The 121,896-nt window shown below is 48.3% G+C and overlaps 4 protein-coding genes and 3 long non-coding RNA genes across 11 annotated transcripts; 5 read left to right on the forward strand and 2 right to left on the reverse strand.

Moving 5' to 3' along the window:
• Positions 1-17,966: 17,966 nt before the first annotated feature.
• On the forward strand, positions 17,967-45,993 carry LOC148645749 (otoancorin-like). Its single transcript, XM_088611457.1, has 25 exons — positions 17,967-18,121; positions 21,392-21,503; positions 24,324-24,361; positions 25,506-25,666; positions 26,083-26,312; positions 27,601-27,707; positions 28,737-28,870; positions 29,740-29,842; positions 30,946-31,152; positions 31,687-31,857; positions 32,417-32,566; positions 33,477-33,532; positions 33,662-33,767; positions 34,495-34,607; positions 35,128-35,269; positions 35,975-36,171; positions 36,791-36,884; positions 38,649-38,820; positions 39,191-39,372; positions 40,405-40,548; positions 40,635-40,789; positions 41,449-41,585; positions 42,084-42,181; positions 42,821-42,956; positions 43,846-45,993. The coding sequence occupies exons 2-25, from the start codon at positions 21,443-21,445 to the stop codon at positions 43,926-43,928; spliced, it is 3,177 nt and encodes a 1,058-aa protein (XP_088467583.1). The 5' UTR covers positions 17,967-18,121; positions 21,392-21,442; the 3' UTR covers positions 43,929-45,993.
• An 818-nt stretch (positions 45,994-46,811) lies between these two features.
• svip (small VCP interacting protein) lies at positions 46,812-54,889 on the forward strand. 2 transcript variants are annotated; one of them, XM_088611463.1, is made up of 4 exons: positions 46,812-47,351; positions 49,999-50,049; positions 53,113-53,232; positions 53,479-54,889. In XM_088611463.1, exons 1-4 carry the CDS (start codon positions 47,289-47,291, stop codon positions 53,491-53,493), a joined length of 249 nt encoding a protein of 82 aa, XP_088467589.1. In that variant the 5' UTR covers positions 46,812-47,288; the 3' UTR covers positions 53,494-54,889. The 2 variants fall into 2 exon arrangements, with proteins under 2 accessions (XP_088467589.1, XP_088467588.1); XM_088611462.1 differs by lacking the exon at positions 46,812-47,351 and adding an exon at positions 49,410-49,589.
• A 1,893-nt stretch (positions 54,890-56,782) lies between these two features.
• Positions 56,783-59,674, forward strand: LOC148645751 (uncharacterized). The gene is made up of 2 exons (XR_015928164.1): positions 56,783-57,658; positions 57,734-59,674. It is a non-coding gene; the product is annotated as an uncharacterized LOC148645751 (long non-coding RNA).
• On the reverse strand, positions 59,487-103,643 carry gas2a (growth arrest-specific 2a). 2 transcript variants are annotated; one of them, XM_088611459.1, is made up of 8 exons: positions 103,405-103,643; positions 96,776-96,938; positions 90,890-91,014; positions 84,273-84,414; positions 76,540-76,603; positions 75,854-76,001; positions 75,630-75,737; positions 59,487-61,392 (listed from the first exon to the last, which is right to left on the reverse strand). In XM_088611459.1, the coding sequence occupies exons 2-8, from the start codon at positions 96,918-96,920 to the stop codon at positions 61,186-61,188; spliced, it is 939 nt and encodes a 312-aa protein (XP_088467585.1). In that variant the 5' UTR covers positions 96,921-96,938; positions 103,405-103,643; the 3' UTR covers positions 59,487-61,185. The 2 variants fall into 2 exon arrangements, with proteins under 2 accessions (XP_088467585.1, XP_088467587.1); XM_088611461.1 differs by lacking the exon at positions 103,405-103,643 and adding an exon at positions 97,923-98,062.
• A 1,150-nt stretch (positions 103,644-104,793) lies between these two features.
• LOC148645753 (uncharacterized) lies at positions 104,794-117,891 on the forward strand. Of its 3 annotated transcripts, XR_015928161.1 has the most exons (6): positions 104,794-107,069; positions 108,666-108,738; positions 109,335-109,421; positions 110,097-110,147; positions 117,444-117,681; positions 117,755-117,891. It is a non-coding gene; the product is annotated as an uncharacterized LOC148645753 (long non-coding RNA). The 3 variants fall into 3 exon arrangements; XR_015928159.1 differs by having other exon boundaries at positions 117,444-117,891; XR_015928160.1 differs by lacking the exons at positions 108,666-108,738; positions 109,335-109,421; positions 110,097-110,147 and having other exon boundaries at positions 117,444-117,891.
• On the forward strand, positions 107,066-108,664 carry fancf (FA complementation group F). The gene has a single exon (XM_088611458.1). The coding sequence runs from the start codon at positions 107,332-107,334 to the stop codon at positions 108,403-108,405; it is 1,074 nt and encodes a 357-aa protein (XP_088467584.1). The 5' UTR covers positions 107,066-107,331; the 3' UTR covers positions 108,406-108,664.
• Positions 117,375-118,495, reverse strand: LOC148645755 (uncharacterized). The gene is made up of 2 exons (XR_015928162.1): positions 118,338-118,495; positions 117,375-117,628 (listed from the first exon to the last, which is right to left on the reverse strand). It is a non-coding gene; the product is annotated as an uncharacterized LOC148645755 (long non-coding RNA).
• Positions 118,496-121,896: the final 3,401 nt, after the last annotated feature.

The raw sequence follows: 121,896 nt of genomic DNA on the forward strand, positions 1-121,896 counted from the left end.
AGGGCCTACTTGCAATCAGGCAAGCAGAGCTCTTGCATCACTGCACCAGAGTGTAAATTAAAGTCAGCCTTTGTCCTTTGCATAACTTGCACACATTGATTTAGCTCAGCCCACTAACTTTTCAACTTAGTTGGAGTTTAAAACCATCCGCATAAATTACAAAGACCCTCATTAGTAATGTTGTGGTTAAAATTTACAACCCCATACCATCCCCTAGTGCTTATTAATCCTGGCTAGTTTTACAAAATTGATCTAGGCGCTTTAGAAGAAGCTTAGCAAGTGATTTTCCCAGAAGACTTTTGCCTTATTTATTAGCAGATGATTCGAGTTCTGGAAGAAAGATTTCCAATAGATAACGTATTTAGTGCTCGCCTTAACTGAAAGCAATATATCCTGGGATTGTGTTGCAGGTGCCAGAATTGCTGATTATTTAAAGAACCACAGCTGAATTAATCCCAGGAGGCTTTAAGCGAACAGTGAATGCAGACCCACATGACACACGGCTTAAAAGTTTGGACTACAAGAAGTTTAGATATGACGAAGTTTTTTTTTCAGGCTGATAAAGCTACTTTGCAGTTTGCAGCAAACTGACATCTTCAATCCACACTCTTTAATTGACTTATTAAGACATTAATCTGTAGCAATTGCCTGAGTGAAAAATACCATTATAACTGAGGAAAGCTTTAACCTAATTCCACTATAGTTTCAAGAGATTTATGCTGTGCCTCACACACACTGCCTAAATGGAGCAGTGCTCTACAGCCGCACATGGATCTGTGCATTATCAGAAATAACAAGCAAGCCTCTTTCTAAGGCTTTTCTGGAGATATCCAGAGTAAAGGAGCTTAATAGTGCAGTCTATCACTGAGTGCCAAGCAAGAAAACAAAACTGGTTTTGCATTGCAGCTGGGGAAGAATCTGTCCTGAGACGCCAGCCCACTAGCGTTCAAGTTTAAGGACCGATTGTAACGGAACAGTTCTTTCCAGACCCTATGCGGATGACACAATCCGGGATGGAGTGAGGAAACACTAGGAAAAAGTCATGCAGGAATACGGGGATGAAAACAGGGGGGAGTGTCCAAAGTGCGCAGGTGTCCAGGGGGTGAGTTCGGGGCAAACAATCCAGTAGAAATCCAAAGGGGGAATCAAACACGAGCAAAGTCCAAAGCCGGGGGGTCCATCCAAGAACAGACCAGATAAAAACTGGAACCGGGTCGGAACTGGCGGAAGGGGAACGGGACCAGGCGCTTCCAGGTCCCGGACTCGCACGATACGGAGATCAGATGCAGACATCAGGGGAGAGGCAGGCAGGCGAGTAGGAGAAGCGTATCGCCTCTCTCGAGTGGCCATGAGGCAGTCTCGACCACATTCTGCCATGAAACCTGTGTAGAGGATATTCCAGTTGTCGGGGGGGGGGGTTGTATTTGCATTTGTCGTAGCCCCTAAAAATTAATTTACCGACATCCATTCCCCAACTTGTTTTTTTTGTTTTGTTTGGATGCCTGTTTTGGCTTTCAAACAAACCCAAAAAAAAGAAGAGAGCAAAGATCAGATCACTCCGGCCAAGACTGATCTGTTCCTGTGGATGAAGACAGTGACTCAGCAGTTAATGCCTTCAACTCCCTTTTTAAACAGGGCTCTGATTCAAATCCCTTTAAGTATAATCTGGGCCTGATCAATGGACTTAATGAAGAGCTGATTGGTTAAGGGCAGTGACCTGCTATCTACTGTAATATCTGTTAAACAGGCAATTAGAGACACAATTTCCAGTGTCTATTAACAGCCAAAGACTTGACCCAGTAACACTGACATCCCTCTCATGCCTCTCTCTGGAAGATTGAGGCTAGACCTTGCGCCCAGTGAAAAGGCATGGCTGAAAGAGCAGACCTGTCTTTACCAAAAACAGTTTGAGTCGTCTGGATGCCATTTGAAAATACAAGGATTGTGTCATAAGCCAGCAGGTGAGAGGGCCGTCTCTCATTTTGTAAATCACAATTCGGGAGATGGCCTGTCTCGGAAAGACGCTCAGCCCCTTCATTTCTCCCAGGAAATCCTTGCGGATCTTTGTTTGTTTGTTCTCCTGTGTGCTTTCATATCAGAGCCTTATTCATCAAAATACCGAAGAGCTCTTGGCTTTGCTGTTAACCTGCAGGCTGCTCCTTCAACGGCTGCTATTGGTCAGAAGTTGGGGAATATAGCAGCACTGGCTTGAAAGGAAGAAAAGATTCTTCTCTCTCACCAGAACAGGGAAGGTTGTTCAGATGTTTCTTTTTCACCTGCACCCCAATGGAGCTCAGTCTGATTTGCCTTTTAATTTGAAATGGGAAGACAAGCTTTTGAGGATCAATATCCTGTGAGAGGTCAGGGAGGATAGGCGCCTCTTCTGCAATTTTCTGTTGCTGGACTTGACTGTGTCTGTTTACTGTTACTTCACAATAGTCGATAGGCAACTTTACTATAACTGTTCACTATTACACCACAATCAATGGCAATCAAGCTCAGACAGTCAGCTCTGAAGCTCTGTGCTGTTGACTCTCAGTTTCCACTCTAACTCCTTCAGTTGATTTCGTCAGCCCCAGAAGAATGGAGAGGAAGCAGACAGGGCTTTGGGTATGCGACAGAAGAGTGGGGACTCAGCAAGCTCCTCTTCCTTGTATCTATTAGTCACTAGGGCATTTGTGAATCATGCTGCTGCAAGACAGACATTGAGTTGTGCAGAAATGGTATGGAATTTTAATGTAAGGACATGCAATTTGAAATGAAATAAATCTGTCCTTGTGTTCTCTCCCCTTGTTATTAATGTACCTATATTTTAAACCAACCCTGAATGCTTAGCAGACAGACAGATGAGCACCAAGCATTTCCTTTACTTTGCTGTGTTTCGAACACGCTCTACCATAGCATGGGGCAAAATTCTGTTGCAGGTGTCTTTTTACTCCAATGTCATCACCTCCTTCATCTTCATCAGTGTCTTCTCTTACAGCTGCTACCAGGAAATCATGGATGTAAAACTGTGGCTGCGGTCCGCCCAGAAGAAAAAAGAACAGTAGCTTCCGACAGACATCAATCCATCAGGCATGAAATTGAATGCATGCAGTTCCCTGAATTCCAGTGTCAGGTGGGAGCATGTGCATTGCTTGGGACAGAGTTCAGGCAGAGCAGGCCCTGTTCTGCAAATGGGAAACACCCTTGTCTGCTTTCTCTGTCCTCTCTGCTCAGGAAACACATCAGGTACACAACCCACCCCCCCTTAACGACAAGGTTGCGCCGCCACAGGAAGAGTGCAACATCAATTAGGAACCCCAGCTGCCAAAGAAGAGGCACTAATGCCTGGGTGAAGCATGGGGGTGCACTGTCAGCCCACAGAATGGGTGACCCAGTAAATGGCTCTTCCACAACATCACACCAAGGGGAAACAAGCTAATGATGATGATGATGAGCTGTCATTGGCATTTATAATCCATTAAGGTGATTATCAGATCATTGTGGTCTAAACAATGTGATTGAGAAAATGGTACAATTAGTCAATGGCTTTGTGCAATGCTCCACAGACCATCTGTCAATAAGGCTAATGACATTGTTTTCTGCTCTTTCACTGTTCACGAGCCTGTGTTTTCTTTGCTTTTTTTTATCCCAAAAAGCCTATTTGAATGGTGTTAAGCCGTCTGTTATGCGCTGCTAGCATAATCATCTAAACTCTGCGGAAAATAGGACATTTCCTGCTGACACTGTAATGGGCTTTTACAAATTTGTAACAGTTAAAGCACTTCTGTCAGAGGCTTTTAAAGAGCATAAAAAATGAAAAAAAACACCCTTCTTAACCAAACATCTAATTAAATAATTATGGAGGATACGGCATGATCCTAAACAAGGCTTCATCTTCAAATTCATTGTTCAATTTTTCGATGCCCAGTTTCCATAGTCGCTGCTTTGACTTACATTTGTACTTATTCCACAGTCTTGAATTTCAGGGGTGAGTTTTTCCTGGAAATCCTGTTTTCTGGTGAACCACTAACCTTATTGTCCTTCTGAAAACATACATGGTCAGCTCCATTAATGGGTCTGTAGGGAAGGAGCTCCAAAGGCTACAGACAAAAAGCTACAAACTACCAGAGAACATTAAACAGAGCTCCGGCTGATCACAGAAATCTGACTTTTTCACCCTCTGTTTCTTGAGTATAAATCATTTAGGCTGTTTATTGTGTAGTATTCCTGAGGACTGGCTCAAAATTCTTCGCGGGGGAGGTAATAAAATGGGCTTGTTTCACAAGGAGTTTGTTCAAAAACTGGGAACGGAAAATACAAGACAAGAGAGCCAATTTCCCATTTTATTTCTTTCCCTAATTTAATTGCTCAGTCCCAGCTGGACTACTAGAGTCAAAACATATACTGTTCGACTATCCCCCCTCAATTCTTTCCCAGAAGCTTGATTTTCTTTCGCTTCCCAGGTTGGCTTTTAAATCCACCTGTGCCAAGCCACTTTCTATATTACGTGAGTCCAGAATTGCACTCTGTTAATTATGGAATGTGCAAGAAAGCTCTGCAAGTGCTATTCAGGGGGATTATTCCGGCACTCCTCCCTGAGTGGCTAAACTAGGAAGCATTGGGAGTGTGATTTAAGATGCTCTTCTCGGCAGCTGGCACGAGAGACTGTCTCCCGTTTCCTGTAACAGCAGCAAATTAAAGTGGCACAAGAGTTTCACTCCTCTTCTCTGAAGCTCTCTAGGGAAATCACTCCAAGCCATGAGAACATCAGAGTCAGAGTCAACGGAGCACAACTAAATTCACCACAGGGAGTGAAATGTCAGCTGGGCAATATTTATGGGTGGTCACAGGTGGGATGGGATACACCTGAGCATATCTAGCAACTGTTTCTCTAACTGTAGCCAGAATCTCTTCCCTCACCATAAAACTAACCTTCAGATTGCTCAGGCAAGTACTCAGAGGAACACCAGAGCCATAGTTCAATAGTGACAGACTTGCGGGTTTTTCAGCAATGTGCTCATCAGGAGCTTCCCCAGCCTGCTATCAGAACCCAGCCACCACTATCCCTGTGAAAGCCCTTTATATCCCAAAGCATTCCACAAATTAACCCCATGTGAGAATGTGGAACCAGACTTCACCACCAATTATCTGCGCAACATATCACCGAGTGTGTCTATTTACACATGAAAGAGGTTTTTGGCGGCCTCTAGTGGCACAGCGCCCGCCATTACAAACCCCTTCCCAGGCAAGTCTGCTGCACACTGTTCCAAATAAGGCCTATTGAGTTACAGTATGGGACTGGGAACCAAGACCACTCATAAGGCCAGACCCAACACTGTCAAACCACTTGACAACATTGTTTTGTGCTGATTATGTTATTTACAGCTTGTGGGAAACAGGACAATGAAGGCTCCAACTTCAGTGCCAATTTTGGAGAAACCCGTCCTTGGATTTGAAAAAGTTTCTACCAAGTTGAAAAAATAGAGTGGAAAGATGCTCTGCGCTCATCCATATATATATAAAAGCATCCTCTGGTTCAGACACTCATTATATTTACAGTGAGCCCTGAAAGTCAGATGAAAGCGACAGTGTCCTCTATGCTGGCAGTCTATGTACGCGGATGTTAATTGCCTCAGTCCTTTTTTTTTTACATTTTAATGTATTTCAACGTCATTGACATTCCCCGGAGAGCGGCGGGGTCTGTTTGTCCGCGGAAAAAAAGGACTTTCAATGCCAGTGCGGACCTCTCAGCAGCCGGCGGTCGCTGATGGGAGGCGGCGTGATGCGTTATAATGAGAAGGAGAGCGTCTTGGCAGCCTAATCCAGTTTGGAATGACATTTCTAAAACTGACGCCGGGCTCGGCTGTCACGGAAAAAATGGAGGCTGGACGGCGTGAACTTGAAAAACCCTTGCCTGGGCGGTCTCAGCCGCCGGAGTCGCGTGCAGGCACCGATAAGGAAAAACGACGAGGAGTGACAAAACAACAAAGGTGTAGCTGTTCAGGAAGTCGGGCGGAGCGGTGGCTCTGTGGCTCAGGATCTGCGCCTGTGGCTGGAAGGTTGTTGGTTCATATCCTGCGGCCGGCAGAGGAATCCTACTCCGTTGGGCCCCTGAGCAAGGCCCTTAACACCCCAGCTGCTCCAGGGGTGCTGTATAAACGGCTGACCCTGCACTCTGACCCCCAGCTTCTCTCCCTGTCTATGTGTCTTATAGAGAGCAAGCTGGGGTCTGCGAAAAGACAAATTCTTAACGCAAGAAATTGTATACGGCCAATAAAGTGATCTGATCTTAGTTTCTGCGAACGTTTCTGAATGACTGCAGCGTCTTTTGGGGGTCTGGAGTCCGGCAACCACTGCCCGAAGTGAAATGGGCCCCAGAAACCTCGCAATGGGTTTGGTCGGAGAGTCCAGCACAGAGGAGAGGTGACGCTGCTGGACGATGAAGTCGCGTGGGTCGGGATGAGAGGTGTCTTCGTGCCTCCAGCCAGGGAGTGCCAAGCAGGGCACCAGAGCTGCCCAGTGAGTGGCCTTGTCCATTCGCTCCACTGGACCGCAGCCCCACCTGCATCTTCACCGTTCAAGGGAAGCTGCAGCTGATCAATTCAATAATTAAGGAGCATCATGTAGAAAGAATTCTGAAATCGAATGGACTGGAAGATCGACCTTCACTCTCATGGACGCGTAAAATCTCTGCTGCTCCCCACCTCCTGGGGTCATTTCTCCAACTGATCTTAAAATAACTCTTTTCGGTAGCTATTGCTCGTAGTCAGTGCTATTTACTGGGATTACACACTACACATAGTACCATACACACATCTGGTGAACATGAGGCATTTTAGGGAATTTGTTCATTCTGAAGACCCAGTTCTTCTGTCTGAAGTCTGCAATGTTTCGTCAGCAGGGGTTTAGAAAACGCCAGATTCCCCACAGCAGGGCCCAAAGTGCTTGTGGGAGTCAGTGCCTGGAGGTGCGACGTGCCTCCTGTTTGCCAGCTGTGCACCCCTGCCTGGGGTATCTGACAGCTAACGATATGCCCCAGCATAGTCCGAACCAGCAAGTCTGAAATGCAGGAATCAACCAGCACTTTTCAGGATCGGCCACAAGGGGGAGCCCTAGGTGTAACTTTGAAATCTGAAGCACTGCTTTCCCTGGGTTCATGGAAGCCGAAGAAACTCAAGACTCTTAGGGTTAACACACAGTGTGGCTTATTCCTCTGACAGGGAGGGATCTAAATTAAAGGAATTACATGAGTGGAGAAATTATTACCATAGCAGAGGCAATTTAACTTCAGTCTTTGCTGCACTTAGTCTCTCCAAATTACTTTAATGAACTGAGTGCACTCTACTGTATTCAGTTCCCAGCTGTTTAAGCCCCCTACTTTGTCTCTCTCCCCTGATAAACAGCTAATCCTCTCCAGCCTCAGGAAAGAAATTGAATGACCTTTAACCCTCTGGAGTCAAGAGGTCACAAAGGGCACAGCTCATGCTCATGCTGGATCAACTCTCGATCTGGCATTTTCCTGAGCCACCGTACGGAGCGTCCTTCCCACAAAGACAGTGGCACGCATTATCACCGCTCTTGTACAGATCTAAAAAGAATTAGGACCGAATTAATTAAGTCATTAATGAAAGCGCCGAGTAAGAAATGTGGCAACGTGCCTCAGCCTGACCGTGGAGAAAAAAGGCTTTAAATTCAGAAGCAGAAACACATCGAAAGGCCTCAATCAAACTGTAATTACAGACATACTGGAAATGTTTGCACACGCCAGTCACTGCCCAATGCTAGTGGTTACAGCTCGGAAAGAGGAAAAGCTCATGGCAGGTAATGATACACTGAGCAAGGGGCAAGCTGGCCCAGAAAGCAGTGCTGAAAGGTGCTGGCAGGCCCTGATTCTGATATTATCGCAGCTCTGAGCTCTGCCTGCAGCCTGGCACACCAGTGAGCCCTTTACTTCGCTGCCAGGTCAAACCCAAAGAGGAGAACCAGGAGTTTTTTCGGTGGAGCCCGGGGTCACTTTCTGGTGGAAATGGCTCAGTGGCAGACACCGGCATCATTCCCCATCCCCAAACGTCGCCTCTTCATCGGGTTTTGCGCAGATAAACACATCTGTAGGTGAGGAGAGGAGGTGGCAGCAGAGCGAGAGAGAGGGAAGTACAGTGGCTCTTTTGCTGGGTCTTGTGCAGCAGTATGAGTGTGGGGTACAATTGTTTCTGAACCCAAGACGCTTTGAATTTCACAGACCTAATCCCCCACGTCAGCCAACCTGGCTGTCACGCCTTCTGCAGCCACCTGCTCTGTCCTGTCCCTGGTTTCCTGTGCCTTGCTGTCCGTCCGCTGTCTCTCTCTCCGGGGCTGTATAATTCCAGGTCACTTATCCTGCTTGGCTCAGCACTGACGTTCGGATGTCCTGAGACCTGCCCAGCACCAGATCGCCCCACGCCCGCTACCTGAGGGCACAGGTTTCTATACGACACTCCAGAACTCCTTGCACTGCTAATCCCCCATTCCGCCACTATACATTGGGTCTTTTATCCGCTCTCCTGTCAATCCATGGATCGTACCTTTTTCAGACATCTATGACAGAATGCTGAGCCACCTACTGACCCCCGTCTCGCCACTACGCATCGGGTTTATTTCGCTCTCCTGCCATTCCATGGATCGTCCCTTCCAACATCTGTGACACCGACAGCAACTTGACACAGATTCTCAAACATGGGGAAATCGATTGAGCAGATCTGTGTGTGTGTGTGTGTGTGTGTGTGTGTGTGTGTGTGTGTGTGTGTGTGTGTGTGATTTGTAAAGCAAAGGCACCAGAAGGAAATAAGTAATAATTAGTAGCAGGTGTTACAAAGGCAGTCATCAGCCCTTTAACAGATCCACACAGGGGCTCCCTTGAGCCTTCTCACAATCTTCGTATTAATGAACACCATTAGCATACAGCAATGATCTATGGCTTTCAGGCTACCATCTTCACTTCTCCCTGTTTGATTTATCAGTGCATTTTTATGAGCGTGATGCTCCCTACCTTATTTGCTCACTGTGTCGAGGAGACAATAGGTTTTAGCGAGCTCCCGCAGTCTCAGAATTTCACACTGAGGGACAGAAGAAAGATGAGGAATAAGAAGAGACCACTCAGCCCGTCTAACATGTATGTTGGCAGTAGACAGGAACTGCTGCATGGGGTTTCATTAGCATTTGAAAACCTCTCTTTTTATTCCCAGTTTCGAATCTGTGCTAGTTAACACATGCAGCCACGCCGAGTCTTCACACTGAGTCCTCTTGCTCTCCAGGATTCTCCAACAGACACGTAGGAGGTGCTGCTAGCGACTTCATTAGATCGTAGGCGAAAATCTGTCCCCAAACCCATGACATACAAAAATATAAAAACCATGCATTGCGCACACATTTTATAACTGAGCTTGAGTTCCTCATTGGGCCTTGTGTATCAGGAAGGCACACACTTTAAATATAGAATAATGCCCCACATTAGTCTGTGTTTTTCCATAAGTAGAGGGGAAAATTAAGATACACTGAACAGAATGCAAACAATTTAAATGATGCAAAGCTGCTGTTCCTGAAAGGCTTCATTGCTGGTAATTATTTTTCTACAAGGAATTCTAGCAGTTTGAAATAGCCTGCGTTTTTAAACAGTTTTTATTTCCTGGCTTTGCCCTTTCCTGACTGAAAGATATCGATTGAAATTACTAAAGCAGGGATTCAAAGTCCTGAATCATGTATAGACTTTATCAATCTATCAATCTATGGCATGATAATGTTCCCTCATTTACAATATGCCCACTATAACTCATACAGCGCACTATCGTGTTACACCTTGTCAAAAGGAACCTCAAGCCATTTTATATTTAATCTTCTTTTTATATTTTATATACCCTTTTCTGCTTAAACTTGTGCTTGGAATTTTATTATCTTCGATAAGGTCGATTTTCAGGGGAAGACGATATGTCCAGTTATTCTCTGTTGAAATTTTAGAAGTGTTTGCAAATTTTCCGTGAACTGTTCATGAACACTTCGCTAATTTATAAATTGGCATAAATTAAAAGCCGGGTTTTTAAATCACCGAAGAACTGTCTAGGTATTAACATTAACTCACCAGGATATTTCTCAAATTTCTCATTAACTCATCAGGATATTTCTCAAATATTTCTTCAATCAATCCATAATGCCTCAATAACATGCAAGTTTGACCTATCTTAACAGTTTATGATGGTTCATGAACTGTTCTCACATGGGCATGATGTCATGAGACACCTCCTTCATGCAGCTTCAAGTAATTAATACAACTTTTATGGTTATGTAATTAAATATTTTTAATTGCTAAATGTTCCTTCAACATCATTTAGCATAATTTAATCATAAAAAATTCTCCTGAAATGACCCATGAAAATAGAATAGTTCACAATTTTCAGAAGTTTGCAGAAAATGTTTTAATTGAAAGAAGTGGCTTCATCACATCCCAGATATTAGATTCCGGTCCTTTCGGAGTTTCCACTACAATTCTTGAGCCGAGGCTGAACTGTCACACACACACCCTCTTCCCTCTTGTGAACACTTCAATCTGTTACTTCACAATCCTCTACTTAAGTTTCACAAGACCACAAACACACCACCTCCCTGTTCGGCTTTGATTCCCGGGACATAGCAGTTCACTCTATTGGAAACTTAGTGGGAATGTAAAAAATTGTGTTTCGTTCACAGTGCACTGTGTACCTGCGTGAACAAGCTAGGAGAGAGGCCACCCACTGTTCCTGGACTTGGGGAACCTCTCTCCAATAGGATTAATAGGTTACTTGTAATCATCAGCTGATGCAGATGTGTTTTTCACAGTGCAGATTCTTCACTGATGCGGGGATTGGAAATCACTGGCTCTGGAAGGTGTAATGCTTTATTTCCAAGGGTCTCTACTGTATTCATTGATCAGCTGAAGCACCTCTCATCTTGAGAAGCTGCTATTTTCAGGGCCGACCTGCAACCCCCGTCAAACCCTGTCAACCCCCGTCAAACCCCACCAACCCCCATCAAACCCCGTCAACCAACGTCAAACCCCGACAACCAACGTCAAACCCTGTCAAACTGTGGCACTGCAAAATAAGGACAGGCCAGCCCTGAGGCAGAGATGGGAGGGATGTGTTCTGCAGAGCCTGGAGAAAGGTGCGAGAGACTTATCAACGCGCCAGCCCACAGCAGATCTTCACTGCTGCTGCTGCTCTTTATCTTCTCATGCTCTCTCCTCTGAGGTCTGCGCATGACCCTGATGGGCAAGGGCAAGGGAAACAGCCAGCACTCCTGCTCCTGAGCTCATATCCTTGGTGACACAGCATCACCTTGTGGCCCACTGTAGAAGACAGGCAAAAGCAAGGGTGTCTTTGTCAGCATGGAGCAGGCCTCCCGTTTCCTCCCAGCGCAATCTGTTGGGCAGACAGGTCAGCTGGGCCCCCAGGAGACTATTCCAAATGGAAATGGCTCTGTTGCACCTGGAACAGTTGCAGGTTCGCACTCATTGCTGATGAAACATGACAAACCTAATTTTATCACACATTGTAGAGGATGAAACAAAAAAAGAACACGTGCACACTAGTTCACCGACCCAAATTGGGGTCTATATTCCCAGAACTGGGGTTCTGAATCTTGTCCCAGAGTGCTCCGATCCAGTCAGTCTTGTAGGTCATTTGTTTTTCAAGACATTTGCTATTAACAAACATTAGTAAGCTATTCGATCCTATCCTAATCCTAAAATACCCTTGCTATTAGTAAGCTAGGAAGTAATCTGTTCAACTAAGAAATTCCTGGTCTTTGAGGGCCAAAGATCACTTAAATGAACAAATCACCTCTTTGATCAGGATAGACTCGCTCCATATCTTTAGAATATGGTATTTTAATTGTAACCAACACTAACTGCTGGACTGGGCCTCTGCAGGACCAGGACTAAAGATCCCTGACTATATATTCATATTCCAAGCATGGATCCAAATATTTAGTGAGCACACCTTAGATGGGAGGTCCTTTGGGTAATGAGGAAATGCTCCCACTTCTCTGGTTTATCAGAAATATCAGATATACATACACTGAATATACAGTATATCTGTTCACAGTATTTCCTGGATATTTGCATACCTTGCTCAGTAAATGCCTCTCTCTGTTCTAAAACACATTTATTTCCTTTACCAGATCCAAGAGAGATATTTCATTAGCATGTTGCATTACACCTGTTTGCATCTAGACCCCAAACAGGTGTCCTGTGTGGTATACAGTATATGTCATGGATGCTCATTTTACTCCGGTAGACTGGCAGCTGTACAGAAGGAAGCAGCTGTCAGCTCTGAGTCCCAGTTCTGCTCTTTTGTTTCCAGGATAGACTCCAGTCGGCAGTGATTCTCACAGGGATAAGCAATTCTCATATGATGGATGGATGGGTGCTCATTTTATTCTGCCGGGGCTGTACAGCCTCCTGCATTCGAGATCTTTTCCCAATTTAACTCTTTAGCAAGACACTGGCGTGACTTACTGGGCTGTGATTGTGGCTGGGGCTCCGTTTCAGTCTGGCAAGAGTCCCAGAGATGAAGCGTTATTATTCCACACAGTTGTTCAGAGCCACAGGCGAAGGTTTTCTGCCAAGAGTTGCTGCCTGTAACGCTCTAGATTGAACCTGTAACCCTGCCTGCAAACAAGCAAACAGCCCGGAGGCCTTTAGCAACACAGTTTTGTAATCAAATTAATGTTGTGTCCTGCTTAGGCAACACATGGTCCCACACAATCATGCATTTAAGGGATAATCAGAGTGTTGTGGGTAGGAGAAGGAGGTGGTGGAACACTGAGTAGTCACTGAGCTTTTATCTACTTTGAAGACAGGGCATGGTTCACCGGTATTCAGACGCTGAAGCCAAGATGTTAAGGCACACTGTGCAAGAATTGTGGATGGGCCCTATGCGGAGGTATGGGGGGAGATCAGGAGAGGAAGAAGGGAAAGATGTCAGCAAGCTGTAATCCAAGCCGTTGGACGAGATCGTGGTCGAGGACGAGTTCTGGGTTCGAGGCCAAGGTTTCAGTCAAGGTAGGAGAAGAGTAATACAGGTGAGGAAAGGCGTTCCAAGGGAGTTAACAATACCGAGCAATGATCTAGGAGTTGAGAGGACTTAAATATCTCAGGAGGTAGAGGGTGCGGTAATGAGTGAACTGTCCTGATTGGTTAATTGATTAGAGCGCTTGTGGGTATTGATGTTACGATTTGTAGGTTAGGACCCTATGCAGACGGTATAATCCAGAAGTAAGTGGAAACGGACACAGGGAGGAGACGACGAGGATCAGGGCAGGTTGACAAACGGGGGGGCGTGACGACAGTGAACTGGTGCTCGGGGGGGGGGGGGCGTGGCCATGGCGAACTAGTCCAAACGAGTCCAAGGGAAAAACCAGGGCGATGTCCAAAAGTCCAGAGCCGGGTGATCCAAACGAGATGAAAACAGAACACAGTTAAAAGCCGGAATGGGATCCGGTGCAGGGATGGGGAATAAAAGCAGGATGACGAGGTCAGGCGCTCTGAGCCCCGGACTCAGCAGGTCAGGATGCCGATATGAGGCCTGTGCCCTCTAGCCGCGGGCGTAGGGTGACTTGGTTGTAGGCGGGCATCCGTCTTCCAATGCAGAGCCGGGAGCAGCGAGAGCGCCCGGCTTAAATAAGGAGGGGCAGGACTGAGGGCAGGTGCACGTGATCAACTAAAATGCGAAAGAGCCGGAGCGCCCTTAAGAGGAGGGATTACGATCCTGACAGCTGCCTCCGGCTGGAGCTTGATTAGGGTGTGATCGTTTGTGTGAAGGAATCCGGCTCGCAGCGGGTGTGACAGAAGGCGGCCCTGTCCCTCAGTTCTCCTCTTCTCCTTTCATCAGCGGTAGGACCGAGAGAGGCCGGCCACAGCCCTTCACGTGGGAGACTCGTTTCGGGAGGGGTCTGGAGAAAGAAAAGCCCTGGCCTTGTGAAGATTTATAGCAGGAGCTGAAGTAGAGCACAGGCAAATCGGTGGGAAGAAAAGAGAAGTGCTCGGGAGCAAACAGGCAACAGCCAGACGAAGGAAGTACCACGCCCTCTTCATCTAGAGGACGCTCCTTCTCCGCCCTGTTCCTAGCTTCCCTTGTTCTTCCGGTGTGTCCTGATGTCTGGGGCTATATATTTCCGGTCCTCCCTATCCTCCTCACTCGGCATTGGGATCAGACGTCGCGAGACTAGCCTCACCAGGTCGCCCCACGTCCCCTGCCTGGGGGGGTCACAGGTTAAGCCTTTATGGGGAAGCAGCTGCTCATGAAGTTTTACTGAAGCAGCATGGAAAGCGTCCTCACCAGCAGTGCCACTGTGCGGCACAGAAGCACTACCGTGCACGACAGAGACGCACGACAAGGGGGTGCGGCAACGACACAGAGGATCATTGATCAGGATGTGATTTACCATCATTGGGTGAGATAAAGCCCAATCCGTCGTTCAGGATCCCAGCCATTCCAGCCACTAACTGTTGTCCCCCCTGCGTTCTGGCAAGCGGTACTGCACCATTTAAGCACAGACCACTAGACCTACAAACAGCTTCTACCCTATTGCAATCTGCATCATAAACAGCTACCTACCTAATGCCTCAGAACTCAATGCACTTCTGCACTATGCACTTTTAACTAGGACTACCCAGTTTTTTTTAACTACCACATATTTATTGTTCTCTGCAAGGTATCTGTTGTTCTGGTTGTTATGATTTATGATGTACCGTGTTGTAATGTGCTGTCGACATTGTGTGGTGCTGTCTACCGTACTGTGTCTTCTCCTGTGCTGTGCATGTCTTGAGAGATCAGAATTCCAGTGGACATGAACATATGGCTATAAGCTCCTCTCTATACTCTCTACTCTACATTACCAGTAGAATCCTTTGAGTAGCTGGAGCCCTGCTGAATTAGGGACAGGGCAGGATCCTTGTGTGACAGGGCACTAGTCTTGCGCTGGGCACCAGTTAACCCAGCCAGAGCACCCAGGGAGAACCCACAAGCTCCACACAGAACACATTCCAGTCTGGGACTCACACTGTGGACCCAAGAACTGCGAGGCAGCAGAGATTATCACCTCTGCCACCCAGCCTCCAATGAGGAGCACGCGAGGCAGTATGTGCAATAGGTTTACACTGAATTGTCAAAATGTCGACATGAAACTGGAGAACCCCAGAGCCCCTGGATCAGTGGACTTGGGAATGAGACAGAAGTCATTTGGGAACCACTCCTGTGAGGCTGATGCCCATGAGATATGAGGACTGCTCAGTCAGCAGCAGCAGCGGGAGACTTCTAGATAAAGTCGGGCTGATATTTATCGGCTTCTATCTTATTTTTCATTCCAGTGCTCACTTCTCAAGTCCCTGTGGACTGCTCTGAGGCCGTTCCTGGGGTGTCCGGTCGTGTCAGTCAGCTTCAGGTCAGAAGCCGTGCGCCCCACTATGGGCACCCTTGCTCGGGACGCAGCCTGAGAGACAGAGAGAGGCCCACTCAGGACACCAGGCGAGCTGTGCTTGCAGCAGGTGTGGGTAATCAAAGACAGCTGCTGATTCTAACTTGAGCTGTTATGCGCTAATTGCAAATTGGAGTTAGGTCTCCTAGGATACATACTTCACAGCTCACAAGGGTATTTATGTGTCTGCAGATTTTTTTCTTCTTTTCACAGCTCATTTTGGCAGTCCTCACCCTCATCTGGACAAGACTTTTTCATTGTTTTCATTTTTACCCAGCAGACATTTAATAATAATAATTCCTCACACTTATATACTGCTTTTCTGGACACTCCACTCGGAGCTCTTTACAGGTCATGGGGATCCCCTGCACCACCACCAGTGTGCAGCCCCACCTGGATGATGCTCCAGTCCTCTCACACACACCAGCTCTCAGTGGGGAGGAGAGCAGAGTGATGAAGCCAGTTCAGAGATGGGGGTTATTAGGAGGCCATGATTGATAAAGGCCAGGACACTGGGGTAACACCCCTACTCTTTTCGAGAAACACCCTGACATTTTTTAAGACTACCAAGACTCAGGACCCTGGTTTTATGTATCATTAGAAGGACAAAGCCTTTTTTTTACAGTATAGTGTCCCCGTCGCTATACTGGGGTATTAGGACCCACAGAGAGCACACAGATTTCTGTTGCTCTTTGATCATTAATGACCATATAGCTCTTTACACATAACAGAACCCATTTCATCAGCACTGCACTGATGATGCACTACAGGCATTCTCCCCTACTGCCCCAGGACACATCTGATCAGGCAGAGAAGTGCAACATTAGGTCACCAGTTGAATACAGTGTGCAAGCCCAAATTAAAATACACACCTGCTCTTCCCAGCACTGGGTTGTTTAATAATCCAGCAGTCAGGACCTTGGTTTAATTTCTGACTTAGACAGCGCCTCCTACAGCACACTGTCAGCTGTTGCCATACTGGTGTGTGTTGGTTTGGACATTCTGCACCAGGAAATAGCACCAGCTATCCACCAACTCCACTCACAGCAGCAAGCTGGCTCTCTCTGCTGAACTGAGAGATTAGGCTCAAGGTGATCATGCTACAGTCAGCTTCTGAAGATGCACGCTCAGATCCTAAAGATTATGTGTTTAAGATGATGTGGCGTACGCAGTCAGATCCTGTAGGAGGGTCTATTGAGAGTCCTGGGGGAGGGATCAGTTACATCTCCTTCCTCTAAACTAAATAGCAGCCTCAGTGATTGACAGGCATCACTCTGACTGATCTGAAGTCATGACATCACTGTAATGTGGGGGGGTGGAGGGGTGGAGGGGTTCACCTTCTGAAGTGTTTTTGAGCCCCTGACCCTCACAGCCCAGCCGAACTGTGGATCTTCCACACCTGTGGCCCTGTTCCACCAGGAGTCTGTACACTTAACACTCTTCTGGGTCTATCCAGAGGCTGCCTTCAGTTCTGCACTGAGAGCGTATCTTCCAGGACAGCTCCATCCTGGTCTAACAGGACAGAAGTGAGTCCTGGTTAGGTTCCAAAGAATTCCACCAGATCTGCTTGTCCTGTGGGCGCTGAGGTCATGTGGAAGGCGTGCCTGTGGACCTTTAGAAAATAATCCTTGGGTGTGAGTTTCAGGCTGCCTGTCTGAGTGTCCGGGTTAGGACCCTGTGTGTTAGCACCCTTGGACGAAATGCCCACAATCCCGTGTGATCTCTGTGTGACGTCCAGTTTAACCAGGTTGCCCTTTTCCGGAGAGCATGAAATGGCATCCTGACTCTTCTGTGTTGTGGCTTCCAGTCTGCAAGGCCGTGTGAGAGACGAGAAACGAACAGAGTGTGAAGCACAGAGGAGAAGTAGGAAAAGGTCACTTTCCAAAAGAGAAGTAAAAAAAAAGAAGAACGTTTTTGATTCTATTGTTGTCATTTCTTGAAAGGTCCCCAATTAATTTCCTCATAATTTGTGGGGTGGTCCTTCTATTTTTTTCCACAAACAACGTAAGACAGGATTTATTTGAGATTTTTTGCTTTATTGCAGCTCACCAAGGTTAAAAAAAACAGATCGCCGTATATTTCCGTGGTCAATTTTCAAGCTCATGTTAACCTCGGCCTCAGATTATTGCCACATATACCACATAATGACTTTGTTTGCATGGATTATGTCAATATGTTTCTACTGTCATATGATACGGGGAAACATTATGATTATGTGCTCCGAAACAGAAGATCAGAGAAAAAGAGATAGGCTTCAGTCCAAGTCTTTTTGTTGGAATATGTGATCAAGTTAAGAATGGGATCTGTTTAAACAATCTGTCCCAGGCAAAAGAGCCCTAATGGCTTAAGCAGAGTGGACAGACGGGTTTCTGAACAGCCCTTCCCAGCCGGTTCCCTGAAAGAGGTTTCGCCCACCAGTGCGTTTTCAGGTTGGGACGGGCCGAAAACAAACTTTCAGGGCTGGACATGAAACGCAGGAAGGAAGGTGGAGGGTGACTCTGAGAGACAGCCTGTGGGACACAGGGCACACGAGCTGCCAGTGAAAATCAGGGGGAGGGCGCAGCACACACCCACATCCCGATATATAGGCAGGTTGAGAAACATCTGCCCCAGCCCGACACAACCACCTCTGCAGGGCTGAACACACACGCAGGTAAGACCTCCTTTCAGTCAGCTACTCTCACAGCAGCACAGAGCTTTGCATGCATGAGCCAGTCTCTGCACAGGCAGAGACCACCCCCAGGGGCGCGGAGCTCGAACCCAGGGCCCGCAGACACAGCAGGAGGGGGTGCTCAGACTCGGCTCTGGCAAAGGGGCAAGTTTGGGGCAGCTTTCAGAGTGCAAAGTGTCAAACCTGTTACTGAAGCGAACAACTGCTTGCTAGCATCTGTTCTTTCTAGATTTCTGAAGAATTGTGAAGTGTGCAATGTACAGTTATACTATTCTGTATCTGTAAATCGTACAATATACAACTATATATAAATATAATTACTTATACCTGAGTTATAGGGCAGAAAGTGTACAGTCACCTACTGTGATCTTGGCAGAGGTGGAGGACTTGCTCCGTTACTTTTTATGGATTATTAGACGCCTTATACAGTTTCTGGAACAGTATTTAAAAAAATGACATTTCTTTCATTGAATTTATCCAGCCCACTACAAAAAATGAAACTATTGTTTTGATTCAAGCGAGAACAAAAAATAACTGATAAACATAGATAACTCATTATTGCGCAAAAATGTGGAGCCGAAAAAGGTGAGGCTTTGAGAGTGGATACGATTGAAGTCTTAAATGCCTTTGCAAGTAGGTTGACAAATCCCATGAAAAAAAAATGTGTTCTGATTTAGATTTTATGGGTGCTGGGATAGAATTTTAAATAATTATATTTTAAAATAACGCAAGTCTAGTTTGATCCGTAGTTGATCTTTTTCTCCCCTGCAGAATAATTATTCCTTTTGTACTGTTCCCCTCACAGCGTGATACCTGTCGTAGCCGAACTTTGAAATATTTTAAAGCCATTTCAGGCCTAAAATTGCAGTGTCCTAAAATATGAATAAACAAGAAATGTTTATTTCCGATGGACTCTCAAAGACGCCATAGGCAGAAATGAGATGAAATGCTGAAGACAAAGGGAGACCTGTACATGCCAATTGAACCTGCGGTGTTTTATTATTCTTGAAATCCTTGCAGGCTGAAACCCAGTGTGAGCAGCTCTGCCTTCTTATCTCTGACATTGTGCAACCATGCCCTTAGCGAGTTGTACCGTTGGTCTTGTACAAACTTGTTGTGTGTAAGGCACCTTGTCTGAGCATTTGGGAAATGCCTTCAAGTCCATACAGGACCACTATAATACTTCCACCTGTTGAGTCATCTCTGCCAAAAGGGTGTATACAGTATATCTAATTCATGGCTAAATGTCACTGTACCTGTGTCCAGACCTTCATAAAGTTACCATTGTAAGAAAGGGAAGACTCCTGCCCTTAAGGTGCACAGTTCAATAAGTCTCACAACCCTGGAGATGTGTACAGTTTGCAGTCAGCCTGAGACGTATTTAGGGACCGTCCCAGACACTTTCATAAATCTAAATGGCTTTTGCAACTGTGCTAAAACACAACTGTTAATGGAAAGACAGACAGGACTAGGAGAACAGCTTTGTGAAAATGCCTGTGTTAGAAACTGACACGAAATAGCGACTCCCCCTCCTCACACGGCCGTCTGCTTTAAAACCTTCTGGACAGAGTGCTTCTCCAACAGAAAACTTGAGCGGCAGTCCTCGTCTTTTGACTCTGCGGAAACAGACAGCTTTGACATTAGTCCAGCACGGGCTCAGAGGGAGCGTCACGGATAGTTTGCCCACAGAGTAACACCATCGTCCGTTTCTGTCACGAAAACACAGGCGGTTTATGAAGGTACTGTAGCTGGGGGGCTCAGTGGCTGATTGCAAGCAGTGCTTGTGGACGATGAGGGGCTCCGCGCCTTAAAACAGAAGATGCTCTGGCTCTTACAGAGGTAGGAGCACACTGCCCGAGCACCTCCTCTGTGCGAACACAGGGAACACGTTCCTGTTATTCCATCTGTCCCAACTATTTCTGCATACCACACTTTGAAAACCTTTGGGGAAGAAGAGAAGACTTCCGGACATAAGCAAAACTTGGAAAATTCTGCCAGGATGGAGATTTAAGGAGTAAAAAGGAGGACATGTCTAGGGAAACCTGGACGTATGGTCCCCCCACTGCTGGGAGTAACTCAGATGAAACACCGGTCTGCACAAACTGTCCCACAAGTTGCCTAATAGAATGCGTGGGGTGGATAATTGAGCCCAATTGCTGTTTTTTTGTTTCCTCCCACACTAGAAAACAGTTTGAGGTGATTCACACGGTTATAAAAAGCTATTTCACAATGGTCTCAACAGTCACGGGAATGGGGTGGGTGCTCTTGAGGCAGGTATGGCGCAGTGTGTCTCTGTTGTTTTTTTGAATCGTTGTCTTTTTTTTTGGTTAACAAATATTGACACTACTTTTAAACTCCTGACCTCTCCCCATTAGCTTTGCCATAGACTTTTGAGGGAAGCAGCCTTTGTTGTCGTTACCTGAGCTCCGTTTCCATGGTGCCTCACGCATAAAGTGCATGTTTTGTTGTGATTCATCCCATCCCATCGTCCACGCTGATGGGACAGAGCTGGTGTCCCTTCGCTGTCACGATTGAAATAAATGCTCAATGGACAAACCCCCCCCCAAATAAAAGCGACTTCTCGCTAGGGTTTTGTTAGACTTCCTTTCCTCTTTCATATTTACGGTACATGGACGTCTTCTTGAGCACTGTCATCAACGTTTTTTCGCAATCAGTTCAAAACCTCTCGACATGCTGGAAAACTCCTCACATATTTCTCTGTCTGGCAGGTTTTCTCAAAGATTCCCCTCCAGAGACCGTGACAATTTGGAATTTTGTTTTTTCAAAACCTAAAATGATGAAAAACTCGGAAATACCATCACAGGACACGTTTTTTAACAAAACTGTAAAGGGACACATAAAGCTGTAGTTACTGCAGGTAGAATTCCTTAATAAAATATAAACCTACACTAGAGCTGAACACAGAGTGTTTGTTCAGTTTGTCTGCATTAAAATAGTGTGGATAACCCTAGACTCAGCATGCAAATGCTGACGTCTCACCCACATCTCACATCTCCTCTTTTTTTTTTGCAAAACGTTGATTTTTTCATTGCTTACCTAATTTCCTTCACTAGTTTTGTCCATGGAAATCATTGCAACTAGTGGAGATGCAAAGTCTCTTCTCCTTTCTAGAATATTTTCTGTGAAAGTGGAGGTGAGAGATTATTATGTAAAGTTAACCAAACTCTGTGCAGGCCTACTATGCAAACAAAGCGCTGGGTATCTCAGACTGCACGCTATTTCTTTTTGTAGGCTTCAGGCAAACCCAGGCAGGATCAGGAAAGTGATTGACGTTTTCCAGAGATGGGCAAATCACCGGCACTCCTCTCCCTGATCTGTTTCTTCCTGTTAGGATCGTCACTTGGTAAGCTCACCAGTGTCTTTGTTTTTTTCTTTCCTCCTTCTGTCAGTTTGACACACCGCGACAAGGAAAGAATTGTGCCCCCTTTCCACCAGGCTTTGAATCAGGCAATGCTGCACGTAGAATGTAAAACCGCAGTTCTGCACTCAGTGATGTCCACAACACAACTGAAGACACTTCACGGCCACATGAATGAAGTTTATACCATAAGTTCAGGAGGGGTAACAACAGACGAGTTCAATCAACCTCTGCTGTCCGCAATTCTTAATCAATCCTGATGTCATTTCCTTACCTAAAACATTATAAATACAACAGCACAGCATGGAGACAGGAGAGACACAACCTGTACTGTACTGCCACCTGACACCCACACAACAGCACAACAGCACAACACAACACAACACAGCACAGCATGGAGACAGGAGAGATACAACCGACACCCGCACAACAACACAACAGCACAACATAACACAGCACAGCGTGGAGACAGGAGAGACACGACCTGTACTGTACTGCCACCTGACACCCACACAACAGGACAACAGCACAACAACACAACACAGCACAGCATGGAGACAGGAGACCTGTCCCTGAACAGTTTAGCCATCAGCTAAGTGGGTTCAGCCCACTGTAACTAAAACACTTAATCAATTTTTCAATACGCTGAATTCTCGGGTGTTGTTATTCCTAATGAATCACAAGTGCATTAATCCCACATGTAACGACGTGACATTGTTTCTTATGCAACGGAAAGATTTTTAATGTGGAGCACAACTCCAGGTGTTCATACTGTACACTTATTGGTATCTCTATACGATCTGAATTTCCATTTTCCCGTCATGCATTTGATAGCTGTCACGGTTGGAGGCCCCTAAATGCGAGAACTGCTTTTGAACTTTGTAGCTGACTACACCACTTAGAAACAGGTTCGACGGGTTCTTTTTATCTCCCAGAACCAGCAGCTCGCCTGTAACGGTGCGTAGTTCAGGACCCTATGCAGACGGTATAGTCCGGAGGTGAGTGGAAAAGGGCTATTAATGTAAGGATGGCGAACAGGGGGCGGTGCCGACAGTGAACCCAGGTGCAAGAGGGGAAGCGCAGGCAAACGAGTCCAGAAACAGTCCGATGTAGGAAATCCGGGGCGCAGTCCGAAATCCAAACCCAGGAAATCCATTCAAGACAGAACGATCAAAAACAGGAACAGGGACATGGGACACCAGGTTTAAATAAAGAACGGAACAGTGGGGCAGGTGAACCGTGATAATGAAACTAACGCAAAAGGGTCGGAGCCCCCTCTAGAGGACGGATGGCGATTGTGACATCGCCCACAGAGCAGACAAGACTGTCACCCTCCATAATTGCCCTTTTTAGAACAGTCCATCCATCTACCCATCACACTGAACCCTTGACATAACTTATGCACGAGCACCATGGTCCCCAGTTACCCAAGAACCCAAGTCCCAGAGGAGCAGTGCAGCACTGCCCTTCTCCAGAAATTGCTCTGGTCGGTGCCCTGGAGTGTCTCTTTCTGCCCCACAGTGAGGAACCTCTGTCTCCTCCACCGGTGGTCCTGGCATCCTCTTCAGCCCCGGCCGGCCTGAGGAATTCATTTGAATTCAATTTATTTTTATATAGTGCCTTTCACAACAAGGTTGCCCCAAGGCACTTAACAATGCAAGTGACCAGACATGTTGTCAATCCAGAACAGAAAAGACCAGAAAACAACGGAGGAGAGGAACCAAAAACTCCTTAGTTAGGAGAAGAAGAAACCTCTAGGGGTCCAAGGAACAAGGTCCTGTGTGCTCTCCGCCTACCCTGACTTTTCTAAGAGTCCTCAGCTCGGTCCAGTTGTGCTCCTCAGATTTCTTCTCCATCTGTGTGTGAGCCTTCATGACTGGGGTGTTGGTCTTGGGCGTGCGCAGAGCTCACTGATCGGGGGGCGGGGGGGAGTTATCATACTGACTGTATGCCAGGCATTGCGGAGTGACATGGCTCCCTTGTTCTCTCCCTGCCCCAGGACACTGGCTCCGCACCACCACTCACCTCAGCGAGCCATGCCCCCTTACTGTATGGTAACTGAGCTACCCTGTGTCCTTCGGCCCTTGTAAAACCTCATCACCTGCCCCACCGTCTGCATTAGGAAGACCTTAGATATGGGGCGATGCTCAAGCCACAAAGACAAACTCCTTCCCTTGACACTGACCACCACTTGCAACTTAAAGTCAGAATAGTCCTCTTGCACCACACTCAGATTCTCTCGCCCTGACTCAACAGCTGGCTTAGCGAGACCAGCTCTGAGCTACTGCTCTCACATTGTTATTGTATTTCGCAACGTTTAAACACATTGGTGTGGGGCCTGCAGTGTTTTAGGCAAGACGTTCGGTTGAGCTTTCCATGCCTCGTCATCAGATTTCCCATGATTCTCTGCATTTCTACCTTTCTACAAAATGCGTTTCTACATTGCTGTACGCTGTTTGGCTACTGTGCCAACAGCGAAGCTGTACATGCAAAATTCAAACTAAGCTAAAAACAGACCAAACAAACCACATTCAAATGCTTCCATGGAAAGTATATTTAAGGAGATCGAGGGGGATCTGAATGCGGCCCTATCTGGTTTTGAAATCTTAAAACGGAAGACAAAACAAGCAGGGATTTTTGGTGTAGCTTTGGACTGCATTTGCATTCTTCGGGAAGCAAGAGGAGATGAGTGAAGAGAGCCATGCAGCGTGCCGGGTGCTCACATCTGAAAATCGGAATTTTTTGGGCAAGCTGTGATGTTTGGCAGGGTGTGAAGTGTTTTTTGTTTTTCCCCTCTGTTCCCAGGTCAGTCATCCAGCGGGCAAGGAAAAGGAGAAGGAAAGGTAAAGCCCTCTCACTTTTTATGAGTGCAAATAAAGTATCTCAGGAAATGCTGATCCTTTCACTGCACTGGAGCAACAAGTGAGCCTGTGTCAGATAAAAATATACCATTTGCTTCTGAAAGCCCAGTTACTAATATGAATAAATATCAGGTGCCTCTATTATTTTCCTTCCTCCTTCTGTCAGTCTGCTGTAAATCCAGTTGTGGTGCAATTCCAGACTTATCTCCAGATTTACTTTTCCCACTGAGGCTTCCTGATAAAACAGCAATCCTGCTTGTCCCCCTGGGAGCACGCCAGCTCCTAACAACGTGCTCAAGGTTAGTACGGACAGGTGCACGTATGGGAAACACTTACGAAGATGAGAGCTCTCAGGTTTTTCAACTCGAGACGGGTTGATCCCCGTGGCTCAGGCCTTGCGGGGTCATGTGACTGGGGGTCTCCTGAGCAGCGATGCGCAGTTGGCTGAAGGCTGCAGGGGTGATGTTGAACCTACTCGGGCAGGGTCCTGGAGATTTGCGATAGTGCAATAGTGACTCCTTTGAGGTCCCAGGTGCCCGTAGACTGGCAGGGAAACTGAGCATTGCACAGCCGATGCCTCTCCCGAACCTGCAGGTTCCTGTTCTCTCACTGAAGGGCACAGGGGATATAATCGGAAACTGAACTGCTTAAAGCAATAGGCAGTTCCAACTTTTTTTTTTTTTAAATGTTAGAGGCAAAGTTCGGTGTTTCGAGTCATGAGATCAAAACAGGTTATGCACTGCTGAAGACCATAGGTGGCCTGACAAGTCCCGTCTAAATGCAGTTCAGCCCTCCTGCCCCAGTTGAATCTTCGTCATACATAACCTCCCCATAATGCACAGCATGAACATGTGAGGCTCCAGGAATCTTCTGCCTGTGGTGACTGTCAGATGTTGGCCTGCTCCAGTTGCGCTGTCAGTCTGGACATATACCGTACAGCAGTCTATAGCTGGGGATTGCAGTTGCCTCTATGGATCGCAGACCGAAACGTGCTCTGGTGTGGGGGTGTATGTCCCCTCATGACCCCTGCCCATGCTGGCTCACCTTCCACTCTGCGATGTCAAAAACAATTTCTACAAGCGGTTGACCCATTCTGGTCCTGACCCACGTCTCCTTTTCCCGCTAGGGCAAGTGCACAGGCTGGGAGACCAAGCTTGCTGGAATGCTGACGGCGCCCACAGACTTCCCACAATTCCTCAAGGATAATGCTCAGAACCTTCCCAAGCTGTCGAGCTCCTGCGTGACGTCGTTCAACGCGTCGGCTAACCTCACCGCTGTGACTGAACTGTAAGAAGAGATGAGACTATTCCCATTCCTAACAGACTGACCAAGACAGCCAAGATGTTTCTCTTTCTTTCAGTTTAGCTTCTTGACAAGGCAGTGAGAACTTCAAACAGTCAATGACCGTTTATTTTATGCAGTGTTAACCTACTGGGCTTTGCATAGACAGAGATTCGTGGGGCCATACACCATGCAATAGTAAAAAATAATAATCAAATGACAAATAATTGTAAAATAACCATTAAGAATTGCAATTTGTACTAAGATTACCAACCCATAAATCTATTATGAATATAAGCTTCATTCATGTTAAGAAGTGATAATTCTACAACACTAATCTATGGCATTATCCTTAGTCTCTGGTTTGGAAGGAAGTTGAACCAGTTAATGGATTGCAGCTGAACTGTGTTTCTTCCATCTAGAATGAAAGTCTTGAACGTGCTCTATGACCAGCTGAATGAGGGCACAAGAAAGGCTGTTTATATGTGGGTGGAGACCGTCTTCATGAGCTACCAGGCCAAGAAGCTGGTGAAGCCAGAGGCCACTGTGAACCCTAACCAGCTGAAGCCCGGGGTAACTGCAAAACCTGATAATTCAAATAATCCCTCTAAGGCCAACGAGAAAGACCAGCAGTCTAGCGCCAGTGGCCAGGGTAAGCTAACTCTGCGTCTTGTGCAGTCACACCCCGAATTCAAACTGCTCTCCCGGACACTGCCGTCAACCACAGAGATCACCATGCTAGAATGTCAGCCCCTTGGTACACTCTTTTGGAAGATGTCTTCCAAAAGACTTGTTTTACATTAGTGTGCTTGGCTGGGATCATCTGGTCACAAACAGGCTATTTTGGCTTCTTTGCATATTCAACGACATTTAAACAAAAGGAAGGGGGCAGTGCAGTATAGTGGAGTATAGTCTCTGACTGTTGAGTTGCAGGTTCGAGTCCCTACTGCAGACACTGCTCCTGTGCCTTGAGTGAGGTTCTTTTGATCCAGCTGCTCCCAGCTGTATGTACCAGTGGGGACCATCAGTGCTGGGGGCTCACTCCGTTGATGAACCCCACGTCTCAGCCAGGAGTGAAGGCATGTCTTCCCCGATCACTTCACACCTAGAACCCAGGCTGAGCTCTGAGCTACCGCGTGTGGCTTGAATGGAATTACCCACCTGCCCTAAACAAAAGAACCTCCATAGCCCTCCACGTCTTCCACAGGCTATTCTGAGCGGCACTCAACACTGAAAACACTAAAAGTCACCATTAAAATGACACACACCTCTGCAGGTTTCAGTCCAACTGATTAGCATGAGCGTGGAGTTCAGAATGTGTTCATAACACCTTTTAGGGAAGCAGATGGGCGACAGCTGTGGCACACGATGTGCACGACATGAGCGGGTGACTGATTCTGATGTTACTTGTCACGGATGTCGGAAGGGACAATCCGTGGAATGGCAGGAAAGCGAAGAGACCCTATGCGTAGCGGCGAGACGGGGGTTAGCCCCGGGCTCAGCTGTTCAGGAAATGCCATATAGAAACCTATGCCCTCAAGTACCGGACGTGGGGCGACCTGGTGCTAGGCGGGTTTCAGGACATCCGAACGTCAATGCTGAGCGAAGGGGAATGAAAGACCCAGAAATATATAGCCCCAGAGAGAGAGAAACACCGGAAGGACAGCAAAGCACTGGAAACAAGAGATAGGACAGAGAAGGAGCGCCCTCTGGCTGCAGAGGGCGTGACATTACTGGGGTTGTCAGCACTTCTGCTTTTGAATGTTTGAACTGCTTAGCATAGTAAAAGTGTAAGAAGGTGAGACCATGGTTAAAGTAAGTGCCAGACATGGTAAAACCATGAAAGAAACAAGCAGAAAGAGGCCGGCAGCAGTGTGGAAATACAGGGGGCCCCAGAGTCGTGTTTTGCAATGTTTCTCAAACAGGTTATAATTCTGCAGGTAGAACCAGCTGGATCACAGCAGAGGTTCTTGAGATACTGGGACGTTTTACTCTACAGGCTCCCATGTCCACCCTGAAGGACATCACAGGGAACAGCACTAGCCCAGTAAGTGACCGGCTGTTCAGTCACCACACCTCCCACAGCCCAGTAAGAAGGCATTAAGCTCAGGAAATAGACAAGGGGGGTGTCTAAATGAGAGGCCTGAGGTTACACTGTCAATAAACTACAGCCATGGAACTTGGAACAGCTTGAAGTTATTTCCCCGAACAATTTCACAGGACTTATGTATGCAAGTCTTTTGCTCACTATACTTTCATATCAACCCTTTCATTGCAACTCATAATGTGCCTCTGCTGTTAAATATTTGTCTGGATTGACTATTAAAGGGTTAGAAAATAGCTGCACGCAGTTCCTTCATTGACAGATAAATAGAACACCCTTGCTTATTAAGGTGAAAGTTAAGAGCAGCCATCCAAATGAATTATGGGTAATGTGATGCCATGTGGGGAGACATATAGCAGAGGCACAGGCTTTAGGTGGGTTCTTTACCAAAGACACACCCCAACAGAGGTTAAACTGAACTTTATAGGAAACCAAATACGTTACCGTCTTTATTTCCAGCTTAGCAACAACATATTCTGACCCAGGTTGCTAATATGAGAACTTGTAGAGTTATTATATTAGCTTGTGCCTTAGCACAGCGGCTTGTTTTCAATCCTGGTGCGGTAACACAGCAACTGGTCTTCAGCCTGGAGGCTTGTGTTATAGCCAAGAGGTTGGAATCTTCAGTCGATGACAGTGAATTGCACTAGCGTAGCAGCTAGTGTTATAATACAACAGCTGGCACAGTGGTCCTGTAGTTCCAAAATCTTCCAAGTCTTGTTCCAATTTCTACTGCCATGCACTCATCCTCACCTCCTGGTTCGGTGCTCAATTTATGAGGGCTATAATAGGGTGCACAGGGTGCATATCAACTAAAGTTAAAATTTACCTTCTGAACAAATGAGAAACCCCGGATCCTCAGGCTTAAATGTGTATCAATACATACAATTATATCCCATTGGTTTCAGCTACTCAGGTGAATCAAGACTTTCAGACTGCTGATTTTTTATACCTGGAACTTTGTTCTTTCAGATCTGTCAGCTGTATAATAACGGTTCAAAGATCTGGGATACTCTGTATGATCTGAATGATGCACAGGCGAATCTCTTCATAAGCGGGCTGGATAAATGCAAGATTGACATTGCCAATGAAACTGTATTTTCAAGGTCAGTTGCTTGTTATTATTTGGTACTGTGCTGTAGACATAACTTTGTAACAATTTTGCAAATAGTAGTGGTTTTACAGATAATAAAACCAATATCAATCATAAGTGTGCAGTGCTGCATTTCATTTTCATAAAAAGAAATACTTCGGAGTATTAGTATTATTAAATACCAAATATAGATAGATAGATAATACTTTATTAATCCCGTAGGGAAATTGATGTGTTACAGCACTCCAGCCCAAGACAAGCAAAACAGACATCAGAATAGTTATAAAACAAAAGACAACAAAATAAATAAAAATAATTAAATACATAGGTGTGTGCAAAATGTGCTGATCATAGTCACTGTAAAAACAATAAAACATGTGCAAAATGTGCATAGGTTTATACAGACTGATTGTCCCAAAAGTACAATGAAGTAAACATGCTGTCCATAGAGGAGCAAATGAAGGGCTAACAGTCCTAGCCTAGGGCAGCGTCATACACCCTGACAGCCGCCGGGAGGAAAGACCTGCGGAAACGTTCCCTTGAACACCGTAGCTGGAGCAGTCTGTTGCTAAATGTGCTCCGCTGCCCAGTAACAGTCCCATGAAGCGGCTGAGAGGTGTTGTTCATGATGGCTGTGAGCTTGGTCAGCATTCTCCTGACCAAGCATATGTGCATAACACATATGCACCAATGTGTTAATTGCATGTAAATTTAAAGCAGACCTACATTATGGAGCAAATGGGAAACTCAGGTGTTCTTTTTATCTGGAAATGATACATGGGAATTCATTCCTGTTTTTTGGATGCTACACTGGAAACAGAACAAACAGGATGACACAACAGCATGTCGACTGTGGTGACTTCCCTCTTTATTTCTCTGCAGGCTGGGCCAGCTCACCTGCTTCTTCGGTCAGATCGCCAACAGAATTAAAGCCGTCAATGCCTTGATCGCCAAGCTGCAGAACTGCACAGGCAACGTGAAGGATGTAAGTGTGGTGCTTCCTGTGGGTCTGAGCATGAGGGCGCAGCTGACGTGACGCTTGTGTGTGCTCAAAACAGAGTGGCAGCAGATTCAACACAAACCCTCTGTAACGTAAACGTTCTTTCAGGACCCTATGCAGACGACACAATCCAGGGTAGAGTGAGGAAAACACGGGGGGAAAAGCATGCGGGGGTCAGGAATGAAAACAGGGGGCGTGTCCCTGGTGCGCTGGTGTTTGGGGGAGGTGTGGCCGAGGCAAACTGTCCAGAAGTGAGTCCAAGGGGGAATCCGAGACGAGGCAAAAGTCCAAAGCCAGGTGGTCCATCCAAGACAAGCGGGATTAAAAACAGGAACCGGGTCGGGACTGGCACAGGAACAGGAACTAAAAACTTGACGGGACCAGGCGCTTCCAGGTCCCAGACTCGCCTGGTACAGGAACCAGAGCAGAGCCCGGAATGGAGTGAGCGCCTGGCTTTTAAGGTGGACTGAAAAGGGGGCTGGAACAGGGAGCAGGTGCGGGAGATGAGTAAAAAACAAGGAAGGGCTGGAGCGTCCTTAAGAGGAAGGGTTTACGAACGTGACACGCTCTTCTTCTTCTTCAAAACTCAAAGGGATTCTGCATCTTCATGGAACAGTTTTAGTATGTTTGGCACCACGAGCTAACATCACCAAAGGTTTACTTTCCAGAGTAATTGAAACCTGCTGCTGCTGAGCTGAACACTTTTAATTGCAGTGACCCATGTTTTATGTCCCTTGAGATAAAAAAGCAGTGCAAGCCATTCTCTGTCCTCTCAAATTAGACTTGCTTTGCCTTGTGCCACATGTGTCCTTCATCACCACTATATTCCAATGTACTCCTGCGTCACCAGTAAAAATTAAATATGGCAGTCTTGTGAGTCACATGTGAGACAAAGGCAGAGGGTGCTTGTCAGTGGCACCGTGCCTGGCTACTTCTTTCTGGTGTCGAGTAATCCAGCATTAAAATCTTCTTAGCTAGTGTGAAATTGAAGTTTTCTGGTAAAGAGCTATATTTTCTCTTGCTCTTGCTTTCCTGTCAACCTGTTCTAAACAGGGTGAATCAGGTGTTAACACTCCTGTTCCTCCCAGGTCTACCAGAAACTCCTGAAGTCAGTGGATGCCAAGAACATCTCAGCGGATGACCTGAAGAAGCTGGGACCTGCGGCCGCCGGTCTGGGTGTGAGCCAGCTGGGGATGATGTCCAAGGAGAAGGTGAAGGAGTCTCTGTCCGTGCTCAGGGACATCAAGGACTGGTCCAGCTCCCAGAAGAACGCCATACTGGATAAACTCGGAGAGGTGAACACAGAGAATGCACACAGTTTCGAAATCACGGCACGCATTCTGGAAAAGACAGTTTGAATGTGGAAAACCGAATCCATGCAAACTAGGATAAAAATGCGTGTTCTGATGAGAGCCCTAGATTACTAATGCAAGAATGCAGATGGATCATTTTGACATTTTTGCTTCCTAAACAATAAGCAAAGATTTTTAAAGGATGCAGACAACTGACACAACCTCGCTGCCTGATCTGATCAGATCCCAGAAAGCTGGTCCTGGTCAAAACTGGGATAGGAGACTTCTAAGGAAAACCAGGTTGCTACTTATGTGGTGTTGGTGGACCAATAGGTGCCGCTCTTCCTTCTGGTCTAAAGTAATTCCACTCCCATATGTAGAGCACTTTGAGATCCTTTGGAATGGAAAGTGCTATATAAATGCAAGGAATAATTATTTAAATATAAAATATTGTCTTGACATCTCTGGTGATCATATGTGGAAAATGCAGCAGTTTGCATTGAAACAATGAATATCAAATCTATCTGTGGCTTACAGGTAACTGGCAGCAATCTGACAGATCTGGGGTATTTGGCCAGTGCTCTCAAAACCACAACCATAAAGAAGATGAAGGGCAAGGACCTCCTGGAGGCCTTCAACAAATCCATGGAGGTCTCTGACTCCACCAACGCCATGAAGCCAGTCCAGAAGAAAGCGATTATACAAGAGGTACTGCAAACCAGACAAACCTATTCATGCTAGTGTCACCCATGTCGGTAGAGTGTCAGGTGATTCAATGATTTTTAATTTTTAACTGCCTTTTAAGCAATCCCAGAGTATCTACTGTATGTCGTATGTTATCCAGCTAGACCGAGTATTGTTTTACTGGGATAGTGTTATAGACCCAGCAAGCAGGGTAATATTAAATGTTTAGATCAAAAAATATGTCACACTTGTCACAGCCCTTTTCTTAAACATGAGAACATCAGATTGACCCTTCAAGCCAGTTTGGTCATATGTAGTTACTTATTTCAAAGCTCAAGTCATTTCTTGAAAGAAGCCACACTGGCAGTTTTGTTACCATACCTCCTGCGTAGGCAACAAAATTGGCAAAATTCTACGGGTCAAAATCTTTCAAACTGTTCTTTTTAGCAGCTGGAAATCAGCAAACATCTTGGTCAGCTAAGAGTCTTTTCTAGCTGGTTTCCGTAGCCGACTGTGAGTCTGACTTCCAAGCACAGAGCCAGAGATCCTTCGCCCCCGAAAAACATCTCTTTTTTGTCCCCAGGTGCTGAAGGAGAAGCTTATCAGCGAGGTTCTGAAAAACATCCCCCCTGGCCTGCTGTCTGCAATATCAGCCACCACCCTGAAGAACGCATCAGACACTAGCCTGTCACTTGACTTCCTCAATAAGTCCCTGCCTTGGAATAAAGGCCAGGTAAGAGGACCCGGCAACGCATCAGGTGGGGGATTGTAAGCACAGGAACAAGTAAAGGTTAACTCCACTGAAAAAAAATACAGTGTGTCAGCTGTTGAGGGTTCTTCAGAATGAAAAGTAATGTGTTAAACACACAGTACGAGCAGAATGCTCGTACTGACTTCAATCTCTGGTGTAGATGAATCGGATGTTAGTTGCAAATCCCCAAACCTGGCCACCGCCTGAAACGTGTTGTCTTACATAATAATTGTTTAAGTAGTTTATAACATGTTAATAGATTGTTAATAGACAGTTAATAGACAGTTTGTTAATAGACCGCTTGCGATGAGACCTAAAGTACAACACTTGACCCCTGCAGTCCTGTTGCAGTACCTGTTGATAAACATTTCTTACCCAGGGTCCCTGCTAAACAATAAGCCTTCATCAGTTAATGAGGGCAGCAAGCACGAGAAGGAATTTAATTGGAATAAAAAAGAACCTTGTTTTTTTTTTCAGTATAGCCCAGGCAATAAATAAAGCAGGTCACTGGGACCTTTTGATTTTGAATGAAATGTGATACTATAATATTGTATTCTGTGTTGTTAACCTGCATTCTCTGCCCTTTCTGTCTCCTTTTGTTTGCAAAAGAGTTTTTAAACTCTAGTGAGGAGGCCATCAATTGGAAAAATAGCATCAACGCAGGACATAGGAAGAGAAATACTTGCCACAGAAACAGTCAACTCACATTTCACATAAAATATCATAGGTCATTCATTCTGCTGCATTACAGTACATTTCATACAGATGAGGGCTTACAGAAAGGGTTCCTGTTACTGCCAGTCCAAACCCACGCTAGTGACTTCTTGAACAAGGTCTCCAGAAAGGGCTTCCTTCTCACTGCAGCCTGTTGACTGTTCCCTTCGCATTTCAGGCCTTAGTCATCATCAAGAAGATTATAAAGAGCCTGAAGAACAAGGAGGACCTCAGGTGAGCAGGGGTCGGTTTTGATGCCTCCTTGCAATTTTGTTCAGCTGCCTCTTCGCAGCTGTGACCAGAGCGCGATCGAGGACTTGACGTCACAGCTCCTGTTGCTGTGTTTCTGCTCTCGCCCTGCAGCATGCTGACCACTGCTGTGACTGGCTTAACCTGCGGCGACATCCGCAACATGTCCCTGGACAGCCTCCGGACCCTCGCTGGGAACGAGAACCTCACCCGCGACCAGGTACACATATTTTAGGATATTGGATATTGATTGAACTTGAACTCGAACTTTATTGCCACAATGGAACAATGCCATTGGTACAATGGAATTCTTACTTACAGAAAGTCTCTCGATTGTTAAAACAAGTGCGAAAGCACAAAGTGCAGACAGTGCATCAAGACAATATACAAACGAACAGTAGACAATGTAAAAGTAAACGAAGTAAACAGTTTGAATGTAAAAAAAGCCGATGTGTAAACAGTGACTGGAGATGTGCAATAAATAAATAAGAAATCCTAATGAGGTAGATGGTATAGGTGTGGTCCGAGGGGCATGGCCAAATGTGTTCACCCATCTCACTGCTTGTGGATAGAAGCTATTGAGGAATCAGCTATTGACTAAAAGAGGATGGTGCAGCACAGTGGCTAAGCCAACTGCCAGGTTGTAGGTTCAAGTCCCTGCTGCAGACTTTAGTGTTGTAACCTGAGAGAGATTCTCTACCCAAGCTGCTCCAGTCCTCCCGGCTCTATGAGTGTGCCGGCAGTTTTTTTTGGGGGGGGGGTCATTCGAGTAATGGACTGGTGTCCCATCCAGGAAGAGGGGTCACATGCTCTGTTCCTCAAACACCACAGAAACCAGGATGACCGACGGGCCACTGTGGTTCCAGCATGGACCGAAACCGTTTGTACTGAATAAAATGTCCCGATCGTGCATCGCTAACTCAGTGATGCTGCTCTCACCCCTGCAGGTTAACTGCGGAAGCAAAGTCTATTTCCAAACCCTGATGAAGGCCCAGAACTTTTCCACTTTAAATAACACTGACATCAGCCAGATACCTCCCAGCTTTCTACTCTACTCTCCGTAAGTGACCTTGCTGTCCAGTTCCTAGTGGAATACAATGTCCCAGTAGAGCTGATACCTAGGCCCTTCCTCTTTGTATGTAAGTGAAGGCCATTTAACAGATTCATGAACTCACAGCAAAAGCCCTGCTTCTTCATGTGTCGCAATAATACATTTCTGGTAGACTTCGGACTGGGTCCAGCTTCTTGCATGCATACAGAGAGCAGTGCACAAATGCATTTGGCCCTGCACCAAAGCAGAGTTCTGAAGAATTTGGAAAAATGCAACCGATTCGTCTCACAGACAGTTCAGAGAAACGGATCTTACAAAGCAAAAGGCAGTGAGGTGAAACTCGAGTGAGGGCTGCGTCTCCTCCAGAGTGTAGAGCACTCAGGAATCCTCCAAGATGTACAGCCTGTATTCCTGCAAGGGAATATTATTAGCAAACGGAGCTTGTATGCTTTTGACAAGCCATGCAGACGACAAGGATTTATTTGCCCAACTGTTTTCTCTCCCCTGACCCTCGGATCTGATGTCGCAGGAACTTCACAGACCTGATGAAGTGGAACGGCTCTTTCAGCTGCTCCTCTGTGGTGGCCGTGCTAGTCAAGGCCAACCCCCAGCTTCTCCCCATGAGCTCGGGGAGGAGAAGTGAAGCCCTGAAATACATCAAGACCTGCTGGGTGAGTTAGTCCTCACGCTTTGGGTCACCTTGTGTTTCTGATGAGGTGCATGAACACGGCCAGCATTTGGCTTGCAAATCATTCTCGGTGCTTCATAGTAAAAGCACTCTTTGCAGATGCATTAAGTCCAAGTTTAGTTTATGACGCCACTGTTGTGGGAATTCTTCATCAGAGGAGCGGGACACAGTCTTGTGCAGAGTCAGTTTTATTGAGCTCAATAAGTCCAACAACGCGCGCCGGGTCTGCCCCACAGAACCGACAAACTGCAAGGGATTCCCAGCTCTCATATACAGTCAGGAGAAAGTTTGTTCCACAATCTGAGTGCTTGTCCTGTTCTTTGATACGTAATTACTTCTTGTCCTGCTCTGTCTTGCTCTCGGTTCTGACCTTTGATAGGCAGCAGACATTGTCCCGTTTTGTCCTGTTTGTGGGTGTTGTTCCTGTCTTTTACTATGTAGCATTAAGCCACTGGTGCTGCCAGAGCAAGTCAGCTTTATGGCACCTTAGTGTAACTTTTGTTTGAGGCTAAATTAACAGACCCCATCAACACCTCTCACAATGTGCTTAAGTGGTGATACTTTGAAGCTGGATAAGTGAGATACATACATGCCCCACTTCACCACCCTTTATTGTTTTATCAATGCTGATCAATGGATTGTGTTGAAGAACTGGGGCAAGCTGTTAACTTTCTTTGCACATTTCCAGGGTATATCTGACACCAGAACTCTTACATCTGACCAAGTGGCAAACCTGGGTCTTGCCGTTTGTTTCTTCAACGCTGAGGACATCCAAAACCTCAACGACACAGTCTTTGTGATGGCTGTAAAAGCACTGGAGAAGTGTGGCAAATTCAAGCGAGAGGTCAAGGACAGCCTGGCGGCAAAGATAACGACTGTCTATGGGTAGGAACCTGCAGAACATGCACTGCCATGTGAAACCGTTTGTTTGTGAACGGGTATCTCCGTGCATTGTGTCCACACTGATATCTCAGCGAAGCATGGAGACAAGAATCCTGCTTGTTATAAACGATTTACACAGGTTAGGCCAAACACTATAGGAGTCAGAGTAACTGCATTCATTCGTTTCGCTGATGAAGTCTGCAAGCATCTCTTTTCACTCAGTAGTTGTGATCTACAAAAACGGATTAGTAGATAGCAGATAGTTGCCGCATATAAAGGTAAAATATTAGTTATTACCAGCACCAACCTTCACCATTCCCAGGGTGATTCGCCCAGCCCTGTGGGAACAAATGCAACTCCAGGCATCAGCCTGAAACAAATTTAAATTCATTGATCTGACCAATGGATTAATTGGCCCCAATAACAGCTTGCCCTAGATCAGACCTTAATTCATTATTCATTCAAAGATATCCTGTCAAATCTGAAGATTTGGAGTGCCTTTAGCACAGAGATGATGGTTGGTAGATTTAATTCTGTTTCATGAGGATTCAATGTTAATCGTTCTCAGCGGAACTTCGACATCAGCCTCATTTGAAATAAATTTCTCCCCCCCCCGTGGCAGAGACGCCTCAAACTGGACCTCCGATAATATCACTGAGCTCCGGTCCCTGCTGTCAGTGTTGGATAGGAGACAAATGAAAATGATCAAGACCTCGGTAAGGAGCTTTTGTATAACATGCAACCACACTGGAACGTCAAATGGAAACAAACCCTATTCACCATCTCCCATTAACATACCGTAGCTACACACATATTTTCCATATTCCCTCTTCAGAAAGGAAGGCCTGTGGCGAACGTATACAAGCAAATATATTTTACAAAGGCGGAGGTTCATTTTTATTTCCTTGCAAATCTGAAGAAAGTTTCTAGAGAATTCTGTGCCCAGTGCAATTTGGGCACTGAAGTACTAAATACATGAAGAAAAAAAATTAAAGCAGAGGTACATTTCCAAATAAAATTACTAGTGGTATAATGTTCACTATTTCCTTGAGGAAGCTCATATTTGAATGGTTGGCATGGTAACTGCTGATTTTCCTAGATTTACTTGAAAAGGCAGTTTTATTTCCAAAAGAAGGGTTAAAATAAGGAATACTGTATGTGCGCTCTGATCATGTAAAAGGTTCTTACACCACCAGGGCAGGATAAAAGCTATGAGTCCTAAAATCTGCATCATATTTTAAGTTAATAACGATAAAGTTTCAAAGTTCTATATCTAGCCACTAAGACTAAGCAGATTTGAAAAACAGCAGTGAAAAGCATGTTGTAATGCTTTTCCAAATCCCATCCCAGTCTACTCCGAAGGGAAGTTCATTACCTCATCCCTAACAAGGCTCTGATCAGAAGAGGGAAGAGAACACAGGCAGTACCCAGCCTACAGCTGCCTGCATGCACTACCATATACACAATGCGCCCAAAAAGGACATGTGCATCACAATATACTGTATACTGATGGAAAAAACAAACGCAACACCTCCTCCTCCACACTCTGGCCCTCCCGTCTGCGTGGGACAGGCTGAAGAGTAACTCATCCATGAAGAGGACCTGATGCCACTGCTGACCATCGCAGCCTCTGGCCCAAGCCAGTGGGGTGTGACGTCTAGGAGGTGTGAGCAGAGGGCCTCTGACAGGTCACCTTGCTCTAAGGCCAGCAGCATGGAGCCTCACTGTCCTGTCACTGATGTGGACATTGTGTCTGCCTGCAGTTTCAGCAGCAGTACGGGTGGCAGATCTGAAACCATCTCTCAGATGGACCAGTCTGATGTGTAGGTCCTGCTCTGGTGTGGTCACTCGAGGGCGACCGGGTCTTGGATGGTCATCTGCCCTACTGGTCTTCTGAAACCTCTGCAGTTGGGACACAGTGGAGCGGCTCACTCCATAGTGTCTGGCAACGCTGGCACATGACATGCCTGCCTGCAGCATGCCGATGGCCCTCTCCCTTGCTTCTGGTGCCATTCGAGGCATTATGGAATGCACAGAAAACTGACTAAGTGTGGCCTTTTTCTTGCAGTGACCTAAGCTTTGAATTAAGGCCTTTTCAAAGGTGACCTGGTCAGGCATTGTTCCACCTGGACCTTGTTGGGTAAAAGTGCACCTAACGAGCTTTCGTGTGATTGGCAAGTTGCAATGCCTCACTGCACAAGCTGTATTGCTGGTCCGAGGGCTTAAAACAAACTGACAACTTTTTGTGAGCATACGTAAGCTATAACTAGAGTATTCTCAACCAGAAAATGTTGCGTTTCTTTTTTCCATCAGTCTATTTTCACTTAATAAACCTAAGTTTGGAAAATTAGCTGGTGTTGGGAAAAATTGAGCAAATTAGGCACTGTAGCACTCTCAGTGTTGCAGCTAAAGTGAGCCCTGTAGCTGAAAGTGCTTCAGTACTCTGGTTTTAAAAAGCTGGCCCATGCTTTTTGCTTTAGTCTGAGATGGTGGACATCCTGAAAGGAATTCTCTCCAGCGTCACCAAACCAGTGGATTTCGTGCCCCCCGATCTTGACTTCACCCCCGATATGTCTGGCGTGACGGAGGCCTTCACCAACATGGTCCTGAATCCCTCGAACCAGACCAGTGCCCGCAGGAGAAGGAGAGAAGGTATGGGGTGATTAGACAATCAAAACAACCAGCACCCTTTCGTAAAACAGCAGTGCTCCTCACAGAAATATCCCCACATTGAGAAAAATATCTTTGATCTTATTGCCGAGTTCTCTAGGGAATGATCAGTTCAATCCTGACTGACACCTGGGATATGTAAGGGCCCTCCATCTGTGGAGCCTCGGCAGGGTTGCTGGTTATAAGTTACCAGCTGGTCAGCTGAGTGATCTCGAAACAAACTTAAAAGCCCAGTTGTGGTCCAGACTGGGAAATGATTTAATACAGATTACAGATGAGAGAAAGGTGCTGGTTTTATCCCTGATCCCCTCTCAGACAGAGTGTCCTTCCTGAGTGTTTATGTGTGTTCCAGCATGCACCACAGTTCCAACTGAAGACCAGATCCGCAAGCTGGGCGAAGGCAGTGTCGTCTTCAGTGCCAGTGACCTGAAGTGCATGACCACAGACACCTTCAAGAACACACTGGACATCCTGGGGTCACTGAAAGCCCTGAGCAAGGAGCAGCTGGACGCCCTAAAAGCCAAGGCTATAGAGGTCAGTTTGACAGACACTTGTGTGTCATCATAATCATAAAGCTTGACCACAATCCTACAGATTATAAAACATAAACAGGTGTAGGGATCTGGGAATGTCACAGTTATTTTCTTCAAACACTACTTCTGCCATGAATCGAACCAACGTATAAAATGCAAGGAATTATGATCATTATTATAGACCACAGAGAGTCAGGACCTCAGTTTTACATCTCATCCGAAGGACAGCGCCTGTTTACAGTATAGTGTCCTCGTCACTATACTGGGGCATCAGGACCCACAGACCGCAGGGTGAGCGCCCCCTGCTGGCCCCACTAACACCTCTTCCAGCAGCAACCTCAGCTTTTCCAGGAGTCTCCCATCCAGGTACTGACCAGGCTCACACCTGCTGAGCTTCAGTGGGCTACCAGCTGGGAGTTGCAGAGTGATATGGCTGCTGATAAAGATGTAAGATGTGTCCTAATGGCACAGGCTGCCACATCACTTTTCTTTTTTTCAGGACACAAGCTGTTACAGATATACAGTAGGTAAATAGCTCTTCCTGGGGCATAAATAAAGATTAAAAGTAAACAGGGGGTCTCCCTGCTTTCCGCTGTGCCCATTAATTCTTACTGACAGACAAAGGTGTCACTACACTACGCAGGCAAAGAATCCCATGACACACTGAAACGCTGTGAAAATAACAGCTGACGGAAATGCGCCTTGTCCCGTATCAGAGCATCTGGAAAGGATCAGAATCTACTAATCGCATATCCTGGACATTTTCCCTCGGCTTCCCCGGGACAACAAACGCAGAATACATCCAACACCCCATGGGCTTCACGGGATGTAATCAATCGGTGCAACACGAATAACAATACAATACAGCACAAAAAACGTTCAAGGGCGACACACATATGCTGTCAATACTGTGCTCTGAAGGGGCCCCAAACATTCGAGCTGAAAATAGAAATGGCACTCAGAATGGGTGACTCCTTAAAAGTGTTCATTGGTGCCTTTGGGTGATCAGTAATTCACACTTTATGTCCTAAAGGCATTTGGAAATGAAACCGTCAAGTACATCCCCAGCCTGAAGAGGATCGTGCTGGCTTTCAGCCTGGAAGATGTGGGCAAATACTTCGTTTCTCCGAACATCGACATGCTGGCGGCAGCGGGGGAGTACAGGGACTGGCTGAACGTGCGTAGTCGTCTCGGAGCGCTCTGCCTCTGCTGTAAAGGCCCGCTCGCGCGTAACTGATCGGCCCGTCTGTGGTGCCCTCGCAGGGGACGCTTCTGCTCCAGGCCCAGGCCATCGTGACCAACTTCCTGAAGAACTCCCCGGCGGCCTCGCTGGACAGTAGCAGCCTCGTGGGCCTGGGCTACTTCCTCTGCCTCTTCCCGCCCGAGCAGGTGAAAATGCTCAACGCCTCCGAGTTCAGGTGAGGCGCTGCCCAGCTTTCCGCGCCCTGCTGCCGCGTACGGATTGCCCTGGCTTCCTGTTCGGTACAGGAAGTACCCAATGCAAACAGCCAACTCGCACAACACTTCCACAACTTATTAGAATAACACAGGCCCTATAATTAATGCTATAATTAACACTCTGGCACTCAGGTAGTGGAAGAAGGCCACTGCCAGGACTATCACTGTGGCACGAACCGCCCTCCTCCTGCCTAGCCTTCCCTTTCTCGTCCCGTCTCTCTCTGATGGGGGGGGGGGTGTAGATAGATAGATAAGACTTTATTGACCCCGTAGGGAAATTGATGAGCCGTCATAACTCCGAGAGAAAAAGAAACACACAGAAACAAAAACAAAAGTAAATGATATTCCAAACTAAAACTAATGTAACTACCGGTAGCAGCAACAAAAAGCACACACAGATCACAAAGTACCTGGAGCTGCTGCAACAGGCTGCCGCCCTCACGGCGCCATATTGGAAATTGCTCAACGTAGTGGTAGTGGGTAGTGGTGACGCCCTCACTGTTTCGCCCTGTCCCACGCTGGGAGCCTCGCAAGGCCAGAGGCCGGTTCTCTGGCGCTGTGGCCCTAACCGTGTCGCCCCGTCTTCTTCCCTTCCTCCCCCTTGGCCCGATCTGCGCAGGAATGCGGCGAGGAGCATCGGGAAGCTGGGCTGCTCCAGCGGTTCCCTGGCGGCGCTGAAGGAGAAGGCCAAGGAAGCCTTCGGACCTGTGTCCAGCTGGTCCGAGGAGCTGCTGCAGGAGCTGGGCACCATTTTGGGTAAGAGCTTGGCCTCACGCTTACAGATATAGACCCTCCACTCAGAGCTCTTTACAGGTCATGGGGATCCCCTCCACCCCCACCAGTGTGCAGCCCCACCTGGATGATGCTCCAGTCCTCTCACACACACCAGCTCTCAGTGGGGAGGAGAGCAGAGTGATGAAGCCAGTTCAGAGACGGGGGTTATTAGGAGGCCATGACTGGTAAAGGCCAGGGGGCTCCCATTCACAGTATCAGAGCACAGCGAGTGGTACCCCTGTCACAGCATCAGAGCACAGGGAGGGGTACCCCTGTCAGAGGCTCAGAGCACAGGGAGGGGTACCCCTGTCAACCCTGTTGTCACAGCAACAGAGCACAGGGGAGGGGTGCCGCAACTCTGCAGGGAGGGCAGTAGACAGGGCGAAGAGGGTGGCGTCCAGCTGGAGTTCGTTAGTCTAATGAGGTAGCCATGGCTCACCTGTATAATGCACTGCCTCTGCGGCGTCCCATGTCTTCCAGCGGGCCTGAACACCAGTGAGATCTCCACACTGCCCGAGAGCGTGATGTCATACCTGACCCCACAGGCTGTCTCCCTCCTTTCCAAGAACGTCTTCAGTGTGAGTGACATCCTGCCCACCTCTCCGCTGCCCAGGATGAGTTGAAAGCATTTTGAAAAAGTATTTTTTCCAGGGGGAGGGTTGAACGTGCCTCCCGTTGTCGGTCGGTATCCGTGTTTTGTTGTTTTTTTCTCACGGCTGCTCAGACCCTCCTTCACAGGGTGGTGTGGTGGCACTGTGACTCAGGATCTGCACCTGTGGCCGGAAGGTTGCTGGTTCAAATCCTGTGGCCGGCAGAGGAATCCTACTCCACTGGGCCCCTGAGCAAGGCCCTTCACCCCAACTGCTCCAGGGGCGCTGTACAATGGCTGACCCTGCGCTCTGACCCCCAGCTTCTCTCCCTGTCTGTGTGTCTCATGGAGAGCAAGCTGGGGTCTGTGAAAAGACAAATTCCTCATGCAAGAAATTGTATAGGGACAATAAAGTGATCTTAATCTTAACTGTAACCTCTGCTGGGGTCTCCTGATCCCAGGTAACCTTTAAAAAAAAGGGGCGAAAAGGTTTACAATCGGGATGGGAACCCAGCCCCCCGGATTGTAGAACTCAGACAGCAGGCGGGGAGGAGATTCGGCAGAAGAGGGAGAAAGGCTGGACGTTTTCTGTCCGCCCCCGGCTGAGCCTGGTCTCTCTCTCTCTCAGGGCCTGACGGTGGGACAGCTGAGGAGCCTTGGCACAGAGAACTACGCGGCAGTGTCCCTGGAGCAGAGGCAGAGCCTGAGCCTGGAACAGCTAAGGGCTCTGGATGAGAACTCGGGCACCAGGGACAGCTCCTCCAGTAAGTCCTCTTCAGAGCGCGGACATGCGGGGATCTTTCTCCTAGAGACAGGGGTATTTAACGGTGCAGTTTCCAGTGGCTGCCTTCAGGCGTCTGAAGTCATCTCAGCTGGCAACAACGACTGCCCCCTAGTTTCTCTGGATACCTCAGCCTGGACAGCAGCATGTAAATAAATGATCCAAGTTTCGTTGTGTTTGCGTTGAACAGATGTTTTAAATCATTCACAAATTGCGTTTGGGAATGAAAAACTCCATCTTCCTTGTTTAGGAAGAAATACAGCAGAGTGCCTAGTTCTTCGGAGAGTCCGGCCTCGAACTCCCATGTGAAACTGCAAGAGCCAATTCTTGTTCATTCGGATCACTCATGACACGCTCTTAAAACACAACACAGGGTCCTGCAAGGTTGTAACCTTGTAAGACTGGATGTACACGGACTGCATACATTTTTACGCAAAACATGCATGCTCATATCCACAAAACATGTGCCTAAAAGCATGAATACCCAACATAATACGGATAAAAATCAGGAAATGCAAGACAAAGGAATGAGGCACCTTGATCTAGGTACAATACTTCCTAGTTCAAAACTGTAGTCTTAATTCGTTAATCAATTTGAGATCTCTAAAAGCAATGCTGCTCTGCAGGGCTCTGCTTCTGGCTATTTCCAAAGCTTTATGTTTTGCCTTTTCTACCTGTGAAACCTGTTTATTTCCAGCCAATCGCGACTCGCGTTCAGTGAATGAATCATGTTAATTGTATCCTTACTTGCTGTGGCAACACTGATTGTAACCCATCAGCCATGCCAATAAAGCATCTTGAATTGAAATTGAGAGAGAGAGGCCAAAAGCCAGAAGATAACGTCTGCGTTTTTTCTTTTTTTTTTATTTCAGGTGCTGCAGGTGCTACAGCCCGAAATATCCCCATGTTCGCAGCTATCCTCCTGTCTCTGGTGGCCCTGTCCGTTTTACACTAGACAGGCGGTCAGGCCATCGAAGCGAAGTGAAGATTTCAGAGGCACGCCATTCCGCTAAACCAGGGGTGGGGAACCTTTTTTCTGCCAAGGGCCATTTGGATATTTATAACATCATTCGCGGCCCATGCAAAATTATCAATTTAAAAATTAGCCTGCTATATTTGGTCAAACATTGAATTAACTCACCCCTAATGTGATAGTGAAAGCGGCCTGTTGTGATTCCAAACTCCGCTGAAGAGCATTGATTTTATCCAGACGCATTTGGCCTCCCAATTCATTGAGTTTAGCATGTTTTGAGCTGTAATGACGCTCCAGAATTGGCTTTTTTCATTACTGCCAGCGCATCGCCACAAACTAGGCACACAGGTTTGCCTTTGACTTCAACCAAAAAATAATCATTCGTCCATTTCTCTTGGAAAGATCGACACTCTGCATCAACTTTTTTTTTCTTTGTAGTCGCCATTTGTAGGATGTCACACCACTTAAGTTTTAAGAACTATCCAGTGTGTGTGTCGCCAGCGACGCGATTATTTTGCTTTGATCGCTGTTCTAATCCTGCCATCCTGGATCTGGAACATAGCCCACGTCCGTAGCATCGACTCCTGAGGTCTTTTCTGCGTACTGTGATTTCCTTCATCTTCACCTGAGATTCAGTTTTTGCGAGGATTGTTGATCGCGGACGTGTGGATAAAGGTCGGATTGGAGCTATCGTCTGTGTCGACAACGAAGTCGACAACATCGTCGTCGACCCTCGGAGGCAAGGTCACCAACGTCGCGAGGAATCACCTCATCGCATCTCGTCTCATCATCACCTCGGCACAGGCCGACGGGCCGCAGGCAGCCAGCGAGAAGCATACGCGTCTGTCCCGTCATGTACTCCTATGTGTCCTGTCTATCCCGTAATTGACGTTCCTTGCTTGTCCCCCCAAATTTACTTTATTATTATGATTCCTTTAATATCAATCTATGTTGCCATGAACAAAGCTCCCAGATTTATTGAATTTCGAGTCCCGCCTGGGGTTGCCTTGGCAGGGCCAGACCAAATGATTTCGCGGGCCGGACGTTCCCCACCCCTGCGCTAAACCCTCAGCCACGTGTGATTAAAAACCACGTGGTCAGACGGACATGCGCTGCTAAAGGCGCTCTGTCTGCTCTCCTCGATAACTTCTATCGGTGAGGGTTGTGGAATCATGGAACTGTTGACTAAAGTTAATTTTTGACACTACCGTGAAAAATAAAATAGAAAAATGCATTTCGGGACAAATAATACAATAGGAGAGGTCTCATTTGAGAATGTTTTCTTTTTAACATACTTTTTTCTCCTAAAATTGTCTTCATGTAGATGTATAGAAATAATCAGGGGGTTTGGATTGACTGTAGACTTTTAATACTGACTTGTGCGTTAACGTGACGTGTCTTTTTTTTTTGTTTGTTTGCGCGGGAGGAGTCTCCTGTAATTAATTCAGAGGACGTTCAGTCAACTTTCATTTCCCGCAGTTATCATGTTCACTGTGGGACACGCGGGTACTTCTGTAGAAACTAACTTTCCTTTTAGCAGAAACTAAGGCCGAAGCTCAGTTGTTTGACACACTTGTAAAAAAAAAACCCTACATTAGATATCTCGGTTTCTACATTTGTTTGGCGAATATCGTTTTCAAAGAGCTGTCGAAAGTTTTTAGACTGTGCATGCACGCATATGTAGAATACATAATAAATAGCATGGTCATTTATGGGGGCTTGGCAAATGAATAATTTATATGTATACGTTTCACTACTTGTGTTGCACGGCGCGTGTGTGGAAATGAGCTGATGGTTAACTGCAGACATGATTTCTAGCAGATGACACACACACACGCTGTACACCTGCTTGCGTCATCACGCTGCGCCCGGGGCGCGGAGTCGCCGTGATGGAGTAAGCGCGAGAAGGAAAGGGTCTTCTGTCCAGTGCTGGTCACAGCGTGGGAATAACCGTCTGTGAATCAACTATTTTTATAACATAACATGTTGTTTGAAGAAGTTAAAATGATTTTGCAATTCTTTTGAAAATAAAACGTGTTCTGGCTAATGGATGTGTTTTTTTTTTTCCTCCGACACAAGTTTCATCTGAATTATTTTGTATCCTAGCTGTCTCCGTCCTCGTCCCCCGTGTGAAGTCGTTATGGCTGGTATTTATCAGCCCCGGAGGGATATCTCCTCTGTCAGCTCCTGTTGCGCTGCGTGATGCATTAACACCTTTTACAAGAGTACGAGTCCTTTTACCTACTCATTAATCTAGAGACTCCCCCCGAAGAAGGCTCGCTTGATCCTTCAAGAAATCAGCGCGCCCTCTGCGATAACTCCCTTAGGTGTCCTTAAGATGTTGTTTTAAGGCAAAACACCTCTAAAGCAGAAACGCACCTAATGATGTTATTAATAGCCTGGCACGCACAGCAAGCATGAGGGAATACAAGCTCATGCGTGCTCCGCTCGCCTGAGCGGCGCGTGTACGCCATCTTGCGGCCGTCTCTGGTTATTACAGAAGCTTGATAAAGTGCCCACGTTGCCGCTTTGAAAGGTTTTAAAAAAACCTGAAAGGTAAAGTATCTGGCGACCTTTGATCTCTTATTCTTTAGACGTGCTTTAGGTATCGTAACAAGTGGTGATGTCGAATGTAATACAGAGTATTCTTGCTGCTCATATTAAGCGCAGTTAAAATAAACACAGTGCTTTATGTTAAATGCAACCCATTAACCCAAACACCCCTGGCTTTGGGTATATCAATTATTTGTTTGAGTCCTTGCAATTTCAAGTACAAATACATTGAAATTATCCCTCCGCACCAGGCGATGGCGCCGTTTGATTCCAGCCCATGCTGGATTTAGGGAGCAGAGGAGGGGGTTTCAGGACTCAACCAGCTGATTGTAATCCCTCTGGCACAGTGACGTCAGCCCCCTCCCCTCTCCGTTTCGAGGGGTTGGTTCGGGATCAACATAGTACTTTCTGGACAGCCTGTAACGCCTGGCCGTCTTGCGATTGGGAAGTGCCCGTTTTGACCCCATGCCGCGGCGGTTGAAGAAGAGGTTAGGCTGATGCATTAAGGAGAAAAAAAAAATCTGCTGTCTTGAGATCTAGGCTGCGGAGCTGCCCTTATCCCTGCTAGCTGGCGCGGCTGTAGATCCGAGCGACGCACAGATCCCGCACTGTAGACGCACGGCCATGTCGGCTGGAGCCTGTGCACCTGCTGGCCGTCGCGACAGCTGCGCTCACCCGCTGCCGTAGGAGTAGCACATAAACACCCAGCTGTTTCCCGGTCGGCTCATCTTTCTCCTCCTCCTTCTTCATCCTCTCCTCCTCCTCCTCCTTCGACGCTGTTCGCCAAGCATGGGGATGTGCTTGCCCTGCCTGGGTGGGGCGGCCGACGACGTGGTGGTCACGCCGGATCCCGTAAGTGAAGCCGCCTTCGTACTGCTGGTCGCCGATTCAGCTGCGCGATTTACTTTTGGGTGGTTCCCGGTCTGGGCCGATGGCTGTGGAGGGCTGCCGTGTCTGTGGCCCCATCCGAAGTCCACACGGTGTCTGATAAATGTTCTTGCATTGATTGATTGAAGTCGACGTGCTTCACATACCGTTTAAAAGCGATTGGAGGGTAGTCAATATGTACCAGCTGCATTCTGCATTCCTGTTCCGGCAAACTCCGTGGCCGAAACTTATTCTTTCTTGGGGGGGGATGCTCTATTATCTGCGTTTCTGCACACAAAAAAAGTCCGAGGGTCACAGACAGCCGGATCCACGCACGAAGCCGGCTGAAACACCCGTGTTTAGTGCGGGGACAGCGCCGTCGGATATAAAGAGACAGGGGTCCTCACGGTCACCTGAATAATAATCTAGTGACCCAGGATGTGTGTCCCTCGTACATCTTAAACTCCCCGTTTGTTTAAAAGCTCTATGCATAACGCCAGCGCTACCTTCTGGGATGTAAGGATAGTGTCTGTGGCGTCTCTGGCGTTTGGGAGCGGTACCAACGGACAGCGAGGACAGGACATAATTCCTTGCAATATACTGTTGACTTGCGTTTAACGAGGTAGTTCCTGACATAGCGCGGATACCCCAACTCGCATATAATCAGAACACCCCTTTAAGCTCTCCCGTTTCCCTCCCCTTGAACAGCTCAGATCAATCGTGCGTGTATTAGTATGTGTGTAGTTTTAAAGTGTTATGATAACAGTTAAAACCCGGTGTGCTGTCGGCTCTGGAGCTCGGCTGCGCGCCGCGCCAGGTTTGCATTTGTGAAAGTTTCTGCTTTTCGTTTTATTTTTTTTCGGTCACCGACCGCCTATACACGAATTCGCGTGAACATATGTCTCGTAAAACGCGAGTCTGCGGTCTAGCTCTTTGCGTGCTGAAGGACCCCTGGCCTGACTTTGAGGGTAGCCACGCTGGCTGCTGACGGTGGGATCATTCCAGACGAGGCCATGGGATTTGTTTAATGCACCGAGGTCCTGACTAGTTGACATCCTCCACAAAGGATGGCACCTGTTACGTCACCTGACCTGTCACCACAGTGACAAATTCTGTTCCGGGGAAAGAGCACCACCTACTGGTCCACAGTGACCACTTGCAGCAGGAAATGGGTTTCTGAGGAGACCTGTCCCAGTACAAGTACCAGCCAGCTACACCTTGCTATGTCTTCCGAAACGAGATCAGGCTGGATGGGTAGTGCTAATGTGCTGGTCAGTGTTCTGGTCTTTTAAGTAGAAGGTCCTGGGTTCGAATTCCCAGTGAGAGATTTCTTTTGTACCTTAGAGCAAGGTGCTTCAGTGGCATTGTTCTAGTGAAATACCGCAAGTCACTCTGTATGAAAGAGCCCGCCAAATAAACCAGTGTTCAGGCGGTTCGGTCCCTTTTTGTTTTGTACAATTTCAGTTTTGTGGACAAGAGTTTCCCTCGTTTTAGACACTTTAAATAGGAGCCACAGGTTTCCAAAACTCATTGTCATGTCAGCACCAGGTGTGTTTGTGTCTTAGAAAATCAACATGTTGTGTTTACTTCTATGAGGAATTCTAGTCAGGTGACTTCTCCTTCATATCCAGTTGTCTTTATTGCCTGGAAATGACCCCTGAAACCTGTCTGGTCGGACAGATGGTGCAGTTGATTGCTGTTCTGTGGCCTGAAATGTGAGGCATTGAAAGTGCACCTGCACGGATATTTTTATATGTTGGTGTTGGAAAGAATCGGCATGGACAAGTGAATTTCAAACCACAATGAAAGTAAAATCTACACGGTACCTTGCAGTTCACGCCGCGAAATGGACTACATTTTCAGGTCTGCGCAGCGCCGTGTTCTGTGATTCAGAACGAAGCAACAAAACTCCCAGTGAGGTGACATTGTAAACAAGCCCTGTTACTCTGTAAACAAGCAGGCTTGTGAGCACATGTCTTCTAATCCAATAGAAATATCGCTCTTGACTTGGAGTCGGTTTTGCTGACAAATACTACTTGTTAACTCTGCCTGCAGATCATGGTGGAACATCTCTGCAGTGAGATGTCTGCTGCACAACCTGCACTTATCCACTCGTACGTCACAGTACATCAGTCAGGACAGGGACTAGTGAGCAGGAAGGGCCGCCTCGCGTCACGATTCTCATGGCGAGACCAGGGCCTTGTGACAACATGGCGACTTGCGGTACTTTCCCAAAGTTCATCATCTTGCGCTGAATTCTGAATTTGTCAAATTTTGCGATGCCTTCAGTTAATTCATTTTTTTTTGCCAAGATTAATAACAAGTATGAGAAATTGGGGTCTGCAGTGCCCCTATAATCCATATCCCCCCGATGCAGAGGACCAGTGAAGATGGCCAAGAGAGGTTTGCCAGGCACTCGGGTGTTCCCTAAGCCTGGACGTTTAAATTGGGAACGTGTTTCATTTTTAGCCTTTGATGGCCAGAAAGAAATCTTTTTTGAGTTTCAAATTGGTTTTAATGAACAGGATTGTTTCTCCGAACGTGCTCAGTGCTCTGAAGTGCACCCAGAGACAGAGGCACAGCCCTGTTGTTATGTGTCGCTCACGTCTGCGTTCCTGTTTTGCCTCCCCAGGACACACGACGAAGACAGCTCGCGGAGGCAGCAGAAAAGAGGCAGAAAGAGGTAAGTGGAGTCAGGAGGCTGCCCTGGCAGAGCTGAGGCAGCTGGTCTGCTGCAGCCCTTTCATCCCCCAGCAGACAGGTCTGATAGAATTCCCCCCCTTAGGGCAACTCCACACTCGGTCAGCCGGACTCTTCCAGGTTCATTCCCATATCCCGTTTCCACCCGCTGCCCAATATGCTCCGGCCAGCGTCCTGAGTGTACAAGCGGGACGTCTCTGCAGAGTGACTTCGCCGACGCTGGCCGTGGCTCGATTGCAGCTGGACCTGCCGAAGTGTGAGCTGACCTCCAACCGCTGAGAAAATAAAAGCGTCGCTTTTCAGAGAACAGGCCCGCCGGTCAGCAGGCCCTTGGATCCGTGTCCCAGCACGGTGCTGCCCGTCTCGTTGGCCGTTTCTCTTCTGTGGCTGTTTTCGGGCATTTTGTCCGCCTGCTTCCGGTTTTTATTTCGTCCCTGTAAAAGACGTTGTTTCTTTTTAAATTTAGTAGCCCTGTATTTGTAACGTATGGATCTCTGTGTGATCTGCGTCCGTCACAGACTGAAGCATTTAAACAGGCTCCGGTAAAATGAAGACGGAGGGGAATTCTTTCCGGGGCCGGTCAGAAATGGGAAGTTCTGTTCGGATTACCGAGTGTTGGAGAGCAGGCCAGGACAAAACCCTCCAGCCGCGCCTCCGGGCTGCGCCTCTCCTTGTCATCCGGTTATTCCCGAACATGCCGAATGAACCTGCTCTCCGGCAGTGAGAGAAACCGGAGATCGGATCTACAAGGAGAGGATCGGCATCGTGCTGAGAGCGATTAACGTGGAGATGAGAAAAAGGTGGAGAAGAGAAAGAGTGAGGTTCGTTGGAGATGACTTTGGGGCTGGATGAAAGGTTTGTTCTGGTCTGTGTTGTTGTTTTTTTTAAAACCTGAAGGCTGTAGTGCCTGAGCTTGTGTCTTTATAAGGGCACGTGGAGTCACAGCTCATTTTCTGTGCTTCTGGAGCTATAGATTAAAATGTCGTTGCTCCTGGCACGCGTAAAAAAAAAAAAAAGACCACGTTATTTTCTTTTTCCTCTTTGCTTTGAAAAGCTTTTTTTTCCTTCCTTTTTCTTTTTCCTCCCTCCCCCCTCTGAGGAGACCACATAGAGGAAAACCGAGCCAGACACATATGCCTGCTGAACCCAAGACAGAGGTAGCTGATTTGAGAAGGACAGGGAACCTCCTGGCCAGCGCTCTCACAGGCTACTCAGCCTGCAGCCCTTCCAGTCCTGTCCCGTGGAGAATTTCCTTTCATTCCGGTTCCTGAGTGACCGATGGGGAGGATCGCTATAGCACGCTGAAGCCTGGCACTGGAGCGTTTGGCGTTCGGCTTGGAGGAGCTTGGTGATGAGCAGAGCTGTTCGGCGCCACTGCACTGTTTCTCAGCTCCGGTCCTGCAGGATCAGTGAACCCACTTTTCCTCTTTGTCCAACCCACACATCCTCCTGTTAAACCACCATCAGCATGTTTTAAAATGATACACCTTTGCCTGGTGTAATACAAGGGGGACTGCAGTCCCAGTTTCTTAGGCTGGTTATTCAGTCTTGGCAACAAAATAAATGAATTGGCCCTATGTAAAAATATGACAAATTAAACTTAAAATCGTGAACTTTGTGAAAGTACCGTAAGTCGCCACTGTTGTCCAAACTCATGTCTGAGTTCCCCCGAATTGTGATGTGAAGTGGCCCTTCCTGCTCACTAGTCACTGAAATGACTGGTGTACGAGTGAATAAGTACAGGTTGTGAAGCAGACCTTTCACTGCAGAAAGTTAACAAGTACTTAAGAGTTAACAGGTAGTATTTGTCGGCATGACTGTCACAAAGTTGAGAGCAGTATTTCTATTTTACAGTGTTTAATAGGGCTGCATCACATCACCGGAAGTTTTTTTTTGGCCTTGTTCTGTATCGCAGAACATGGAGCTGCACACATCTGGAAATGTAATCTATTTGGTGATGTAAGTCGGCGGTTTTACAAGTCACTGTGCACATTTTCCTTCCATTGTGGTTTGAGATGCGCTCGTCAATGCCGATTCTTTCAAACCCCAAAATATAAAAATAACATTGCAGTTCCCCCATTAAACTCCCACTTCTTCAGTTATAATAATAATAATAATTGCTTACACTTATATAGCGCTTTTCTGGACACCCCACTCAAAGCGCTTTACAGGTCATGGGGATCCCCTCCACCACCACCAGTGTGCAGCCCCACCTGGATGATACGACGGCAGCCATAGTGCGCCAGAACACTCACCACACATCAGCTATTAGTGGGGAGGAGAGCAGAGAGTAATTAAGCCAATTCATAGATGGGGATTATTAGGAGGCCATGACTGGTAAAGGCCAGGGGGAAATTTGGCCAGGATACCAGGGTACACCCCTACTCTTTTCGAGAAGCGCCCTGGGATTTTTAATGACCACAGAGAGTCAGGACCTCGGTTTTACGTCTCATCCGAAGGACAGCGCCTGTTTACAGTATAGTGTCCCCGTCACTATACTGGGGCATTAGGACCCACATGAACTGCAGGGTGAGCGCCCCCTGCTGGCCCCACTAACACCTCTTCCAGCAGCAACCTTAGCTTTCCCAGGAGTCTCCCATCCAGGTACTGACCAGGCTCACACTGCTGAGCTCCAGTGGGCTGCCAGCGGGGAGCCACAGAGCAATGTGGCTGCTGGTTGTGCTCTACCAGTAGTGCTGCACCCAAGATTCTTCCACCTTTTACAATAAATCGTAGCTCCTGGCTTTTGAAGAAGGAAGCCGCCAAGTTCAGTAGCGTGGAGGAGCGGTCGGGTTCTGGCCAGTGGAATGAAGGGCTTCAGTACGTGGCCTGCAGTCGAAATGGATACTTTTCCTGTCACCGTGAAAGAGGATTTGTTTTCAATTACCTGGTGTGAAAGGGGGGCAAGATAAAAATGGGGAGATAGGGGCTGGAGTTCAGAGGCTGTGCCCCATATTCAGCAGGGGTCTAGTGGTGCTCTTTCAGTGGTCTCGTCTCCCTCCCTCCCTCTCTGTGAGGTGACCCCTGTGGCGTTCTTGGCTTGCAGGTGTCTAACAGAGGCATCAAGAACCCGGAGGCGCTGGAGAGGAAGAGGAAGAAGCAGGAGGAGATCGAGAAGCAGGCCGAGACGGCGGCGGCGGCGCCGGCCGGCGGAGGGGGCCTGAGGGTGAGAGACGAGGGCTTGAATAATTGATTCTCCCTGGCAACTTCTCTCCGCTGTGATTGGCCAGAACATGAAACGTTGGCCATCCTGCAGGGAATTCTGGGTGATTCCCTTCAGCGGACTTCAGAGAGGGGGGCTCGTGAGCACCCTGGTGACATGTAGATTTAGAAAGGGGGCACCCTGGGCAAGACACGGCAAGCGTGCATGTTGGGACGCGGCCCTGATCTTCCCTCTCCTCTCTCTTGACAGTGGCAGGTGGGGTAGAGCGCCGGTGGGGGGGGGGGGGATGGGTCTTTCTCTCTGGGCCCTGCCAGCGGGAACAGCCCCGCTGCTCGTCTGGAGAAGCCCCTCCTCTTCGCCCGCCCTGTGGACCGCTTGTCCGCTCCCCCACCGTGATGCGCCAGCGTGCTTCAGCGGACACGCAGAGCCAAAGCCATCTTGTGTAGGAACAGCTCTCTCCCCGCCAAGACTTCTGAATGTGCTCCCCCTGCCAAGGAAGTGGTAGAAACGCACATCGGGACTCGCCAGCTGTGCCCTAGCCTTCAGCATCGGCGCAGCAAATGAATACGAGCTTTTAGATTTGAAGCCAAACAGGATTTTGTTTCATTTCTCTCTTCTGCGTGAATGTATTGCGTCTGTATTTATTACCTGGGCCTCATCTCCGCGGAACCGCACCCCTGCAGTGTAAGAACTGTACAGCAGAGACATGGTACCCGAGACTCCGCAAATAAAATTCCTGTTGGGGAGAATGTGGATGTGGTGGTGCTGGATGCAACAGTGCCCCAAAACCCAGTTATACCTGTGGTTTTCGGAAAATCATTTATTTCTTCAACTGGTTAAACCTGTCGGGTGCAGAGAATTATTTCTTTTTTTTTTTTGGAAATACCATTCAGCTGTTTTTGAATCCAGTGCCATAGACGTAGAGGTGCTTATTGCCATATGTACGCGTACATGAGCGTTCTTATTCGTGCTGATCTTTCGGGAAATGCACAGTACAACAGACAACACCACACGATGTAGACCGTGCATTACAAAAAAAAAATTGATTTGAAACATGATTTGATATCCCTGTTACTGCCCTGTAGTCTGAGGCTGGCAGAGCAGGGTTTGCTCAGTTTTTGGGACAGCACACCTCCAGGGACAAGCAGGGCTAAGTGCTTTAAGTGGTGCTTGAACCTGAATTTCCAAACCAGTCCCCCCAGTCTGGAGGCTGGTATGAAAGTCGTATAGCAGCTCGCAGTAAAGGGAAGCCTGCTGTGGTATACCACGGTAAAAATTGAATAGAGCAAGATACAGTGCGATACTGTTCTGCCATAAAGTGGCAGAAGTGTAGTCAAGCCCGGAGATCTTTTGACAAATTCATGCAGGATAACTATATTGCCAGGTATTTTGAGTTTTTCCAGTTCTTAGATTCCAGTGTAAATTTTCAAAAGTTATTTTTTGGTTTGTTGTTAACTTGTATTGAGGTTAAGAGTCCTTTATTAATCAGACTGTAATAATATATACAGTATAGTTGATTATTGCATTGATTTATCTTGAATTCTTTGTGCCATTTTGTTTTGCTGAAGCAAAAAATCTCCTTCTCCAGGAAACGGCTCTCTCAGATCAGTCTGTTTCTCTCCTTGCATTGATTAAAACGATCTTTTTAGAGAGGACCTCATTCCTGCGATTTTGACTTGCGTATGAAACTGTAGGATTTCTTTAAAATGCTCCACGCTCACAGTTTTAGCTCAGTGTTGTAGCACAGCCAACAAGTGTCAAGTTCGATCATATTTAAAATGTAACTAGCATTAAGTATGTGCCCAAAGGGATATTGATTTGAACGTCAAAATCCCGCGTTTTTGTTGTGCATTAGTGTAATTTATCACAAGAGTTTTGCATCTGTTTGTATTCACTGCACTTGAATCTGTTTCAGCTATTGATCGCTGCCTGTCACCCAGCCCTCTGTGCCCTGCATGGAGAGCGCTGACTTCAGCTCTGACAGAAGAAACATTGGGCCAATGTTTGTGTGAAGGATGCGGGCTGATTGCCATATGGGCAGGATATTACAACACTGACCACAGACAAACAACTGTGCAGCAAAAGATCAGATAATAGTTTACAGCCTAGTCTGGAGGTCTCAAAGCTCACTTCTAATTTGCACTGGGACTGTCTGCCATAGTTCAGCAGCCATATCACCCTGCAACTCACAACTGGCAGCCCTGAAGCGAAGCAGGTGTGAGCCTGGTCAGTACCTGGATGGGAGACCTCCTGGGAAAGCTGAGGCTGCTGCTGGAAGAGGTGTTAGTGGGGCCACCAGGGGGCGCTCACCCTGTGGTCTGTGTGGGTCCTAATGCCCCAGTATAGTGACGGGGACACTGTACTGTAAAAAGGCGCCATCCTTCGGATGAGACGTAAAACCGAGGTCCTGACTCTCTGTGGTCATTAAAAATCCCAGGGCGTTTCTCGCAAAGAGTAGGGGTGTAACCCCGGTGTCCCGGCCAAAATTTCCCATTGGCCCTTATCAGTCATGGCCTCCTAATAATCCCCCTCTCTGAACTGGCTTCATCACTCTGCTCTCCTCCCCACTGAGAGCTGGTGTGTGGGGAGCGTTCTGGCGCACTATGGCTGCAGTTGCATCATCCAGGTGGGGCTGCACATTGGTGGTGGTTGAGGGGATCCCCATTACCTGTAAAGCGCTTTGAGTGGAGTGTCCAGAAAAGCGCTATATAAGTGTAAGGAATTATTATTATTATTATATTTTATTATTATTATTATTATAATTGCTGGTGAACACTCAGATCCTGGACTGCAGCTATTCTGTTATTCCTCTAGCGGCCAGTGGGAGTCACTCTTTCTCCTCCAATAAAAACTTCTCTTCGCTGCGAAGTATGTTTGTAGTATGAGTACAGGATTTATCAGTTAGCCCCTCCACAGAAACCAATTAATCCCTTCTTTTTCAGAGCGACAAAGCGTTTCCTTTGGGAGATGAAATGTGCGCGTACTCTTTTCAGACTTTCTTTGCTGCCTTTCGTCGGCAACATAGATGCCTCTCGACCTCAGGAAGTACAGTCAATATTTGAAGAGGGGTGTGAGGGCGGAGCTGATGAAAGGGAGGTAGTGTTTCATGGTGTGCAGTGGGTAGTTGCCTTCAAAGGCGTGGCCACAACAAAGACACAGTGTGCAGCTGTTGATATCCTCCAAGCAATCGGTCCAGCTGTTCAGGTCTCCCAGAGACGCTATTGGGGTGTCAGGTAAGAAGAGAGCTACAGCACTACTCTGAGTCCTGTGCGATACTCGCTGCTAATGGTATTTTGAAATTTGCAGATCTTTCCATCCTCTTGACCTTGTATGATGAGACTACAGCTCTGTGCTCTGGCTTCACCAATTCATTGTTTAGAGGTAGAAAAATGAGTATTAACACATCTGAGCACTTTCCAGCCATTTTCTAACCATTCAATTCAGGGCAGCAGCATCGCTGGATCCTTTCCTCATAAGGCACAAGCTTAAGTCGACGCAGGCCAGACACAGACACACACATACACCAGGGCCAGTTTTCCCAGAAAAGAATTAACTTGTACTCAGTGATGGGCTGGCATCCCATCCAGCCTTAATAATAACAATTCCTTACACTTATATCTGGACACTCCCCTCAGAGCTCTTTACAGGCCATGGGGATCCCCTCCACCCCCACCAGTGTGCAGCCCCATCTGGATGACGCTCCAGTCCTCTCACACACACCAGCTCTCAGTGGGGAGGAGAGCAGAGTGATGAAGCCAGTTCAGAGAGGGGGGTTATTAGGAGGCAATGACTAGTAAAGGCCAGGGGGAAATTTGGCCAGGACACCGGGGTAACACCCCTACACCCTAACATATATGACCACAGAGAGTCAGGACCTCGGTTTTACATCTCATCTGAAGGACGGCACCTTTTTTTACTCACAGCTGCTGGGCTTCAGTGGGGTGTCAGGGGTGAGTCGCCGGGTTGCGCCCGTGGCACGCCGGGGTGGGCTCTGGTTGTGCTGCGACCCTGAACTGGATTGAAACGGTGAGGAAAGGGATGAACTTCTAGTCCCTTTGCAGAATGTACCCAGGTTCCTTTGCCCCAAACAGCGTGACAATAATGACAGCGCTTAGAGCCCATTTTAAAAATGCTAGGTGACGGAAACGACGGAGTATGATCCTTTCGTTGGTGGAAGCGATAGTTTTTGAGCAGCTTGCGGGCGGTATAAACTTCTACAATAAGACCACAACACCGCCCCGTCACAGGAATAGCGGAAGCATATCCCAGGCTCTCAACACTAGGTGGCAGTGTAGGACTACGGTCAGCTGTCACAGCTTCTGTACTGTTTTTGCGAGGTTTTGTTTTTAAGAATATGAGCTTTGTTTTAGTCGCTGCAGACCTTCGGTGCTTGCAATGGACGGACTGACAAGCCGTGTTACAGAACTCTGTGAGTTAATGCCTGTCGCGTCGTCGTACAATCTGGACGCTGGAGAGACCACACGCTCATCCTCTTTCTTCTCAGTTTTCAGTGTTTCAGTGTTTTCAGCCGGCCGGCCGGGCGTGGGGCGGGAGGTGACAGGAGTTAGTCCACAGCTGAGACGTGCCCCCGCGGTGCTGCCCGTTCGCCAATTAGAGCCCAGCCAGCCCTGATCAGCCGGCCTCACGCCTGGCTCGCTGCACCAAGGCGGCCGAGCCTAACGAGTCGCAATCACACCAGTCCCACTCAGCACCTGTTCGCCAGAAGAAGCGCCACTCGCTCCAGGCCCGCTGAGAAACATTAAAATAACAATGCGAGAAAGAAAAAGACAAAAAAATAACACGGGAAGGCTTCCTGTCGTACGTAGTGGAACAGCTTCGAAGCAGGTCTGCGTGTATTTCTGAATGGAAAAGAAAAATGATTTTGTTTTAAGAATACATAAAGAAAGATGGGGCTTCCGCATCCTGAATGGTCTGATGAAGTTCTTCGACCGATAGCGCCAGCTTTTTTTCCCCATTTCACGACAGTTGTTTTTTTTAATTCCGTGTATTGACATTATAATGCGGTCTTTGCAATTTAAAGCGTGCGTGAGGCCTTTTATTCGCGTTTTAACTCATTCTCCTGGCGCGCCTGTAGAAAAGTCTGTGTCTGTGTGTGGGGGGGGCATTTTAAAACCTGTGTTACATTTTCAATTACAAAACGAGCTCTTGCAACTTGTTACTGCGCCCTGATGTCGTACACCTGCTTGTACACTGGTACAGAAATGGGGCCGTGCTAAACCTTTTCTGCTGCAGACTGAGATCGTGACCAGCGGATACCTCGAAGGGGATATAAGTTGTTTTTGCCATGTAACGTCATTTTCCCAGAGGTTTTGGGAAGAGGAGACCGTTTCCTCCTTTGCTGTTAAAAGCACTTAGTCGTCCGTGAGCTGTAACCCTGAAATTGTCGCCTTTCTTCTCCGTTTCCTGAAACACCTATGACGCACCTGTCAGAGGGGAGCGTTCACAAGGCTGCGTCATCTGTTTCTCACCCGCTGAAGACGTCAGGTAGATTTCTGAACAAGCCTCTCAAGAGGATGATAATTATAGCTGTTAGCCACAGGATAATACATTCATAATACAAACAGCTCTTTCTTATTGGTTTTGCTTCCGAGCCCTGATTTCTGAAACGGACACGTTGGGGACAGACTGTGGGAGCCGTCAGCACTCCTGCGGTCCAATTCTGGCGGAGAGGAGTTCTTATTTGACAAAAAAAAAAAAGTGTTGGGGGAAACTGTGAATCAGCCAGACGTCCGAATATACATTCGGCGTTGATGTTTAGAATTATTCCTATAAATTTACATTCTGCGTTAAAATAAACGTTGCGCTCTCGTCCTAAACGTGACATTTATGGTAAACCAAAAGGCTGTTCGTGGCTGTGTCTGACTTATAAGATGCCCTTGGAAGCAGTTGTGTTTTAGAATTGATCACCTAGAGAACACGGTGTCTCTTTGTCCTCGCTATTCAGGAGCTCTTTAGTAACTGTATGCTATTTCGAAGCTACACTGAACTGCACTGTGACATCCAGTATCCACGCAAAACCCTGAGGCTGTATATCCATAGTGCTACATCAGACTTCATTATGAATTTGTTGGCACCATTATCTTTAGACATGGGACAGTATGTTCGTTTATGTGAAGACCCTTCTGCTGTGTTAATGAGGCTCCTCACTCATTTGCTTAAATCAGGACACGGTGGCTGTCATTTTATGAACATGCTTCTGTCCAGAAACAACACACTGAAGACAAGGGACACATTCATTTTTTCAACTTTGTCTGCATACGTCATTTATTGAGTTGTAATACAACACTTTCCTCTCCAATGATATATTCAGGAGTTTAAATACATTGACCTACAGTAAGTCCAGTATCTTGGGCTTTTTTTTTTTTGCAATTCTAATATGAAGATCTTCAATCTGTTGTTGCATAAAAAGCCAACCCCCCCCCCCCCCCCCAAAAAAAACAACTAAAGAATCGGATTAAAAAGAAACTTGCCGCAGATTGTGTCGCAGATGTACACTCCTGTGATGTTGCCCACACATTTGATTGTCTTTCCTGCAGGAGAAATATGTAAGCAAGCAGTTTTCTTCTGCTTGAAACCGCTGTGTGCCGGCTGTTTCAGATTGAAAGGATTTGTTTTGAATTTGTTCTTCAGATAAACCCAGTCTCTGGTCTACCATCTTCACTGTTGTGAAAGATTTTAAATAAGGCTGCATGTGGTATTTAGGTACATTCAATCTCAATGGAGTTATTGCATAGAAGATAAAACTCTAAAGCCTTCATGAAGTTAAAACTATTATTTGCATAGAGTACAATGCCAGCGGGTGGATAACAGATGTAATGACAACTAGAACATTAGTTAGGAACTGGTGCCATTTACTGTTCTATTGAGGTTGGTGCAACATTCTTTTCAGAGGGAATATTCTAAAATTGTCCCGTTATGAATTGACAACCAGACTATTAGACTGTACTGAAGCTTGGTTACAGATTCATATACAAGCAGATACAGTTTCCAGTTATTCTCACAGATAGAAGACAACAATTATCTTCTCCTTCAAGCATGTAAGATACAGGGCCACCAAGGCAGCCATTACTGTTGCTGTATCTGGACGGACAGACTACATATTTTTCAATAATGCAATAATTTGCAGTTTTTTCTAAGAAACCCTATGAAAAGATCTGGGAACCTTGAGATATTCTCTCATGCACTTTTTCATACAGTAGTGCTGTAAAGAGAGTAATGTCGCCCCTCATGAAGGAATACAGGGAAATGTGGCAAATTCCCTGATAGCTACCAAATACAGTCAAAATAGAAATGTGTATATATCATAAAATGAGGGGCGTCACTAGTATGATTTTTTTAGGATTGTTTTTTTAAAACTAAGGTCTATATGACTAAATTAAAGGGTGCTACATTTAAAATGAGAGATTCGTATGTAAAAAAAAACATTCCATGTATCATATGATCCTATTACCAGTCTCACTCCCAGGCACTGAGATTCTGAGAGACAGAAATACAGTATTCTTATCCCATGTTTTTTTTCTGTCCAAAAATGTGCAGTTAAACATTCCAGCCCCAGACTGATTTACTTTGTTATATCGCCCTCACTCCAAAGTATAGCCCATCCTGCTTTTAGATACAGTATAATATAGAAGACAATAAAATAATAATTACCGACTTCTTCATTGTATTCAGTATAGATAGGTTATTGAATAACCTAATCGAAATTTCCTTTTTTCTGTATCGTGTATATGTTTTTTTGTCCCGTACGTATACAATTACTCCAGAGGGGAACTACTTCAGCCAGTTTTGTGTTCTGCAATATCATTGCCTGACTGGGACAAGAAAGCCAGGGCCTGATTGGCCGATCTAGGATTAAAAGCGTGTCTCTGTCTAGAGGCGGCTGGCGCCCCCTGCTGGCCTGGAGGCCCGCAGGACCCAGGGCGGAGCGGGGAGCCATCACTTCTTGCTCCGGTAGTGGGCAGCCACGACCAGGTAGCTGTCGGGGCTGAGCTCCTTGATGTTGGGGGACCTGGACACGGGCGAGGTCTTGCCCTCCACGCGGGAGATCTGCAGCATGCGGCAGGGGTCGTGCTTCAGGAGGTAGCTCTCGAAGGTCTCCCAGCCTCCGCCGACGCGCACCATCACGTGCTTGTTGTGGAGCATCTGTGGGAGAAATCGGGGTGGGGGGCAGGTGTAATAGTCTCCTTACAGTTCTATAGCGCTTTTCTGGATACTCCACTCAGAGCTCTTTACAGGTCATGGGGACTCTATCGGGAGACTCTTCAGTAAGAGTCTAGGGAGTTTTAGACCTGCAGTGGCTACATTCAGGGGGAGCAGGAAAATGAAAGCGATCTGGGCCATCGGTACATGGGAGGAGAGCCATCTGGAGGGGGGGGGATTTTCCTCTCTGTGGCCTGAGAGGAATGAACCTGGGTTCAGGACAATATGCCGCACTTTCGTCTTCCAGCACAGATCCAGCTTTATATCTGCCAGTGCCAAGTGAGCAATCGTGGAAGTCCATCTCTGAACCACAGCAGCTCATCCCGGTTTGTGAAACAGATTAGAGATGATGTGACTCCCCTCCTGGATGGCACGCCAGTCTTTAACAGCAATGACCTCCCAGCACTGCTGGTCTCCAATCCTACAGCTGGAGCTGCTGAGGCAGAGAACCTCACTCAAGGTTCAACACCAGTGTCTGCAGTGGGAACTCAAACCCACCACTGGTCACGTACAAGTTCAAACACTCTGCTGCCCTACAGCAATCGGGGAAGAGCTCACTGCCAAGTAAATTGACTTCTGTGCTACTGTGCCTTTTATTTCAGGACTATGGTGGGTTAGGGGTGTCTAACATGAGAAAAAGACCTCGTTGTGTGGCCCCAGACCAGACAGATCTGAGCACAAGACGTCATCTCTCTGGTGTAACAGTATCGCCTTTTCCTGTGACATTTCTGAACCCCTGCGATCACAGCACAAGCTGTGGTTTTTTGCAGCCTCTTGATCGGGCACTGTGGGACCTGATTAGCCACAATTACCAGTACCAGTACAAGTCAGGCTGTAGTTATTATCCCTCCCGATGTGTGTTTGTCCACGGGACCACAGCGGTAGAGTCAGAGACCTACACCCACGCTGTCAAGTGCAGTCAATGGTACGAGGCGAGGAGACAGCCAGAGCTCTGCACCAACCACAGGGCTCTGTACAAGGAGGTGAGGGGGCAACTGGTTGCCGGAGAAAGGCTGCAGGTTCTCAGACAGGTCTGGGAAAGGACTCAGCCAAAGGTCCTAGACAACAAGCTGAAGGAGCTCAACTGGATGGCCGTGCACCAGAGGCTGGCGACCAGACAGGTCCTCTACAGACACTCGCTCACCAGGAACCCCCGATGCCCCCGGGACATGTGGTTCACCGAGGTGACGCAGGTCCACATGTTCTGGAGTTGCCCCTTCGCCAAAACGGCGTGGGGCAGAATGGACAACATCGTGCAGCTCCTGGGAGCAGGAGCGGAGCTCAGTCACCAGTGCATCCTGCTGGGGCTGGCACCAACTGGTCTGGACAAGGGGACACAGGACCTGCCGTGGCTGCTAGTGTGTCTCATGAAACAAGGACTGTGGAAGGCGAGGGACACTCTCATCCGGCACAACACAGAGCAGGGAGCAAGGGAGCTGGAGGACAGGGTCTGGCAAGACTCAGAGGGAGGAGGAAGATCAACACGGCCGTGGCACAGCAGCACTGGAAAGGATGGTGGAGCCCTGTACAGGGGCTGAGGCAGAAAAGCCTGTTCCTTTGAGCTCCTGCGGAGGACTGGCCAACAGCAGTTTCAGAGCCGGGACAGGGAAAAGAGACATGGACAACAGCAAGCAGTAGGGCTTGGAGGGACTCCTTAATAAGATAAGATCACTTTATTGGCCATATACAAAATTTCTCACATTAGGAATTTGTCTTTTCGCAGACCCCAGCTTGCTCTCCATGAGACTCACAGACAGGGAGAGAAGCTCGGGGGTCAGAGCACAGGGTCAGCCATTTATACGGCACCCCTGGAGCAGCTGGGGTTCAGGGCCTTGCTCAGGGGCCCAACAGAGTAGGATTCCTCTGCAGGGCGCGGGATTTGAACCAGCAACCTTCCAGCCACAGGCGCAGATCCTGAGCCACAGAGCCACCTCCCCGCCCGATTGTGCAAATCCAGCCCCAGCAACCACTTGCAAGGACTGAAAATGGACAATCGCCCCTTTTTAAGAACCTTTATAACTTCGTAGAGATCCTAAGTTATGTGAGAGCGTGTCCTCACTGCAAGATCGCTAAACGTTGGGCAATAAAGTTGATTTTGTTAAAAAAAGGGGGTTGTCATCTGGCCAGGTCCACTACTCTCAGAATCTCTCCCAATGCCCACGTGGGGGTGCCCCAGGGCTGTCCTCTGCCTTGAAACGGGGGTTCACAGGGGAGGTACCCGGCGTCTTCCAGAGGATGTGCCATGCTGCCCTCCGCCCGCTGAAGCTCTGGGGTGTGATTTATTTCCTTCTGGAATAAAGTACCACTAGATTTATTACCTCCTAATCAAATATTAATACCCCCCCACTTCTCTTTGTGTGCTCGTGCTCCATAAAGGCGAATTATTGCCATCCTAGCACATCGGGCCGTCTTTAAAATCTCATTATGCAAAATAAGACAGGGGACAAAGCGAAACCCCAGCTGAGCACCAGTAGGAGATTTCGGAATGAACAGGACTAATCCTTCTCACGCACGCACACACACACACTCACACAAGCTCGCTTCCCTTTGTAAAGCCGTTTTGTTTGTCTTCAAGGAGGGAGCAGGCTGGTGCTGGAAAAGTGACTGCAGTTCAGGAAATCGAAGGGGGAGCCTTTCGTGATATACCCCAGTAAAAGCACAGTACGTTGCGGGTAACTACGGCGGCGACGTGGTCGGGTGTCATGCGCGAGAGCCGCAGAAAACTCGGACACGGCCTTGTGTGTTAGGAAGCTGGCGTGGAGAGACAGGGACATGAAAAGTGCAGGGAGGCATGATGGGATAGCACAGGGAAGGGGGGGGGCGGCTGGGAGACAGAGACAGCCAAGGTGACAGATGGACTCTCAGATCTCAGCACACAAAGTGCTGACTCTTTGGGAAAAAAAAAAACAGGCCCGGGCAGCCCAGTACTAGAATAATCAAGGGCTATGGTAAAGAGAAAAAAAAAAAACAAGAACCGTTAATCACGTATGATGCATGCAAAATGTGTCACTGGAACGAAATCAGAAGACTGTTCCACCTCCCATGCACTGTGGTCACGTTGAGATAATAAATATTTATACCTGTGTTACACAAGCAGACAGATAAAAAGACAAGTAGGCAGATGGCGTGATAGAGGGGAGACAGATATTCAGGCATGTGGATAAACAGAGAACTCGGATCGGGAGATGGGCGTGTTGACATTGTTTTCCTCTCATGCCTACGGAAGTATCCCGCTACACCTGCTGCAGCCTGTGCCGGGACATTCCGGGACTTGGCTGCCATAGCAACCGCTGCCGGGTGGGGAGAGGGGGCGGGGCAACGCCGCCGCGGTTCCGAGCCAGGCGGCGCGGCGGGCGCGCTCCCGCGGGGCTCCGCGGAACCATCCGCTCGCTGTCAGGCCGGGCACGCCCACCCGCGCCTCCTCCTCCTCCTCCCGGGGGCGCTGACCCCCCGCGTTAAAGCCCCTAGTACAACAAGCGGATTTACGGGCCCCCGGGTGCTAATAACCTGATTTTCATGCGAAGCCGAGCCGTGTGTAAACAAACCCCGCGGCGCAGCCGGCGCGTCTCCGCCCGGGCGCCCGGGCCAGCCCCGCTCCCGCTGGAGGGGCCGCGGCTGCTCGCCCGTGACGGGGTGGCGGCCAGTCCCGGCGAGGTCAGGAGCTGCCCGAGAAGGAGCCTGCCTTCCGGCGGCGTCAGGGCGCCGTCCAAGTGTCGCCGAGCCCCCGACACTGCTGTTTACAGAATGAGAAACAGACGAGTGCCTTAATTTTCCCCTCCTCCCGCCACCTGTGGGTGTGGCAAGGCCGACGTCGGCAGGCGCAGACTGGACGGGACGATACCCCAGTGGTCGGGGCCAAGGGTCTGGGGGTCGAGAGCATGTGACCAGCAGCGACTGGCAACGTGCTGGACAGAGCAGCGCAGAGAGGAGGGAGGGCCTGACTGGGTGCTGACTGTCCACCCCAGCCCAGCAGGTTCAGATACAAACCTGTGCAGGACGGCCAGGTGTGCTATCAGGTTCATTGGATTTGCTCATTAAAGTCTGGCTGGGACGGCAGAAACACAGTCCAAGACGCTCTCACGCTGTCTTGAAATACATAAGCATGAAAAGATCCTTCACCCTTGCTTCTCCAGGACCCCGTGATCTGGCTTTTCGTTAAACGAGACCCAGTTTCAATCTCTTCTCTGTTTCTTACCGTTACTAAGGTAGTAACGGCGTCAGCACTGTATTAGCGTGGTGACAGATGGGAAAGACAGACAGTTGACGTACAGACTATCGATAACGGCCCACACACAATGGCAGCTGCACCAACTCTGGGGCGAAAACACGTCCAGGGGTTTTAAAGCACCCTAAAAATAAAGGGCATTAATACGTGTCCCTATTTTCCCTTCTGAACGAATCCATTTCTCTTCCGCAGCCGTATGATGTAATAAAACATTTATAAGGTGCTTAGACTGATCCGTCCGTGGGAACATTAACAGGCTGGTGTTGTAGCAGAAGGACAGCTCCCCTCCGGCTCCTTGACTGAGGACATAATAGGGTTTTGGCGGAGAATGCTTTTCAATCATGTCCTTCCAGTGCTGCTGAAACCGGATTTGAAGAATCCTTGTCCCTTATTGCAGGCAGGTATTAATGATTGCATTGCCTGGGGGAGGGCAGGGAGGGGGGGGCCCGTTATTAATTTTTAATAAGGCCTTAATGTAGTGTCAGCACTACTGCACCAGGACACAGAGGCTTGTGAGCCTGGCCAGGCCCCTTTCTCCCCAGTGCATCGCAATCACTCATTCCCCCAGATTGGCACTAATGCGGCACACATTCCCCATCCGACAGCTACAGCCCACTGAGGCCTCGACCTCATTTCTGTTATTTACCAAGAGCTCTGAAGGACGCATTCATGAAGATGCCCCGCAGGCTGCAATCAATCTGTGGGCTTCCCAGGCAATACCTACGTCTCCCGTTTATTTCCTCGGCGTCAGCCGGAGCTAGAAGGTCCCCGGAGTGCATGTTCGGAGCAGCTCAGCAGAATGAACATTTTGTCATCAGAGAAGGAGAAAATACTAAACCGGGATCTCGCCTTTGCAACCGGATCTATATGGTCAGCGGCCGGGCTTTTTTTCACAGGCGATATCCTCAGATGTTGACCCTTCGCCCCGGAGGGCCGCCTGACGCCGACGCGGAGATGCTCAGTGTGGCCCGGAGCAGGAGCAGCAGGATTTCGGCTGAGAGGGGCTCCTGCACTGCACCACCTGACCACCCACAGCTCATTAGGCTCTGCCGCAGGTCCTTCTGACGCCCTGCCACATGGCTGGCGGTAGTTAAGAGAGATCGACAAGCGCACAGCATTTCTTTTTAAACACAAGGCCCTCCAGGAGTGATTCACTGCAACTCCATATAAAAGGCACCAGCAGAACCCCTTCAACCCCTCAGTGTCAGGCTGTCAACAGTATTGCCCTTTAACTCATCATGCAACAATGCCAGGTTTGCTCTCAACGTCTGCATGTCTCTGTCTCAGCTTTTCTTGTCTGTGATATTCTAGTGAAGAGGCTCTGGAAGTCATGGGGGTGCCTGACACTCTGGGCCTTCAATCCCGGACTGCTGTCCTCTGGAGAGATACTACATTACTGGCAGAAAATGAATTTGCTCTCAAACCTCGTTTCAGGACCTTTTAAGAGTGTTTCAGTCTACTTGAAACACTTTTAAGAGTGTTTCAGGGGCGGAGTGGTGGCTCTGTGGCTCAGGATCTGTGCCTGTGGCTGGAAGGTTGCTGGTTCAAATCCTGCAGCCGGCAGAGGAATCCTACTCTGTTGGGCCCCTGAGCAAGGCCCCAACTGCTCCAGGGGTGCTGTACAATGGCTGACCCTGTGCTCTGACCCCAAGCTTCTCTCCCTGTCTGTGTGTCTCATGGAGAGCACGCTGGGGAATGTGAAAAAAGAAATTCCTAATGCAAGAAATTGTATAGGGCCAATAAAGCAATCTTATCTTTATCTTACTTTAGCCCCACAGATGGCTTTCAAAGAGCCTGACAGCAATATCAGCACCACAAGCGTGCCTGCAAAAATGTTTTTCTTCTTCTCCTTTTTTTTTCCCAAGGATTTCTGTTTATACTGAATGCCGCTTTGGGAAAACGAGGAGGAGAGAGAGAGAAAAGAAAATGAAAGGAGGGCAAATCAATAGGTGGAGAACAGGAAAGGAAAAGCAACATGGACTTAATCAACACCTCTTCCAAAGCAGCGCGTGTGAGGAGAAACAGCCTTGATGAGCACACAGCAGGAGGAGAGACCGCCGCAAACTGCTCCTCCTTTGCCCTGCTGGCAGCAGGCCTGGCTCAGAGCGCTCTGGTTTAGTCATCAACACAGAGGCGGCAAGCTCAGAGCATAACCAGCTTTCTACCGTGCGCGAGCTCCAGCCCTAAGTATGTGTCCAATCCAGTGCGTGTGTCCCGGACAGTTCTTTCTGGGCCCTATGCAGACGACACAATCCGGATTTGCGAGGAAACACTGGGGAAAAAGCCATGCAGGGTATGGAGACAGGGGGCGTGTCCTAGGGGTGCAGGTGTCCAGGGGGAGTGAGTCCGGGGCGAACAATCCATGTAGAAGTCCAAACGGGTAATCCAAGACAGAAGCTTAACTCCATGGCCAGGCGATCCATCCGGGGGATAAAGAACTGGAACCCGGTCGGAACCGGCGGGGGGGATCAGGAACAGAAAGTTAAAATCATAACGGAGCCAGACGCAGCAGGACCCGGGCTCTCACGAAACGGGATTCAATGTAGAGCCCCGATTATCGTCTGCGTCTGGCTTTTAAGGCGGACTGGAAGGGGGTTCGAATAAGGAACAGGTGCGGGGAATGAGACAGAACAAGGAAGGGCTGGAGCGTCCTTAAGAGGAGGGGTTAACGATCGTGACAGTGTGGTGTGTGGCTTTGCAAGTGAGAAATAACTTTCTGCCTATAGGAAGGCTTTCACGGCTGCCATCTAGGTTTAAGTGGGCAAACTGAACTCCGCTCCAGAGAGCGCAAGCGGCCGATTTAAAGAAGTCTGGGAGAGCTGCCACCCTTAGCTGGGAAACCCCCAAGTGCCCACTGCCCTGCTGTTGCCTGAGCCCCCTCGCCAGCCGGCCATGCCCACTAACCCAGCCACCGAGGGCATGAGCTCAACAAGAGTTCGGCCGCTGTCTGACTCCCAGCACGGAGAAGCTCCCCGCCGTAACTGGACGCCTGCGCTGTTTCAGTCCCAGTATGGTAAAACTGAGAGGTGTATCTCTCTTTCCCAGTAAAGACTCCTAGTAAAAACAAAGGCCGGGGGAAAGCCTTAATGATTTTTTTTTTCTAGACTAATGGCTCACTGGGTGATGGTGCCTTGTTGAATGAAATCTTTTTTTTTTTTAATTGGTCTTGCCCGCCAGACCGCTGTTACACACGGTGGATTCGGGAGTGCTGGAGTGCAGGGTTATTAAAAGGCCTGTGTGGGATGTTATAATGAGGTTCCCGTCTCTCTCTTTCTTCTTTTAACGAGCGAGCCAATTCCAGCTTGCTGCTGGTTACATTTACAGCCTGGCTCACGAGCAGCTACATCATTACGAGCTGTACCAGGCCAGCCAGCACACACTGGGAACCACAGGAGTGAGAGGGCAAGGAAATCCTCTATTCACGGTGCTAATGCGGGGTCTGTTTCCAGGAAAATGTGCTCCAAGCTGGTTGCCCCTACTCCGACACCAGGCCTTCTGCAGAAGGATACTGTATCCCCTGGGCATCCAGGGGGGTAGAGGGGGCCAAAAATGTCAAGATTTCCTCTTCCGATCAATTGCAAAACAGGACGCACTGTGGGCTTGGGTACAGCAGGTACTTATTATAATTTGAAAGAAAACACTACGTCTATATCCGTACTTTCAAAGAAAAGGACTTTTTTTTGTGGGTGTGAATTCGTCACAAGCTTACACATTTAGAACATGCAGGAAATGTAATGTTTTTGGTTTCCACCTGACAGATGATCCACAGGCTTCTTTTTTTGTGTTGCCATGGTTATGCGATCGGGCACTGCAGCTCCTCGGTTTGTTTGGCGTTAAAACGGAGTTATCTGAGTCACGCCGACACCTGCACTGCCGAGTCTGCCTGGTCACGAGGCAGCACGTCGCTGGGTGCCAAAATGCTTTCAGCTGCAGTGGATACAATTCCAATTAAAATCTGCCCTTCTGGGTGGAATGTATGGATTGGCTGGGGCATTTCAATCCTGCAGGCCTCTCCTAGGAGCTGGAATCCACACACCGTAGTGACTTCTGAAGAAGAAGTCTTGTAATGTTTGTGATGTGCAGGGGGTACCATTAATTTACTGTACTGACCCTGATTTTACTTTTCGCTCTTTTGCGAAAAGCAAATTAAAAGCCCAAAAATTGCTCTAAGTTAACAAGAACATCAGCTCTGCACCAAAACTAATGTCTGGATCGAAGCGCATCTTTTTTTTTAGACTTGCCTGCTTAGGACACAGAATTTATAGAGGGGTATTTGTGCTGAAATCAGCTTACCTCACCTGATCTCCACCTCTGCAGCAGCGCGCACATATTTATTTATGATTGCAAGTTCTCATTCCTGCATAATGACCTCTCGTTTCCAGAAACGTGGACAAGTCAGTTTCCAGGCCAGCCGATACACACCAGCCCTTGTAACCTAGGAGACGCGGTCTCAAAGCGCAATAAATACATAAAGGCACCCACATAAAGAAAGATGAAATGAAAAACACTCCTGACTGGAATTTTTTAATTAAAACCTTGGAAGGGCGAGCTCGGCTAAGGCGAGAAGCAGCTGCTGCCTCTCCACTATTGAATTCCCCAAAGCCCTCTTGTGTCACTCACACACACACGCGCAGCGCGGGATGATGCGGGCGCGCTGGGAGTATCCTTGGATTCCGCTCATTCACACGGACAACCATCGGGCGAGTCGCGTGCGGTCGGGGAGGGCACCGCGGACTACCCAGAATTCCTAGCCATTTGTCCTTGGTTGCTAAGAGACGCTGAAATGAAAAACACTCGGGGACTGTTTACACCAAGCCTATTAATAAACCCATCCTGGTTATGCTTTTTTTCATCTATACAGTAGGTGTGTTTTCTCAGGGAGGCCCTCCAGCACATTGGTGCTGTGTCAGGTCAGCTGGGTGATGGCAGGTATCTCTATCCCTGGTCCTGGAGTTCCCAGTTCTAGTAAGAACCCCCGAAATTCCCCCTTTCAAAACATCGGCAAGACTCAGAAGTTATCAATCACCTCTCATCCTATGAGTTGTCTTAGGAAATGAAAATTTGTTTTAAATCAGCAGAACTCACTGACATCAGCAGACCCCTGATTTAGAGGTCACTGAAATCAGCAGAGGTCACTGACATCAGCAGACCCCTGATTTAGAGGTCACTGAAATCAGCAGAGGTCACTGACATCAGCAGACCCCTGATTTAGAGGCCACTGAAATCAGCAGAGGTCCTTGACATCAGCAGACCCCTGATTTAGAGGTCACTGACATCAGGAGACCCCTGATTTACAGGCCTCTGAATGAATCTAATTCATCAGCAGTAACATCAAAATATATTTTTAATCTATGCTAGTAAATATGAAAGCACTATAATAATAATAATAATAATAATAATAATAATAATAATAATAATAATAATAATATGCGTAGGTGTGCTGAAATTAAATGTACATAATATATGAAAGTACTTTGACAGAAGAGGGTTCTGCTTTGCAGTTCACTTGTGCTCCAGCAGGTAGCGATACTGGGGCAGAAGAGATCATGTCTGTTGTTCTCCTTTCGTGACACGAGTAAACTCTGGAGCTTTGCAACGACGATATGCTGTCCGCGTACTTTATTTCACAGTAGAAGAATGAACACAAGCTAGTGCCTCAGAACACGAGCCGGTAACGCAAGAAATTCTTCAGGTCAACAATGTAAACAATCAAACCGATGCATGTAGGTCCTTTTGTTTGTAAAGGAAATAAATACAAACCCAGATGACAAAATCGCCAGTACACTACATATCTAATTCCATTTTTAAGTACTTCCTAGGAAGTGCAAAATGTACTTCTCACTCTTGACCAGTAGGGGGCCCTTGTGTTTCAGTATTTCAAGTGAAGCGCCAGCGTGCACCTTGTTATGTCAGAGCAGTAGGTCTTTGGCCCAGTGATATTTCTGTAGTTTTACTGACACCTTACTGTAAAACACTAATGGACAACTCGCTCTAATATTAAATTAAATCTCAGGGTTTCTGCAGCGTTCTCTATATCTTGTAATGTTGGTTATGTAGCCCGTCTTCTCATTTGAAAAGCTTTCTGAAATAGATTTTTCTGCCATGCCCTGCTGCTCTTCTGCCACCTTACATCAAAATGACGTACAGAAATTTCTCTATAAAGGTAACTGTTAAGGAAAAGCTGAATGGTTGCTGTTCTCGCTATTCACCAGCAGTTAATAATCCACAGATGGGTTGTCTGACCATGCATCCCTGCCCACAGCCTCAGTGGGAGGGGGACCTGTATTGATTTCCATTAACACAGCAACAGGATGAAGAGGCAGACAATGGGAAGACCAGTGTTTTGCAGAAGGAAGTAGAGTTTCAAGAGGCTTAATTGCTCAGCTCAGGAGCACCCTGAAAGCAGTCATCTAGCCAGAGTTATTGCAGCCCAACAACCTCTGAGCATCTCTCTTAATGGTGAGAGCAAACGCATGTCTTGGGTTCTGGTACCCTCATAAACGGCAGGTCCTTACGTGAGGTGAGAAGGTTTTCAGCCAAGTTCAAAATTCCTCTTAAAGGGGAAATAAATCTTATCATAGCTGAATCACAACCTAAGCAGAGTAACAGACAAGAGAGAGCCTATCAGGCCTATCAGCTTATCTATCAAGTTTATTTACTAGCAGCTAATTGATCTACTCATCCCATCCATGAAGCCAGGGTATGAGCTTCTAAGACTTTGCTGGGTAAGACTTGTTCCAGACACCCTCAGCCCCCTTGTGCAAAACCAGACCGCGTTGAACTATCCAATGGGACTCAAACAAGCAGGATGCCAAAAGCCGATTCAGTGCTTCCGAGCTGCATTGTGTCTGTTCTCAAGAGTCGCTTCCCCGACACCCTGTGTCTCACGCAGTTGCAATGAAGCAGACCCAGCCTGGCCCGGCCCCGTTTTCCGCCTTCGAGCCAGCAGTGCAGATCACTCTGCATCCCCACTGCTGGTGCCGTGCCAGCGTGTGGGAGTCCACAGCACCGACAGTATATTTGCACAGCACACGTGGCATCTAGCACCTGCTGGCTCCTCCGCTTGCTATCAGTGAATTCTCCCTGCCCGACCTGTTGCAAACGCCCCAGACGTCTCTCTGCAGTCGCACGGCACAAAGCCTGACAGATCCCAGAAGAGTTCCCTCCTCAGCGCTGCCATGGCAACGCCCCCGGCACCCCCGACCCCTGACACACAGAGGCAGAGGAAGACAACGTGGTAGCAGAAGGTCTCACCGGGCCTCCTGCGCTACCTCTGTTCAATCTCTCCTCCCCTCCCCACGAACACCTTAGCCCTGAAGATTAATCTCTTTCTGTCATTTCTGCGTTCCTCGCAATTCAAGCCCCCCGCAGCAACCTTCAACAGCAGCAGACTCCTGTTGAATCGTTCACGTACAGTCCAGGGGGCTGTGAGCCGGCGGACATGACAGCGCGCTCTTTAAAACCTTCGCTACGAAGGCACGATCCCTTAAGAACACAGAGCAGAGCCGAGTACAAATGATTTCCATTTTGTAAGATCTGAATCCCTGCCGCACGTTACTAAGCAACCAAGACTCCTTAAGTGTTAGGGAAAGGAAACAGGAGCTCCGTTCACTGGGGCTGTACGTTACAAACAGGTTTAGCGAGAATTTAGCTTAACGCAGAGCAATCAATACTAATTTGTGCTCCTGCAAGTCTCCAGTGCCCTCCACGCAGACAACAGAAAGCTGGGTTCAGCAGCAAAAATATCCAATCATAATATATGATTTATACATCATACAGCAACGCATATAATAACAGACACTGCAGCCTGGTCAGGAAAATAAAATACTGCAGCAGACGCAGGGGTTTTGAGAGCCACCGAAATCTCTAAAAATAAAATATGATAGGAATCAAAACCGTTACAGTGCGACATGCTGTTCTAAAAAAGTCTCATGACGAATGAATTCCCGAAGGTCATGAAAATATTTGGTCAGATCTAAAGCACCAGAAGACCTGGGGTCTTCTACATCCTGTGGAAGTCTGCATCCTGCCCTCTGGCCAATCAGAGGAAGAGCCTGCTGCCAGGAAAAGAGAACTTTGGCCATGTTGTTCCACAGCAATGCAAGTCTTTGTTCTAGCTAGCTGGAGTGATCTTGAGCACCAAGATCAAGGAAACAATTTCAGATCAACTCTGTATTAAGAGGACTGGAAGGAATCTAGGTCCTACAATGGCACAAGGACTGGAAGAGCCGAGACCAAACCCCATCCAGACTGCTCCGATTCCACTCCCGTCAAAACACTGCAGAGCGCATCCAGATACACGTTTCTTTACATTGCAGGCTGCAAGACACCTTTTGTCCCATCAGGCTGGACTCTTACTGGGTCTGTTTCCAGAGGATCAGGACAGGGGAAAACCTGCACCGAGGGAACGCCAATCAACCTGTGACCCCTCCTGTCCGAGCCACTGCATAATCTGTCTCGCGCCCTTGATTATTTCATTGAGACGTAGCAGGGATCAATTTCATAGCTAAGGGGCCGGTAGCGTTCATGTACTGCGATGGAGAGGAATGGAGGTGGTGGTGGTTGTGGGGGGGGGGAGCTCGTGCCCTTCCTCTCTCACTTGTTTAGAGCGTGTCTTCCAGCCCTGCGGTGACAGGCAGGCCTTCTGCTCCATTAGCCAGTAATTGTTGAACTGCAGGCATTGAGTTACTGCCAGACGGAGTGAAGGCTGAGCACAGGCCCAGTCTGACAGGACGTGGCTGGCGGACGCGTGCATGTGTCTGAGAGGGCGTGAGGCTGTCGGTGTCTCGAGGGGCGAGTGAGCAGACGATGGCAGCGCACTGCCACGAATATCTGGACAGCCTCGGATGGGAAGGAACGCCCCGCGCACACCCCTTCGCTCGACAGGAGAAAAGAACCGACTCAAAGGGACCCTGTATTCAAACGTTCCAGATCCTGGGGGGCATGGAAAAAGTCGGGTATATTCAGGAGCAACACTTCAGCAAGCACCAGAGGTGCACAAGCGGAATCCACACGGAAGTGTATTGAAAAATGAGGACAGGAGGCGCGGATATACACAAAGGGTTGTGGGAGTCTGGAACAAGCCTCAAAGCTGCACTGCCCTGCTTTCAGGAAATGGCTGGATCAGTTACCAACCAGGAGCAAAGGGCGCTAAATAGGCTCCAAAGCCTCCTTTCGGCTGTAACCTTTCTCGTGCTCTGGTGTTCGCAAGCCCCACAGCTGGATCTCTACAGAAAGGGGTCTGTGTTCTGCAAGTATTCTGATCCAAACCTGCAGTGAAAGGGGGTCACCAAACCTTCCTCCAGACATGTTGAAAGAGCTTTTTTGGCTGACAAGTACTGCGGTTCGGCTGGTGCACAGTTTGCCTGCCTGGCTCGTCTTTCTTTCGGGGTAGAGTGGTGGCTCTGGGGCTCAGGATCTGCAGGCAAGGATCACAGCGCAGGATCTGCCTCTGTTGCTGGTTCAAATCCCGTAGCTGGCAGAGGAATCCTACTCTGTTCGGCCCCTGAGCAAGGCCCTTCACCCCAGCTGCTCCAGGGGTGCTGTACAATGGCTGACCCTGTGCTCTGACCCCAAGCTTCTCTCCCTGTCTGTGTGTCTCATGGAGAGCAAGCTGGGGTCTGCGAAAAGATAATTCCTAATGCAAGAAATTGAATAGGGCTAATAAAGCAACATTATTATTATTATTATTTTTATTATGTCCCAGATTGCACAGGCAGGAGAGGATATGCCAGCCAGACCCTCCTTTTACAATTCCTTGACCAGCAGGATTCACGGCAGCCCCTAGGGAGCAAACATTCCCAGGAGCCTGGGGAAGTGTGGAAATCGAACTCCCTCCCCACACCTATCTCTGCATATATGTTCAGGTCCGGAGCTTCCAAAGCATGGGAACAGATTCCACGAACTAGCAGCCAGGTTGTTGGCAGGGGGACAAGGAAGAATGAGGATGACTCACCCTGATGAAGAGGATCTTCTCTCCCACCTTGTACCTGCCCTGCGACTGCCTCTCCACACAGAACTTGTTGGGGCACCTGCAGGGGGGGTCCTCCGAGATGTGTTTCACCTGGAACAGGAGAGGCTGGTTACACAGCGCCCGGTGGCACTGCCCTCTGGGACTTAGCGGTCGGGCAGACAGTCTGGGTCGGGAACCTCCCCAGGGCAGACAGCGCCGGTACTCACAGCGTCGTCCAGCAGCTTGCCCGTGCTCTTTTTGGCGGGGGACTTTGGGGCCGAGGGGGAGACGGGCGAGGGGGGCAGGGGGGGGGCAGTCTCCTCCTGCTCGATCTCCTTCTCCAGCTTGATCAGCCCCGGCGGCTCCACTTTGTACCTGAGGGGGAGCAGACAGACAGTGGGACACCCCGCCACCCTGCTTCCTTAAACCGCGGCTAGCTGGGGCTCCCTTTGGCACGGGGCAGTAACACAGGCAAACACAGGCACGCACACACTCACACCAGGGCCAATTTTCCCAGAAGCCAATTAACGTAAACGTATGTCTTTGGACTGTAGGAGGAGATGGAAGTCACCAGCGAAAACCAACACAAACACAGGAAGGAATACACAAACTGCACACAGACAGCTCCAGGAATTGAACCCAGGGCTCAAGCCTTTACCAATGGCCTCCTAATAATCCCCAACTCATCCACGTGGGGCTGCACACTGGTGGGGGTGGAGGGGATCCCCATTACCTGTAAAGAGCTCTGAGTGGAGTGTCCAGAAAAGCGCTATATAAGTGTAAGGAATTATTATTATTATTATTATTATTATTATTATTATTATTATTATTATTATTATTATTATTATGAAGAAGAAGAAGAAGAAGAAGACAGTATACTCAAACTCTGATGCAGGTTAGCATGACTTCTTACCTGGACGCTATCCTCCCCAGCTCCAGCAAGCAGAGACATACCTCCCTGGGCTGTTTGTGCAGAACTGCAAAACAAGAACAGAAGGAAAAGAAACCACAGGGATATTATTACTAAGATCAACACACCCCTCCGTGTGACCTCTGGAAGGATACGAAAGGCCTGGGACTGAAATCCACTGCCATTACTCATCATTTGTAATTAGGAGGTGAGGTCATATCAGAGACAGAATTCAAAAGAACTTTTGAAACAGAAGCATGCATGCTTGAAGAAGAGTGACACATAAAAAAATGAATGACTGGCGACTGGAGATTTTTAGATGTTAAAAATCTATAGCTGGCCCAGTGCTAACAGCTGCCAGCTGACTGAGCTCATACAGGATGCAGAACAGGTAATACCAGCAAATTAAACACACCCTCTTCATATGGAAACAAAGAGTCGAGAACACTTTGAACGAAACCCACAAAGCATCAGAAAGTTGGTGCTTTTAAGGTTTTATCAGAAGAGCCTCTCATCTTTTAGGTTGCAAAGAAATCCATTCAGTAGGCGAGTAATAAATCAGCAATCCATGTGGCTTTTAAAAACACCACAAAGGGCCAAACACATGTGGAGTGTTCTGTGTGCATCTGTGCGCGAGTGGAATAATGGCAAGTGTGTTTGCTGCTCTTCCCCTGTTTCATTAAAAGGGACTCTTGCACGCAAAACATGTCGGTTTGGTCCACATCAAAGTGCCCCTTCTGAAGAACCCTGCTGCAACGCTGTAATCTGACAGTCACAGGCGGGGGCCTCCGAGATTTCAGCTCAGTTAAAGGGGAACTGCGGGCCCAATTTCTCAGACCGGCTATTAAACAAATAAACTCGGTAACACATAAAATTCACTGACGGCATCGCAAAATTAAAAACAATTCCGAACTCGGCACAAAATCGGGAACCCTGTGAAAGTCGCCATGTGGTCAAAAAAAACACCCTGGTCTCGCCATGAGCGAGAGAGAGAGTTCATGAGAACTGTGACGTGAGGCGGCCCTTCCTGCTCACTAGTCCCCGTCATGACTGATGCACTGTGTATTCCTGTATCTCTACTCTCTCTTTACTCCTGTATCTCTACCCTCTCTTTACTGCTGAATCTCTACCCTCTCGTTATTGTTGTATCTATACCCTCTCTTTCCTCCTGTATCTGTACTCTCTCTTTACTCCTGTATCTATACCCTCTCTTTCCTCCTGTATCTGTACTCTCTCTTTACTCCTGTATCTATACCTCTCTTTACTCCTGTATCTGTACTCTCTCTTTACTCCTGTATCTATACCTCTCTTTACTGCTGTATCTATACTCTCTCTTTACTACTGTATCTATACCCTCTCATTACTCCTGTATCTGTACTCTCTCTTTACTACTGTATCTATACCTCTCTTTACTACTGTATCTATACCCTCTCTGTACTGCTGTATCTCTACCCTCTCTGTACTGCTGTATCTCTACCCTCTCTTTACTACTGTATCTCCACCCTCTCTTTACTTCTGTATCTCTACTCTCTCTTTACTACTGTATCTATACCCTCTCATTACTCCTGTATCTGTACTCTCTCTTTACTACTGTATCTCTACCCTCTCTGTACTGCTGTATCTATATGTACGAGTGAATCAGTGCAGGTGGTGCAGCCAACATTTCACCGCAGAAATGTCCCAATGCGATCTGTATGTTAACACATAAGTAGTATTTGTCGGTAAAACAGTCTCGAAATCGAGAGCGATATTTCTATTGGGTAAAAAGAGTTGTCTTCACAAGCCTGCTTGTTTATAGTGTCAAAGGGCCGCTTCACCTCACCGCAAGTTTTGTTGCCTCGTTCTGAATCGCACACCTGGATCTTTTGTGATGTAAATTGGAGGTTTTACGCATTACTGTGTGCATTTTACTTTTATTATGGTTTAAAATTCGCTCATCAATGTCGATTCTTTACAACCCCGACTTAAAAATAGCTCTGCAGTTCCCCTTTAACTCAGCAGCCTGAACTAAGGGGCATTAGTGTCGCCCACAAGGCGACTGGACACCCTGAAATGCAAACAATAATGAGAAGAATTTTCAGCAGCAGAATATGTCATTTATTTGAGTCAATATCACACCTGCGATAGATGTGAACACCTTTGCCCATATTAGAAAATGTGATCTTTGCTATCATTTTGTCGTCCAAAGGGTAAGGGACACTGATTACAACAGGACAGCGCTATTACACCATGAAGTGACACCCCATGGCGTTTATCAAGAAGGCTGGCTCTGTGCTGGGGATGAGCCTTGACCCTCTGGAGGTGGTGGCTGAGAGGAGAATGCTGACCAAGCCCACAGCCATCATGAACAACACCTCTCATCCGCTTCATGGGACTGTTACTGGGCAGCGGAGCACATTTAGCAACAGACTGCTCCAGTTACGGTGTTCAAGGGAACGTTTCCGCAGGTCCTTCCTCCAATAACGCTGCCCCAGGCTAGGACTGTTGGCCCTTCATTTGCTCCTCTATGGACGGCATGTTGCTCCATTGTACTTTTTGGACACTCAATCTGTATAAACCTATGCACATTTTGCACATCTTCTATTGTTTTTACAGTGACTATGATCATATTTTGTGCACACACCTATGTATTTATTTTTATTTTATGTTTATTTTGTATAATTTTTCGTCTATCCTGATGTCTGTCTTTGCTTGTCTTGGGCTGGGCTGCTGTAACACATCAATTTCCCTTCGGGGTCAATAAAGTCTTATGTATCTATCTCTTTAAGGGCTTCCCCACACCTTATCAATAAAACCCGGAGGGGATGACGAGGAGAAGGACAGGGACGGGAGAAGGAAAACGAATCCCAGCCGCGCCCAGGAACTGGCTAGTGATTTCCAGGCGCTCGTTGACGGAATGTTAAAAAAACAGCATCCGCAGCTCAAGGTGCAAGTGAGATCAAAGTGTTCACCTCCTCCACAATGGCAAATTACACATCTAGGACTTAATGAGTGTCATCTATTTGCCAGAGGCATTCTGTTCCAACCCAACAGGGACCGAGAGTGTAATTTGCCATCCGTTGTTGTGACAGAGTGCGATTTTAATCTGGGACCAAACGTGATTTATTTCCTGATTTAATATAAGAGAGCTCCAAATGACTGTGTAAGGGTGGCAATATTCATCACAGTCCTAGAGCTGGTGAAAGATTGGAGATGACATGACGGGAGTCCTTGCTCCAGTGCTTCAGCTCAAGGAGGTAAAAACCTCGACGTTCCCGCCAGACAGGAATTCCAAACTCGGCACCTCCTGCCACCGCCCAGCCGGACGGAGGCTCACGCCATCCTGTGTTGGAATTCAGGGCTGGCGGACAAGGTGCCAGATGGTGGTCAAGTGCTGGGCAGAACGTGCAGCCCACTCATATGACACACAAGCTTTTCCCTCGTTATCAGCTCCAGGACACTCGTGCCCACTCATATGACACACAAGCTTTTCCCTCGTTATCAGCTCCAGGACACTCGTGCCCACTCATATGACACACAAGCTTTTCCCTCGTTATCAGCTCCAGGACACTCGTGCCCACTCATATGACACACAAGCTTTTCCCTCGTTATCAGCTCCAGGACACTCGTGCCCACTCATATGACACACAAGCTTTTCCCTCGTTATCAGCTCCAGGACACTCGTGCCCACTCATATGACACACAAGCTTTTCCCTCGTTATCAGCTCCAGGACACTCGTGCCCACTCATATGACACACAAGCTTTTCCCTCGTTATCAGCTCCAGGACACTCGTGCCCACTCATATGACACACAAGCTTTTCCCTCGTTATCAGCTCCAGGACACTCGTGCGATGGGTCAGTTTTGGAGGTGATGTGACAAACACGAGACACAACACGTCAGCACTCCCGACGCCCTCCGCCAGGGTGGCGAGAAGCACAGAGAGGCTGGTGAATACCGGGCACCACACCGCATGCAGAGAAAAGAGAAACGCCACCTGCTGGCCCTCCTGGGCCCCTCTTTCCTCCGATACAGCCGCAGCTACCGGCCTCCTCTGGTCTCCACTAAGATATTGCACCAGAATTTACACAAGACGCGAGAAAGAAGGAGAGGGAAGAGAAAGAAACACAAGAACAAGGGGGAATTATCGGCTTTAAATGCATTTTCCTTCACTGCTAAAACAACCACACACGCACGTCGCCAAGGCAGCAGGCACCCGCAGCCCTCTGCTCGAGAAGCAGGCGGACAGTAAATCAGAGGGCGGTGCCGTGGCGCCAGCTGGACGGAGTTAAAAGCGCCGAGCAGTGGCCAAGGCTGACGGGAGAGTGCTCTGCCGGGCCTCCAGCAGCCCTGTGGGGGAATAAATCACCCGACGCATCCAGTACCCCACCTAGAACCCTCATCCATCCAACCGGGCCGAAATGAGTCCAGCATGCTTGCTTGTTCGCAGGCTAAATATTTGTCTTTAACTACCTGTCGTGGTCGAGCTGCGCCAATCGTTTTCAGGTGGGGATTGTCATCAGAGCGGGAAAGGAGTCCAGTCGACGGACCGCGCAACGCCACTGGTACTGTGACCAGTAGCCCCGCGTTGCTAATGTTTACACTGGGATAATACCGACGCGGTGCTGTCCATCAGATTCCTCTACTGACACTGGATCCGCTCCTGCTCAGTTTCGCTGTGATCTGATACCGATCTAAACGCAACGTGGTTATTGCTTATTTCGGCACATGCCTACAACAACATTTTGTGCTAATCTCTAATTCACCTTACTTTCACATCAGCGTTTCCTATGGTTTGACTATGCTGAACTACGTGGCGTTTGTAATGGAAGTTCGGGAGGGCTTCAAATCGCCCGTCATTAATTAGCAGTCAGTTCTGATGTCATTTCCTTTTCCTAAAACACTATACTGTCGCCCTCTTCTCTCACTTGCTTATGTCTTTCTGCCTCCCTCCTCCACCCCATCTCCATTTCTGTGGCTGCTCCTGGGTCACTCCTCACTGTGCACGGGGGTCCAGACCCAGTCGTCCTCTGGCCAGGAGGTCAGCCCTCAGCCAGGCGGGTTCGGCCAAATTTTCACTTAACACTCCAGAATCCTTTCAGTGCACTTAATACTGGGGTGTTATTATTCCTGGTGAAATTATAGTAATGTCTTGAGATGCAATAGTAAGGGTCTAGAAGGGCTGTGCCATGTTTTAACAGATGTCACAGCTGGCTTGGTAAAATGATGATAAAGCAGACAGAAAGTGCATCAGAAAGTCATGGTGGAAGTGGAGTCTTGAGACAAACAGCTGGGGCCAAGGCAAGTCTGCAACCACCAAAACTTTTCTTGAATGGCAAAAGTGCCGCTCCTACAGTGTATAACTGTAACGGACAGTTCTTTCCCTACCCTATGCAGACGACACAATCCAGAATAGTGAGGAAGGAATACACTAGGGAAAAGTCACGCAGGAATACAGGGATGAACAGGGGGGGAGTGTCCATACGGTGCTGGTGATCCGGGGAGGTGCGGCCAAGGCGAACAGTCCAGAATAAATCCAAAAGGGGGAATCCAAAAACGAAGGCAAAAGGTCCAAGGCTGAGAAATCCGTCCAAACAGGAGATTAAAATCAGGTGCCGGGTCTGGACCGGCGGGGGGAACAAGGACAGGAGCAGGAAGTTAAAAACAGGACGGAGCCAGGCGCAACCAGGTCCCGGGCTCACACGATATGGAAATCAGATGCAGAGCCACGAGTAAGGTGCGCGCCTGGCTTATAAAGGCGAACTGAACCGGAGAGAAACAAGGAACAGGTGGCGGGGGTGATGCAAATGAGGAAGGGCTGGAGCGCCCTTAAGAGGAGGGCTTTAATAACAGGTCCAAAGAGACTGGAAATTCCCATTCCCACGGATGTCATGGAAACCAGCACTGTTGCACACAGATCTGTCCCATTCCCATCGTATCCCATCTTCCTCCTCTTCCTTTGCGTCGGCACTTGACGTCTTGTGTTGCGTCTCTCTTTTCCGTGACCGTTTGTCTGCTGTTGAAGCCCCACTGGGCTCCTGCTTTTGCACCGCCCCCCAGCAGAACTCGCAGTTCTGACGTTAAAGCAGCCGAGCGGATCCGATGGGGAGTCTTTGTGTAGGAGGTCAATGGAACTGGGAGAATAGGCAGGCTGAAAATTCGAGAGCACTTAACCGAACTGAGGTGCCAAAGAGGAGGTCCACAAGTCGTAGACGTAGAAGACGTAGAAGAACAGGACGTTGAGCTCAACAGGTAAATGATAATAATAATGTGATAATGTTGCTTTATTGGCCCTATACAATTTCTTGCATTAGGAATTTGTCTTTTCACAGACCCCAGCTTGCTCTCCATGAGACACAGACAGGGAGAGAAGCTGGGGGTCAGAGCGCAGGGTCTGCCATTGCACGGCGCCCCTGGAGCAGTTGGGGTTAAGGGCCTTGCTCAGGGGCCCAACGGAGTAGGATTCCTCTGCCAGCCATGGGATTTGAACCAGCAACCTTCCAGCCACAGGCACAGATCCTGAGCCACAGAGCCACCGCTCCACCCAATACTGAGCACTGAGGTTACTGCAGACACCCCTAAAGTATGCTCTGAACTGGCTTCATTACTCTGCTCTCCTCCCCACTGAGAGCTGGTGTGTGGGGAGCGTTCTGGCGCACTATGGCTGCTGTCGCATCATCCAGGTGGGGCTGCACACTGGTGGGGGTGGAGGGGATCCCCATGACCTGTAAAGAGCTCTGAGTGGAGGGGCCAGAAAAGCGCTATATAAGTGTAAGCAATTATTATTATTCATTATTTTTAGTATGCTTGTGCTGGGGGTGTGGTGGTGAACAGGTGAGGTGACTGAGCGAGGGCTACGCCTTCTTAAAGGGACAGCGGTCTGGTTGCGGGAAGCCGGTATCGTACCGTTCGGTCCCGACACACAGGGGGTTCTGTTCGGGAGGGAGGGGTCAGCCGCAGGGGCTCTGTTGGTGCTGTCAAAACGGCTCTTCTGAGAATCCTAACAAGGGCAGGAGGGAGGGGGGGGTCACTCCACAGGGAGGCTGCTGGGTCCCAGCAGAGCACAGGCAGCCCATTCAGAGAGATAAAGACCAGCTTTCATCTCAGATTGCAAGTCAACAATTTGTGCTTTTAACACAAATATCTGGAACTCTTTTGAGTGAGGAGGTGGGAGGGGGGGGGAGAGGGGGAGAATAAAATAATAAAAGGATGTCTTTATGTGCAGGAATTAAAACCCTGCCTTGTTCGGCTCCTGCCAGCAGAAAGGTCATGTCACAGCAACATGCTTTCATACTGAAGCGCGAGTTTTCGCCAGCCACTTTCTCCATTTCTCTTCTTCGAGTTCATCGGGCCCCTCTGAGTTCTCACACTTAGCCACTACAGCTGGGTCACAGGGACACTCTGCCCCAGTGATTCGGCAGTCCGATTGTGTACAGGCTGCTGCACAGCTCCCAGACAGGGCACAGACCAGCTGTTAATTACCAAGCGCGACCGACTGCCAGTGCACAGAGATGTGCGAATGAGGAATAAGGGGTGGGGGATGAGGCAGGCAGGAATACTGAAACAGATCAGAAGAGATCACCAGGTTCATAACTGCAATACAGAAGCTCCATACGCGAGCCCGATTCCGAAACCGTCCGATCATTTCGTGGTTTCTGTTCACCGATCGGTTCCTGGTTCCACTGCGGCCGGAGAGCAGGGGCGTGACGGTGAGGAGTGGGGGCCAGGGAGGGAGGATTGTGGGTGCAGACACCTACCCAGGCCTTCGGACTCGAACAGGCAGGTCTCGCCCACGCCCACCTCTCGGCACCAGGCCAGGAAGTTGGCGGTGTTATCCCTGGCGAAGAAGGAGCCGGAGGGGGCGCTCGTCCGGCAGGGGATTTTCCGGCTCGGCAGAGGCTGTGGGGTTGGGAAATATGGTTCGTTAAAGGTTCGCGATAGTCCACGCGCAGTTCACCCTAGAACGTCTAACTACAGCACCTGAAACACTCTGATGCGCCTCATTGACTGGCTTCCTGTCAAGCTTAGTGTCGACTTCAAAATCCTCCTGCTCACCTATAAGGCTCTGCATGGCACCCCAGTACCTGTCTGAGCTACTATCGCCCTACTCCCCACCTCGCAAGCTTCACTCCTCTAATTCTGGTCTCCTAACTGTCCCCCAAGCCCGTCTACACTCTAGGGGTGACAGGGCTTCTCCTGCTGCACCCCAAAACTCTGGATCTCTCTCCCCAAGGATATCAGAGAGTCTCCTTCTCTCAAGTCCTTCAGATCAAAACTTAAAACCTTCTTCTGTAGAAGAGCCTTTACTTCACTGGTTCCCTTCTTCAACCCTCTGCTCCTACTGTATTTAGTACCACCATCTACACATTCTCATCGTGTTTATCTTGTGTATTTTTTTAGTGTTGTTGTTGCTGCTGTCATTCTGTAAAGTGCTTTGAGAAGCCACCTTTAAAGGTGCTATATAAAATAAAGTTTATTATTATTACTATTATTATTATTATTATTGAACTCCCCACAATTCTGTATTTCTTTTCTAGTGGCTACAATTTCTGAATAAATTGAACAAAAACTTCCCTTCGGTGATCAATAAGTAACTGTTGTTCACTCTCTGTGTGGAAAGACTGACCGATCCTCTGTCTGGCCAGCGGACCCAGGTGGTTATTGAAAGGGGTCCGGTCTTATTCGACTCTGGCCAGGGTCCGCGGTATTAAATGACACACGGACCTCTGTGTAATCTGCTGCACGTCTTCCTGCGAGATTTATGTGCATTTCTGTGGTTTAGTACAGGATGTGAAAGTCTGAGAAAGAGAAAGGTGTAATGATGTAATGCTGGAAAAACGCAGCCTCATGTCGAGAGCTCTTCTCGGTCTCCTTCTTGGTGATGTAATCATTTTAACCCCCAGTTTGCTGCTGAAATGGCTGATTTTGACAAGGACTTGAACAGTGTTTGGTGAAGACAAGCACAAAGTTCCCTAGCTGAGGAACCTCCTTAAAATCTGAACAATTGCGCCTAAACAAGAAAGCAAATGGCCTGAATTCAACAGGGGGCTGATAAGTGGATGGGAGGAGATGTGTTTTCAGCTGTGGGCACATGCGGATTGATTATTGGCCATTGTCATTCCAGTTTATTTCAGGCTTGTTGGATTTTTTCCTGAGACACCCCAGGAACATGCAGAGTATGGTACTCTACGTCCTTAAAGTTGAACAGAGATCCTTATTTCCTCCACGCCATTCCGGTAAGTTTTAATAATAATAATCCCTTACACTTTTCTTTCTAGCGCTTTTCTGGACTCTCCACTCAGCTCTTTACAGGTAATGGGGATCCCCTCCACCCCCACCAGTGTGCAGCCCCACCTGGATGATGCTCGAGTCCTCTCACACACACCAGCTCTCAGTGGGGAGGAGAGCAGAGTGATGAAGCCAGTTCAGAGATGGGGGTTATCAGGAGGCCATAACTGGTGAAGGCCAGGGGGAAATTTGGCCAGGACGCCGAGGTTACACCCCTGCTCTTTTCAAGAAACACCCTGGGATTTTTAATGACCACAGAGAGTCAGGACCTCGGTTTTACGTCTCATCCGAAGGAGAGGCACCTTTTTACAGTACAGTGTCCCCGTCACTATACTGGGGCATTAGGACCCACACAGACTGCAGGGTGAGCGCCCCCTGCTGGCCCCACTAACACCTCTTCCAGCAGCAACCTTAGCTTTCCCAGGAGTCTCCCATCCAGGTACTGACCAGGCTCACACTGCTGAGCTCCAGTGGGGCTGCCAGCTGGGAGCTGCAGGATGATATTGAACCCTGGCTTTACCCTCAAATGCTTCAAAACTGGACACTTGACCTTACATCGCAGAGATGTCCAACAGCATGTCACCGCTTGCAACTACAGTGCTGTAAAATGCTCGAATCCACACAGAAAGTGGGATGTTTTCAACACATGGCTGCATGGGAAGAGAATGCTCTGGGCTTCTTGTTTTCTCCCCAGATCTGTAAAAACAGCCCACCAAAGACATACTTGGCATTCCTCTGCATCTGATGCCTTGTCAGTAACTAGACTTCCCCTCCGCTCCTTCTCTGACAGAACCTCGTGATGCACCATTATCTGAGTGCTTCTTCTTCTGCAGGGCAAAATTGCATGATTAGTTTAAGACTCTCTGAAACTTTGTAAAGCAAATCCAATTACCTTAAAAGTCAAATCAAGGGTTTATAAAATGGGAATGAAAAAGATAACAGTTATGAGAGGGGTACTTTTCCATTTTCAGTACGAAATACAGACAGGCTGCTCTCCTCTCTTTGGCAATTTCCCTTAGCCCTCTTGGTCAGCAGTCGGTCATTTCCACGGAGATTAATTTCTATGAGTTTAAAACAAGTTAACGGCGATTCTCGTCTTCGAAGTGTGGATGGAAAATAGCTGGCAGTATAAGTGATCCAGGGCTTGCAGGTTCGGACACAGGAGGTTGTCCATTTCTACGCTGGAGAAACAGTCAGATTTTTCTGTGCCGTGTACAGACTTAATTTACAGAATGATTGATTCTGCGATACAGAAGAAGATGGTGAGAATCTCATCAAGGCTGTCAGTATCTTACCCAGGAGCGTTCCAAAATCAGCACTCGCTGTTTTAATTTGCACCAAAGAAAATGTATAATAGGCTCCCCAGATGGTCTTGGATCTGGCCCTGTGATCTCAGCCTCTTTGCAGTTCACTGCTCTTTTCCATCTTTTTCCATCTAATTCTTTCACAATTCCCACTGTGTCTTGGCTGTCGTTGCTTTCCCACATTGCTGTTGTGCTTTCACTCGTTTTGGACACGATTCAGACAGAGCAGCACAGCTACAGGAGGACACCAGTTGGATTTAGTGTGGCTTCACAGATTAACATCACCCAAAGAAGTGGCGTTCAAGGGGCATGATGTTAGGCATGACATGAACTATGGAAAATCCTAACAGAGCAAAGCAGGAGTGTGGCTGTAACGGGAGCCGGTCCAGGTATAATCAGGAAGTGGAGAAGGACAACAGGGAGGAGACGACGAGGATCAGGACAGGTTGACAAACAGGGGGACGTGACAGGGGTGATCTGGTGCTCAGGAGGGCGTGACGGTGGTGATCCGGTGCTCGGGGGGGGCTTGGCGATGGCAAACAAGTCCAGAGAGTCCAGGGGGGAAATCCGGGGCGCAGTCCAAAGTCCATCCAAGGGATCCATCCAAGATGAGACAAACAAGATTAAAATCCGGAATGGGATCTGGGACAGGGACAGGGAATAAAACCAGGAGGACGAGGCCAGGCGCTCCGAGCCCCAGGCTCAGACGGTCAGGACGCCGTGATGAAGCCTGTGCCATCGGGTCTCTCCTGGACCCGCTGGTAGGCGGGCTTCTGGGCGTCCATCTCCCAGTGCTGAGCCAGGAATAGCGAGAGAGCCAGGCTTAAATACAGACGGGCTAAACAGGGGGCAGGTGCAATAATCAGCTAAAATATAAAAGAGCCGAAGCCTCACTATCAGATCTCCTACAACTCTTATTTATTCACCTGCAAATATTTGTGTTTGCTGTAATAACATGCGTGTCTATACTGTTTTAGACTAAATGACTGACAGAAACGCACCAATACCTGTGTCGCCCCTAGTTGTCTTGTCGCCCTATATCTGCTCCCGGGGAACAGGCCCTGGCATTGAAATCAATTCATCATTTGAATTCTTAACGTTTTATGTTCACACGGCCCCTTCATCCCCTAGTGACCGAGTGAGCCAAATTAGGGGGTCGTACCAGATGTTTCGGTTAAGAAGAGCCCCCTGGGCCTAGGGAGAGCAAGCCCACCGGCCAGCCCCTGCCTCTCTCGCAGGGAGACGGACAGAAGCAGGTGCGCAGACGGGCGGGGGGGCTGGGGGGGGGTAGGAGGGGCTGAACCCACATGGAGCGGGAAAGAATGTTAAACAGGATGAGGTCATCAGTCAGACGGGCTGCAGTTTTGTCTGGGTTTCAAATTCCGCTGAAATAAAAACCAGCCAAATTGTGAACAGTTCCCCCAAGATACAGCGTCTCTCTCTCCTTGAAGGTATTTTCACATTCCAGGTCTGGGAGGCCAGTCACCTCCTTTCAGCCATCAAATATCCACAGAGAGAGTGAGAGAGCATGAGACGTCTCCTCCAGGTCACAGCTGATGGGGGGGGGGGGGTTCTGTCCCTGCAGGACAGCTCGTTTGAGAGCACAGGAGCATAAAACAGGTCGCAAACGACAGCAGGCCTCCGAGTCTGTTTGTTCGTTAGCAGCTAATTAAGGCGAAAATCTCACTCCCCAATGTTTCTTGAAGGAAAGGTCTCCTCCACTGGGGCTTCCCTTCCTGGGGTAGGAAGAGATGGGCCAGGAGAGCCCAGCCGGTGCTGTGCTGCTCAGTAAGGTGCGGACGTCCACTGGGAGTGTCTGGCTCAGGAGCCAAGAGGGCGAAGTCATGCTCAAGACCGTGGGATTAGGACTGAGAATCCCAGACACCTGAAGGGGAGGGGTTATTCAGAGAGAGGTCCCTTCATAGGCAGCCGCCGTATCTCCCTGCAGCTCCCAGCTGGCAGCCCCACTGGAGCTCAGCAGTGTGAGCCTGGTCAGTACCTGGATGGGAGACTCCTGGGAAAGCTGAGGCTGCTGCTGGAAGAGGTGTTAGTGGGGCCAGTAGGGGGCGCTCAACCTGCGGTCCATGTGGGTCCTAATGCCCCAGTATAGTGACAGGGACACTATACTGTAAAAAGGCGCCGTCCTTCGAATGAGACATTAAACCCAGGTCCTGACTCTCTGTGGTCATTAAAAATCCCAGGGTGTTTCTTGAAAAGAGTAGGGGTGTTACCTGTCCTGGCCAAATTTCCCCCTGGCCTTTACCAGTCATGGCCTCCTAATAACCCCCATCTCTGAACTGGCTTCATCACTCTGCTCTCCTCCCCACTGAGAGCTGGTGTGTGGAGAGAGGACTGGAGCATCATCCAGTAGAGTATCCAGAAAAGTGCTATATAAGTGCAAGGAATTATTATTATTATGATTATTAGTGAAGTCAGTGTTCCTAAGTGTTCAGGGACAGTCACTTTCATCCAGAAATGCTCTCCTGTGTCAGAAAACCTCAGGGATCTCCTTGAACTCAGCATCCCAGTAAGTCTAGCCATTGTCAGAGTTTTCTCTGCTCTTCTTGATGAACTTCTGTACAAACAGTACATAGTGGATGTCTGCTTACTGTCCAGATGTGAATGGAGACATGAAGTGCACCAATCAGCTGCTTCACCAAATGGCTCCCCTGTTCATTACAGTCAACGAAACAGAAGATCACCCTTTCAGGTGTGCCAGGGCAGCTCTTTCCTCTCCAGTCTTTAATTCAGCCCTGCGTTTTTGTATTAAATTCACACAGGCACCTGGATCAAAATGATGGTGCACACTCACCTATAGAGTCATGAGACATGAGCAAAGGAATCCCACATCTTAAATTAATTCATTAGAAGACCTTAATTATCTCTTCCTATTAGAAATAAGAGTTCAGTAGGCTTAGAAGAGGTGTCACTTAGGAAGTAACCATATGCAGAACACCAATATGTACAGATTGACCTAAAGGCGATTGTTATATAATCATAAATATATATTTAAAAAGATATTCTTTATCTATTTTTCTTGGTCACTTCTCTACCGCTGCACCGCACTGTGGATTGCAATACCCTCCCTGAAGACTTACTTTACCAAGCAAATAGTGAGATCAGCACAGGCTGCTTAATGAAGTACATTCAACAAATTCTGAAACCCCGATACCACCCTAAGCACCCTTCCAGTGTGCTCTTGACGTACTGATTTCGGAAAAGCAACTTAAATTCTGAGCTGTGGCGGGTGAACCGAATTCTGAAAAGCCCCTAGATGTTGGTACAGTACTTCCATAGTCAGCCTCCTTGCCATTCCCACATCTACCATTTTAATAATAATAATTAATAAATAATTTTAATTGCTTACACTTATATAGTGCTTTTCTGGACACTCCACTCAGAGCTCTTTACAGGTCATGGGGATCCCCTCCACCCCCACCAGTGTGCAGCCCCACCTGGATGATGCAACGGCAGCCATAGTGCCCCAGAACGCTCCCCACACATCAGCTATCAGTGGGGAGGAGAGCAGAGTGATGAAGCCAATTCATAGCTAGGGATTATTAGGAGGCCATGATTGATAAGGGCCAATGGGAAATTTAGCCAGGACGCCGGGCCAAATTTTGCTTTGCCATTGTTCTCATTGTGCTCTACCACCGAGCAGCACAGCAGCCCAGGATACGGGCCTGTATCCTTCACAAGACAGCCCCTGGAAGCCATCAGTTGCAAAAGCCCCTCTCGCTCGGACACACAGCCCCTCCACGGGTGTGGCCTCCCCCCTTTACCTGGCCAGCCCTGGGCAGCTCGCTGCCGTTTTCCTTGAACTTCTCCTGCAGGGTCCCCGCCAGCCGACACAGCAGAACACCGTTGTCCAGCCGGCTCATGAAGGTGTCCGCCGTGATCTCCGTGCCTGCAGCGGGAGAGGGAGAGGCGTCGGCAGGGGCACCCAAGAGGACCTCTTCAGGAGCGGCAGGGGAACCGGCCAATCAGAGCACCCAGGGGAAGAGCAAGACTGAGAAACGGGTGCAGGCCTTTACACAAAGAGCGGCGGGAGTATGGGACAGGCCGCCCAGTCATGTTGTTGAAAGCAATGCCCTGGGTTGCTTCGGGGGCTGAGATCCTCTGCTCAGCACCCAACCAACACAGGACCTGGAAGGTCAGGACGGCGACTCTCACTCATTAGAAACGAATGCGCCTCGTCCATTGAAACGCAGGAGCTGCTTAATAGAAGCAATGTGCGGTGCACCCCCTCCAGCAGGATTGTCCTGGCAAGCCTGGGGTTTCTGCACTGGTGAACTGCGGTCTTACCATAATAATCCCATGCACTAGGGTTTCGCAGAGTTCCGATTAATATTCCTCTGGTTTTAAGATGCTCAACCACAGGACATCTCGCAAGACTGTGTACGAAGAAACACCGTACTGTAGGACAGCGGCGAAAAACTTGGCCGAGGGGTGGGAGAGGGCAAAGAGATGAACAGTCCATAATAATCGCACTGTAAGGATGAGGATATCACACCCCAGAGATCTCCTAACACAGGCAAAGAGTCACCCTACTCGGCTTGCCAAAGGAATCATTCCAACATGTGGGCAAGGAGAGATGGCTCTGGAAGACTTTCACCAGCGCCTGAAGCACAGCGAACAACACTAAAGAAACAAAGCTGAGACTGAAGCAGGTCAGTGGCAGAGCTGCACAGACCTGCCGAGTGGAATTGTGGGGCAACAGTCAGCTCTCGCCCCTCTGTGTGTGATGGGCTGTGTTTCAGCACTGCGGCCGCTAACTCTGCTCCAGCCCGCCATGCCTACCCGGTGAGATCACCCCCCAAACCTTTAAAAACCCGGGGGGGGGGGGGGAGGGCGGTTGGTGCTCAGGAGGAAAAACCTGCCGGAATATTTTGTTCGCTGTTTTTCTTTTTTTCTTTTGTGAGGTGCAGGCGGGGTGTTCTTAACGAGCTCCAGATGTGGCCGGCGAGCCTGCTCCGGCTGGGGCAGGAATCCGCCGGAGTCTCCGCTGACTGGGGGGTGGGGGGTGATCGGAACAGCCCAGACGGTCTGGGAGGCATGATCCCCCCCCCCCCCTCGCCAGCCAGAGGGAAAATAAACTGCACATGCTTCCGCGGCCTCGTAAACCTGCCACTGGAGCCTTCCCAGCAGCCCCCACCCCCTGGTCATGGGGTGTCCTGTCTGTCCTGTGTCTTCCCTGCTGCTACTGCACGCTGACTCAACACCCAACGTCCCTGGAGCTGTGGACTCAGCTAGAGCAGCCAGACAAGTGGACAGGGTGGAAAGGCTGCTGGGTAGACGGAAATGGACAGACAGGTTGGCCAGATCGTGTTCATTCCCACAACCCCTAGCGACAGCAGGCCATAATCCTGGAAAGGTGTTTCCTGTCAAACGTCTGAGAGAAAATAACGCATGAGTAAATTAAAGGTTTAGCACCGGTACCCTGCAGCGTGGAGGACTTTCAGGTTTCAGACCTGGGGTGCTCTCTGTGTGGAGTTTGCATGTTCGCCCTGGGTTTGTGTGAGTTTCCTCTCACCAGTTGTAAGACATACTGATAGGCTAACTGGCATCTGGGAAAACTGCCTCTGGTGTGAGAGTGTGCATGCGTTTGTGTCTGTATGAGCCCGTCTGTATATACCACCCTGCGCTCAGTGCTTGCTCTCCTGCGACCCGGAATTGGAAGAAGCAGTTAGAAAATGGATAGATGGGTGAATTATAAGACACCTCTCTTGTTGGTGATGAATTTGTTATTATCATCTCAGATTTACTGATACAGCATATTTAACATACTGTTTATATTGACAGAACATGAGATATAGAATATAAAATTGAACGAATGTATCTACAGGGCTTGGAAAAAGACGAATTTAGGATTTGAATGTGAATATATACTGTAATCTGTCCAACAACCTGTGTAGGTCTAGGAGTGTCTTGAGATGCAGTATTGGAAGCCAAGCCCTTAAATAACAGCTTGAAAGTGCAGTGAGCCCGTGGCAGGGAACACACATGTGTAAGTGCTAAAACTATTTAATCCCCTCTGCGCAGCAGGAATCAAAGTCTGAAAACCACGGTTCGCATTTCTCTCTTCGCTCTACGCTGATTTCAGCGCTGTTAGATTTCGCAAAGTCTTGTGGCAGAGAGGGAGGTGCGTGGGCAGATCAGGAGGAGGGAAGCATGAAGCTGGATTTTCCTGGGGGGAGTTCTGCAAAAAACGGCCGGCTCGTGGCCTCCCGGGACCCAACAGCAGCTCCTAGAGCTTCCAGGGGAACAACATCTCTATTGCAAAGATGTCTTCCAGCTCAAACCCAAACCTACCACTTATCTCGATGTTACCTCCTCATCATGCCTTTGCTATGAGCTCTACAATTACACTGGCAGACTGAAGGAACTGAACCTGTTTTAGTCCTGAGCAGAGAAGCTTAGCGACCTGATCAAAGTCTTTAACGTCCTCAAATGCCTGGACAAAGCCCGCCCAGCGGACGTCTTCAGAACGAGCAGTGACACACAAACCAGAGGACACAAGCGGAAACTATACGGAAGTGCTTTTAAAATCAAGATAATCTTTACCCAAAGGGTGGTGGGAGTGGGGAACAAGCCACCCAGCCAAGGTGTTGAAGCTGATACTCTGGCTTCTTCCAAGACACAGCTGGATGTCAGACGAGCTGGATGTCAAACTAATCATCTTAAACCTAACCCTACCAGAGCTATACCCCATCTCTGACTCCTATCCTTAACAAAAAAACTAGCACTCCTCCAGCAAACTCTGTCTGGTTCCTGCATAATATCGTATCCTGTAAAATATCTTATGACCAACCTTTTGTAAATGAACTCAGCGTCCTATTATTTCTTGGGTGGGACTTGACAGCCGTGCACTCCTGCACGGCTTGTGACCAAACATGCCCCCTTTCTCCAGTCTCAGCCCTTTCAGTCGGAGTCACCACAGCTGAGGTCCAGAGCTGTAGAACTGCTAGCTGATCCAGAAACAGTTTGTTCCCACCTCGTGTAAAACCATCAGCGATCGGCGAAGCAGCAACTTACATACAAGCGTACTGCTCAGACGTACGTGCGCAGACGAAACAAGTGTGTCCTAAGATTAAAAAAGCTGACAGCTGTGTTAGGAAATGATCTCTTTATTTATTAAATCAACGCTGTGCCTTCTCAATGCACCAGGGGAAAAGGAGCCTCTTATTGACGAGGATAAAATGATTAAGTAGCTAATGTCTATGAAGCAATTAATAGGAGGATTGAGACGTATTTTAATTGTCTTCCAGTTGACACGTTGCTCTAAATATAGAAGGGAGGGCTAAAGCAGAAGGCTGGTATTTTGCAGAGGAAGGTTTTCTTTTTAATAGGCGTGAGGAGCTATGGCTATTTTCATCTTTAAAAAGTGGAAAAAAAATGTGCCTTGGATGTGGGGAAAAAAAACTGGTACATTTCCGCAAAAGAGCAAAACAAAACTGCCTGGTCGTGTTGCTCTTGATCTTAGCATGATCTTGCTGTTTGCCAAGTAGGTTTATCCACTGTAGGTAAAGCACAGTAGAGCAAAGGCACTGCATGAGTTTATTCTGTGAGACATGTCTGAAATGGGGTAGCATGTGGGGGAGTGGTTAGCACTGCTGCCTTACAGCCCTGGGATCTTTGGTTCAATTTCAGACCTGGAGTGCTGTCTGTGTGGAGTTTGCATGTTCTCCTCGTGTTCATGTGGGCTTCCTCCAGGTGCTCTGGTGTCCTCCCACCACCCAAAAACATACTGGTAGCTTAACTGGCTTGTGGGAAAATTGGCCCTGTCGTTAGTGTGTGGCCTCTAATGGACTGGTGTCCCACCCAGGGCGTACCCCACCTTCCCAGAATAGGCTTCCCCCAACCCTGAACTGGAAAAGTGGTTGGAAAATGGCTGGATGTCTGACATGGCTGCTTTCAGAAGGACAGCCATTTCCAACCAGCACCCCGTAAGCAGAGGAGCAAACGAGCAAACAGAAAATAAAAATCAGATACCATTTCGGGACACATCAGGAACAGCTGCGCCTGAACATTACGTCCAAGTTCCTTCCAGTAAGTTCAGAAGGTGAAATCACTCCGGTGTCTAGAGTCCCCTGTCTGCCTGCGCTGTGAATTTCAGAGACACAGACTCGACTGTCCCCGGCCAGCAGCCGATAACTCTGAAACAATCTGGGGTGTCTTGCTCCCCTGGTCCCGGGACTGTGATCCACACCACAGGGGAACAGCCTCTTCTGCTTGGAAAGCAGACTGAAAAAATATCTGTACAGACCTCCTCAGAGGCACGCAACAAAAAAAAGGAGAGCGATGCGGTTTCCAGGAATGTTTCTCGTTCTTCAATCTGCCCCCCTTCACTCTCCTACAAGTTACAGTACAAGGCTACTGGGGGTAGAGGCAGGAAGAGATGGGGGTGACGTCTGTGCAACACTGATACGAGTCCCTCTTTCCCTGCTAGCTGCTCGGAGGCTGGTTGGACAGGCCCCGAGAGATTGATGTCTTTATGATTATAGGAGATTTAGCAGGTTGTCACATCCAACTCCTCTGAGCAGAAACAGATTTAGATAACAAGATGGGAGACCCATGGAAGTCACACATAAAGGCCACTGGCTGTCCTACAGACCTGGGCTGCAATGGGTGATGAAGCTGGGGGTTTGGCTGCAGAGATGTAAGAATATGTGAGGCTAGCTCAGCTCGCACGAGCTGCACCCCAGAGACCACACTGCGGCCCAGCTGCAGGACGAGGGCTGGGGGAGACACCGGACAGCCGTTCGGGTGAAGACGTCTTTGGAATCTGGCAGGGGAAGCCAGGGAAAGAAGCACCGCCATGGCATTTACAGGCAAACACGACAACGCAGACACTTATTCAAATTCCTCACACCCGCGGGAAAAGAACAGGAGGCGAGGGTAGCTCATGTGAGTGCTGCTCCAGCGGCCCCAGGATGAGGTGTGTGGGGGCAAGTGCTACATTATCTCCACTGTGTCCGCTAGTGGCTCTGAATCTCGGCTGGCTGGCGATACGAAGTCAATGAATCGAGGCAAATGACCACAGAGAGTCAGGACCTCGGTTTTGTCTCATCTGAAGGACGGCGTCTTTTTACAGTATAGTGTCCCCATCACCATACTGGGGCATTAGGACCCATACAGACTGCAGGGTGAGCGCCCCCTGCTGGCCCCACTAACACCTCTTCCAGCAGCAGCCTCAGCTTTCCCAGGAGTCTCCCATCCAGGTACTGACCAGGCTCACCAGGATATTACCAGGCTCACCCTGACCAGGGCATTATGGCTGCTGGCAGGGATGTGGTTTTTCATTTCTCAAGGAGAGTTCTAGTTCATACCAGAGCTCTTCTTGCTCATCGTGACAGAGGGACTCCTGGTCTACGTAGTGTTAAGGGACTAGAGAGCCTACAAAAGGTTGCACCACTGCTCCACAGCTCTACCCGAAATACAGTATGTTCAAATTCCCGGTTGAGATTCAGCCAATCACAGGCATGACCTGCCCTGCACAGGGGGTCTCCCGCCCATAGAGCCGGCAGGACAGGAGCAGCTGGACTACAGGTCCTCCCTCAGGGTACCATGGCTGAGACCCGAACCCTCCCCAACCTGTCAGTCAGACTGCCCACAGCACAAAACCACCCCCGCCTCCATAGCGACAGGAAGGGAAAAGCGCCTCTTACCCAGCATGCTGCTGAGCCACAGCGCCAGGTCCTCCTTCATGGGCAGCAGGCTGGCCTCGTGCCTGCTGGCCAGCCACTGGCTGTACTGGTGCATGTCGGCAAGGCTGGGGCCTCTGGTCTCCTTGGGGCTCAGAGCGCTGCACATGGCGACCGGGTCACACTCCTGGGGAGGACAACAGGAACCAGCTTAGTACGCATGGAGGCTCTGGTGGCAGCGGCCACTCACAAGGCCCCAGTGACTTCCCAGCAGATCCTCCCTGGATGGATCTGGGTTTCACTCAGCCCTGGCTGTGGGAATCGGGGTCTGGCGTGGAGGACGAGGAGGATCGGGAAAAATCGTCACGACTCCCAGCGGTTCCGTACGTCACGTACTGTCTCGAGCACGAGCTACAGGCTCTCGCGCAAACCCGAAACAGCCCAGCAGAAAGAGCAACGTTCTTAATCGCCCCTCCATCTGGCCAGATTTACCCAGCGTGACATGGCTGGGGGTGTTGCACATGGGGTCATTGAGGAGGTTTTCCGGGGCTCCAGCTGCCCGTGCTGTAATTCTGCCCCACGGGCACGGACGCCGACCAGCATGGCGCTGAGGGCTCCTTACAAGGAAAGAGAACAAGAAACTAGGGACATACCACTGCCCTCTCACACACCCAGAAGCAGACAGGACTCGCAAAACACGCTGCAACTCATTCACACCGACAGCCGCGATCGTGCTCACAAATATCCGTAGAAAAGAGATGGCTGAGGAAATCTGCTCAAAACCATCAGGCAGTTTAACTTGGAGAACATCTGAGGTCATGTGAAGACACAGATCTCTGTTCCCACTGCTCTAGATCTATCACTACAGAATCCATTTTTCACTTAATGGTATTTTGCATCCTGACACCCAGATTACAAACATCTGGCCGTTAGTCGGTCTCACTGTGAAGAAGAACCACAACACAAAGCAATATCAGTTCAGGCTCTCTGTGCGTCGTATTCGGAGAACAACACATGGTCTTTCATGCAAAGGAACAGCCTCGTTCTTCACTGTCTGTGCAACCCGCTGTGCTGCTGAAGATATAGGCAACCGTCCGAAACAAGCAAAGCTAGGCTATCTTAACACGGTTAACCGAAGTTCGGTGAAGGACAGCACATCTGCCTGGGTTACCTGTCAGCGAGGGCGTCGATGCTGCTCCAACCTCTCCGGTAAGCAGGCAGACGAATGAAGCAAAATCCGTTTTTTTGGTGCCTTGCTGTGCGATGGTGCAGGCGTCGCAGAGCTGGGAGCTGCGTGCGCTGACAGAGACCGGCTCAGACTCCCACTCTGAGAGCTATTGTGCACCTAGACAGGCTCAGCCCAGGATAGTTTACAGCACACCTAATGGCATGTAACTTTCTCAACTCTCCTGACAGCTGCATTCCTGTTTCCCCATCCCCAGCTGAGAACAGTGGGCTTTTTATGCGAGCTGGTACAGTACAGTAGAATGTTTATTTCACACACAGAAGGAGAAGAAAGACGTGTAGGTGATGAGGACTGTCTGCAGAGTAATTTAAACCCCTTTTCCCTCTCATTGTTGCCTGCCTGCAGAGGTATAAAGGAACCTGCCCTTTTCTTCTCCTCCTGAGAGCTGCTTTTCCGAACGTGAAACACCTCAGCAGTGCAAAGCAATATTGCATGTTACCCTTGCTTCGTTTTGCTTCTCCCTGTCTCACCGGCAAACTAAACAAGAAAATCATTTTGCTAAATAGAACCCTCCAGCCCCCCACTCCTCACCCCCAAATAAAAAAACAAAACCACAACAACAACTGGATACCAGATGAAAAAGTTCTGGATCCATTATGAAAAACTGTCAGTGTCAGCTGCTCACTGTGGGTATAGGGGTCTCCCGAGTTGTGCCTCAGTTTCGATCGCACACATTCTCATCTGTCTTTATGATGATGCACACGCTGGCAGACTGTAATAGCTGTCTGTATTGTGGTGTTCAAATTTCAGAACCGTCTGGAGCCAAAGGAACTTTTTTATACTTTGTTTGCACTACCAAAATGCACAATACAATAATAAAATCAAAATGCTGCAAAATGTCGCTGGAGTAGCTCGCTATGTTTATGTATAACACATCCGTGAAGGTCTCTTGTGTCTTGGTACTAGAATGTGAAATGAAACAGAATTAGGGCACTTTTCATGTCCTTATTCCTGTGGTACGGTCTGCTTATGTAATGACTCGCAATATAAAATCATTGGCGCATTCTGACAGTGATGTAACCCAATACCACTTCTCAAACAAAAAGCCCAGAGAATGACTTTTCTGAATGGGTTCGGGACCGAGGAAATGCAAAGGCACTTTTCAGCATTCCTCACCATTTGTACAGCTTAGAGGGTCTGAATGACCCTGCATCTGCAGAAAGCAAGGAACGCCTTTTCCCTGTGGTCCTCAGGGCTGTTGAAAGAGGGGTGTCTGCTTGTTTGTCTCAGTTAGAAACAGGAGTGTTTGCTTGTTTGTATCAGTTAGAAACAGGGGTGTCTGCTTGTTTGTCTCAGTTAGAAACAGGGGTGTCTGCTTGTTTGTCTCAGTAAGAAACAGGGGTGTCTGCTTGTTTGTATCAGTTAGAAAGAGGGGTGTTTGCTTGTTGGGATCAGTTAGAAAAAGGGGTGCCTGCTTGTTGGGATCAGTTAGAAAGAGGGGTGCCTGCTTGTTGGGATCAGTTAGAAAGAGGGGTGTCTGCTTGCTGGGATCAGTTAGAAAGGATTTCTAAGCAGTGTCCATGGGGCCTCTGGGGCATCGTGACAGCAAAAAACTGGGAAGCAGTTCAGTCAGCTGTGTTCTTAACTGCCTTTCCCAAAGGTTCAGATATTTTTAGACTGGAGAACTAAGGGAAAAGTGTGATAATGTTCCAGTGCAATTAGGTACATAAGATTAGCTTCCATCAAGATCATGTACAGCATATGTGTGCGAGCATTTTTTCAGCTGATCAATGCATATCAGATGAACAGTGCATTTTTGTCCTCCAAATGTTATTATGCAGTAGACACATCTGCTAATAACGTAACTAAAGCCACAGAGAAACCACTGCTGTGCTACCATTACTGCACGATGTGTGCAGATTAAGACAGTATACCAAACTGGCATTCTTTTCTGGAAAAGTCAAAAATACTTTTAAATTATTGTGAAGCACCAATCCAACTAATGTATTCCCCTTCAACGCCAGCACTTAATTTTTGAGCGTGCTCGAGAACACGAGCAGGTGAATGCCTCTCACAAACTGTACCTGCAGTGTCACTGACAGTGCACGCATTCATTACTCATTTGTTCAAAAACATAGAAAACGGCCCAGCCCCTTGTCTTGCATGTTACTGCAGACAACAATGCGTCTTTTCTATCGGCCTTCTCCAAATATACAAGGAGCCTCCTGGAAATGGATGACGCTCGTGATCTGTTACACCACATGTCCCGGGTCAGTTAATGGCAAGCAAAGTATTTGCAGGACCCACATGTCTGAGCAGTAAACGCTGCTCCTGCAGAATGCTCACGTACTGTATGTTGTCTCAGCTGGGAGCCAGCCCTGTCTTTGCCACAGCCCTCCAGTGTTCCTATCCTTCCTTTGTCTCCCCCCACTAGGTGGCAGCCCTGCAACTGCGGCCACAGGGGGTAAAGGTGACAGCTCTCAGATGGCGGACTCACTGCAGGGCCCACTGTCCCCCTGCCTGTCCGCCCACGATGTCCTGTCCTCATCCGGCCGGGCCTCTGAGACTGCAGGTCTTCCCAGCTCTGCTAACTCCAGGCAGGGCTGGAGCTGCTGGACGGGCTTTGCTGCGGTTGCACAGCTCTGTGTCCCATTTAGGAGAACCTGCATGAAACTGGACTCGGGCGCCTCGGTTTCTAACAGGGCAAGGAGTTGACTCAGTTCGACCAGCACCTCTGCTTTAACGAGCTCTAAAATACCGACTGGACCTCCTGGACCAGGACTGGACACCCCCGTTCTACAAGGTCCTTGCCAGAGTCCCCAGCTGTGACCCCGAAGGCCACGTTCCTGTATTTTCCGCAAGCCTTTATTCAAGAGGCCAGCGGGGGTCACTAAATTAACTGGATCGATTTAACCTTCCTCCCGTCTTCTCGCCTCTGAAACTGCTGAATGAGCAGATTACTTTCCTTGAAAAGAGGACAGGGAGACCTGTCTCTTGACATTTCAAGCCAGTACATTGCTGTCTCATCAAGTGCAGCTGCCCGTTGTGTAGGGTTCAAAAACAAAGGTCTAATATTAAAAGCAAAAAAAAGATCAGGTCTATTCCAGAGCCCCAGCAAGCCCATCGGGCCAGAGGATAATCTGGTTTCTGTAGTGTTAAGTGTTAAGTGGTCTAGAGATTATGTGACTCCCCCCTCCAGTCCTACAGCTGGGAGGACTGGAGCACCTGGGGTAGAGAACCTCACTCACAGTACAACACCAGTGTCTGCAGCAGGGACTCGAACCCACATCCCGTCAGTCAGGAGTGCAAAGGCTCACCCGTGATGTCACCCTGCCCCAACATAAAAAAGTAGTAACGTCAAACCGAATTGTCAGACTGATCTGTAAGACTGTAAGACTGTAACCGTAAGACTGATCTGCGCTAGTGGCCCATCAGTTCCACTTTGCTCGCTCCAAGCCATTGATCGTCTTTCAATTTTATGAATGGAAATAAGTGCTTAGCAAGCCAGAGCCTCGTGACAGAGAGCCATTGTAGCTGCCCCCTTGCCTGACACACCTGTAATTCAGGTGAGATTCTAGTCCAATCGGATGAAAAATACCCCCAGATAAGAATGAGAATATAACATCTCATCAGTGAGATCAAAGCAAGACTCTGAAAAGTACAAAACGCAGTGTTATGGAATAGAATTACACTCTGCAAAATCTGCACTATTTGGAGCTTTTCCATATTTTGACCTTCAGCTGCCTTAAGTAGCATAAGACATGACCAAATGACACAGACCACACCTACTAGGGTATTTGCAATGCAAATAAACTTTACATAAATTGTCTTCTTAGCCACATACAAAAATAACAGGTAGATCCGGCTTATTGGAATAAAAAATGTACAATATAAATTGGAACACCACATAAGGCTTCATTTCATCTGACAGAACAGATTACAACTAAATGATACTGCTTGCACAGTTCGATGTAGTGAAGTATAGCTTTGAGGTGCATCACAAATAAAAAGGGGGAGATTATTTGTAACAATATGGTCACACGAGTGTGGTGTGAGATCTAAGGTTATGTAAAAGTTCTGGCTTTGGTAACCTTGCAATGCAATAGCAATTTTCCCATCATTGCCAGAAACTTTGAGGAGTCAGCCAAGAGAATATTAATAGGGAAGACTATTCACTCCAGTGGTGTGTATACAGGGTAGCTGCCTTGTTCTGTGTCTGTGTGTCTTCAAAAGAGGTTTGAAGAGTTTGATTTCTAATTTATCACAAAAGGTACCCACTAGACTACCCACCCTGGCAAACTGGGGGTAAAACAGAAAACTGCAGGCCAGTGTTTATGCTGAACACTGATTCGAAAACCAGCTGGGGCTGTAATATGGTGCTTGTGTGCCATGTAGCATAATTATACCTCAATATAAAGAGAAGACTCTCCAAGGTGGAGGTATTTTAATCAAAAAGCCATAGCCAAGTTTAATTTTTACTTCCTGAGGTTCAGATCAAGACATGATCAGCATGGTCGCCAGAAGAGGAAAAAAAGGCAATTATGTATCAAAGTGATTTTAAAAACTCTAATGAAGTCAATGCGGTCCTGACATTTACAAAGGGGGTTTATATAACATGTGTGCCCAGTTGCCAAACCTTTTAAAAAGAACAGAGTTATAGAGATATAGTTACTTAAAATTAGGCTATGAAGATCATTTTGCAACCTGATTCTTACTCTGTACTCTTTTGAAAATCACACTGCCTCCCTGGGACTTTAGGACTGTAACCTAATCCTCCAGATAAATAGAGCCTCAGCAGATTGGTCCAAGGTTTTGAGGACAGTGTGCTTCGGTTGGGTTGTATAACTCCAGAGAAAGAAAAACTAGATTTTAAGAATGGTTCTCCTGCACTCTATTCAAACATCCTCCACTGCAAGTTTGCTTTTTTTCAAATGAAAGTACTGCTCTATGTTGTCTTTGCTCTTAGATACACTGATGTGTGTCTCATCCCTGTCCTTGCTCACAAATATTAGACTTACAGAATCGGTTGACATCAGGGGCATCTTGTTTTAGGAGTTGGCCTCTCACAAAAGGCGACCTCAGCAAAACCTTCTCGGAAAGTTTCACCTGCGAAGACCTAAATCCAACCTATATCTCACCGGCAGTGGATGAGGAGTTCAGTCCACCAACGGCTGCTGGCATTTCAAAAGAATCCAGTGTGCCGACTTCAACTGGTGCTGGAGTTAAAATATCTGGTGCACTACACATTCACCTTTTCTAAAGACAAACACCTGAATGAAATCCTTGTTATTATTACCACCTCAGCAACTAGAATACTGATTGGAATTTGCACAGATTTAATTGGGACAGCAATCAGTCTAGGACTTAGAAAACAACAAATCAGTTACAGTCCGTACATACCCCATGCACCCCACCTCCGCCCCCCGTATTTTTGCACCCTCTGTGTCTCGCGCTGTTGTCGACTCACTTTAACTCTGCAATGCAACGCTGTTCGACGGGCGCAGTAGGTTGGTTTCTCTGTAGTCCCGGTTTACCAATCTTCATGCTTCAGACTGCGGTCTTGGCGTGCCCGTTCATTTCCCATAGTGCAGGAAAAAAAAAGCACACAGCCCATCGCAGGTCGCCAGACCATATGATCACGCATGGATCATTACAGCTCTCTGCTTGCGCGGGATAAGACGGAAGTCTAATGGTTACACAGTCTGTTTTCTCCCTCTCGCTCCGTCTCTCTCTCTCCCTCTCTCTACAGAGAGCACCGAGGCTAACTCGCAGTTGTCAATCATTGACTCTTGAAATTGGATATTGCATTGCACTGCGTACGAATGATCGGACTGAATTGTGCCGCGCTCACCCCCAGCGATCCGAACTGCTCGGCGAACTTGCTTTCCCATAACAAACATATTTCAGCCGAACGCGACGCCTAGAAAGCGATGTTGTCTTGCTGGCTCTCGGAATAGGTGAGGTACGCTCGGATATTGCATCGTTGCACTAGTAGACCATAATGCCATTGGCCTTTTATAAAGTGAATGCCGGTCATCACGATGTAAACATCAGTTTTAGGATTTTTTTAAACTCTGATTTCTGAAACATTGCCTTTGCGCAATGCCATAAATGTTTGACCCCCCCAAAAAAAAATTTAAAGTGTATTTCCTAATCAAATAAACACATCTAAATCTTTACCTGGATACGTTGTGTCTACAGTATATCTGCTTGTTTATATTTGGAAAAAATCATATTATGACTGCATTTAACAGCTTATGTTTGTCACTTTTGATAATACAAACCTGATGATATTCCGAAAGCTATTGTTTTATTAATGATTTTAGCTCTTGGGTGTCCTGAGTTCAATTTCAGACAGTGGTGTTTACCATTTGAAGTCAAAGTGGGATACACCCTGTGCTTTTAACTCCTTCGAAATGCCTGCTGTCTGTATTAAATGGTTTCTTTCAATTTTCCCCATGTGTGTGTCCTGCAATAAACCTGTCCAAAGTGCAGCCCCGCCCTATGTCCTGGTCCAGGGCAGGTTCTGCGTTACTACCACACACACCAGGAACACGTGTCTGTCTGATGATGAAGAAGTGGATATACAAATAGTGACATCTGGATGATATGGTCAAGTACAGGCAGTGTCAGGGTCCCAGGGTCGAATTGTGCTCAACAGGTAATCTCACAGTCTGCCCTTAAGAAGAGTGGCTTGTGTGTAAGTACGTAAACCGCTTGTGCCAATGTCTTTACATTCCCTTTAGCTCAGCTGTCCGATAGGGCTCTCCAGCAGCCACGTCACCCTGCAGCTCCCAGCTGGCAGCCCCACTGGAGCTTAGCAGTGTGAACCTGGTCAGTACCTGGATGGGAGACTCCTGGGAAAGCTGAGGCTGCTGCTGGAAGAGGTGTTAGTGGGGCCAGTAGGGGGCGCTCACCCTGCGGTCTGTGTGGGTCCTAATGCCCCAGTATAATAATAGGGACACTAAACTGTAAAAAGGCGCCGTCCTTCAGATGAGACGTAAAACCAAGGTCCTGACTCTCTGTGGTCATTAACAATCCCAGGGTGTCTCTCGAGAAGAGCAGGGGTGTTACCCCAGTGTCCTGGACAAATTTCCCCCTGGCCTTTACCAGTCATGGCCTCCTAATAACCCCCCTCTCTGAACTGGCTTCATCACTCTGCTCTCCTCCCCACTGAGAGCTGGTGTGTGTGAGAGGACTGGAGCATCATCCAGGGGGGGCTGCACACTGGGGGGGTGGAGGGGATCCCCATGACCTGTAAAGAGCTCTGAATGGAGGGTTCATGAAAGTGCTATATAAGTGTAAGAATTATTTTTTTTGCGGGGTTGCTGTGAGACCGCCCACACATTACCCTGATGAAAGAATTAACAGACCCATTTCTCCCGTTTTTCTTTTTTCTTTTTGCATTTGTTTGTCGTGAGAGGTATTTTCAGGCAATCTGTTCAAATAACCTTGCTTAAAATGCATGTCTTGGAGCACATACAGCACAAAGTACCTCGGTGTCAGTAGGGTTGTGATGCGAGTTTCTTAGTGATGCCTAACTTGTTTGCACCTTGCAAAGCACCTGCAGGTTTGCAGTCTCAGAGCGTCACTAGTTTATACAGGCGCTTGTGCTGTACATACCCTTTTTTTCAGGGGTTAAGTGTTGCCAAACAGGGATGTTTCCTCGTGATTTTGCATAGTACCAAAATTTCCACAGGCTGTAGTTTGCATACTCCGGAGCAACAGACTCCAGCCTCCAGCTGAGGGGTGAAGAGAGAGACTGGGACTGTGGACTGGGCAGAGATGAGGAGGCTGTTGTCCCAGTGTAGCCTTTCATTCCTTCTCCTTCCCGGGTTCTTCAAAACAATCTCACTGTTGTATCCTCCTTAAACAGGAGTAAAAATATGTAAAAATAATAAATAAAACAATTGTGAAAATAACTGTCAATAACTGTGAAAATCATAATTAATAATTGCTTACACTTATATAGCGCTTTTCTGGACACTCCACCTAAAGCGCTTTACAGGTATTGGGGATCCCCTCCACCCCCACCAGTGTGCAGCCCCACCTGGATGATGCTCCAGTCCTCTCACACACACCAGCTCTCAGTGGGGAGGAGAGCAGAGTGATGAAGCCAGTTCAGAGATGGGGATTATTAGGAGGCCATGACTGCTAAAGACCAGGGGGAAATTTGGCCAGGACACCAGGGTTACACCCCTACTCTTTTCGAGAAACACCCTGGGATTGTTAATGGCCACAGAGAGTCAGGACCTCGGTTTTACATCTCATCAAAGGACGGTGTCTTTTTACAGTATAGTGTCCCCGTCACTATACTAGGGCATTAGGACCCACACAGACCGCAGTGTGAGCGCCCCCTGCTGGGCCCACTCACACCTCTTCCAGCAGCAGCCTCAGCTTTCCCAGGAGTCTCCCATCCAGGTACTGACCAGGCTCACACTGCTGAGCTCCAGTGGGGCTGCCAGCTGGGAGCTGCAGGGCGATATGGCTGCTGGCAGGGATGCGGCTGGCTGTGTGCATCTGTCTCATGGTGAGCCATGTTTTATTCTGCCTTGTTTTAGTTTCTCCAGGCGAGGAGGAAGGAGTATGAGAGCAATGCCAGTTGTGAGCTGCAGGGTGATGTGGCTGCTGGCGCTAAGAAAAGGCACCGAGAAAGGAGGCTGCTGTTGCCGTTGAGTCACAAGACTTTTTTTTTGTAAACAGAAGTACTGCCTTAACCACAAGTTCGCATGCTGGTTTTTTTTTGTATTTTATTTTTTGTTATTTAATTGTGCAATTAAATGTGCAAAAAAAATTTTTTGCGATTTAATTTAATCTTCTGCTTTTAGATTTAATATCTAAAGTATTTATAATGCCTCTTCAGATTTTCTTTTCAGCATCCACTTTTCACACACTGTTCCTGATCGGGATAAGTACTCCCGTGTACAAACCCCGTCTACCGGCTATCAAATGTTTTTTTTTTGGTGCAGCCTCTTTCTGAAAACAAGATGGCTACCTAGCAACTACTCTATTCAGTGCCCAATTGACCTCTCTTATGACCCCGGAAGTTTTTTTTGTCACATGACCGTACGGACCTGAAGCAGCAACAACACGCTTCTAAGAACAACAGAAGTACAGAGAAACAAAGTTGAAGTAAATATCCTTTATTTAACAAAAACATGTTGTATTTTAAATAAACCGCACATCGTGTATCTAACGAGGTAATGCACAGCTTATTTTGGGAGCTTTCAGTAAAGCAACTGAACTTTTCGAGGGTAGTTTCTCGTCTGTGATGTGAGCTGACTTTTCAAACAAGGCGAACTTCTGAGTCTCGAAACTCGGGTCAGGGCGCCCCGCAGCACAATGGCAGAACAGAGCCCGGTGCGAAGCCGACGCGTGTAGCTGCTCGCTAAGAATGGAGGCCATCTGTCAAAACCTGGAGGGCACAGCCCAGCTGCTGGCCGTGGCGCAGAGCGGGTACGTGTCTCAGTGGGACGCGCGGGCTGTGGAGAGGGCTCTGCAGTGGGCCGGCTACTGCGAGCAGCTCCACGCCCGCTTCCACGCCAACGCGGACATCAGGGCCGTCCTGGAGGGCTGCTTGGAGGCCGCGCACGGGAACCTGAGAGAGGCGCTGGGCGTGGACCGACAGCTCTCCTTCGCGGACCTGGCGCAGTGCCGGGGACTGCTCCTGGTGTCCCTGCTGGCCAACCCCGCCGTCTCGAAAGCGGCAGCGGCCAGGGCGGTGTTGGCGCAGCTCGCACCCCTGCGGGCGGCGGGAGAGGACCGGGGCAGCGAGCGGCCCCCGTTCCGGCACTTCTGTCGCCTCGCTGCGCGCAAGGGCGCTTCGGCGGTGCTCTCCCACGCCGCCGGGCTGATCGGGGGCGCCGCCTCCTGCTTGGACCCCGAGGCGGAGAGGAAAGGGAGGGTGCTGAGCGCGCGTCTGGAGGCGTTGCTGGCGCTTCCCGACTCCCAGGCCGGCCGGGGGAAACTCTTGGACGCCCTGCTGCAGAACGCCGGGCTGGGCGGCGGCGGCCGCTGCAGTCCGGCTCAGCTCCGGGCGCTGGCGGCGGCCCTGCTGCTGGACGGACGCGGTCCCGGCGCTGGCCGAGCCCCGGACTTTCTCCTGCGGCGCCTGCTGCAGAACCGGGCCGCGCTCCGGAACCTGTGCCGCGGCCTGCCCGGACCCGCGGCGGCCAGGCTCGCCCGGCGGCACCCGCAGTTCAGGGAGGCCTACCTGGGGGTGCTGGAGGACTGGGGCCGGGCGCTGGAGCAGGGCGCCTCTCCGGGCCGCTGGACGCAGGCGAGCCCGGCGGCAGGCGTGCCGTGGGAGGTCCTGCTGGACCGCTTCCGTTATTTAGTGCGGGGCCCCCCGGAGTTGAAGGAGGCCGCGGAGTCGACTCTGAACTCCCTGAAGTCGGCGGACGGGGGCTTTGAGGTCCAGGGGGTCAGCGTGTGGACTGACCTCCTCGTGTCGCTCGGCAAGCCCTGATGGCACTGGCGGTCACCCCCGACCTCCACAACACCCAGAAAAGCTGAGCTTTCTAAAGTCGGACAGAGTGTGACTGGCAGAGCAACATCCCATTAAAGGAGTTGAGACTCTGGTCTTCTTTAGCTGCCTTATGAAACAAGCTTAAGACATTTCTTTGCACTTTAAAAGGGATCAAACCCTCTGCCAAGCACTTCTCATATTGTTAGGAGTATACTTTGGTATTTTGCTTAATAAATGTGATTTCTGTTTTTGCTTCTAAGTGTATTTCAGTTTTCAGTGATGGACTGTTGCCTGGTTTTCTTATGGTTTCTGTTGAAGTCCCTTATTTCGAGTGTAAGTTAATGAAGGCAGATTGTCATGGGTCCTTGTTATCTTTGCCCTACGCCTTCACACGACAGGTTTTATCAGAAGCTGCTGGTTTAAGTGGATTTGGGTTCGGTCTTGTGACTGCAAGTCTGCTGGGAGTTTTTCCAGCCAGATAATGCGAAATGCAGTAGAGTAAACTGTTCTGATGATAAGCCTCGAATGACTGATAGGATTGTGTGCAACCAATGCAAAAGTAAAAAGTGAATCCCAGCTGCTGGGCATTAAGAACAGCCACACAAATTGTGTGTTAGGTTTTCTTGAGCTGTGAGTTCTCACACCAGAAGGCGGCTGAACAGACTGAAAGTCTTTTCTTTTTACTTTTTCAGCGTGAGTGATGCACCACTGCTTGTTCCCTTCGCATTAATCGCACACAATCATATCAGCAATTCACGCTGACGCAGGTCCCTGCAAATTAGTGCTAAACCTGTTGTCTGAAGTGCCAGAGACTTGGACATAGCAGCACAGTGATGCAGGCTCTTCCCACAGGGCCCGTGTTAATAGTGCCAGATCTCTGCAGACTCAACACAAAGGGCTCCTTCTTTAGTGCTTTGCTTTGATTTCAGAACCGTGCCATATGGACTCCAACAAGACATGCCGAGCCAGGGTGTGGTTTAATAGAGTACTGATGCGGGACCCATCGGGATTAATTGGTGAGGCGGTTGAGCGCTGCGAGCTGAAGCAAAGTATCTGTTTATTTTGCTCGATGCAGAGTGGCGTTCCGGTCGATAGTAACTCCCCATGACCCCTCAGTGAAGAGGAAGTCCCATGAAACCCCTTCTGTCTGGTGTCCACGCCCATTGCCAAACGCTTGCTTGAGGTGCGCCCTTTTAAAGATGGGCTTGCCAATCCCAGTTCTTGCCAGGGTGGTTTCACTCGGTTACAGCACCTGACAACCTCAAGGGAAGCCGAGTCTAATTGTAACGGGTTACTCCTTCTCCCCCAGTCCACCAGTCTTGAGTTGTTGATCTAGAACCCTTGGTCAAGGTCCACCCCTTTCTTAAGACGGGAACAATTTTGTTATGACCACAGAAGCAGTTGTTTTGTTCCGTGAAGGAACCGAAATGAAAATGCCAAACCTTGGGGTTCACAAGGCCCCCAGCTGACCACTCCTGTCTCAACTGATCCTGTTCGTTTTATTGATCACTTCAATGGCCAGATTCAAACGTCCTCCTAACCCTTATTATGTGCGTACGGTTCAAAGGGAGTTTGTTTTTAAACCTAAGTACACTTACATAATTCAGCTCAATGGCTTAATTGGGTATAATGTTTTAGCGATGTGGCTGGAAAGTTACAGGAGGGAGTAAGTGCATGTTATCTCTCCATAGAGCTCCATAGTTTTGGAGACATGCTGGGAACTTCCTACAGGTCAGTCAGAGGTGAGTCAGCCCAAGTGAAATGTGCAAAGCGACCAGAAATTAATTCAATTAATTCAGCCTGTGTGTTGCTCCTCGGCGCTGCGTGCTCAGAGGAGAGGGGTGTCAGATCTGCCTCGTCAGCTGAGGTTGCTTTGGAATGAGGCTCCTTGCAAGACTTGGTGCATCTTTTCAGCTTTCCCTGGTATTGCTTGTTCTCTCATCTTTCTTAGGTCTGCAAAGCTCGTGCCTTTAATCTGGTCCTGGCGTACTTGCAGGACCAGTTTTGTAACTGGTGCTCCCATGCTGTAAGTCCCACGGTTTTTTTTCCAGAAGATCCTTTTAAACCACACTGGATCTTTGCCAAGCGTCTGTCTATAAGATAGCAGTGGTCATTCTCTCATCTGTGCTGCTTCGTCCTTGTCCTCGTACGTCGATTTACATAAGCTGGTGTTGGCTCTGCTCTTTGGAGCTATTCCAACAGAAACGTGGAGTGAAATATTGGACTCTGTGAAGCAAGGAGCTTTATAAATGACCCTGCTGACCTCCTTCGGGCATCTTCCAGCTCAGGAGGTGCGTGTTTAGTGAGTAGGAGGACTGGCTCATCGTTAACGTTTAGTCCAAAACTGGTATGCGATGGCACACCTGTTTTCAGAAGGTGGAGGAAGGGTGTGGGTTAAAGTGTCCTACGCAAAAGCTTCTGAATGCATTTTAAGAAATGTGTTTTTCAGTTCTGTTCCAGTGTTTCAGTTTGGAGCAGTTGTGTAGTGCGTGAAGCATTCCTGTTGTTGTTTTTTGCCAAGTGTAGCCAGAAAACCAACAGAGCTGAATTTGCAGATGAATGTCTTTCGCAGTGCCTGTGACCTCATATCGCAAACGGGGTCTGGAGTTTGGAGTGCCCTGTACAACTCGGAGTTGACTCTTCGGCGGGCTGTGAGTGGAAACGCACACACCCGTGGGGTACAGGTGAGCTGAGAGTGAGCTCTCCCTGGGGTTCTCAGTAATGGCCAGACCTGTTACACAGATAGTGAGGCAATTAGAGGTGTAAAACAGTCAGGAAAATGACTTCAGGCTGTGGTAAAACAAGGTTGAACTCAGAATTTTTCTTTAATGTGCTGGGTCTTTAGGTGTAGTAGATGCACGTATTGATGAATTAAATATTCATCGTGCTGAGCCCACTGGAGCTCAGCAGGTGTGAGCCTGGCCAGTACCTGGATGGGAGACTCCTGGGAAAGCTGAGGCTGCTGCTGGAAGAGGTATTAGTGGGGCCAGTAGGGGGCGCTCACCCTGCAGTCTGTGTGGGTCCTAATGCCCCAGTATAATAATAGGGACACTATACTGTAAAAAAGTGTCGTCCTTCAGATAAGATGTAAAACCGAGGTCCTGACTCTCTGTGGTGGAGCTCTTTGTGGTGCTTCTCGAAAGGAGTAGGGGTGTTACTCCAGTGTCCTGGCCAAATTTCCCCCTGGCCTTTACCAGTCATGGCCTCCTAATAACCCCCATCTCTGAACTGGCTTCATCACTCTGCTCTCCTCCCCACTGAGAGCTGGTGTGTGTGAGAGGACTGGAGCATCATCCAGGGGGGGCTGCACACTGGGGGGGGGGTGGAGGGGATCCCCATGACCTGTAAAGAGCTCTGAGTGGAGGGGCCAGAAAAGTGCTATATATGTGTAAGGAATTATTATTATCGTTAATTTTTATTATGATTATTAAAATGAGCCAAGGAAATACATTCTGCTGCTCTTTGAAGTGGGCAGAGTGTTGCTTTCAAAGCTGTTACTGGTGGACCACGTGTATGGATTTTAAATATTTCCTGTGAGGCTGTGGGCTTAAGGCTGGCTTTGATCTTTGATGGAAGAGTGTGGGATCTCTGCTCACACACTGACGGGCTGCTTTAAAAGTCAAATTCTCAGCCCTGGCCCTCCCGGCCTCACTGTCTACACGTTCTCACTCCAGACAACCCCTGAACTGACCCTTCAGTTGAGCCAATGCTTTGATTATTCAGTTTCAATGGCTTTCAGTTCTGTATTGGGGAAAGGGCTTCAAGCTACCAGGAAAACACACTCAAATCTGATGGTTACCGATTCACAGTGCAGATTTTTTTTTTGTAATGAAGGTGTCAAACAAGTTGGGGGGAATAAATAGAATGAAACCAGATGGGAAAAAAGCAGTTTTGGGGACCAGAACCTGGATGCCCTGCTGTAGCCGGTGAAATGTTTCTGTCAGGCTGTGGTGCGATTCCTCTGAAGCAGAGAGCCTGTCAGTACTGCCCATCGTACTGAAGAGAGACTGGCACATTTTTGGGTGGTCGTTTGTTACTGCTTCAGGTCCACACATCTTGATTTTCACAGATCCCAGCTCCTTTTCAAACATTATTAATGTAGTTAATAGTTTAATCTTTCCCTAATTGACAAAGGAATGAAGACACCATTGATACCGCCCGTAGCTCCCAGATTTTCTCTCCAGTTCCTTATAATTAAGGGACAAATTGAGAGACTACAGCACTGCCTACGGTCTCACCTGAACCGTTCCTGATCTGCCGACCTCTAATGTAGGTGCATCGAATGGGCCTCTGTTTCACCTGGGGAATTTTTTTTGTTTCTAAAAGGCTGCTGTCAGAGACTAAGCAAAAGGGAAGAAATAAAAAAACAGTTTTGCTGTTTTTATACTCATCCACCGGCTTGGCATGAAACGTGACCCCCACGTTAAAAAGAAAAGCCTCTTCTGTTTCATGCGCAGAAAAAGGCCTGTCTCAATCCAGCCTTGTTAACATCATTACCGAGAAACCTGATACACAAGCTGTGCCTTTTCCAATCAGTTAGCATTCATCTGCCACGTCATCCATTTGGGAAACTTTTCAGACAAAATGGTCTTACTTTAAGCAGCTAGTCGGGATGAAATTTAATATTCCGTTTAACACCTGTGTCACGGGCCAGGATTTCGAATTTTCAACCCCCTCTCCCCTCCATTTCTCTCCTATGGAATGTCCTGTTAATATGAAATACCACTGGGAGGAAATACACACGTTTACCATATGCTTTAGTTTAATAGCTGTAGCTGGTGAAATATAACTCCAGATGCGCTGTGGAACGTATTAAAAAAACAAGCTTTTTTTCCTGGGACAGTATATATAGAAACAAACCGTGATTCTTCTGTTTTCGTTTCAAAGAGAAAAAAAGAAGATGACTGTTTTATGCAAGCTTGTTATGTCTGATGTGCTTTTTGTTGTAAAGTTTAGATTTTTTTTTTCCAGTATGCAATAAGAGGAGTGGGACATGTGGGCCGATTTTAGTGACACGGACGAAGCAAAAAAAGATTGGAATACAAAACGCTGCTTCTGCTAAAAGATGAAGGACTCTGAGCATACCTTGGAGGAATTTAAGGCTCAGTAGACGCAATCTAGGTTACTGATGTTCTTTTCAACTAACCAAAAGATGCCCTGACACTACTCTTTCTCCCCCCCTGAAGGGCCAGATACACAAGTTAGCATTAACAGGTACACAAATTGATCACTACGGGTGGAAAGTATACTGAATTGCAATGTGAGAAAGGAGGCACTTCTTTGCACAAAGAGTGGCCGGGCGTGGAGCGAGCTGCGTTGTTGACCCTGCTGAAGGCCTCCGATCCTGTGGGATTTTTCCGTATGTCCTCGGGCTCTTGAACGGGTCAGGCTAAAGGGAACTGGGATTCAGGCCTCAGCTGCTCCGGCCTCGGTGTTGACTGCAGTCAGATGTCACATGCTTCCCGTTTTGCCTCCTGGTTCCTTAATGACATTCCCCTCCCCTCCTGGAACACGCACAACTAACTCCCCATAGCCCCTCCTCTGATTGCATTAATATTTTGTTTATCGGTGATGAATTGAGATGAGGGAGGCAGCGACAATTGATTCCTGTCTGGAAGTGTAGGGTTGCTATCAATCACCGAGGCACCAAGGCGACAACAGGCTCGTCCATCAAAGAGGGGTTAGCGTCACAGCTGCAGCTCTGTGCCACAATACCCAGAGGACCGGCTTCATGTCTCAATAAAATCCATCGCCTTCGCCTTTGTCCCTCTTTACACCTTGTTTTTTTTTATTTCATTCATTGTGTGTAGACATTTTTGATTCACAGTCTGATTTCCACACACACACACACACACACACACACACACACACACACAGTCTCCTGTCACAGCTAGGAGAGATCTGCTTCCTTTGCTTTGAATTCTGTCGTCTGTCTTGACTGTAGTCCGTCCTCCGGGCTGCCAGCACTTGTAGGTTGCGTGTTCCACTCGTTCTGTCACGAAAGGGTGTCACGGACAGGCGCTCTGATATTCAAAGGCAAGTCGTGAATATTGTGGTGAAAAATAATGGCACCTCTATAGAAGCTCTGTGCAAAAGGGCACAATGTATTTTCCCCTGCAGGCTGCTGTGTTTGAGTGGGACTGCTCAATCCCTAATAATTCACCAGAGGTCTGTCCCAAGTATGTCTGGCAAACCAGTGCAGGAAAATGTGCTTCCCCAAGCAAAGATAAACACAGCCTTGGAACAATCACATGAGCTTTCAAGCAAGGGATGTTGTAACCGTCTCTCCAAAACCCGACCCGTGTTTTTAGAAATGCGCCGATTAGCAGCTCTGGCGTTAAAAATAAAGCCGTCGATTCAGGGAGAGGCGGAGACGGATTCCAGTGGGAGGAAAACAAAGAACATTCTCCCTGTTCCCCCCACGTCTCTGTCACTCTCTGCTGTTTAGCGCGCATTAGTGAAAGCTGCCCAGCCCAGCCTGTTCTGTCTTCATTAGAGCAGGGTATAAAAATAAATTGCACGCGCCCCTCTAAAACAAATTACAGCAGGTACATGCTATGGATCAATAGGCATGACTTGACAGATGGTGGCATCAGACGTTGCCTTGGTAACCCCAGCCATTAGGGGCTGAGACCCCTTGTCTAATTGGAAGCACTGGCACATTACAGCGCGTGCTGTGCGTCGTCCAAATTGGTCCCCAGGGACAGGAAGACCGGGAGCTCCATCAGCTGGGTTCCTCCTTTTTAATTTTCTGCCGTCACTGGCGTACAAAAACACTTCTGTCTCTGGAAGTGGCGAGAGAGCATTTTCGTCTTATGCGGAGAGAACTTTGAGTATCTTAAAAATACATCTGGTTCTGGCTGTGCTTTCATTTCTGCTCTGAGTGTGTCGGTGTCTCCCCTCCTCCCCAGAGGTGGTCCAAGCTGGGGCTGAGCTCTGCAGAATCTGTGTGCTGTTTCTCTCAAGCGCAGGAGCAGGGGCCGGCACTGAGAGGAGGATGAACTAGTGCAGACAGTATATCAGCTGTCAGGTCAGCTTGACGGCATTTCATTTTTCAATAAGACCAGCGAGGGTCTGTCTTCTTGCTAATGAAGTCGCAGATGCAGTGCGAGCCGCAGAAAGACATATTAAACGCAAATGAGCCACCTCTCGATGTGAGGGAGGGGGGTGTGTGTGTGTGTGTGTCTGTCTGTGTCTGTCTGTGTCTGTGTCTGTCTGTCTGTCTGTCAGTCAGCGGTGCCTCGGGACTGGGTGCCGGATCAACACTGGGCACTGCAGCAGGACTGCGAAATATTCCCGCTGCTGTCCGGTCTGGCAGTGACAGCTGTTTGATGCGAGAGGCATGGTGCTGCACTCAGCTTTGCTGGCAGAAGAGCATGTTCAACAGAGCATATGTTCTTACTGGCTGCCCAGGACAGCCCTGGCACAGAGCTGAGGGTATCAAAGCTTGGCCTTGAGTATAATATGGGGCTATGAAGGCAGGTGAAATCCCTGCATATTACTCCAGTTCTTAGATCCTTACACTGGCTTCCAGTTAGTTATAGAATTGACTTCAAAGTATTGCTCCTTGTGAATAATTATCACTCAATGGCAATATATTTCCGGTATGATTGAGGAATATAAACCTGGTAGGTCTCTTAGATCTTTAGGGACTGGTCAGCTAGTGTTACCTAGAGCTGGAATTAAACATGGTGAAATGGCATTTAGGCATTATGCTGCTCACAGCTGGAACCAGCTCCCGAATAATCTGAGATGTGCCCCCCAAACTTAGCCATTTTTAAATCTAAGTTAAAAACTGTTTTATTTTCCTATGCTTTTTCCGAGTTTTGTTGTGTTTTTAATTATTTCTTTGATGATATTCTTTTAATTGATTTTTATTTTCTGTTTTTTTTTTCTATGGTTTCTATTCGCGTCAAGCACTTAGAATTACCCGTGGGTACGAAAATGTGCTATAGAAATAAGTTTGCCTCGCCTTGCCATCTTCGAGAATCAGCCGGGTAGGTTAACTACAGGGAAACCACACCAGCAGGGTGACCCAAAATGGCCTCTCGCCGTGAATACATCCTTTTCTGCTCTTGGGGTGACTCGAGTGTGCTCATGTCGCGGCAGCAGGGCTTCTCTGCTGCCAAACAAGGCGCACGACGCCGATATCGAGGTGAGATCACACCTAAGCGAGTGTCCTGAGCTGCAAGAACCTCAAATTAAAGAAGAAAAAGCAGATGCTGAAACACGCCGGAAGAAAAAAACGCCTCCTGTTGAGTCAGATCTGGGCTTTTCTTCCAGTGTGGGATAACAGGGGTTTTGCATAGCACGCAGTGCCACCGAGTGGTTTGAAAGGTGTAGCGTCAGTGCCGCTGTGCTCTGACAAGCTGAGCAGGGCAGTAAAAACCGTAACCCGACTCTGTAAAGGAAACGGGCTGAGGGAGCTCTCTGTCCAGAAGGTTTTTAGATATGCAAAATCTTGCCTTAAATGAACAGGACCACAAGGGATCCGGATCCTGGCTTTTATACAGTGATTCAGATAAGGGGAGCCACCTCTGTGTTATTCGCAGTAGTTCAGTACTGTTGGCTTTGTGTGTAGTTCCAGCCCTGCAGGAGCAGGCCGTTCCTGTGACTCTGAGCCCTTCACCCCTCTGCGCTCTGGGATAAACACCAGGTGACAGAGTGTGTTCGCGCCGTGTGACCCGCAGACCCGACAGAGGCAGTGAGCTGTGGTTATGAGGGAGCTGACAGACAAACGCTAGAATATCTGGGCGGAGCAGTGGCCCTGTGGCTGGAAGGTTGCCGGTTCGTATCCCGCGGCCGGCAGAGGAATCCTACTCCGTTGGGCCCCTAAGCAAGGCCCTTCACCCCAACTGCTCCAGGGGCGCTGTGTAAATGGCTGACCCTGCGCTCTGTCTGTGTGTCCCATGGAGAGCAAGCTGGGGTCTGCGAAAAGACAAATTCCTCATACAAGAGATTGTATATGGCCAATAAACTGATCTTATATTTACTGCTTGTTAGTAAATATATACAAAAAAAATGTTTCCTCCTCCCAGGCACAGCTCAAGTTGAACCCGCGACCCCTTGACCGCCGCGCCCAGCTGGGGTCCCGGCCCGTGCTGGTGCAGGATTCCCTGACCTCCCCGCAGCCCGGACTGCCCTCCCGGGGGAGAGGGAGAGAGAGAGCTCTTCGGTGTGACAGAAACCGGCATCATTTCTTTCCCCCCTCTACACTGTGGAACTGGAAGAAGACGGAAAAAAAAGAAGAAAAAGCGTCTTCGCCCCCGAGGCAGTGTAAGTAGCGCTGAACTGTGGCGGCCACGCTTGGGGAACAGTGGCTCTGTTTAATCATTTCATTTCATTCCAGCGCAGGGCCGGATAGCAAAACTGCCAGCTCCTCTCCGTGGACGGATACGAGGATCTTAGCAGCTCCGTTTTTCATCTTAATAAACCCTTCTCCCCTCATCAATTCCTCCATTGTATGGGGCATTTACAGTGAAACAATATCACTAACCGCAATCATCTTTTAAGCACGGGTTTTATATACTCAGCATATACTTCATCACGACATACATAAACACACGTGTGGAGTCTTTCCTGAGCTAGTACACCACGCGGTTAACCTTACAGAAATCGGATTGCCGCAGTATTAAAAATGCAGTGCTTGCCGCGTTTTAAACTCCAGCAAAACACGCAACACTGTGCTTCTCCGTTGAATTCCGCCAACATTCGTATCTAATCGAAATGAAAGCAATATCATCTGCATCTTAAGGAGCGGCTACATTTTAGAAAACACCCGAAAAGCGCCGAAGGACACAGCGCGTCTCTTAATGAATGTTTCCCCGTAATATTCGTGCTGGAGGGCCGGTGTGAATGAACAGACGCAGCACTATTCCAGACACCATCTTGTGTTTAACTTTCTATCCACAAAAAAAAAACAATTTGCTCACGTTCTGTCTTTGCTGCGCCCAGTGGCGTGAATTTCAAGTTTTCCATTTATAGCGTTGTCAAGTTGAGCCGTTTTAAAAGCTCAGCCGCGCGGCTCACGTGTTTAGTGACAGTACCGGCTGCGGCCACTAGAGGGCGGTGGCGCTGTGTTCCATAATGATTCCATAATGTTTCTATGGTTCCTTAATGAACTGCAAAATAGAAATGGACTCAATTACACTCCGCATTCGTGTTATATCTAATTAGAAAGCACGTTACTGTCCGCGCCTCGCCTCAGCTCATTATTAGGTGAGGGAAGTCGAATAAATAAGAAGGGATCCTGCAGCAGTTGAGTCCGCAAGAGAAAAGCGGAAAGGCTGAACCTGCATAGTCGAATCCACGAGGAATTAGAGCATCCGGGTATGAAACACAATGTTGGTAACATATAAAACAGCTTAACACACCGCCGTGGGTGTACCTCCGTATTTCCCACCCTAACCTTTGGCCCTGTGCCCCTCCAGGGAACTCGGGAGCAAAACGCGAAGCCCAAACCGCGTGTGAGATTTCAAAAGGCGGCCGTACAGAAAGCACGTTTAGTGAAATAACCTAACGGCGTGACCCAGCCTTCCCAGAGTGCCCGGAGAGCTGGGGGACCGGTGCGTGCTGACGGGGCTGGGCCGCTGACGTCACACACGCCCCTTGTCCGCAGTGCGGAAAGGGACACGAACAGCTTTCTTCTCGAACTGTGTTCTTATTATTTTATCGTGATTATCAGAGCGGAGAAGGGCTGTGAAAAAAAGGTGTGTGCCGGGTGTCGCACCTGAAGCAGCCGACAAGCCGTATCTCTCTCCTTTTCCTGTCAGCGGGGATTAAACCTTGACCTGCGCAAACTGTTCTGATTAAAACAAACATTATTAACACAAAGAGAAGAATCTCAACAGCCAGTGTGTAGCAAAGAGCAGCTAGAAGGCTTGGTCTGCACGTATTCTGTCCTTTGCGTTTTCCGTTCTTCCTAAAAAATTAGAGAGAAATTATTAATCCCGTGAGGGAAATTGCAGTGCAACAGTAGCTTCACACAGTCGATACAGCACAGTGTCACGAACTGATAGAATAATACAGCAATACAATTCAGTCAGTGAGAAGTGCAGAAAAAAATGGAGCATACAGAACTGCACACAGTACAGAAGATACCAAACAAACCAGATTGTACAGTACACAAGAAGATGTGTTGCACGTGATAAATCTATTGCACAGATACCCAGCATACATTGCACATCGGTTGCAAACAGGACAACCAGCTGTAAACAGAGAATTCATGTTTCATCCTAAAACAGGTCAATGTTGCCCCCTGCCCAGACACACAACGGATGAGTTGTACAGTCTGATGGCAGAAGGCAAGAATGACCTCCTGTAGCGCTCCCTGTCGCACCGCGGGTGGATCAGCCTATTGCTGAATGATCTAGATCATGGATGAATATCAGTGGATGCTTTACAGCGCAGCCACAGAAATGACAACCTGACTAGGACGATGTGTCCTGTGGCCCCGTTGGCCCCTTGTTGTTGACGCACATCTGAAAACGCAATATGTCTTAGGATTTGGGGCGCTTGATGAGCCGGGGTGGGGTCTCAAGTCACAGGATCAAAAACGGGCCCAAACGAAAAAGAAAAGCACTCCTCGATTTTCAAAATCTGACGGCCCTGAGCGGCCTGTTCTGTTAGCTGGGAGGCGCCCGAGCGGTACACCCTTGTGCGCTGTGTCGCAGGATACATCTTTTTTATTTTGCTTCCTCTGGCCGAACAAGGAGAGAGGGTGAATCGCTGGGAGTTCCCTGTCCTTATTTTCCGAGTGCAGCCCCTAAGTCCGAATCAAAGGGTCCCTGGTGAGGTTTTTCGAGGAACCCTTATTCTTTGGTTTTGCCCAAAAAAGCCTGGAAATTCTGAAAAGCAGCGGTGAAACGTCCTTTCAGAATACAGACCTGAGTGAACAGGGATCACAAGCCCCTTCCAAGCATTAACTACACTTTTTATGTGAAAGAACAAGACTCTTCATTTTGGCCTTGCGATCATGACAGCAGAGGACACCTCCTGTAAGCATTTTTCCCCCAGCCTTGCCTTAGTTTCTGACCTACCTGAAGCCTCCTCAGACCCCCCCTTCCCTGTGCAAGATGTATTGCCTTTGCCTCTGTCACTAACATCACTGGCCTCTCTCAGCGTCAGCAAACCATTAACCTACCAGGAGCAGCAGGCTGACTCGCAGCAAAATGTACCTCTCTAAAGCGCCAGAGGACCCAGGCCACTTAAAAAGAAGGGAGGAGTTGCTGTTTATCTGTGTCCTGCCCCATCTATGTTTTTCTCCAAACCCCCTGGGGCTGTGGTGGAAAGGACTCTTGTTTTTTTCCCAAAATCCAGAGCGCTGTTCCTACACCCAGGTTTGATCGATGAGATTTGCCACCCAACATCACCCATCTGTGGTCTGATCTGGTCCAGTCTCAGAAGCCCAGGAAGGCCGGGTCTGATCACCACTGGGATGGGCGACCACTAAGGAACACCGCGGTGCTGCTGTTGGTGGTGTTAGAGGACCAGTAGGTGGTGCTCTTTCTTCAGCACCAGTGTGGAGATGAAGGACATGGTACTGTAGAAGGAGCCATCTGACTGATAAGCCATTAGAACTGAGATCCTGACACCTTGTGATTAAAGATCCCAGGGCTTGTTACATGAGCAGGGGTGGTAAACTCAGTTCTGAGCTTGTGCAGGCATGCTGTAAGTAAACACTGAGCTCAGCTGGTGACATATTATCATTCGCTTGGTTGATGCCACGTCTCACTGCTGAAGCTGCTGGTGCCGAGTGGGTGGACCCTCCCTTGTAAGGTGCCTGCACCCCTTTTCTCCCCCGATGGCGAGGAAGCAGTTCTGTGTGTTATGTCACGGCTGGCAGGGAGCAGTGGAGTTGGGCCTGGTCAGGCCCGGGCACGACAACCCGTTGACATGACAAGATTAGAGTGAAAAAGAAGGGAGCCCCTGCAAATTGAATTAGGGAGTGATGAAGAGCCTGCGGCTGCAGGGACCTGCAGGATGGAAGAGGAGGAGGAGGAGGGAGAGGGAGAGGGCAGGCTCTTTCCGCTGTTCAGTAGTGTCTAATATTGGGCAATATCATGCAGTATTGAGCAGTATCATGCTGTAGCATGTAGCATCATGTAGTATCATGCAGTATTGTGCAGTATCATGCTATATCATATAGCATCATGTAGTATTGTGCAGTATCGTGCAATATTGCACATTATAATGCTGCATTGTTCAGTATTGTGGAGTATTGTGCAACATCCTGCAGTATCATGTGACTGTGTCACAGTCGTGCTGTATCGTGCAGTGCTGTGGAGAGTCTTGCAGTGTGATGCGGTATTGTACAGTTTTGAACAGCATCATACAGTATTGTGCTGCATCATGCAGTATCATGCAGTATTGCTCAGTATCGTATGGTATTTTACAGTATTGTGCAACATCCTGCAGTATCATGCTGGTGTCATACACAGTTGTACAGTATCGTGCTGTATCGTGCAGTGTTGTGGAGTGTCTTGCAGTGTC

The sequence above is a fragment of the Lepisosteus platostomus genome, chromosome 18 (assembly GCF_059453375.1).
Source record: "Lepisosteus platostomus isolate fLepPlt1 chromosome 18, fLepPlt1.hap1, whole genome shotgun sequence".
NCBI classification, from domain to species: domain Eukaryota; kingdom Metazoa; phylum Chordata; class Actinopteri; order Semionotiformes; family Lepisosteidae; genus Lepisosteus; species Lepisosteus platostomus.

What these genes read in the sequence shown, in the direction of transcription:
- LOC148645749 (XM_088611457.1), top strand. Translation starts at nt 21,443, where the DNA reads ATGGGCAAATCACCGGCACTCCTCTCCCTGATCTGTTTCTTCCTGTTA. An exon ending in TTTCCAAGAACGTCTTCAGT is followed by an intron (nt 42,182 to 42,820) that starts GTGAGTGACATC and finishes TCTCTCTCTCAG; the next exon opens with GGCCTGACGGTGGGACAGCT. An exon ending in CACCAGGGACAGCTCCTCCA is followed by an intron (nt 42,957 to 43,845) that starts GTAAGTCCTCTT and finishes TTTTTATTTCAG; the next exon opens with GTGCTGCAGGTGCTACAGCC.
- svip (XM_088611462.1), top strand. Translation starts at nt 49,425, where the DNA reads ATGGTGGAACATCTCTGCAGTGAGATGTCTGCTGCACAACCTGCACTT. An exon ending in TGACAACATGGCGACTTGCG is followed by an intron (nt 49,590 to 49,998) that starts GTACTTTCCCAA and finishes TTGCCTCCCCAG; the next exon opens with GACACACGACGAAGACAGCT. An exon ending in CAGAAAAGAGGCAGAAAGAG is followed by an intron (nt 50,050 to 53,112) that starts GTAAGTGGAGTC and finishes CTTGGCTTGCAG; the next exon opens with GTGTCTAACAGAGGCATCAA.
- gas2a (XM_088611459.1), bottom strand. Translation starts at nt 96,920, where the DNA reads ATGTGCAGCGCTCTGAGCCCCAAGGAGACCAGAGGCCCCAGCCTTGCC. An exon ending in GCAAGCTGCTGGACGACGCT is followed by an intron (nt 75,738 to 75,853) that starts GTGAGTACCGGC and finishes CTCCTGTTCCAG; the next exon opens with GTGAAACACATCTCGGAGGA. An exon ending in AGAAGATCCTCTTCATCAGG is followed by an intron (nt 61,393 to 75,629) that starts GTGAGTCATCCT and finishes TTTCTCCCACAG; the next exon opens with ATGCTCCACAACAAGCACGT.
- fancf (XM_088611458.1), top strand. Translation starts at nt 107,332, where the DNA reads ATGGAGGCCATCTGTCAAAACCTGGAGGGCACAGCCCAGCTGCTGGCC.